The sequence below is a fragment of the Capricornis sumatraensis genome, chromosome 1 (genome assembly GCF_032405125.1).
Source record: "Capricornis sumatraensis isolate serow.1 chromosome 1, serow.2, whole genome shotgun sequence".
Lineage (NCBI taxonomy): Eukaryota > Metazoa > Chordata > Mammalia > Artiodactyla > Bovidae > Capricornis > Capricornis sumatraensis.
This window is the reverse complement of record NC_091069.1, coordinates 177,584,510-177,714,360: the sequence shown is the minus strand read 5'-3', so window position 1 is coordinate 177,714,360 and position 129,851 is coordinate 177,584,510. Positions and strand designations below refer to the sequence as shown.

General features: G+C 37.1%; 3 protein-coding genes, 1 non-coding gene and 1 pseudogene across 4 annotated transcripts; 3 read left to right on the top strand and 2 right to left on the bottom strand.

Annotated features, from left to right (window-relative positions):
• Positions 1-10,914: 10,914 nt before the first annotated feature.
• PAK2 (p21 (RAC1) activated kinase 2) lies at positions 10,915-96,483 on the bottom strand. The gene is made up of 15 exons (XM_068988009.1): positions 96,422-96,483; positions 52,208-52,415; positions 38,033-38,133; positions 37,559-37,706; positions 36,041-36,072; positions 34,982-35,089; positions 33,372-33,504; positions 31,915-31,978; positions 30,429-30,477; positions 29,835-29,947; positions 28,263-28,380; positions 25,879-25,978; positions 23,458-23,654; positions 15,323-15,460; positions 10,915-14,864 (listed from the first exon to the last, which is right to left on the bottom strand). The coding sequence occupies exons 2-15, from the start codon at positions 52,392-52,394 to the stop codon at positions 14,778-14,780; spliced, it is 1,575 nt and encodes a 524-aa protein (XP_068844110.1). The 5' UTR covers positions 52,395-52,415; positions 96,422-96,483; the 3' UTR covers positions 10,915-14,777.
• A 1,174-nt stretch (positions 96,484-97,657) lies between these two features.
• Positions 97,658-123,954, bottom strand: PIGX (phosphatidylinositol glycan anchor biosynthesis class X). The gene is made up of 7 exons (XM_068968566.1): positions 123,898-123,954; positions 121,221-121,620; positions 118,062-118,125; positions 111,466-111,607; positions 101,266-101,479; positions 99,600-99,700; positions 97,658-98,520 (listed from the first exon to the last, which is right to left on the bottom strand). The coding sequence occupies exons 1-7, from the start codon at positions 123,952-123,954 to the stop codon at positions 98,377-98,379; spliced, it is 1,122 nt and encodes a 373-aa protein (XP_068824667.1). The 3' UTR covers positions 97,658-98,376.
• TRNAQ-CUG (transfer RNA glutamine (anticodon CUG)) lies at positions 104,549-104,620 on the top strand. The gene has a single exon. It is a non-coding gene; the product is annotated as a tRNA-Gln (tRNA).
• On the top strand, positions 113,942-114,578 carry LOC138091250 (ras-related protein Rab-5A pseudogene; annotated as a pseudogene).
• On the top strand, positions 121,633-127,945 carry CEP19 (centrosomal protein 19). The gene is made up of 3 exons (XM_068979935.1): positions 121,633-121,718; positions 125,019-125,215; positions 125,934-127,945. The coding sequence occupies exons 2-3, from the start codon at positions 125,086-125,088 to the stop codon at positions 126,293-126,295; spliced, it is 492 nt and encodes a 163-aa protein (XP_068836036.1). The 5' UTR covers positions 121,633-121,718; positions 125,019-125,085; the 3' UTR covers positions 126,296-127,945.
• The last annotated feature ends 1,906 nt before the right edge of the window (positions 127,946-129,851 follow it).

Genomic DNA, 129,851 nt, shown 5'->3' with positions numbered 1-129,851 from the left:
ATTGGAGGAGAAGGAACAAAAATAAATGTTCTTTGCACCCTTCAAGAACTGCTTGGTCTACATAACTGTTCAGTTCAGTTCAGTCTCTCAGTCGTGTCCTACTCTTTGCGACCCCATGAATCGCAGCACGCCAGGCCTCCCTGTCCATCACCAACTCCCGGAGTTCACTCAGATTCACGTCCATCGAGTCAGTGATGGCATCCAGCCATCTCATCCTCGGTCCTCCCCTTCTCCTCCTGCCCCCAATCCCTCCCAGCATCAGAGTCTTTTCCAATGAGTCAACTCTTCACATCAGGTGGCCAAAGTACTGGAGTTTCAGCTTTAGCATCATTCCTTCCAAAGAAATCCCAGGGCTGATCTTCAAAATGGTCTGGTTGGATCTCCTTGCAGTCCAAGGGACTCTCAAGAGTCTTCTCCAGCACCACAGTTCAAAAGCATCAATTCTTTGGTGCTTAGCTTTCTTCACAGTCCAACTCTCACATCCATACATGACCACTGGAAAAACCATAGCCTTGACTAGACGGACCTTAGTCGGCAAAGTAATGTCGCTGCTTTTGAATATGCTATCTAGGTTGGTCATAACTTTTCTTCCAAAGAGTAAGCATCTTTTAATTTCATGGCTGCAGTCAACCATCTGCAGTGATTTTGGAGCCCCCCAAAATAAAGTCTGACACTGTTTCCACTGTTTCCCCATCTATTTCCCATGAAGTGATGGGACTGGATCTTCATTTTCTGAATGTTGAGCTTTAAGCCAACTTTTTCACTCTCCTCTTTCACTTTCATCAAGAGGCTTTTTAGCTCTTCACTTTCTGCCATAAGGGTGGTGTCATCTGCATATCTGAGGTTATTGATATTTCTCCTGGCAATCTTGATTCCAGCTTGTGTTTCCTCCAGTCGAGCATTTCTCATGATGTACTTGCATATAAGTTAAATAAGCAGGGTGACAATATACAGCCTGACGTACTCCTTTGTATCTAGATGTAATGCATAGACAGGTGGCAAGAATACACAGAACAACTGTACGAAGTCCTTAAGGCCCAGATAACCACAATGGTGTGGTCACTCACTAGAGCCAGACATCCTGGAGTGTGAAGTCAAGTGGATTAGGAAGCATTACCACCAATAAATCTAGTGGAGGTGATGGAATTCCAGCTGAGCTATTTAAAATCCTAAAAGATGATGGTGTTAAAGTGCTGCACTAGCTATGTCAGCAAATTTTGAAAACCCGGCAGTGGCCACAGGACTCCCCAACTCCAAAGAAGGGCAGTGCAAAGAAGTTCAAACTACCACAGAGTTGTGTTCACTTCCCATGCTAGTAAGGTTATGCTCAAAATCCTTCAAGCTACACTTCAGCAGTACTTGAATTGAGAATTTCCAAATGTATAAGCTGGATTTAAAAAAGAGGAACCAGAGATCAAATTGCCAACATTCACTGGATCACAGAGAAAGCGAGGGAATTCCAGAAAAACACCTATTTCTGTCTCATTGATTATGCAAAAGTCTTTGACTGTGTGGTTCACAACAAACCGGAAAATTCTTAGAGATGGGCATACCAGACCATGTTACCTGTCTCCTGAGAAACCTGTATGCGGGTCAAGAAGCATCAATTAGAACCTTACATGGAACAAATGGTTCAAAATTGGGAAAGGAATACAAGGCTGTGCATCTTTCACACTGTTTATTTAACTTGTATGCAAAGTACATCATACGAAATGCCGGGCTAGATGAGCTACAAGCTGGAATCAAGATTGCAGGGAGAAATATCAACAACTTCAGATATGCTGATGACACCACTCTAATGGAAGAAAGCGAAGAGGAACTAAGAGCCTCTTGATGAGGGTTAAGGAGAGTGGGAAAAGCTGCTTAAAACTTAACATTAAACAATGTAAAGTGATGCCATGACATCCTCTCCCCACAAGAATGTGACTTTGCAGATACTGAGTTTGACTCAAGAACCGAAAAGAGTCCGTGCTTCTTAACAGTCAGATTGTTATATATAATTCTTACAGAACAGTGTAAACCTGAGTGGTCAGTCACCCCATCATGTCTAACTCTTTCTGACCCTTGGTGGACTATAGCCCACCAGGCTCTTCTGTCTATGGGATACTCCAGGCAAGAATACTAGAATGGGTTGCCATTTCCTCCTCCAGCAGACCTTCCCAACCCTGAGTATCACATGGCAGTGGCAAGAATCGGTTTTTTATGCTCAGCATCATCTATCTTTGAGACCAACAGTGGCAGCAATGCCCTTTAGAGCAAACTCAAGGGCAAGGCAAAACCATGGAAGCCATTTACTTTGGGCAAGTGGGTCATTTCTGCTCCTGCTCTGGATGGCTGCCTTGCCTCAGCTAAGCTAAACCAGTCACTCCATAAAGAATTCATAGCAGCTACTTGTGGTCTTTTCTGACTGATGTATAACTAAATATGTAACAATGCATCTATATTTAAATTGCATTTAAGTTCTCATAAGCTAGGTAAACAATGGGGTTACAAGGTGCAGTGATAAAAGAATTTGCCTGCCAATGCAAGAGACACTGGTTCAATCCCTGGGTTGGGAAAATCCCCAGGAGTAGGCAATGGCAACCAGGTAAAGAATCCACCTACAATGTAAACAATTAGGTTCCTTCAAAATCAGCTATCCAGGGGCTTCCCGGGTGGCGCTAGTGGTAAAGAAACAGCCTCCCAATGCAGGAAACATATTGAGATTCGGGTTTGATCCCTGGGTCTGGAAGATTGATCCCTGGAGGAGGGCCTGATAACCCACTCCAGCATTCTTGCATGGAGAATCCCATGGATGGAGGAGCCTGGTGGGCTATAGTCCATGGGGTAAGAGAGTCAGACATGGCTAAAGCTACTTGGCATCTATGCAAGGACTTCTCCAGTGGTTCAGTGATTAAGAATCTGCCTTGCAATGCAGGGGAAACAGGTTTTACCCCTGATTGGAGATCTCAGATCCCTCATGCCACAACTACTGAGCTCACGCACCACAACTAGAGAAACTGGGCACTGCAATGAAAGATCCCACATAAGCCAACAAAGACCTGACACAGCCAAATAAATTTTTTAGAAAATCAGCTATCTATACAGCTGAAGTAAGGCCTACTGAGCTGAAAGTTGTTTCAGGTTAACTCCCTAGGAGTTGATGGGAAAGGCTGAAATTCCAGCTGGGTAATTACAGAGCAAAATAGCCTCTCTGACCCTTTCTCTTCTGAAAATGAGTTATATAGTATCAATGGAGACAAAGATGTGAAAGGGGATGCCATACATTGAATGTTTTTGTCTCCCCTAAAATTCATAGGTTGAGACAACCCCCAATATGACTGTATGAAGAGGTGGGGCCTTTGGGAGATGATTAGGTCATGAGGGTGCCCTTGTAAGAGAGACCCCGAGGAGTACCTTTGCCTCTTCCACCATAAGAGGACATAGTGAAAAGCAAAGCTATAAATTCGGAAGAGGGACCTCACCAGATACCAAATCTTTGGCACCTTGATCTCGGACTTCCAGCCTGCAGCACTGTGAGAAATAAGCTTGTTTATAAGCCACTCGGTATATGATACTCCATTACAGCATCATGAACAGACTAAGGAGAAGAGTTATAAAAAACTGCAATCATGCTTTTTCACATGCAAGCTATGGTGGCTACTGCTGTGTACACCCATTTTCCCTTTATTATCAAGTCTGATTTGTCTGGGAAGCAATAGCTTCTTAAAACACTCTTCCCCAGAATCTCTTGCAGCTAGGAGATGCCAAATAAGAGTTATGGCCAATGAGAGAGAAGCTAAGGGTTTCTGGGACATGTACTTGACTGACATAGACACTACTCCTTCCTGCTTTCCCCTTGCCTTCTGCCCATGTTTCTTCTTCCTGCCTGACGTGAAACCGGAGGTGGGGCAACCATTTTGCATCTGAGCGGCCAGGCATAAGGATACAGGCCTACATGCAAAGAAGGTAGAGTCAAAATAAGGACAAAGTCCAAGTACCTGATGGCATTGCTGAACTCCATGAAACCCAAACCACAAGTGGACTTTTTTGTGTGACTTACTGCTTGTTCATTCACTCTTGGGCACCTGTTACTTATAGGAAAACTTACTATAATAGCTATATATAAGCCAATTTCCAAAGTATGTTTTTTCTTTAAAAAACCCCTTTCAGGAAAATGATTATACAACCTATAAAACACAGAGTGTGTTATATTGCAAATTGGGCAATGCCAGACATCTTGGAATGTGAAGTCAAGTGGGCCTTAGAAAGCATCACTACGAACAAAGCTAGTGGAGGTGATGGAATTCCAGTTGAGCTGTTTCAAATCCTGAAAGATGATGCTGTGAAAGTGCTGCACTCAATATGCCAGCAAATTTGGAAAACTCAGCGGTGGCCACAGGACTGGAAAAGGGCAGTTTTCATTCCAATCACAAAGAAAGGCAATCCAAAAGAATGTTCAAACTACCGCACAATTGCACTCATCTCACATGCTAGTAAAGTAATGCTCAAAATTCTCCAAGCCAGGCTTCAGCAATACGTGAACCATGAACTCCCTGATGTTCAAGCTGGTTTCAGAAAAGGCAGAGGAACCAGAGATCAAATTGCCAACATCCACTGGATCATGGAAAAAGCAGGAGAGCTCCAAAAAAACATCTATTTCTGCTTTATTGACTATGCCAAAGCCTTTGACTGTGTGGATAACAATAAACTGGAAAATTCTGAGATGGGAATACCAGACCACCTAACCTGCCTCTTGAGAAATCTGTATGCAGGTCAGGAAGCAACAGTTAGAACCGGACATGGAACAGAAGACTGGTTCCAAATAGGAAAAGGAGTACGTCAAGGCTGTATATTGTCACCCTGCTTATTTAACTTCTATGCAGAGTACATCATGAGAAACGCTGGATTAGAAGAAACACAAGCTGGAATCAAGATTGCCGGGAGAAATATCAGTAACCTCAGATATGCAGATGACACCACCCTTATGGCAGAAAGTGAAGAGGAGCTAAAAAGCCTCTTGATGAAAGTCAAAGAGGAGAGTGAAAAAGCTGGCTTAAAGCTCAACATTCAGAAAATGAAGATTCAGTCCCATCACTTCATGGGAAATAGATGGGGAAACAGTGGAAACAGTGTCAGAATTTTTTTTTTTGGGCTCCAAAATCACTGCAGATGGTGACTGCAGTCATGAAATTAAAAGACGCTTACTCCTTGGAAGAAAAGTTATGACCAACCTAGATAGCATATTCAAAAGCAGAGACATTACTTTGCCGACTAAGGTCTGCCTAGTCAAGGCTATGGTTTTTCCAGTGGTCATGTATGGATGTGAGAGTTGGACTGTGAAGAAAGCTGAGCACCGAAGAATTGATGCTTTTGAACTGTGGTGCTGGAGAAGACTCTTGAGAGTCCCTTGGACTGCAAGGAGATCCAACCAGTCCATTCTGAAGATCAGCCCTGGGATTTCTTTGGAAGGAATGATGCTAAAGCTGAAACTCCAGTACTTTGGCCACCTGATGTGAAGAGTTGACTCATTGGAAAAGACTCTGATGCTGGGAGGGATTGGGGGCAGGAGGAGAAGGGGATGACAGAGGATGAGATGCCTGGATGGCATCACAGACTCAATGGATGTGAGTCTGAGTGAACTCCGGGAGTTGGTGATGGACAGGGAGGCCTGGCGTGCTGCGATTCATGGGGTCGCAAAGAGTAGGACACGACTGAGCGACTGAACTGAACTGAAGATATGCAATTTCATGGTATCCAAACAATGATGTACTGGGGCTGTCTTCACATAATATTTACAATGTAATTTCCTGAAGATGTATTATGCATACATTTTTCAAAAGATGAAGTATGGGGAAAGGGCAGATGGCTCTGTGCAGCATTCTCAGTTCATTAGCCCCCTACCTGCTACTGCATTATCATAAAGGACTGTCCAATGAGGATGGTTTTAAAAAGTGATAGATCACACTTATTGAATGCTTAATATATGCCAAGCACATTCCAAGCATTTTATGTGAAATTAACTCATTTGACCCTAAAAATGAAAATCCCTATGATGTAATAAGCACTTTTATCACCCAAAACAAATAAAAAGAAAACTATCACTTCATAGTAGCATTTTTAGTACACAGTCTACTAATATGGTTACTAATTAAAAGCGTAACTGGTTCTCCCACTGGCAGTAAAATTTTAAATTATACACTCCAGTTTTATTTTTATTTAGAAGAAACTCCCAAACAAATAACTGTATAATGAAACCAATTTTAAAAAAGGTTTAATAAAGCTCTGTTTTACAGTGCTCAGTGATGGATGAAGAAATGTGCAGCAAGAAATACTCAAGTACTTAGATTTGTGTCAAGACTAGGGTCACCTGTGCTTTATCATTAAAATAAATATTGAAACAGGACACACAGTGGGGAATATCAGTAGTAAAATAAGCATATATGAAAGGAAGCAGAAAAGTATTAATATTTAATTGGCTGACAACACAAGTTATATGAAATTGGCTGATCCACGTAGCACCCAACAGCCCATGGCCTAAATTTATTTTTCAATGATGTCTTACTTTTCAAACATACCCCAAAAGACCTACAGATGAACAAAACAAAAGGCAAAACATTACATACTTTTCATATCATCAAGAGTGTAATGAAAATTGTAGCAATGTCTATAGTAAAAAGTCAAATGGTTAAAGTTTTTTTTAGAGTTTATTGAAAAACAAAGCTCTTCAACAAAGTTACTAGCAGCAAAATTTATAGTATCCTAAAGAATAAGGAATACTGAATGTGATTAAGATGTCTTCTAGCTTCAACCACAAAACTCCTTAAAGATTTTAAAGACAATACATTAATCAGAATCAGATTGTACTGTTAGACATTCTTTAATCTTATGGCCCAGATCAAATAGTTTTTGAAAATGGTGCACTTCTGTTTTTAAATATAGGAGAAGTCAGGGTAAAGTAGTTAAAAAATTGAGAAAAACATTTTTTTGGGCAATGCATTCATAGCAACACTATGTATCTACAGATCTAAAAATGAAAGACAAAAATGTATGTGGTAGTGTTACTCCATTTTGATTGTTAAAAAGGGGGGTGCAGCAAAAGGGTAAATTTTTTCACCTGTTACAGAACATACACTGGGATCTGTGGATAAAAAATTATGAGATCTCTTTTAAACAAGTATACCAGAAATTATACATCCACATGAGTGTTGTTCCTTTCAAAATAATCAACTTCTTGGGTTACAAATTTATACAAAGGCTACCAATATATACTGAACATATTCTGTTTTCTATAAAGACAATCTTTTTAGTCTTTTCCTCTAAGCAAAAACTAAGATGCATAGGTTAAAATGTTATAATCACGGTGACAGGCTATATAAATCTCTTAAAAGAAAAAAAGAGGTACTCATCAACTCTTAATTTCTGACTAAGAATTTATGCCATTTTTAAGGCTGAGCTGGCTTTCCTCTATCACTCTGCACATTCCCAGGTAAGTCTTTCTCCTCTAGGTGCCCACGTTAACATGCTCAAGAACAGAAACGTATTTCAGAGCTAAAAATTATCAACAAGGCAAATCCATTACTCAAATGTACACTGCAAACTAAGTTCTGAAGAAATTTTTAAGAATTTCCTCTTTTTATCCTCATCACTCTTCCTTCACAATTACAAAGTTTACCAAGAGCTGTTTGCATATTTTATATTCAGTGTTGAAAACATAATCCAACTGATTAAAAGCTTACCAAAGCTACACCTACATCACATTCTGAACCTTAGCCTCAAATAAGTATCTGGTCACAGCATTTTTAAAAATCGATGAATGAAAGTCCCCTACTTTGTACAAAGGAAGACTGATGATGAGTGGAATCATGGAAATCCTCAAATACACCAGTAAGCATATTAGTTACCTGTCGAGGAAAGTCATCTTTTTGATGTTTTGCGAATATTGGAAATTCAGTGATTCTGAGATACTGGTAAGGGTAGTTTCAAAGACATGCTGATGGTAGATGCAACATGATAATGAAGAGAAACAGCAAGTCTGGTCTCCTCTTTCCAGCATGCCTTTTTCTGCTGAGGGTTAGACAGAACAGAAGGACAGGTAAAAGGCACAGTAGAGTTAGGATCAAAGTGGCTTGGAGACCTAGAGGGTGGCAGAATACAGACAATGGGTCCCTGGTGAGGCTGGTCACCAAGAGGAAAAACATCTTTCACTGAGACCAAAAGGAAGACAAAGACAAAAACCCACAGAATTTTGGCTGTAAGGGAGAAGTTAAGTGTTGAGATAAAAGGGTTGGGAGTCAGGTGAGAGACAGTTTGGAGTGAAAAAGACAAAGGGAAAAAAAAAAAGACCTAGGAGTGAAATGAATGAGCAGTGGGCAGCACCAAGAGTCCCACTGAGAATTAAGAAAAATCAATGTGAAATGTTTAGTGCAGTTCCAGACAGTGTTATACTTAAGAGTAAATAATTCCAGAAATAACTAAAAATAAAAAAACAAAAAAAAACACTCTAAAAAAAACGACTTATTCTGGCTTGAATATTTGTGTCTGCCCCTGAATTCATATACTGAAGCCTTAGCCTTTACTGTATTGAAATTTGGAGATGGAGGTCTTTGGGAGGTCACTAAAGCTAGATGAGGTCATGAGGGTGAGATCTTATGATGAGATTAGTGTTCTTGTAAGAAGAGAGAGACTGCTCTTTCCAAGTGTACATACACAGAATGGGGTTCAGGGAGCACACAGCAAAATGATGGCCACCTACAGGGCAAAAAGCCTCACAATGAAACTTACTTTGCCAGCATCTTGATCTTCAACTTTCAAGTCTCTGGGACTGTGAGAAATAAATTTTTGCTGTTGAAGCCACTCAGTATATATTTTGTTACGACAACCTCAGGTAAGGAAAAACTCTTTAATACACCAGGGGAGATAATGGATTTATGAAACAAGACCAGAAACCTATAAAAAGATCAGAAAGGAAGAATGACCTTTTGGAAATTAAAAACAGGAGGGAGCTCCCTGGCCCTCTAGTGGTTAGAACTTGGTGCTTTTATTGCCCTGGCCCCAGGATCAGCCCTCCTTGGAGAACTAAAAAAAAAATCTCACAAGCAGCACAGTGTGGGGGTGAAAAAAAATTAAAACAAGAAGCGACAGGTGATATATGCTCAAAAAAGGGTTAGAGATAAAATCAAGGAAATTCTCCCAGAAAGTTAAAAACAGAGGGCAAAGGGATAGAAAGCAGGAGAGAAAGATAAAAACAGGAGATTAATGCTGGAATGCCAGAAGGAAATAACACAGAGAAAATGTGGCAATTATTAAAGAAATAATATAAGAATTCACCAGAACTGAAGGAAATTAGTCTTTATCAACAAGGCCCGCCTAAAGCTAAACATATAGACCCTCTCCAAGGTTTCAAGATAAATTTTCAGGACAAAAACTCCAGAGAGGCAGAAAAATGAGTTATATAAAAAGATGTTATCAGAAATGGCAGGTTTTACAGATAAAGTAGGGACTTCAAAATTCTCAAGGAAGATGATTTCCAACCTAAAATCCTGTATTATAGACTAAATCTGAGACATTTTCAGACATGCAAGGTCTTAAAAATCTTAACCCATATGCACCCTTCCTCAGGACAGTAATGAAAGATGTACTTCTCCAAAATGAAGAACAAACCAAGCAAGAGGAAACAAAAAATCTAAATTCAGTTGAAAAGTGAAACAGTCTCAGATGCCGGAGGGCAGAAGGCCTGGAGAGCAAGAGCCCAAACTGAAGCCCTAATCAGAAAAAGGAACAGTCCTTATCCGAGACATTTAATTGCATAGAAAACAGCCTTAAGAGGGCTTTTGCGATGAGTCTGGAAAAATTTAGTGATGGGAACATAGAAACTTTCAAAGGAAACGAATAAAGACAAGATTGACAGTAAGAAAAGCAAACAGTTGAACAAGAAATGACATACAGTGATAATAAATTACTCAAATGATCAACACTCCCACATAGTATTGGGTTAAAAACTGACCACTAATCAAATTTTGCCACCCTTCTTAATTGGGAGAGTAGAGAGAGTAAAAATGGGAAAATGGCATGGTAATCAAATTCTCAACTGTAATAGTAGGAAGCTTCTAGAGAAAGTAAAACATAGAAATATCAAAAAATACCAGTATAAGTATATAATTTAGAAATCTGAAAATTAATGCATGCTAATACCAGTTCAAAGTTAAAAGCAGATGCCTCTGTGGAGCAGGACTCTGCAGTGAGGAAGCTAACATCTGAGGATTGGCACTGTTTATTATGACTCCTTTAAGATTATCTATGCATATTATTTTGCTTAAAACCTAAAAAAAAATGAGGCTTAAAAAAGACCTTTCCCTTCATTGATCTACTCCTCTTCCTCCTCTTCAAAAGATAAAGCTTGTTTAAAAATGATTTGCATAAAAAATAATTCTCTAATTTAAAAAAGTCACAAATTTCAAAATAGTAGTAAAGCATGTATCAAGCTCCTACAAATAGTGCCTTTCAATCAAATCAATCGCCCAGGCATTTTTAAACTTTTCCTAGACAAACGTTTTGAGCATTTGCCATAGTTAGAGAAATACAGATGTCAGAATAGCACTAAGCAGTTTTATAGTGTAACAAATATATTTTAAGCAGTCATTGCCTACATCCTCATATTTTCTTACATACAATTTTGTTTTTTCATCCTGAACTCTATAATGCATCTGTTCTCCATGTTAAGATATCCAACATTCAAATTTAATGTGTATAACAAAATGATGCCTTAGAACACTGCACATTTCATTTTGAATAAATTTATTCTGAACCTGATTTAGAAGAGGGAAGGCTCATGCTTATTACTCAATGATTTCTGAAAATCTTTCTAATTTGGAGCTCTGTAATACATTCATAGTGCCATGACACGTTTAAAAAATAGTCATCCTTAAAAATACTAGAATGTTCTTTGAAAACCTATTACATATATTCTTTTAAGCTACTCTGATCTAAAGAAAGAATTAAAGTTTATGAAAAGGGAAAATGAACATTAAAAAGTTTATTTCTAGCCCTGAAAGAACAAAATTATTGAACAAGGTCATCAAATACAGCAGTTAATGTCAATGTAACAATTAAATAATTGAATGGGATTAAATTAAAAATAAGTCAATATAAAATTTGAAGACAAAACAGAAAACAAGTTACTTTCACTTAATTCCATTTCTAGCTACAAAAAAACCAAAAAAACCCCACAAGACATTCCTACCAAAGATGTTCAGTTTCAAAGTTAATTCTGCTTAACACAGAATGAAAGCATGCTTGACAAAATTATCATACATTTTTTCTCTCCATTTGGCAACATTCTAGAATTGTGAGAAAGACTTCAGTTCTCTCAAGGCCAGGCCGGTGCTCAGTTCTCCTTTGTAATCCTCACAATATTTACCACGGTGTCTTTGTCAGTGTGGTCAATAAATGTGTTAGTGAGAAATAAAATCCGTGTGTGTATTTTCTTTTTCCCTTTCTTACACATACTCATACACCTGTGGGGAAAAACTGATTTTAACTGTTTCTCTATTGTGGGAGCAATTGAGACACGGAAGACAATCTGCTTTTTATATTACTATGAATTTCACTATAAAAAACCTCACAGAAGTTTAACCAGGACTTCAGCTATACTCTATAATGATTTTAGACATTTCACTTGATATGAATCTCAGTATGTTTTAAAATTTTTAAACTAAAAAAACTAATGCAAAATTTTTAAGCACCCATTTTGTTCTAATTAGAGTTACTGCCTGATCAGATCTAGAATTACTCCAAACTAGAATACAGTATATATAAACAAATATGCATTTATGTGAGCCCTACAAAGAAATACTCATAGGTAGTTTCAAATTGCTCATTAAAGGCACAGGGTCATTTAGGACTGTGGTAACTAGATACATCTTAAGCAGCTTAGTATTTATATATTGAGGGAAAGAGAATTTATGTTACGTGCCAGGCACTCAACACATAAAGACAGAGTTGTGTTAGCCTTCGTTTCTGATGCCAGCACAATCACTCTACTTGTTTTTTACTATTCTAGGTAGGATAAAATGTTCAATATTTTCATGGTTTCCCAGATTTAACTGTCCCTAAAAGCAGCAAAAGGAACAGGAGGAAAAGGAAACTTTTAGACTGCCAGAGAGTCTGAAATATAATAAATACTATAGTAATATTGTCTTAACAACAAAAGAAGACTACTAAGGTAATTTTTAGATTTAAATGAGAATTTTCATTCTAAAGTAATGACAAAAAGGGTAAATACAAAAGGCAGTTATTAAGAAAAAACCGTGAATCTTGATTCAGATATAATTTTTCTTGCAACAAGATGTGAACATTTTAATTTAAAATTAATAAATCACAATTCTGTATTGCTTTTAAGATTAATATTATTCAAAAATGACACAGTTCAGAATTAACCAAAGTATATTTCTATTACAAGTTAGTTTATCCGAGTAAGTAAAGAATAAACCACAGTGTAGCTCCCTTAACCTAGGAGTCAGGTTTTAATGACAAAGTCCGTTGCCAGCAATGGACATGCAGGTAACCATTAGAGAAGTTGTAAATACAAACCCAAACTGCTTTTATAAACTGAAGAGATCTTTGTTGAGTCACAGGCAAAAAAACGGGGCACTGTCACTGCATCCAATTAACATGGTCTTTATGACTGATGTATAGAAGTGCCTTCCAGAGGGGTCACGAGGATCACAGTTTGTGTCATTTAGTTGGTTTTCTATTTCATTGGTAGCATCTTCTTTATTATAATCCATCCAGACAACTATTTACAAAGAATGTCCAAATCTGGAACTCAAGAGACACTGTAGCTTTCCACCAGATAAACCAGCTTTTTCTGTAATTTAGTAATAGCTATAGAAGGCCAATATAATCCAGAGAAAAATAAAATCAACAATCAAACTGACAACAGAGACCATTAAGTGCTTTAGATACAAATTCCATGAATTATTTTACTTGTTTTTGTGTAACCTTCCAACATTACATTACCAATTAAAGAAAAAAAAAAACAACCACCACCAGCCATTTCTATCCTTATACCTACCTATATCTTAACAGAAATACGGTGGGAATGATAGGAAATAAAACTCTATCAGTTCTCCTAATGCACTTCAAAACATCAAAATTATTTTTATTCATAATTCGTACTATTGCAGGATGGCAAGTAGGTGTGAAGTCAATTATGAGTGAATGGTGGGAATAAAGAGCCAGAACCAAACCACAGATTTTTCTTTCACGTGGCTCTCGCCATGTCAGAAGGGAAATGCTGCTTTCAAAAGCCACACAACTGAAATGGCCAGCGAGGGCGAGGACAGGAGAGGGAGGGAGGTGATGGGCGCTCTAACAATTAGTGCTGCAGGCCACAGACCTTTCTAATCTTTAAAATAAAAACAGCGTTGCTATTAACAAGCACATGTCACTATCCCTTCTTTCTCTAGTTCTTTACATGAATATTATTTACTTATTTGAAAAAAATCAAAAGTAACTCAACATCTCAAATGACCCATGAATTTACCAAGAAGTACTTTGTCACTTAAGCTCTCACAGACAGTAGAATGCTGATAATGGGTTGGGAACAATGTTTATCACAAATCTCTACAGTTTACTGGTCAGAAGCTGCATCTCTAAGTAACTAACATTTCTCTTCCATGAATATAATCTTATCTAATTATTTTAGAGCTCACCAAGGTTCAAGTCTCTCACTTTGTCTCTGTTAACTCCAAATATTTTTCACCTTTAAATGGAAAAAAATAGTGAAGTTTTAAAATTTAAAATTCAATGGTTATTATATTATTTGCCTAGGGAAGGGAGAGGGAGGAGGAGGGTGAGAGAGGGTTAATTAAAAAACAAACAAACTAGCTAAACTTACAACATATACAGAAACTTATTTCCAAAATGAAGGGGGAAAAAAGAGGGAAGAGGAAAGTAGTGGCTCAAAGTCCTAAAGCAAAGTCTGAGAACACAGGAAGGGGGGAAAAAAAAAAAAACCTCTAAGAATGTATAGTGAATGGGATTCTTTTTTTTGTTTCAATGATTTAGTTATAAATATAGATTATTAGTCTTCTCTCTATACATGTAACAAACGCCAAACAACTCACTACCATGAAATTTCTAAAACTGACTCTTTCACATTTGCTAAAAACAGGTAAAAATCACATACTTTTCTTCCCTTCAGCTCAAATTCTAAACTGAAATATTACATGTAACAATAGCTGGTTCTAACTTCTATACAAAGTTAAACCATACTGAGTTTCTTTGCCAATATAAGGAGCTACATAATTTCCATCACACTTGCCTCCAATTTAGGCATAAGAAATACTTCTCAAAGCAATTCAAAAGGAGAAAGTCAAGGAAAAAGAAAGCTATGAAGAAGAGAGAAAAGAAGACTAGGAGATAAAACAAATACTCTGAAAAACTCAAATCTGCCATTCAAGTATTGAAAACACCCCAAAAGGGACAATGAATGGGATCTATTATAATGATATCAGAAAAATAAAATGCAAATCTCAAGCATGATAAATGGCCCTGACGGGCTTTCTGCACAAAGACGTAAGGCTAGTGATTCAGTCCACAATTCCTTTTGGACCCTAAAGTTGTCATTCTGTTTTGCAATTTTTTCTTGGTTGTCTTCAGGAAGTAGTAGTTTATTTTTTTTTCTCCAGGTTATGCAGACCATTTCTTTAAGCCCCCAAAGAATAATACTTTTCATATATTAAAAGACTTCTTTTAGAAAATGGAAAAAAGAATATGAGGCCACGGCAATGATGTTAACGGTTACTCTTCATTGCTTCTTTAGCTGCCATAATCAGTGGTGTCAAGCTGGATAATGGCTTGGCCAGTTTCAGGAAGGGATGCTGCCAGGAAGAGCAGGAAAAAATAAATGTGTAAATGTCACAAGTTTAGAAACCAAATATTTTTTTCTAGTAAGCCCTAAAGACTACTTTATAGATCATAATTCACTTAACAAATATTTCAACATCTATATAAAAATCAACAAAATCAATATATCACTTTTATGGTTGAAAGTGTGTTCTTTTTAGTTCTTCCAGTACTACAAAAACTCAGTTAAATGATTCAGATACCCATGACTGCAATGAACTGGTGTGAGAACTGGTAATATGTAAAAACTTGTATTCTTATTCCAATGTTATGGATATTTTATTCCCAGCAGATAAAATCCAAAAATGCAGCAGCTGCCATGCTGCTGGTGATGAAAGAACAGTGAAATATACTTATTAACCCTATGAAAACTTTCTGCTGGCTATTCAAATAAGTCAACTTTCCCCCCAAATAGTATTCTTTCCAAACTCACCTGTAACAATTCTCTGGCTGAACCCCTTTTCTCCACATCCATCTCCAAACATCGATTTAAGAAATCCCGAAATATTGGGGAAAGCTTCTCTGGATTCTGAAGTTCTGGGGTTCCATTAGTTGCTATCAGGTACAAGGCCTAAAAACACAAGAATAATTTTGACAAACTTGAGACAGTTCAACAAAGTGAGAGAGTACTTTAAAAGTTACTTAAAGACAACGGCATATACACTACCCATTCTGGTTAAATATTTTAAACTTTATATTTAGATGTTATATTTCCCTGACTTCATTTTCAAAATTATCTTCACCCTTTTCTTTTTTTGGATTACAAACACACACTGGCAAAAAAAAACTACTATAATACATAAGGGTATAAAGAAAAATGACCACAATTTCACAATTAACAAATAGTATCTCATTTATCTTTAAGATTTTTTTCCCTAGTTATACAACATTTTAAAACAATGAGATTTGTTGAAATCTTTTCTAAAAAATTTTAAACTAGCTACATCTAAATAACTACAGATAAACAAATGGAACACATAGGATTTTTAAGGCAGTGAAAATACTCTTTAAGATACTTTAATAAAGGACACATTATTCAGTATACATTTGTTCAAATCCACAGGATATATGAATGACATCAAGAGTGAACCCTAATATAAATTATGGAATCCGTAAGACAATGATGTGTGAATTTTAGGCCATTCTGTCAGGTCTGTAGTGCTATCTCATTTTTGTTTTAATTCTTTGAAAGTGAAAGTAAAGTCACTCAGTCGCGTCCAACTCTTTGTGACCCCACGGACTGTAGCCTACCACACTTCTCTGTCCATGGGATTTTCCAGGCAAGAGTACTGGAGTGGGTTGCCATTTCCTTCCCCAGAGGATCTTCCAAACCCAGGGATGGAACCTGGGTCTCCTACATTGTAGGCAGACACTTTACCATCTGAGCCACCAGGGAAGTCATATTTAATTCATTAGCAACTCACTAATGATATGATGTTGAACATCTTTTTACGTGCCTTGTTTGCCACCCGTGGATCTTCTTTGATGAGCTGTCTGTTCAAATCTTTCACTATTTTTACATTAGGATGTTTTCCTTGTTGAATTCTAAGAGTTGTTTGTACATTTTGGATAACACTCTTTTTATCAGATGTGCATTTTAGAAATATTAGGAAATATTTTCAGTATTTGTGACTGGTCATTTCATTCTCTTAATAGTGTCTTTCTCAGAGAAGATTATTCCAATTTTAATGAAGTCCAATTTATTATTTCATGGATCATACTTTGGATAAAGTATCAACTCAAGGTCACCTAGATATTCTACTGAATTATTTAAAGATTCTGCTGTATTACCAAAATGCCATCAAAAAAAGGGTAGCAGTTGACACAAATCATCCATATATGAGTGTGTTCATTTCCTTGTTACCTAAGTTCACTTCTCTTTACATGACATTTCCTTCCAAATTTTCATTTAAAAATTTCATCCTAAGAAATAATCTCTGAGCTAGCAGTTATTTTCAAGTTAAGATCATAACACTGTTATGAGCCTCTACACTTTCATCAAAAAGGATTAAGAGGGAAGCCCATACCTATGGCTGATTCATGTTGCTGTTTGACAGAAAACAATGAAATTCTGAAAAGCAATTATCCTTCAATTAAAAGAATAAATAAATTGAAAAAAAAAGCAGTCGCATTAGGTACGTCTCCTCTCCAAATACTTAGTAACCTTTTCTCCATTTTAGGATAAATCTTATTACACCCCTTATCTTCATTCGTATTAGTGATTATAAGCAGCCCAGGTCTCCCAGTCATTCCTCAGTTTCTCCATTCTAATACCCATTTGGTTCAGTATATTCCCCTTTCTGGGTCAAATTTTTTCATACAGTTCTCCCTGTCCCCCCGCCACAACCCCAGATACTTTTCTTCTTGAGGCCTGGCTCTTCCAGGAGGACTGGGCCTCACCCACAGTGCTCTCCACACCTCTGCACTTACACATCTGAGCCTGGAGACCAGTGTTCCTTTGGCTACTCACTGCCTCTTTGAGCTCTTTCCCTCCTACTCTGTAATTTCTGGGCTTTCAAACTCATATCTACTTTTCCTTGTTTTAAACATCTCCCAAACACTGTTACACTGTTATTATCTCTAACATGACTAATATTCATGGCAATTTCAGTATACAAAGATGCTTGTTACGGTTCCCTGATGTTTTCTTTGATGTTCTTGTCTGTTCGCCTGCCTCAGCCACACACATCCCATGGTCACATGCTATGCCATCAGTACCAGTAACTGCAACTATTAAATCTCAATTGTACTCTACCTCCTAGCTTTCTCACTCCTAGTTTTGGCCTTCTTACTTCATAGTATTCACTTGGCTAAACATGGTTAAAATTCTGCCTACATCTTGCCTATACCTATGCAGCTAAGTATGGGGGAGGAAAAAGATATACCCCTGCTACTAGCATCACTAACCTCACAGGGGGCCTTAGGGCTTCCAGCGTTCACACTAGATATCCCTGTCTCACTCACTCTCCCACTCTGCTGTCTCTGTTCCAAGGCACCATACATTACATTCAGTTGTCATGTGTCCTAAGGCTCCTCCTGGCTACAGCAATGCCTCAGACTTTCTTTTTGACAACTTTGATAGTTTGGAGGAGTACTGGTCAGGTTTTATATTGTATGATGCCTCTCTACTGGAATTTTTCTTTATCTTTTTCTCTCAGGATTAGACTGAGATCAAAGTTAAAGAGTGCCAGGGCTTCCCTGGTGGCTCAGTGGTAAAGAATCCGCCTGCCAATGCAGGAGACACAGGTTCAATCCCTGTGTCTGGGACAGTCCGGGAATATCCCTGGATAGTCTGGGAATATCCTGCCTGCCACTGAGCAACTAAGCCCATGTGCCACAGCTACTGAGCCTGTACTTTAGAGCCTGGGAGCAGCAACTCTTGAAGCCTGCGCACCCTAGAGCCTGTGCTCCACAACAAGAGAAGCCACCGCAATGAGAAGCCCACTCTCCACAACTAGAGAGCAGCCCCTGTTCACTGCAACTAGAGAAAAGCTTGGGCAGCAAGCAGCGAAGACCCAGCACAGAAAAAAAAAATAAATCAATAAACTAATTTAAAAAAAGAGTGCCATTTGCATGACATCATATCAAAGGTGTATACTATCAGCATGATTTACCACTGATGATACGGAGTTAATCTAAGCCTGGTTTAGGTAAAGTTTGTTAGGTTTCTCCACTGGAACGTTATTCCTTTCTCCCCCTTTTCAAACTGTGCTCCTTGGAAGGAAATTCTCTGTTTGCAGCCTACACTTAAGGAAAGGGGAGTTAGGCTCCATCTCCTTTGAGGTGGAATATCTACATACTTTATTTGGAATTCTTCTGAATGGGAGATTTGTCTCTTCTGCCATATTTAATCACTTCTGTCGTTTTACATACACACAGGCTCTTTCCTCCTGTCCCTGTTATATTTAAACAGTTTTATTTTTTTAAGATACTTAGATAAGAAAAATATTGTACATATTGTACAGTTACTACTTCTCATGCTCTCCATTTCTTTGTGTGGAGCCACATTATCTTCTTCTTTCTGCTTAAAAGACTTCCTTTAATATTTCTTGTAGTATAGATCCAGTGGTGATAAATTCTTTCAAACCTCTGTATGTCTGAGAAAACCTTTATTTTACCTTAGTTTTTACAAGATTATTGGCTGCAGATTTCTTGGTTGACTGGGTTGTTTTAAAACTTTGTAACATATCAAACACATATGAGAACACCTAAAGTTGTCTCACAGCTCACTGATACTGTTTCATTTTTTAAGAAATTCATTTCAGTCCTTATTTTTCATATTAAGTTTATTATTATATCTATGATCATTAAATCACTAATCTACATTATATTATCTGCCATGAATACAATCTCAAACTCTCTAGTTACTACCTAAAAGTCAGATTTGAATTAAAAAAAACTTTCAAATGTCTTACTTAACTCTTTTAACATCTGGAATGCAACTATTAAAATTATTTTAATGACCTTGTACATGAATTATTTTATCTGTGTCAGTTCTGGGATGGTTTCAATAGACTGGTTTCCCTCCTCATTATGGGTTGTATTTTTCTGCTTTTTAAAACTGCATGGTATGCTGTGACTTGATTATTTCGGTGCTTACTGCTTTTGAACTGTGCTGCTGGAGAAGACTCTTGAGAGTCCCCTGGACAGCAAGGAGATCAAACCAATCAATCCTAAAGGAAATCAACCCTGAATATTCACTGGAAGGCCTGATGCTGAAGCTGAAACTCCAATATTTTGGCTACCTGATGTAAAGAGCCAATTCATTAAAAAGACCTTGATGCTAGAAAAGATTGAGGGCAGGAGGAGAAGGGGATGACAGAGGACGAGATGGTTGGATGGTATCACTGACTCAATGGACATGAATTTGAGCAAATTCCAGGAGATGGTGAAGTACAGGGAAGTCTGATATGCTGCAGTCCATGGGGCTGCAAAGAGTTGGACATGACTGAGTGACTGAATAACAACCAATTAACTTATAAATATAGATGTAGTACTTCCAAAAAAAGCTGACAAGTTGAATATATCCTAAAAAACTAGGATCAATGCTTAACCATGCAGCGCCTCAGGAGGCAAGCCATATCTATTCTATTGTCTATCTATGCCCATTAGACCCGGTGACCTGATCTCAGAGCTTTAAAAAATTCTACAGCTAACAATTTTATAGTTCTATCCTGGATCCCAGACTTCCACATTCAACAGCCTATTCAGTATATCCACATGGACACTTGGATATCTTAATAGGTACCTCAAACCTAACATGTCCAAAACAAGCTAAAAATGTTACTTCCTGATCTGGCACTGGCCACCTCCTCTTCTCTTCTCTACCTGCAGTCTTCTTAGTTTCAGCCAAGGAGAACCTCAGTTTCATCACTCCAACTGCTTAGGCCAAACTCCTAGGGGCATCTCTCCCTCTCTGTCATGTAGGCTCTCCTTTCAAAATACATTCAGAACCCGACTACTTTTTCCAGCCTCCCCCAACACCATTCAGGTCTCAGCTATCATCATTTCTTGCCTGGATCACTGCATCAGCCTCCTAACTGGTCTTCCTGCTTCTGCCTTTGCCTCTCTTGAGAATCTCTTCTCAACAAAGTAATCCCATCAAAATCTAAGAGTGATCCTGTTAAAACAGAAGGAAGATCACTTTCACCTCTCTATTCAATACTCTCCAACAGTCTCCTCGTCTTACTTGTGCAGAAGCCAAATTCTTACAAAGGCCTATGGTACCACAGTTGGTTTCATGTCTTAACTGATCCCCCTTTTTTCTCCTGCTGTGTACTCAACTGCAGGCTAGCTATGCTGGAATCCTTAAGGATCTTTGAATACATAAGCAATGCTCCTGCTTAGGGTCTTTACACATGATGGAAATGTTCTTCCCTTAAGTAACTGAGTATCACTCTCTTATTTCCTTTGTTCAAATGTTACCTCAGTGAAGCCTCCCTAACCACTCTTTGGATATTGGACACTTGACTCTCTGCGCACCGGCCCCAGTACTTAAGGGTCCCTCATTTAACATATTACATATTATTTCTATTTTAAAAATTGTCTTTCTCCTCCTTCTATAGTGGCAGAAATTCTTGTTGGTTCTTTAAGACTGTACCTTGCATAGCACCTTATTGATCTGAGTGTCTTGAGCAAGTACTCAAATCAGTGTTTGCCCAACATATGAATGAACCAGTTTGGCAGTTTTAAAAACTGTTCTGCAGCGTTTTAAAATTAATCACTTCTATATAAGTACTTTAATTGCTCAGTTGAACTGGAATCTCTGCAAGAGGATGAAAAGCAATAGGAAAATGAGCATCAAAATCCAACACAATCCTGACAGAGCACCTTCTGCATATACCCATTATACTGGCCTCTGTAGCTCATTTTACAGCATGTCCAACTTATTTGGAGAAAAAATGTTTATATTTCTGGCAGTAAGTCTGTAGTCATATATGGCAATTTAAAACTTTAAAATAATTACTTCACTGAGATGTAATTCACATCACCCTTTTAAAATGTACAATTTAAGGTCTTTAGTATATTTGCAAGACTATGCAGCTATCACTAATGTCTAACTGCAGTATATTTTTATCCTTCCAAAAAGAACACTCACATGTATTACATTTCCTCCTCTCTTCAGTCGCTGTAAACCACTAATCTCTTGTCTCTATGGCTGTGCCTGTTCCAGAGCCTTCATGGTCAGCTGATCCTCATTATATGAGGATTCCATATAGGTGAATTTACCTGTTCACTATAATTAATCTGTAACCTCCAAATCAATACGCTCAGTGCTTCTGTGGTCATCTATAAAAATCTGCAGAGAGGTGAAAAGCAGCGTACTATTCAGCATTCCTAAGGGCAAGAAGGCTATGATATGCCTTATGGAGAAAATGTACTGGTTTGATAAGCCAAATTCAAGCATGAGTTACAGTGGCTCTAAGTCCAACATGACTGAATCATCAATATATATTAAATAAAGTGTATTTAAACAGAAATAGATATAAAGCAAGGTGAGGTACTGATCAGTTAACAAAAATGTGACTTCCTCTAGAAGCAATGGTTCAGTATTTGTTAATTCAGTGTTTGCTGTGTTATAGAACCTAACTACCCTACCACAAATGAGCAATCAATCACCTGTAAAGGGAATCCGACAACATGTAATTTTTTATGCCTGACTTCTTTCACTTATCATAATGCCTTCAAGGTTCAATGCTGCATGTATCTGTACATCTTTCCCTTTATTAAGGCTAAATAACATTCCACTGTATGGATATACTGCTGCTGCTAAGTCGCTTCAGTCATGTCTGACTCTGTGTGACCCCATAGACAGCAGCCCACCAGGCTCCCCCATCCCAGGGATTCTCTAGGCAAGAATACTGGAGTGGGTTGCCCTTTCCTTCTCCAAAGCATGAAAGTAAAAAGTCAAAGTGAAGTCGCTCAGTCGTGTCCAACTCTTAGCAACCCCATGGACTGCAGCCTACCAGGCTCCTCCAACCATGGGATTTTCCAACCCAAATCTCTGTCACCTGATGAGTGAATAAACAAAAGTAGTATATATATATGCTGGAATATTCCAGCATATATATATGGATATACTACTTTTATTTATTCACTCATCAGGTGACAGACATTTGGGTTGTTTCTACCTTTTGGCTATTATGAATAATGCTGCTATGAACATTTGTGGACAAGTTCTTGGGTGAATATATACTTCTAATTCTCTTGGTTATTTACCTAGCAGAGGAACTGCCAAGTTACATGGTAACTCAATGTCAATTTTTAAAGAAACTGTCAAACTGTTTTCCAAAGTGCTATGCCATTTTACATTCCCACTAGCAATGCATGAGGGTTCCAGTTTCTCCAGATTCTCACCAATATTTATCATTTTCTGCCTTTTTTATTACAGTCATTCTGGTAGGCATGAAGTGATTTTATAGAGGTTCTGATTTGCATTTTCTTAATAACTAATGATATATGGTAATGTAAAAGAAGGAAGGAAAAAGGGGAGGGAGGGAGGGTAGGAGAAGAAGGGAGGAAGGAAAGGAAGGGAAACAGAGAGAAAGAAGGAAAGCTGGAACTCTACCTCAGCTGCTGGAACATGAAACCGTTTAAAGTCTACTGACTTCATCTGTTTCTGGGGACCCTCACTCTTTTGTCTGAATGTGGGCTTTAACACTGCCATCTACCCAGCCTCCTCACAGAAGGGATCCTGCTTTCCTCTTTGTACCTGGGGGTACAAAGACCAAAGTTCAAACTCAATAACCTGAAGCTTATATCTAGCGTCTCTTAATTCTACAGAAAACTGAGCAAATTCTTATTTATGTGCAAATTTAAGAAACAATACAGCTTATCAAAAAATTACAAACTCTTTAACCTAACACATTTGACTCAATAACTCAGAAGCAAATACTTCCTAGATATAGAGTGAGAGAAGAGACTGGGCTTTTGGGGTTGTTTTTTTGTTGTTTTTAATCAATTTTGTATCCTAAATCCTTGCCCAGTTCCTAGCACATGCAAGTTCTAAATTAATGATTTAAAGAAAATTATTTTCTGAAAGTAAGTTTAGTGTTTAACTGGTCTTACCCTCAAAGGATTTTCATTGAGGTATGGAGGCTCTCCTTCTACCATCTCAATAGCCATGATACCCAGAGACCAGATGTCTACTTTGGGGCCATAAGCTTTCCGTGTAACCACCTCTGGTGCCATCCAGTATGGCGTTCCAACCATGGTACTCCGCTTACTCTGCTCAGGGGTGATCTGGGCACAGAAACCAAAGTCAGCTACAAAACAAAAAAAATACAAAGCATCTTGAGTTAATGGTGTTCATGGGTTGTCTTAGGAGTTTACTTTATATGACTTAATGAATTATATTTGAGTATTCAGTCTCTTAGTTTTTAAGAATGCATTAATCAAGTAAACCAGAATGGGCTTACAGATATTTTTATATTATACACTCTCACTTTTTAACTTTTACTTCCCAAAAGAAGAAGGTAAATTATTAGGAAGGTTTTTATTCTAAACAATTAATTTTATCCTAAAACTTTTAATAAAGTTGAAAAAGATCTAAAAGAAAAAGTTACCAAAGCTGGACACCAAAACTGTGTCCACTGTCAATCAGGCAAAGGTCAGGAAGTGGACACTACTTTTGAAGAAAAAAAACAGAAGCTAGAATTAATAAGAAGCATATGAGTCAGTGAGAGAGCCCAGAAAAAGAACACATTTAACTGCAACTGTACCCACAAGGTCTTCACCAGCATTACTCTATTCCAACCACCTCATTTTATAACTGAGGAGCAGGATACCTAATTTAGAACCCAGCGTTAATTCAGTAGGAAAGTCAAGATAAGAATCTAGAACCGTTTCCTTCCTTCTACTGTTAAACTCATTCTACTCCACATGTAAATACTGTTAACATTTAGGACTGTAAGTTTGGGACTTCTGTTATACATTTCCAAATATACAAAAAATATCTACAAACTGATTGGTTTATTTTACTTAAATATTTCACTTAGGATACTTTGTCAATTGCTTTTTAAAACTATTTTTAGAGATCATTCTGTATTACTATACTAACCTACCTTATTATTGTAACTACACAACTTTACAGAACATAAAAATACCATAATGTATTTAACCATTTCTCTACTGTTAGATTATTTCAGATATTGTTGGTTTTCTTCACAAGGTTGTAGGGAACGTTTTTGTACTTATTGCTGTGCATATGTTCAGCAATTCTATAGCAGACAGTCTTAAGAAGGCAATTGTTAGGTCAAATCATAACATTTATAGCTAAAATGAGTGCTTATAAAACTGTTTCAAGTACCTCATAAGAAAAAACATACCACATTTTAACTTTATGATAGGTACATTTATTATTATGACTTCCATTTTACAAATGGGGAAACTGAGGAACACCAAGGTCATTCATCTAGTGAGTGGCAGAGCCAGGGTAAAATATTATCCAAAAAGGTCAAATTTAGTTTACCTGTATATCCACCCAAAATGTATGAGAATATCAATTTCTAGCTTTCCCACTAAAATTACAATTATTTACTATATATTTTGACCATCAAATAGAAACTAAATCCTCACTCTTGTAGTTGAATAACCTCTGAAGGATTTTTTTTTCCCCCCACTTTTTGGCTGGACTACAGAGCTTATGGGATCTTAGTTCCCCAGCCAGGGATTGAACTCATATCCCTTACATTGAAAGTGCAGAGTCTTAACCACTGGACCATCAGGGAAGGCCCTGAAGAATCTATTTTTAAAAAGAGATGTTGAAAAAGGAGCCAAATTCTCTAGGCAAACAGAAGAAATAGTTTTTGGTCTTCTAATCCAAGAAATGTCTTGCATTTTGCATAGTTGGAGAAACTTCAGTAGAAGTTCTTGAATCCTCCAGAAGGCATGGGTGGAACTGAGAATATAGCTAGCAGAGGAAGAGAGTTTTTTTTCCCCATGACTCTATCATGTCTGATACAGAAGACAATTAGGGAAAGGGGTTTACAAACAATTTTCTCCCTAAAAGTGTCATCTCTGATGTCTGGGTCACACAGGCCTCTCCTAATTAGACCACCATCTACCAAATTCAAAGAAAGACGAACAGCATAATGAGAAAAATCTACCCCAACAGGTAGCAGAGACAAATTCAAGTTTATGTTTGGAAGACAGCACCAACATTACAATAGTACCAGGCACTGCTCCTCAGTGTTTCACATTTTTAGTACTCAGAAGAATTCTCTGAGATAGGTACTACTATTTTCCTTATACAAATGAGGAAACAAACATAAACAGATTATATGATTTCATCCAAAATTATTCAGCAAGTAGTAGTAGATCCACTATTTAAACTCACGCTGTCCAGCTGATGGTCCATATCTTTTTACTGCTATTCTCCCCGACTCCATGTATTGTCATAAAAATGTTAATAGCAGGAAAAGAGTTTTTACTTAAAAGGCAGAAAATTATAAGTAACATATAAATGTTATCTGTTCACTTGTTACTCACTAAGTTTAACAGATCCTTCCATGCCCAAAAGCACATTGTCACTTTTGATGTCTCTGTGGATCACTTGATTAGCATGTAAAAACTCCAATGCCTGTAAACACTGAACAGAAGAAAAACACCTATCAATGAAATAGTCCCTGAAAAGTCTAAGGGAAGTTCATATACACTACTTACCTGAGTACCACCTCTAGTATCTAGAAGACACTCTAATAATACATTTACAGAGAAAAAAAATTCTGTCACACGCAAAGTTACAAAAATAAGACGCTTTAAATAATTAGATCCTGCTCTTCCTACTCTGGTCTTATCCAGAAACAACTATTAAATAATGTCTTATCTAGTCTTATTTCTGCCACAGGTTATTTAATATCATAAGAATATCACTTAGTCTCCAATGTTCTCATTTATGAAATGAATGGGTGGGTCAATATGATTTCTAGGCCTGTTCAGGTTTAAATTTAAATGTCTCAGGGTATGCAGCACTTGGTAAACATGCACAAGGCTTTTTAGATATCATTTCAACAGCAATGGGGACTTCCCAGCTGGTTCAGTGGTAAAGAATCCGCCTGCCAAAGCAGGAGCCACGGGAGATGCAGGTTTGATCCCTGGGTCGGAAGATCCCCTAGAGGAGGAAATGGCAAGCCATTCCCGTATTCTTGCCTAGAGAATTTTCAGGACAGAGGAGGCTGGCGGGCCACAATCCATGGGGTTGCAAAGAATCAGACGTGACTGAGTGACTAACACTTTCACTTTTCAACAGTAAAGGATAAACCTGTAATCATTCCTATCTGAATCTGAGATACTCAGAAGTCTAATCAATATAAGACAGTGGGTAGTCTGGTTCTCTCCAGTTCTTCAGTGTGATGTAAAATGTTTTCTTCCTTTCTTCTATGGTGCTACGCTATGCTATGCTGTGCTATGCTATGCTATGCTATGCTATGCTATGCTACGCTACGCTACGCTACGCTATGCTATGCTGTGCTATGCTGTGCTATGCTACGCTATGGTAGGTTTTACATAAAGCTATAGCCATATCCTAGATACTATGCCATATTTCAGAAAGCACTGAATCAAAAGAGCAGAAAAAGTACTCTCACTTCCCTAAAAACAGAATGAGATTAATTTTAAAAAATCTGCTTGCTATGTTTTTTTAATGTAAACTGCATATAAATTGTAACTTGGGAAAAGCTGTGTTTTTATTTCTTATCCGCATTAAAGTAGAACAACAAATGAAGTCTGTACATCTTTACAACTAAAAATCTCATTCAAAACACTGTACTACTCACAGAATAAAAACTAGATTAACTGCATATTACTGCATCATATTTACCAAGCATTTAAGCAGATTTCTGAGAAGAATAAATCCCCAGAAAAATACTTGTAGGAATAAACAGAAGAACTCTTAAAATAACTTTATACCAATTATGAAAAAAATTATTAGAAAAACAAATTAGGCATAAATAAATTCTTGTTTTTATCAACTTTTAAGTGACCAAACATTCTTCATTTTTTCAAACATTCATTGTTAAGGGACATATTATTAAACTATCATATTTAAAACTATTAAAAAGTTCTTATTTCCATCCTTCCTGAAATAATCAGGAGGAATATCCATGAAGCATAACTACACCCAAATTTAAGTCTTCGAAGAATACTTTTTAAAAAAATGCCAAATAAAAGATGAAAAAAGAAAAACATCACATATATTGTTCTTACATGAACAAAGGTTATAATTTACTTATAATTCACTGCAGAAATGAGGGAAGCCAAATCACAGGAAACATAACAGTTTTAAGAACTGTCACAATTTCATCCTTTGTGATAATGATTTCTAGGATTCAAAGTAGTGTCTCAGTTTTAATGACAATCTCATTAACCTAAGTTTCATCCATAGGAAAAAGATTACATGGAAGAAAGAAAGGCTCATTTTTGGCTTAGATGTAGGCAATGTGACAGAATTCTACTGGCCTAAACAAACAGTGTGTCTCAAAATTCATTAATGAATATCAGTTCATTGGTCACCTTAAAACCACAAGCAGACTTATTAATTAATACCTAGCGACTTCACGTTCACTTTTCACTTTCATGCGTTGGAGAAGGAAATGGCAACCCACTCCAGTGTTCTTGCCTGGAGAATCCCAGGGATGGGGGAGCCTGGTGGGCTGCTGTCTGTGGGGTCACACAGAGTCGGACACGACTGAAGTGACTTAGCAGCAGGGAGAAGATATGCCACTTTGTCCTTGCTTCCACTGTTGAGTGATATATTTTTAATGGCACTCCCTCTTACCCTCAAAAGTATACTACTTGAACAAATAAATATTTCCCTTTTTTCAACTCGGTTAACCACATGTTACTGTAACTTATCAAAAAGGGAGCAAACTCACCTCTCTGCACACAGCAGCTATCTGTGCTTCATCCATGCATGTCTCTGTGACAACATCAGTGAGAGATCCCCCGGCCAGGTACTCCATGACCACAAACAACTCATCTCCCACCAGGTAGCTACAAGAGAACATACAAAATACATCCACACTTTCACTTTTTCTAAATACATGGCACTCTATATTGAAGATTTCAATTATTAGACACCCTGATAAAAAAACCCCAGAAAACTGGTAGCTCTGATAGCTAGGAAGAACACTGAAAAGCTGCTTTGTAACAGCACTGAAAAGCAACAGAAGGTCATTATGATTTTCCCAAATCATTTTAAAATTTGCCCAGAATTCTAACTTGAGTGTGTACCTAGATTATCCCAATTAAAATAACCCTGTATGTATGAACTTCCAGATGATGGAGGCTTCCAGGAGATGGAGACCTGGAAAGATTAGGTAACTCATACAAGGTCACATAGCCAGTAGGTGACAGAACCAGAATCTGAAACTAAACACAACTGGTTCCAGAGCTTATGGCTTATCCTAACCACCCATGCTTTACTGACTTGAAATACTATTTTAAAAAGCAGAGAAATGTACCTGGAAAGTTTATGTCTATGAACATGGTCTCCAGAGGTAGGCCTAAAGTCTAAAAGTATGTTTTCTCTTAATCCATTCAAAACAAATTTAAATATGGAAATTTAAAAAATCACCTATAATTTCCTATCTCCAATACAATCACTACTGTAATTCTCACTTATTTTTCTACTATTCTTCTTTCATTCACATAGACATCCTGCTTTAAAAACAAATCTGTTGTAAGGGAATTTCCTGTTGGCCCAGTAATCAGGACTTTGTACTCTCACTGCCAACCCTTGGGCAGGGAACTAAAATCCCATATGCTGCAGAGTGTGGCCAAAAAAACAAAGGCTGTAAAATACATAATTTTCTCTTCTACTTTTTGTTCTGTTATTTAACATCAATTCCTAAATTATATGAGGTTTTGATAAACATGCTATTTTCCCAAGACAAAATCTGAGATAAAATTGACCTGAAAGTTTAAAAAATACAGAGGCCAATCACCTCTGTATCAAGACATGAACCACAGACAATCTTTCCTTAGTGTTTCTGCTCCTGATCATTTGGACTTGTTGTGAGCACTAGCAGCAATGTCCTTCATCTAACTGCCTTCTCCTGATTGCCAGCTGATGCCTAAGTAGAAAAGGGACCTTCTAAACTGTGACATAGGCTTCCCTGGTGGCTCAGTTGGTCAAGAACCTGCCTGCAACCTGCAAGATCTGGGTTTGATCCCTGGGTCAGGAAGGCCCCCTGGAGAAGGGGATGGCAACCCACTCCAATATTCTTGCCTGGAGAATCCCCAAGGACAGAGGAGCCTAGAGGGCTACAGCCCATGGCGTCACAAAGAGTCAGAGATGACTCACTGACTAACATCACAAACTGTAACATGCTATTTTCACCTCTCTCCCTACTTTGAGTTTACTTTCAGGTGTTGACACTCAGCCCTAGTCTGGCTTATCTCCAAAACCATTTTTCTCCCAATGTTTAAGAAATATCTCTCTTTACCTGTCCAAGAAATTAACTATGTTGGGATTCTTCAATTCTTTCATCACCAGAATCTCATTAATGATCAATTCCTTCTTTGGCTGTTTCTGTAAATTAATCTGCTTAATAGCAACCTATGGTGGAAACAGGAAAAAATAAGAACAAGCTTCCTAATCCTCTTAGAAAATCAGAAACATTAATAAGTTAATCATCTAATTTATTACATACATCCTATACTGTGAGATTATAATTTACTCATAGGCAGTGCTTTAACTTCCACACTGCCTACGCACAATTCTTTGTAATACAGAAGCCCCAGTATTTTTGGATTTCTCTTGAAATCTAAACTCAAGGTCAGTCCAGTGCCAGGAATTAATCCTCTTTTCATCCAAACTGGGAAAATCGTTTTTAAAATATTTATTTATGAAACTAAACACATAATTAATTACTTCTTTTTTCCCCTCAATAAGGAAGATACTATAAAATTCTCTAGAGTAATCCTTCAACATATTCAACTGAAAAAGAAATTCCTCATTGATTATTCACAGGCAGATCTAGGTTCTGCCTATAGTAAAAGCTAATGGTAACACCAAGAAGTATGAAAAAGTTGCTTACCTCTTGTCCCAATGCCACATCAGTAGCAGTGAAAACTGTGCCAGAAGCCCTAGGGAAAAAAGAGACACAAGCAGATTTAAGATTTCTAAATCATTCTCATTTATAACATCCAAAGAATTTATACTCAAAACAACTGAAAGGGGGTTAAAGAACACCGAAGACTGAACATCTTTAAAAAAAGTAAAAGCAAAAACAAAGGGGAGAAGAATAGGAAAAAGAGGTAATCCTTGTGGCCAAAACTTATATTAGAAATTTGTCATAAATTTCAGACCTACAAAAACATAGAAAAAAGATCAGACAAAAAGAAATCAGTAACATATACTCATGGATTTATTTCCCTGCTTAAGAAACAAAGAACTACAAACAAATTTAAAGGTTCTTATGTGGCCTTTCCAAAGGCATCCGCCCTCTTCCCCAAAGTAACCTGTGCTGGACATTCACTCTGTATTCCATGTGCGTAATTGCCACGTTTCTCTATACTTTACTAAGGACACAGGTGTGTACCACTACAGAAGATATTTAACGTATTTTTAAAACTTCATATAAATGATTTCATTTTATGTATTTTCCTATAATTTGCTTTTCTGATTCAACACTGAATTGAGGGCTATAGTCTATGGGGTTGGAGACTCAGACATGACTGAGCAACTAACACTTTCACTTTTTCATACTATTATTTATTTATCCATTATCAGGCTCAAGGATACTAACATGATTTTCAATTTTTTTGTTATTAAAACCAGAGGTGCAATTAAATTTTACTTTTAAAAGGAAATTCATAAAAGTTTTCAAAAAGACTTAAGCTCACTCTCAAAACTCCCAGAATACTTTGCAGAATTAACATTAAGAATTCAAGATGTTCATTTGCTCTCAAGCAATAGAAAAGAAAAAGATTTCAAAAAAAAAAAAAGAAAGAAAAAGATTTCAGTTAGCATAATTTTAAAATACAAATTATTGGGAATTCCCTGAGGGGCCAGCGGTTAGGACTCTGAGCTTCCACAGTGGGAGACCTGGATTCGATCCCTGGTCAGGGAACTAACATCCCATAAGTCACGTGGCATGGTCATAAAATAAATAATTAAACAGATAATAATTTTTAAAAATACAAACTATTGAACAAAATCAGAAGGGCAGTAAAATTAAGGATTCATACTCTTGATGTGACTAAAATGCATTTAAACAGAGAAAACGCTATAAACTTATAGTAAATTTTCTCACTGTCCTTTAAATATTTGCTGGACAATTTTCCCACCCATCCAATCTCTTACCACCAATATGAAATCACACTTAAGAAGCAGCAATGTACAATCACTGCTAAGTAGTATAGTATTTTAATAGCATCTAGAAATAAGTTCATTACTTTTACACAAATCCAAGCATACTACTCAGAGGATACCCTAAGTGTTCAATGTCAGTAGGCAAAAGGTATCAAGCCAGACATCTAGAAAATAATGACTATTCTGGTAATATAGTCACAAATACTTACCCTTGCCCAATTTTTTCATATCTTGTGTATTTTTTCTTAGGGTCACCTATGCTTACAATAGTTCCTATTTTAAACAAAAACAACAAAAATTTGGAAATTCAGTCAAGCATTTTAAAATTGTAAACTAATTCTGATAACATTATTTCTTTCAATAAACCCCACTGATTTTAGAACATACATAACACTAAGTTTCAAAAATAATGTATGCTTCAAACACAAAAGAAATACATAAAAATTAAAAAGTACCAGAAGCAAAAAGATACATTATTTCCACTAGGTTAGACCTCCTAACTAATGTCTTGATTATCCTACCACTTTCTAAAAAATGACAACACTACAGAATGACCCGCTATACTAGCTTTCCTGAGACTCAGGGGGTTCTTAGGATGTGGCATGTTAAGTTTTAAAACTTAACCGGTCAATTCCTGGCGAGAGGACAAGTTGGTCATCCTACTTTTCATACTCCACTGAAATGTATCAATATTAAACTAACAGTAAGTTATAAAACTACTTACTATGAGAAAAATATATATATAAAATATCCAAATGAAAAACCCTAATGGCTTTTCTAACTGTTCTCCTATATCTATCTTTCAATATATTTAGTAAATCACTTATTACTATAAAGATTACTCTAATATAAACTAATCATACATCTGTTTAAGAAAAGTTCACAAAGCCACAACTAAGAAACAGGTTTTAAATTAGGATTTTGTTTTTTTAAAAAAAGGTATGATTTTGTACATAAAATCCTAACATAGTCTTATTACAACTAAGTCCAAGCATGAGAAAAATCACACTAAATTTTCACTTAAACTTTCACAAGGTAAAAGGAGAGAGGGGCATATCAAAGAAATTCACAAAAATAAACCAATTTTATATAGGTACTCAGCCACAAGCCTATTGCCAATCTGTAATATTTTTCCTAGATGCCACTAGGTCAGTGTCCTTTAGAACTCTAGTGGCTATAGACTTGTAATGAGATACTACTGCTACTCTCTCTCTGGCCTGTGTGTATTATTTCCAGTGCTTGATCCAGGCCAATGATAGTTGATGAATGAAAATGGAGGAAAAAAATACATTTTATGCTTACACATATTATCTAGATAAAACATCTGGTTTAGTTATTTAGGGACATTTTGTATTCTACAGGTATGCATAAATATATACAAACTTTCTTTGATAAAGTTTCCAGTTAGGACCCTTAGATTTGGCCCTCTGAGAAGAAGTATTGCTCTCCAAAATACTGACTATTGCAAAGACACAGCTCACGAGTTGGCACACAATAATAAACAGGCAAAGAGTATTATTTTGGCTTCACTATATTAACTGAATCTGTTGTTCCTAGGAGAAAACAATTTAAGCCAAAATACAAGGTATAAATTAAGACCCATCCAGGCCAAATGTTTCAGGGGCTGTTAACAATTTAAGAATAGTGTAAAATGTAGGCAACATACTTAATTTCTCCATAATCTCTTCATCTGTCATTTTGGCCTTCTTTTTCTGTTTGTCTGAAGTCTTGGCACCACCATCAACATTAGAATCACCAACTGGTGCAGGAATAGGATCAATTACAGATCGTGTATAAATCTGCAGAGAAACAGTTAATTACTAAGACTTGAAGAAAAATATTTTTAGGTATTCTTAACTGGCACACTATTCAGTTCTTTGATTTTTGACAAAAACTAAGTTGTTTTCAGTGTTCTAAAGAATGAGAGTAATACTTTCAGACTTGTTTTACCAACGACTGGTAACTAAGAGGCAATGTGAAACATTTTTCTTAGGAACATCATATACATATGTTAAAAGTTTGTATAGCAAAACAGAAGATCTGTAAATGAAATTTAAGTGCAGTCAGATAAAAAATAAAGTGCCAGAAATGAAGCAGAAAGAAATACAACTTTAAAAATCATATTTCTCTACAAGAGAGAAATAAAGAGCAAAATAATGGAAATCCTGATGTTGCAATGTGAAAGTGTCAGTCACTCAGTCATGTCTGACTCTTTGCAACCCCATGTACTAAAGCCCCCCAGGCTCTTCTGTCCATGGACTTCTCCAGGCAAGAATACTGGAGTAGGTTGCCATTTCCTTCTCCAGGGGATATTCCTGATCTGGGGATTGAACCCAGTGTCCTGCACTGTAGGCAGATTCTCTTCTATCTGAGACACTAGGGAAGCCTAACTATTATTAATTTCCACAAAAATTTTTACACAAGTATAATTTCTATCATTTCATTTCAAACAGTCAATTCTAAATGGTAAAGAAAATAGAGCCCTCTATCGATGAGGATACAATGGCGGTCAGAGTTTTACACCCGTTTACTGTGCCAGCACCTCACCATGCTCTACTTACTTTATCTCTGTTAGTACAGGGAGGAGGACAGGACTCTTGCTGTGTCTAATGCTGTTATTGTTAAAATTCTCCCATATCTGTTAGAAATTTCACTCCTGGCAGCCTCTTGAATGATACTAATGTTTTAACAGAAATGTTAAATGGGAGATAAAATACAGGCTTTGGGTAAGAGGTAAGAGTCTAGACTTAGTACTTCTCTGCACTGAGATAAACAGAGAAAGGCAGAGAAACAGATGAGCTCTCTGGAAGAGATGGGGCAATGCAGAAAGAAAACACAATATGCATTTTAACTTTTAAAGACCCATTCAACTTTAATTTTCAAAAAAAATTAAAGTTTTTTGACAATGGTATTTAGGTAAAGATCTCCTAGTCAAATCCCCCATATTAAAATATTTTCAGCAGGAGGACTTTTTAAAAATCGTGCATGCCTGTATGCTCAGTCATGTCCGACTATCTGTGACCCTGTGGACTGCAGCCCACCAGGCTCCTCTAACTGTGATATTTCCCAGGCAAGCATACTGGGGTGGGTAGCCATCTGCTTCTCCAGGGAATCTTCCTGAGCCAGAGATCATCTCCTGCATTGGCAGGTGGATTCTTTACCACTGAGGCCAACTGGGAAACCCCTTTAAAAACCCCTGGAAATCAAACACAGACTGCTGTTTTTTAAAACTCACATGCATAGACACACAACCCAGTTCCTTAATCAGAAACTCACTGATTTTGTATGATCTGGTCGTGGGGCAATAACAGGAGGAGGAGTCTCTTCATCATCATCATCTTCCTCTGTTACTACTGCTGATGTTTCCGATCCCTTGGTGTTCAGCTGCATTTATCACATAAGCAAAGTAAGGGAGACAAGTCAAACATAACAATAGATGAAAATACAACTATCTCTTTTTTTTAACATACTTGAAAATATATTTACTAGCTCACTTCAAAGCAATAAAACCTTACTGGTTCTAATCTAGTCATTTTTAAAGGTAATTCTATACATTACAGAAAAGTTTATGAAACAAATGTATACAGTAAATACCAAGTATTCTTAAGAGAGAATACTATATAGAGAATTTTATACCCTTTAAGCAAGCCCAAAAAGTAAACAATCACTTCATTTGTTAAGACCAAAAACAAAAATCCTCTGGGCTTTGTACAAGTCCGAGTTTTTCAGTTATTTAAAACAGCCAGATTCACCAGAAAAAGTGTTGGCTAACAAAGCAAAAGAGCAAGGCATTATCCTTTATACAGAGTGTATTATTTGCAAGGTGGGTGCTAGATATGGATTTTACATGTTATTACATATAGTGTTCAAATAACTCCAGGAGATGGTTTCCTCCTAACTGAGGAATTGAAAATAAAACAGCTATTACTTGCAGGAGGTGTTTGTGCTCACATGATAACTTAGATGAAGTCTCAGACAACTCTGAAGATTCTGACAGGCTTCTTATTGTTCAGTATATTTCCATAGTCTAGATTCGGTAAGATGGTGCCAGAGGAAAAAGCTGGCAAGTTCTCTGTATTCATGGTTATACATGAAAACATTATCAAAAGTAACTAAATTGCTCTAACGATTTTAAGTTTTAGTTACTTTAAGCATCATTGGAGGAAATTCTATTTGTTTAACACAGATTGCTCAACTAATCAAGTACCTATCTAAAAGCATATATCAAATAGTTATTTCTGAAGGCTGTAATTTATTTTGGAAAGTAAAATAAAAACTAAGATTTGTTTTGGGTAACTTAAAACAAGAGCTATAAGAAATAACATATTAACTTACTGCTGGTGTTCCAGAAGGGAAGCCATCTTTCTCTGAATACAAAAGAGAAAATAATGCTAAGTGAACAATTCAAAAAATAAAATGACTTTTACACAATAAAGGAAGAAAAGACAAAAGCAAAGCAAGTGAAATGTTCTTACATTGATATAATTTTGAGTTGAATTAAAACTTAACTCTGTAAATTTGCTAAAAGTCACTGAATTGCAAACATCAAGTGGGTGAATTTTAGAGCATAAAATTATACCTTAATAAAAAATTTTATTGGAAACTAAACAGAAGTTTATTCATAATGATATTTTTCTCCAGCAAACTGCCTATCAAGGAACTTAGAGAAACCAACAGTAATTGTATAAAGGAAAATTGTTGACATAAATTTTGATCAATATGAAAGCAAATCCCTGAAGGCAAAACCACAGTTCATGAAGACTAAATACCACAATATTCATTCTGGAGTTAGAACAGCAAATTTTGTATTATCCTTTAAAATGCCCAGACACACAAACATACCATTTTCCGTTCAGACACCGATTTTTAAAAAATTATTCATTTATACATTATTCATTTAACTGCATTTACTAATTGCAGTTGGGAATAAATCTGACCTTTTGCTAAGGATGTACTACTAGACTACGTAAAAAAGGTCTAAATTTGCCAAGTGGACCTTATTGGTTCTGAAAGGATATAATCAAATAAGTACAATCAATTAAAACTAAATGTATAATCTTAGCTCAATCATATTATTTCTTAAAACTACATGTATGACTTAAGAGGGCAAAGAAACATTAAATGATAATAACCCATGATGAAATTAGCAAAATCCACACTGAGGGAAAACAGGACAAATGATTCTTTAACAAATAAACTTCAAGGAAAAGACAGCATGAGTTCTAACATGAGGGCAGGAAGCCTACATAACAAAGAGATCCAAGAGAACAATAATTGACTGTAATGTATGGATTTTTTTCCTAGTCCTTATTTGAACAAATAAACTTTAAAAAAAAAGTCCACTATTTTCCAGTTCCTACCTGATGATATTCCAAATCTGAGGAATAAATTCTTTGGGTTCCAAAGCTTATATTTATACATGTGATGGGTTTCAATTTTTGAGTGGAAAACATTTTTTATTTCAAAGTCTGTGCATTTATATACAGTAAATTAACCTGTCCCACTAGCAATAAAAATATTTCTAGTTTGAACATGTCTGTAAATCAGCCTCTTTCCCATCTGCTGCTGGAACTCATTCAAAAGCAGTGAAGAGGAAAAAACAAACAAACAAACAAAAGGCCAAAATATCCACGTTTGGCCAAACTAAGAGATTAATATAATCTCCAGACTCCAAATTGTACATAAGAGCTGCCCCCATTGGTTTACAAAAGGCAGATCTATGCAGGGGAAAAAGTAGAGACAACCACCATAGCTTAGCTCTTATTTTTCCAGAAGCAATCTTTTTATCTAGAAGTGCTCCATAACTCTGCAATCCCAGTTAAGTGAGCCTGTTACCATGGTCTGATGTCTTACCAGGAGGAGTAAAGCTCAGATATTTCTGCTTCACTGTATTAGAGTCATAGAACTTCAAGACGTCCAGCACTGCCTGAGGATTCTTCTTTTGCTCTAGTTTGGTGATATTGGAGGTCTGTAGTAATCGAGCCCACTGTTCTGGCATGCCCTAAGGAAAAGATATTCAGAAATTAGTTGTTTTGAATTGTTCTAATAAGATCAATTTCCAGAGGAAAGTGACAAAATACATAAAACAAATCAACCTATACAATTGCAGGTTTGACTAAATTCTAAAAGGTCTAGTTTTCTAAATCTAAGTTGCAAATTATAATCAAGAGCCTCAGCTCCCTCGGAAAAGGACACATCCAACCACAAACACTTCTGTACAAAGAGAAAAGCACTAAGAATTCACAGTTTATATGTGCATAGAAAAGAATACCTGAAGGAAAAGTTTGAGCTCTGCTTTATAAACGCGTTCCACCTAGGTAAACTTACAGTGAATTCTCCAGTAACAGCATCAAAGCCAACATGGATGGTATGCTCAAAATCAGACGGAGGAGAAATTTCTGGCCTTTCCTTCTCTTTCTTCTTACTTCCTACAAGGCATTTAAAAAAAAAGCCTTTTAAAAGGTACTCGCAATCATGTTTATAGTCTTCCCAAAACAGACTAGGAACAAAATTATTCTAAAAAAGAGATTTTCCCTAAAAACACTGGCTGATAGGCAGCTGATAAATCAAGCACAGAAACCTCATGGGTGTGGGGTGGGGTGGGTGGAGGGGGGAGGGAGTGGGAGGAGTGAAGGCTATTGTCAGTCAGTGTCCTGATTAAAGAAGCACACAGACTGACCCAACAACAGGCCTGAATAAAAGTCCTCAGGACAGAAGAGACAGTCCCTTAGAATACTGTCTCTCTCATTAATAAAGAAGTACACTTCACATACTGAACAACTTGGAAAACAAAGTTTACCAAGCCCTGTTTCTGTATTTATCTAGAAAGAGCAATTTACATTACTACGATTATGGATAACATACACCATGTGAACAGGTAGTTTACAAGGACTATGTCATTTTTTTTGTGCAACTCTCTTCCTTTTTATTGATGTTAATAACTGTTACATTTTAAGATTTCCCAGTTTTCTTGTGGTTCTACCAATTATTTTTACAACATTTCTGCCACACACCTATTTCTGTAAATTCAAACATATCAGTTCCATATTCTTCCTCCACCTAACCACCTTGCTCTCAGAATCTCTTAATCTGCAGCAATTTATGTCAAGACTTCTGGCAGAGATATCTGTCCCAGGTTATTCCTTCACTTTTACGCTGCGCAAGAATCGACTGTTTGTATTCTGTGTTCTCTTCTTCTTGGTCTACACCCTTCTTTTAATTGATAGCTCTCAACTAACTGTATATGTATTTAGATCGAAAATACCACCCTCCTCTGAATTTCTTCTAAATTTCAGTGTTGCTATTTAGAAGGCCAATGCCACTTTCTCATTTTAAACTACTGCTGAAAATCAACTGATTATATATATACACAGGTCTATTTCTGGATGTTCAACTCTGTTGCAATAATCTCTTTACTTTATGTCAATCTGACTGGATTACTGTAGTTTTATAATAAGCATTCAAACTATTAATATACAGTATAAGCCTTTTCTTTTTAAAAAAATTGTTTGGCTCCATTCTAGGTCTTTTGCATTTCCATGTGAATTTTAGAGTAAGTTTGATAATTTCTTTAAAAAGTCTGCTGGGATTTTGATTGAGACTGCACTGAATCTATAGATCATTTTAGGAAGAACTGATTTAATAACAATATTGTATCTTCTAATCCATGAAAGTAGTGACTCTCTCCATTTATTTAGGTTTTTTTTCATTCCTCTAAGCAATGTTTTATAGTTATCAATGTACACATCTGTTACTGCTTTTGTCTGATTTCTGGCACAGTATTTCAAAAAGTCTGATGCTATTGCAAATGGTACAGTTCTTCAAATTTTGATTTTCAATTGTTCATTGATGGCATAGAAAAACAGCTGATTCTTAAATACTGATCTTGTATCCTGAAACCTTAGTATGAAGCCTTACTTAGCATTTTCACAGCTCATCACAGGATTACCTAAAAAAATTCAATTGTGCTGCTGATGAATAAAGACAGGTTTACTTCTTCCTTCCCACTCTGGACTCCTTTTATTTCTTTTTCTTGCATTGGCTAGAACCTTTAGTACACTGCTGAATAAAAGTGGTGAAAGGTGAAATCAGAAAATTTTTCCTGATCTTAGGAAAAGCCATTAATTTTACCATCTAATGTGATGCCAGGCTAGGTTTTTCAAAAATGTTAAAGGCATTTCCCTCTATTTCAAATTGGCTGAATGCTTTGATCAGAAATGAATATTGGATTTTGTCAAATGTTTTATCAATTTTTATTGGTAGTCTCAATAAGTTAACTTTTTATTTCATTGATTTTTCTGCATTTTTTATTCCACTAATTTTACACTGACTTTTATTTCTTTTCATCTACTTACTTAGGATCTCACCTGCTCTTCCTTTCTAGTTTATTAAAATGACTTAACTGAAATCACTGATTTGAAATTTTTCTTCTCTAAAATGGATGTTTAATACTATAAACATCCTTTAAGTACTGCTTTAGCAGTATCATACAGATACTGGTGTCTTAACCTGTCAGTTTCATTCAGCTTAACGTATTTTCTACATAGTGTTTAATTTCTTCGAAGTTTTTATTTACTTTCCAGATATTTCCAGAGATCTTTTCTGTTGAATGAGAACTAATTTCTAACTTAATTGTATGGTGGTCATAGAATTTACCTTGTGATTTGAATCTTCCTAAATTTACTGAAACTTTAAAAATGGCCAGAATGTGATATCCTGGCAAATGTTCCACACTCACTTAAAAAGAATGAAATATTCTATAAACTGGTTGAGTTGGTTGATAGTTTTAGCAATTTTCTGTCTACTTGTTCTATCAATTACCATGAGCAGTGTACTGGAATCAATCTGCAACTGTTAACTGTATTTGTCTATTTCTTCTTGAAATTCTTTATTCACTTCATGTAATTTGAAGCTCTGCTATTAAGTCCATAAATGTTTAGTTCTGTTAAACCATTTTGATGAATATATCCTATTATTATTGTAAAATAACTTATTCCTCAGTCTCTAACTATTTAGAGAAACATTTCTTGGTCTCAAGTCTACTTCGTCTGACATTAACATAGCCAGTCCAGTTTTCTTTTCACTGTTGGCATACTTTAAACAATTATTTACTTTAACCTATTTTGTGACTTTATATTTTTAAAGTGGATTTCTTATAGGTTGCGTATATACTTAGGTCTGCTTTAGCAAGCTGTTATTCTTTGCCTTCTAAATGAAGTGTCTAGACCAGTTCAGTTCAGTCACTCAGTCGTGTCCGACTCTGAGACCCCATGAATTGCAGCACGCCAGGCTAGATCAGTTGCATTTAATACGACTGCTACAGCTGGGTTTAAACCCATCATCCTTTTGTTTTCTAATAGTCTCTGTGTTTTCACTTCCTTCTTTTTTTGAATTAACTATATATTTTTTATAATTAGCTTTTGTCTGCTTTGCTTTTTTAAGCTATAATTTTCTATATACCAAAAAGTTTTCCTACTTAAATTGTACAGTTTACAGGGTTTTAGTAGATTTACAGAATTGTGCAACCATCACCACAACATAGCTTTGGAATACCTTCATCATCCCCAAGAAAAACCTGTATGTGTTAGTAATCACTTCCAGTTGCTCCCTTTGCCTCTGTCCCAGTTCTAAACAGCCACTAATCTATTCCTTATCTCCAAAGATTTGCCTATTCTGGCTGTTTCTCATACAACATTGGTCTTTTGCAAACGACTCTTTTCACTTTACCTTTTGAGGTTCATTCATGTGAAAGCATGTATCAGTGTGCTTCATTTCTTAAAAATTCAATTATTTTAAAAATTTAGATAAAAAACATTCACCATTTCCAAAGATTTTCATTTCTTTATGCAGCTGCACATTTCCATCTGGCATCATTTTCCTTCTGCCTGAAGGATTTAGGTTTACCATTTCTTACAGTGTAGGTATGCTAATGATAAATTCCTTCAGCTTTTATACATTTAAAAGTTTTCTTTCCCCTTCTGTTTTAGAAGGTATTTCCACAGGATACACAATTCTAAGCTGACAATTTTTTTTTTCTTTCAGTACTTTTTAGATGTTGCTCCTCATCTTCTGGCTGCATTGTTGCTTACATAAAGTCTGTTGTAATTTTTTCCTCTATGTGTCTTTTCTGACAATTTTTGTTTGTTTGTTTGTTTATAACAACAAGCATTTTTTAAAAACTCCTACTTTTCTAGAGCAGTTTCAGGTTCACAGACAATTGAGCCTAAGGTCTGGACATTTCTAAGATTTTCTACCACTGAATTTAAACAATAATCACGTGCCTCTGTGTAGATTTCATCATATTTCCTGTGTTCATTCAGAATTCACTGAACTTCTTGAATCTGTGGGTTTATAGTTTCCATTAAATTTGGGGGATGGGGAATCAGCCATTTTTTGAAGTTTTTTAAAAAATAATTTTTACTGGAGGATAGCTGATTTACAATGTTGTGTCAGCTTCAGGTGTACACCAAAGTGAATCTCCACTCCTTGTTTAGACTCTTTGCCCATATAGGTCATTGCAGGGTACTTAGTAGAGTTCCCTGTGCTACACAACAGATCTTTCAGTTCTTGCTTTGTTGTTGTTTTTAATGTCGCCCCTTTCCCTCCTTTGGAGACTTATTAGTCTGCCTGAAACTGTCCCATTCGCTTTTGTTTCGGTCTCTTTTCTCTAAATTTTGTTTTGGATGGTTTCTGTTGCTATGGTTTTCAAATAGTCTACTGTTAGTTTTGTCCAGTGTATTTTCCAACTCTAAAATTTTGATTTGTTCTTTTTTCTCTCTCCCTTTGCTTCTGAATAAGCTGAATCTTTCATTTGGGTTCTTCAACATAATGGGATATAATTATTTAATACTTTAATGTCCACGTCTACTAATTCTATCATCTGTGTCATTTTAGGATTGATTTCAATTGATGGACTGCACTAATTATGGGTCTTTGCATGCCTGAAAAATGTCAACTAGGTACCAGACATTGACTTTTTTTCCTTGATAGGTGTAGGTATTTTTGTATTCCTATAAATATTTGTGCACTTTGTTCTGGGACACAGATAGGTGATTCTTAGCTATCTACACATATAGGAGAGAGTTTAGAAACAATGGATCCTTTTAGGTATTATTTTAATCAGTGAGCTGATTCTACCTAGAAACAGTATTTTTCAGATCTAGGAAATGTTTTCTATTATTTGGTTATTTTCTTCTGTCATTATTAGTTAGATCAGTGCATTTCGGTCTAATCTTATAACTGTTATCTTTTCTCTCCTATTTTCCATCTTTGAACTTTTAACTGGGAAACTTTTCTTGACTATCTTCTAATCCTTTGCCCATTGCCCTTTTTTGTTTATGTTGGTAATCCTAACTGCTGATATTCTAAGAATTACTTCTCATTGTTCTCTGACCATTTTTTATCTGAGAATACTTTTCCCCTTTCACAGATGCACTTTCTTTGAGGATCATATAGTTTATGTGTGTGTCTAGGCTTGGTTTTTTCCCTGGCTGTTTCTTCTACATTCCTATTTTATCCCCTGTTGTTTTGGACTCTTACGTTAAGGGTTTTTTATAGCTTTAAAAACTGTCCTCTCCTAAGCAAAACACAGGGGCAGAAGGAACCTCCTGAGGCCTAAGGAAAAGGAGATAAAGATATGGACCCATCATGACTCATTAGATGTCAGAGAGAATTGGGTTAAGATAGTTCTGAGCCTTTGCACAAAAAGTATTTAAAAAGTTAACTGGGAGATAAGCAAGCATTTTCATTAAAGATGGGTGCAGAGTATCCAAATATTTTCCCCAGGACATTCTGTTTATCCAGAGAAAAACCTTTCAGTCTCTGTCTGAGGGCTTTGACTCAAAGTACAAGTGCTCTAAAAGCAGGGCAGATGAGGAGTTCAGTATGTTACCTTTCTTGAATCTGCTTTTTTCATTCTATACCTCTTTCTGACTCCTCTGACAAGAATAAGGAGCCTCTCAGATTTAATTCTCCTCAAATAAATGTATATATCATTTTGTTTTCTGTTCTCCCAGAGGACGGAGTTCATGACTGTGGAATAAAGAAGGGGCCCTGAGGGCCTTCAAAACAGCCTATATGTTGGTTGGTCAAAAAGTTCCTTTTGTTTTTTTAAGTAAAAATAAAAGACACGTTTTTCACTTTCACCAAGGACTTTATTGATCAGTGTATTCAAAAAATTCACTAGTTAGTTCTGCTACTTTCTGCTATTTTTCTGGTAACTTCATAAGTTCATCTTCCCAAAACTTTTCATCTTTTTGAGCAAAGAACTGACCCAGGTACCTTTACAATCTTCCAGGGAATTGAAAATCTTTTCAATTAAGAGAATTTTGCAAAGAAAGAAAATGGGACATCTGAGGGTGCAATGAGTGGTTGAATACAGAGGATGAAACAGAACTTCCTAGTCAAGCTTCAACAAATATGCTCATCAAAGAAACATGGGATTTTGTGTTACCCAGACGGAAGATTATGCATTTTCTGTTGACTAACTCTGGGCACTTTTCATCAAGTGCTGCTTTCAATTGGTCTAATCGGGAGCAGTATTTGTTGGATCTAGTAATTTGGTTTTCCAGAAGGAGCTCATAATAGAGGACTCCCTTCTAATCCCACCATATACACAACATCACCTTCTTTGAATGAAGACCAACCTCTGGTGTGGCTGGTGGTGGTTCATTTTGCTTGCCCCACAATTTCACACTCTTGTACAATACCCATTTTCACAATTTGTTTTAAAAATGAAATGCTTTTATTATGTTTAAGTAGAGAACTGCATGCAGAAATATGGTCAAGAAGGTTCGTTTCACTTAACTTATGTGGAACCCAAACATCAAAGCAAGTAATATAGCCACGCTGGTGCAAATGATTTTCAGCACTTGATTTGGATATTTTGAATATGTTGGCTATCTCCCACAAGATGCAATGTTGACTGTTCTCAATTAATGTCTCAATTTGATCACTAAAAACTTCAACTGGTTCATAGAACCATGGATGATCGTCCAGGAAGAAATCTCCAGGACGAAGCTTCGCAAACCACTTTTGACATGTTTGATGAGTCACAGCACCTTCTCTATATACTACACAAACCTAATTTTTGCATTTCAGTTGCATTTTTGCCTTTCTTTACATAATAAAGCATAATATGCCAAAAATGTTGCCTCTTTCTTCCATTTTCAATATTAAAATGGCTACATAAAAATTCACCAATTTTGATAAGGTTTTAAAAAATTTTTTTAATAGTTTATTTATTTACTTGTTTATTTTTGGCTGACTAGTTCTTTGTTGCTGTGTGCAGGCTTCTCTTGTCAGGGAGCACAGGCTCTAGGCGTGCAGACTTCAGTAGTTGTGGCTCGCAGGCTCTAGAGCACTGGCTCAGTAGCTGTGGCACACGGGCTTAGTTGCCCTGTAATACAAGCTAACAAAACTGTTTCAAATGAAGTTAGAGATCACTAAGCACCAGTAAAGCCATTGTACAGAAAAAAACAAACTAACTCAATAGATATCAGCCAACCCAACAGATAATCAACTAATTCTCCCCTTTTCACCCTATGTATTACACAAACCCTCACTCCCCCCCCCCTCGCCACACTACTGTGTACCTCCAAATCCTGAGCCTCTGAGATTTTTACAAAGGAAACTGGCTCACTTCTTATAAGCATTCCCTTCCGCAAATGCTTAGGATTAATGTCTTCCTCTGTTCTGCTTAGTCAGTCAGTGCTTCTCCACTCCACTCTTCCAAATATGTATTAAATCTCTTGTATACTACGGTCTCCTCTCATTCTCTTTGCTCTTGTGATAGAAAAAATAATTCTTTTTTTTTTTTTTTTAACTATCATTTTAGTCGTGTCTGGGGAGGGACAGTAAATAGATGCATGTGGTCAATCTGCCATGTTTTACCAGAAGATTCTCCTAATAGACTATAGTAGAAGGACAGGGCATATTGGTTGTGAGAGGACCAGAGGGAAATGCAACTGTTAAATCTAATATAAATCATACTACCTTTACTGAAACGCACAGTTACATCGCTCATAAACATCACTCATTTCTACTAGGCAGTGAATAATGTCAGGTCATGCTCTCCACTTTTCAATTACGTCCTTCGACTTCTAACCTGGCATCCTGCATACAGGAGGAAATTATTTATTAATCAACTGTAAATCAAGAGTTGACTTTTAAATTATTATTATTTATTTTGGCTACGCTGGGTCTCTGCTGCAGCCCACAGGCTTATATATGGTGTGAGGGATCTTAGTTCTCTGACCAGGGATTGAGCCCAGGCCTCCTCTATTGGGAGTGTGGAGTCTTTTCCACTGGACCACCAAAGAAGTCCCAACAGCTGACTTTCTATATGGCTGTGAACTGTTGATAGAAAAACATATAATTTCTTGCACTTTATAAAAATATTTGTTTCTTCTTTTTAAAAAATCTGCTCAGCATTCCACTTCTGATGTATATATAGTTGAGAAAAATGCTATTTTCTTATATGATCCTGATTACAGATGACTGGTCCAACGTAGGCATTTATTCAAGCCACATCAGCCCTAGTATCTCATACACTTCCAGCCAACTAGATTGGTTCAGGGGTGAATTCCTAAACTGAGTCAGACTTAGCACCTTTAAAATATTTTTCAACTTGGGAATGCTGAAAAATTTAGAGACAATTAATATAAAGTTTCTTATATATTAATATTAGGAGTACAGACTAATGAGTTTCAGGAAAGGAGTTGAGAATGATTAAGCAGAACTTAAAAGCACAATACCATAAACATCTGTTTAATTTAATTGGTTTTAATATAACACATACACACAAACACTCCCTGTATGTTAGTAGTCCTAATAGGAGAAAAAAAGAATATTAAAAAGTTATCTAAAACAAAAAGATACTGAAGCATGTTTCAAATCAAACAATATGCTGGAAGGTTATTTCTATGTAAACAGAATCACTGTTTTATAACTCTGGAATCCAAGATCTAAAGGACCAACAACAAGAAAATCCACAATCATCTACCTACAGGACATCCACTCAGCAACTGGGTCACTTGATGAGAAGCAATGGACCAGGGAAAGAAACTTCTTTTCATGAAACTGCACAACTTACTGGAGTGTACTGGAGAAAAAGAGATTCTCGGAGCTATTTTTCAACTTCATGAGACAGTAAAACAAGCAGGCAGGCAGCAGCCTTCACCTAAGAGGTGGGAAGCCCGAGTGATGTGCTGCACAAAACGATCCTAAGTATGCCACTACCACATCCTAGGAGGCAACACCTTATAGGCTACATTTGAGCTAGAGTCTAAAACTAAAACATCCTCCATTTCTTTAAAAAGAAGACTTTTCTGTTTAACAGAATCAGTGATTACCCCTTTGTTCTTTTGATCCAGAACAGCTTCAAACTGGCGACCTAACTTGTACCATCAAGTAGAAGAGTATTCTCCAGGAAACAGGCAGAGGTGTATGGACTACTATTACTAATCTCAGAATTACACTTTTAGACCAGAAAGAATATTTACAGTTCTAAGCCTCTCATCTTCAAAATCAACTAGAGGTGAAAGTGCATATAGGTTGAAAAATTAGACATGAAAATTGCTTTAGTTTATAAACACACATACCACTCAACACTAGCTAACTGAATAGAGTTTTTAAAGATAAGCAAAGACGATGGCTTATTGCCATTTTCATTATCAAAACTACTCGACTTGTTAAGCCCATTTCTCACCTGGACTACTGCAAAATCCTCCTAACTAGTTTTCAACTTCAGTGCTAGACCTCCAACAAAATCTATTTTCTAGACACTACTAGTCTTGCCTATGTAAGGCAGAAAGGCGACCAGGTCTTTCTCCTGTTTAAACTTCTGTAATGGTTCCCCAGGAAACAGGGTAAAATGTGAGCTCTGTAGCATGGAATACAAGGCCCCTTATGACCTGCTCCCTGCTTACCTCTTTAGCCTCTTCTGCTATCTGAGTTTCCAACATACATTATGCTATTATTTTCTCTGCTTTCAAATCACATTCGGCTGTATTCAGCTCCACAAATGTGCTGTGATCTCCTCTGTACCTGGGCCACTGAAACGCTTTTCTAAGCATAAGACACAGTTTTTAATTACCCAAATTCTCCTATTTTCACTTACTCATCCTTTAGTCATCAGCTGTAACATCACTTCTTTAGGAAGCCTTCCCAGAAATGACATTTTATTCTATCCCGATTATCACTTTCCACAGTTTGTAATTATATGTTGTAGTTTTTTATGAGTGCCATCACAGGACACCATCTGCCTTGCTTATCAACGAGTCTCTGATAACTCACAGAGTGCATAAGATACATAATTAGCAGGAATGTGAAAAAAATATTCATTCAGTCAAGTTGTTATATAAAACGCATAATTTCTAATTTTCTTAATTTTTGCAGTGACATTGATTAAAACCAATAATGAATAACTGAAGATACTTTAAAGTCTTTTTTAAATAAAAATATTAGCTGTCTGTTTAGTAAGGACAATAAGGGATGTAAATTTGAGTAAATAACATTAATATCTCTAGATCAGGCTTTATATTAGAGCTGGCAAAGATCTTAAGGTCACTGTAATTTTTAAAAATAAAAACAGTTTTTTCCCCTTGTATCCTTCTGTTTCAATATGATAGACCAAGCATATATTGTAGCTCTCCCCTCCTACACATTTTGTTCATCATGGAACAAAATCTGCAAGGAATGCCCAAAGATGAAAAGCAATTATCATAAAACTAGAGAGAGAAACAGCAGTTTAGGTTGCAGGCAGGAGAATGCAACTGCAGATAGATTTCTGTATTCACACAAGCATGAAAATGCATACACATCCACATTCCTAACCCTCAATCCAATCCCTCAAGGCCCTGCCAGAGGTGTTAGCTTCCTGGGAGGCTGAATTGGAAAGGGAGAAGAGCCCCAAGAGTAGGAGGAATCAAAGCGCACACTACCCTCCGAACATTTCATCTTTTTTTCTCAGTCTAACTGAAAATTACGCACTCCTAAATATCTCCCTGTAAGTGGGCTACACCAGGGACTCTAGATGTTCTACTCTCAACTACAAAGTTGAAAGCAATTCTCACCAACTTGCTTTATAAATTCAAGGCAATTCTAATCCAAGCATCAACAGGTTTTGTTTTTATTTTTTAAAGTACATGATACGCAAAGTGTAAAATTTATACAGAAGAGTCAAAAGATCCTGAAGAACCACCTGGTACCAGATTTGCTCTATAAGGTATTAAGAATTATAAACTAGCGATTAAGGCAATACAGTATTAACGTAGGTACAGACAAATGAGTCAATTCAATAAACAGAAGAAAACACAGAAACAGATCCTGGCATGGAAAGCTGACAGATAACGGCTAATACTGCAGGTCAGTACGGAAATGATAAAAATTTCAGTAAATGATCTAGGACACTGGGTTAAAAACTAAAAAGTGAAGATAGATCTCCCTTTACAAGTACACAAAAATCACATCCAGACAGTTTAAAGGGTTAAGTTGTAAAACTTTTAGAAAAACTTAAGAAAATATCACTTCTAGTATGGCAAAAATTTCTTAAAACACAAAGTTAAAAAATGAATTGATCAATTTAACTACACCAAAATTAATAATTTATATTCATAAGATACCACTGAAAGGGTGAAAAGGCAGTTTGCAAACTGGAAAACTATATTTAATAACACACAGTTGATGAAAGGTTAGTATATAGACTATAATGAATGTTTAAGAGAAACAACAGAAATCTGGACTAAAAGGTATGTCACAGAAAACACAAATGAATATATGAAAGTAAATTAACATATGAAAGACAATTTCCCAAGTCATCAGGGAAATCCAGATTAAAACCACAATGAGATACCACTGCACACCTCCCAAATTGGCAAAAATTAAATCCCGTAATACAAGAATCTGCAAGGATGTTCAACAATGGAACATGTGTGTTCTGTGAGTGAGAAAGAACATTAAAAAAAAAAAACCAAAACTTTAGAAAGTAATCTGTTTAACATAATTAAGTCAAACACAGGAACACAAACCCTTTAACCCAGCAATTTTACTGCTAAGTATTGAATACATACCTCAGAACCACCTTTAAATCTTTGGCCAGGACCCACACCAATATATTTTACATCCTGACTCAATGAACACACAACTGAAAAGTTTCATGCAACTTTTGCAGTAACTCCATTTATGCTCCATTTCACTTAGTGTCATTCACTACATGTATTTCATAACCCACTATTGCCGTGGTTTTTAACATTAGATGCGCATTAAAATCATCTGAGGTATTAAAAAAGTTGAAAGCAAAACCAAAACTAATGTCCAGGTAAGCTCGTGAAGACTGCTTCAACTGGTTTTTGATGAAATGCTCTGTTGCATTTATGTAAATGCATATTCAGTTTGCTACAAGCCTTACCACGCTACCACTTACCCAAAATGCTGGACTGTCCACACTTTCATTCTGTACTCTTCCTTTCCCCTTTCCAAGGCTGTACCCAAGTACCTTCTAACCTATTGTGAAGCATTCTCCTATCCCAATTTTGTATTCTGCTCTCCACAGGCAAGTAATTTCCACCCTTTGAGCAATTTCTTCTGGTACTAACCTCCATACATTTTTTTTCTAACTTCTTTAATTATAAATACTATGTTTACAGTGCCATTTTTAGGTTTTCTTACTGACATAGTACCATGGAAGATTTAGTGCTCTCCAACACATCCACTTTTTCTGCCTCTTCTCATGCTTCCTTTTTGGTTCATTTCCCAATTTCCTCCTTTAAATTTCACTTCACTCAGCTTTCACTTCACTTCGCTAAGCATGTACATATTTAATTCTCAAACATGCCAAATGCACATGCTACCACTTCTGCTAAATCATTTTAAAAACATACCTCCACAAGTCTTTTCAGTTCCAAAGACCCATGAAATCTTAAAAATAAGAGGAAATTTAGAGATATACATTAAAATGAACAGTTTTTCAACTGTTCAACGATTATATCCTGCCTGCATATCTAAATTCTCTAAGACTTGATTCCATATTAACTATATCACCTCATTCAAATTTTCACCGCTTATGTATTTTCAACTCAAATTAAATGTTTTTATTATTATATACAAAGCACTGTTTTACCTCTCCATGTAAACTTACACATACAAGTGGAAAAATATCTTTACGTACACTTTATTAGCTCTCAGTGTCATACTGCCATGCTTAGTATAATAAAGTAATCTCTAGCCTTTATTCTAAAATCCATTACCAGTTCATAATCCCCTGCATGCATGCTAAGTCACTTCAGTCGTGTCCAACTCTGTGCGACCCCATAGACTGCAGCCTGCCAAGCTCCTCTGTCCATGGGATCCTCCAGGCAAGAATACCAGAGTAGGTTTCTGTGCCCTTCTCCAGGGGATCTTCATGACCCAAGGATCAAACCCATGTCTCTTATGTCTCCTCCACTGGCAGGTGGGTTCTTTACCACCTGGGAAGCCACCCTTTACCACCTAGTATCACCTGGGAAGCCCCCCTCTCCAAATTCTAAACTCCATAAAGCTCTGAAAACCATAAGTTATTTTCTTAGTTTGACACCAAAACAAATTTACTGAATTCAACTTATGTAGACAATTTACAGTCTTTATCCCATTTTGCATGACTAGACCAGTGGTTCTCAACTAGAGCCAACTTTGCCCCATAGAGGAATCTGCCAATGTCTGGAGAATTTTTCAGTTTTTACTACTGGGTAGGAGGTGCTACTTCTAACATCTAACACATAAAAGCTAGGAATGGTGCTTAACATTCTACAGTGCACCAGGCAGACCTCTGCCACAGAGCATTATTTTGCTCCCAAATGTCAACCTTACTGAGGAAGAGAAACACTAGACTAAATTCTGGTTTATGGAAGATACATTAGTATGTTGATTACTGAGTGCTGCCCCAGAAGAATCTGAGGGTGTTACAGAATACATGATAAAAAGACATTATCAGTGCTACTGAAAAGCCAGAAAAGCTCTTAATTCCAAACCAAAGCTACCTCCTGAGACTGGAGACAGGAGACTGTAGACTCTATACTTCCATTCTTCTATTAAGTCTTTCTCAAATATGATTTGCATTAAAGCTGGGAAGCCATGAACTGTGGTCCAAGTCTTAGAAAATGAAGAAGAGGAGAACAGAAATTCACTGGACCTAACAAGCAGGATGAGCAACAACTTTCGTTTTATTCTTTTCTGTTACAGTTTGAAATAAGCTAGTCTTTCTTTCTTTTTTGAATGCACAGCGCAGCTTGCAGAATCTCAGTTCCCCAGCCAGGTGAACTTGGCCCTCAGCAGGGAGAGTGCACAGTCCTAACCACTGGACCTCCAGGGAAGTCCCAAACTAGCCTTCCTAATAGTGCCCACTTACTACCATCAACTGTATGTTTATCGTTTGCACCATAAAAGATATCAGCTTATTATACTTAATTAAAAAAACATCAAAACCAAAACACAGTAACTGAGACTCTTGAAACCACAGTAGCTATTTACCTTTCTCTGTGCTTGAAAATATAGAGATGATTTTATTCCTGGGCTTTTTTTCCTCTGGAACGGAAGGCAAAGGTTTCAAACTGTGATTGGCTGATAAAGGGTCTTTGCCTCCAGTGCTAAAAATGGTACTGCTCATTCGCACCGGGGGCGCCGGAGGCTTGTCTTCCAGTTCTCCGTTATCAGACATGATTCAGAATTATGATACGGCCTGAAACAGACAGGCAAAAAATACAGTTAACAACAAGGTAAAAACTAGTATGCACAAATACAAGTCAGTAATAATCCCCTTCTCAATTTCAAATTTAAAAAAGTTATCCATTTAAAGTTGTACAACAAGAAATGAAATTGGCTACAATCAGGCAATCTCCCCTAACAAAGTTGGTAAATGGGGAACTAACAGAATCTGTGAAAAGTCATATCCTGTTAAAAAGAGGACTAAGATAATTTTTAGAAAGGATGATGACACTGACATATCAGAGAATATTAACTGAATAGTAAGAGTTAAGTATTCCAATGAACAGACAGATAACATGGAGTCTTAAAAAAAAAAAAAATTCCAAGAAGACTATGTCCTGACCAGGCAATAATAGGATATATGTCTCTGACAGGTTCACTTCCAGAGCAGACAGACTGCTTGCTATTAATTAATAAATACCAACCAATAGCCTCCAAATCCGATTCATGTTCACTAGCCTTGTGATTACAATTTAACCCCCATACAAACTTTGGTAAAGCACCAGAACATGCCACTGGTACAGTATGTGGTTTCTCTGAAAATCTGAACATCTAACTACATACATTAGGCCTCTGCAAGTCAGGAAACACTGACAAAAGTAAATCCAGAGTCTGGCCAAACCCTAAGGTTCGGTCATCCTCTGATGCCCTGTCCAGGCTGTCCAGTTAACTCTCCTTATCCACATGGCTAATAAAGTGGAAATGTCAACTTTGTTTACATATACACATCTCTTTTATGTCTTTTAAAAAAAGTAGATTACACACACTTAAAATCAGCATAAAAGAGAAGAGATTCCTAACTTATGAGTTCTGATACCAAACTGTATAGCTAGGAAATAACACAATATCCTCCTAAACAAGATTTTAACTGACAGTTAGATCCTAATTTGAAAATAACACAACTTGATACATGTAAGCCAACAAAACTTTGTATATGTACAATGAAAAGAATGCAACTGGTTTTAGATAAAATTAAAAATAATTAAAAAAAATTTTTATGTAGTCTAAAATGCTAGTATGTGAAGAAAAGTAGATATAATTTGAGAAGAATTGAGGGATGAAGAATTATACCTAATTCCACTCCAAATTTTATAGCTTTTATTTTCCTTGATAGGAGTAGGTTAAACCACTACTGTATAATTTATATGTCATATAACAGTTATTTTTCAGCCTACAAAACAGAAAGAAGGTAAAGGGGAAAATAAACATTTCTGGAGGTAACCAGCTGGGGAAAAGAGAAAGACTGTCTGAAGTGAAATTCAACTACTGGTGATCAAAGAAATGAGGGTGCTTGCTATCTAGGAAGGCAGTGTAGATAACATACAGTCAGATGATTCTTCCAAACCAAACTAGTCACATCCTGTGGATTACTTGATGAACTGATAAACCAAGACAGATGTTCAGCTTTGATGTGACCAAATATTAAGACAAAATAGATTAATCCTACAGAAGCTCATTTTTTTTGCCTTTTTATACAAAAAAGGCAGAGTGTTGAAGATTTGATGTTTTCAAACTACGGTGCTGGAAAAGACTCTTAAGAATCCCTTGGAAAGCAAGGAGATCAAACTAGCCAATCTTTTTTTTTCTTTTTATTTATTTTAACTGGAGGCTAATTACTTTACAATATTGTAGTGGCTTTTGCCATACATTGACATGCATCAGCCACGGGCATACATGTGTTCCCCATCCAGAACAGCCCTCTCAACTCCCTCCCCATCCCATGCCCCAGGGTCACCCCAGTGCACTATCCCTGAGCACCCTGTCTCATGCACCGAACCTGGACTGGTGATCCACTTCACATATGATAATATACAAGTTTCAATGCTACCCTCTCAAATTATCCCATCCTCGCCTTCTCCCACAGAGTCCAAAAGACTGTTCTTAACATCCCTGTCTCTTTTGCTGTCTTGCATATAGGGGCGTCATTATCATCTTTCTAAATTCCATATATATGATTAGTATACTGTATTGGTCAAACCAGCCAATCTTAAAGGAAATCAACCCCAAATATTCATTGGAAGGACTGATGCTGAAGCTGATGCTCCAATACTTTGGCCACCTGATGCAAACAGGTGACTCATTGGAAAAGACCCTGATGTTGGGAAAGATTGAGGGCAGGAGAAGGGGACTACAGAGGATGAGATGGCTGGATGGCATCACTGACTCAATGCACATGAACTTGGGCAAACTCCAGGAGATGGTGAGGGACAGGGAAGCCTGGCGTGCTGTGGTCCACGGGGTCATGAAAAATCGGACATAACTTGGCAACTGAACAACAACAAGCTCGCTTTTATCTTAATCACTAGTTACAATATGGAAACTCCACAATGAGATTTTGATTACACTGTGAATTGCTCCTACTTACACAAGTTAAATTTAAAACCCAGGATAATATAACAAAACTCCAAAATCCAGTTGCATGCATTTATAGAAGAAAATGCACCAAAACATTAACAGTGGCCATCTGTGATTAAGTAGTAGTTTTCAAATTTGATTATAATCATCATAGCTGTGGTTTAAAAAGGATCAATATAAAACTGAGCACAATAATTACTAACTGTAAACTGACTACAACTTCTATCCTTAAGACTGGCTCATAAATGGAACATGACTAAAAACTGACAGTGTGCCTTCAGCTGCATGCTGTCTGGTATTACGGTTATGAGTATAAGTGTGGAATCAGATTGCTTTGGTTGGAATCCTAGTTCTACCATTTACTTAAGTGTGTGACCTTAGGTCTAAGCTGTGCTTCAGAGTTTCTTGGAGAAATGGCTGGTTCTAGACCTAGACAGGGAAAATATTATACAAGATAGGTCTACTGTATCTTACACTGTCAAAAGATAAGGAAGTACTTATAAAGGATGAGGGCATGTCAAAAGGGCATAAGAAAGGGTTCCCAGAATACTAGGATACTGGAATGTTTGGTGCAATAAAATCAATAAACTAATATCAGATTATAATCCGAAGTATAAAATCAATATACATCATTCATATAGACACAAAAACCTGAATACATAAATAAAATGGGGGAGGGGCAAATTTTCCTTACAAAAGAATTCCAAGTAACATATATATAGATACATTCCCTTCTAGGAGTTAGAACTTAACCTCCTGCTCCACCTGAGTGTAGGCTAGACTTGGTGACTCATTTCCCAAGAATAGAGTGTGGAAAGAAGAAAATAACACAGTGGAAAAATCTGGCATTAACCATGGGATCAAGGTTAAGATTGCCAGTGATAAGTCACAAGGATATCACTCATCTTCTGAGCTAATGTGATGGGGAGCACAATTCACCTCTGGTATTCTTCCCCAAACCCGTAACTTCAGTCTAATCATGGGGGAAAAAAAATCAGATAAACCCAAATTAAGAAATACACTACAAAATTCCTAATCAATACTTCTCAAAACTGTCAAGGACATGAAAAACAGACAGAGAAATTGTCCTAGAACAGAGGAATCTAAGGAGACACAACACTGTGGTATCCTGGAATCAAAAAAAAAAAAAAAAAGGCAAAAAAACTGGTGAAGTTCAAGTAAAATCTAGAATTTACTTAGTAATGTATCAGTGTTGGCATATTTGCTTTGAAATAGATTTTACGTCTATGCAACATTAGTATCAAAGGAAGATGAGTGATAGTTATACAGGAAATTTACTATCTTTGTAATCTCTCTGTAAATACAAAATTATTCTAGAATAAGAACTCTATTAAAAAAGGAATAAATAAGTTCCTCAAAAAGTCAAATATAGACTAACCTACCATATGACCTAGCAATTCCACTTTTATGCCTGAGAGAACTGAAAACATATGTCTGCACAAAAATGTGCATGTGAATGTCCACAGCAGCATTAATTGTAAAACCCAAAAGAGGAAAGAAAAACAAAATATTAACAGATGAACAGAAAGACAAAACATATCTTACCTATATTACAAACAAAGGAATACTGTTTGGCCACAAAAAAGAATCAAGTAGTGACACATGCCGTGTGCGCTGTGCTTAGTCATTCAGTCGTATCCAACTCTTTGCAACCCCATGGACTGCAGCCCACCAGGCTCCTCTGTCCATGGGGATCCTCCAGGCAAGAATACTGGAGTGGGTTGCCATGCCCTCCTCCAAGGGATCTTCCCAAACTAGGGATCAAAACTAGGTCTCCCACATTGCAGATGGATTCTTTACCATCTGAGCCACCAGGGAAGCCCAAGAATACTGGAGTGGATGGCCTATCCCTTCTCCAAGGGATCTTCCTGACCCAGGAATCAAACCAGGGTCTCCTGCATTGCAGGTGGATTCTTTACCAGCTGAGCTACCAGGGAAACCGATATATGCTACAACATGAAATAAACCTTGAAAACATAAATGAAAAAAGCCAGACACAAAAAGATCATAAATCATATGATTCCATTTATATGAAATGTTCAGAACAGGGAAATCCAAAGAGGTAGAGAGTATATTGGTGGATGCTAGGGTGTGAGGGGAATGGGATGTGACTTTGTGGGAAATGAAAATATTCTGGGATCAGACATTAGTAATGGTCACACAACTTTATGAATATGTTAAAACCACTGAATTGCACACTTTAAAGATACATTTAAATGTACATTTAAAGATACATTTAAATGGTACATTTCAGATATGTGAATTATATCTCAATTTTAAAAAGGAGTTATCTACCTGATAAAGATTATGCAGAGTTCCAAAGAATAGCAAGGAGAGATAAGAAAGCCTTGTTAAGTGATCAATGCAAAGAAACATGGAGAAACAACAGAATGGGAAAGATGATATCTCTAAGGAAATCAGAGATACCAAGGGAACAGTTCAGGCAAAGACTGGCACAGTAAAGGACAGAAATGGCAAGGACCTAACAGAATTAGAAGAAATTAAGAAGTGCCAAGAATACACAGAAGAACTGTACAAAAAAGGACTTAATGACCCAGGTAACCACAATGGTGTGATCACTAACCTAGAGCCAGACATCATAGAGTGTGAAGTTAAGTGCGCCTTAGGAGGCATCACTATGAACAGAGCTAGTGGAAGTGATGGAATTCCAGCTGAGCTATTTCAAATCTTAGAAGATAATGCTGCGAAAGCGCTGCACTCAACATGCCAGCAAATTTGCCAAACTCAGCAGTGGCCACAGGAGGATGGGAAAAGGTCAGTTTTCATTCCAATCCCAAAGAAGGGTAATGCCAAAGAATACTCAAACTATTGCACAACTGTGTTCATTTTACATGCTAGCAAAGTGATGCTCAAAATACTTCTAGCTAGGCTTCAACAGTATGTGAACAAAGAACTTCCAGATGTACAAGCTGGATTTAGAAAAGGCTGAGGAACCAGAGATCAAATTGCCAACATCCACTAGGTCGTAGAAAAAGCAAGAGAATTTCAGAAAAACATCTCCTTCACTAACTACACTAAAGCCTTTGACTGTGTGGATCACAACAAACTGTAGAAAATTCTTTAAAAGATGGGAATACCAGATCACCTCACCTCCCTCATGAGAAACCTGTATGCAGGCTAAGAAGCAACCGTCAGAACCAGACATAGACCAATGGACTGGTTCAAAATTGGGAAAGGAGTATGCCAAGGTGGTATACTGTCACACTGCTTATTTAACTTCTATGCAGAGTACATCATGTGAAATGTTGGGCTGGATGAAGCACAAGCTGGGATCAAGATGCCAAGAGAAATAACAATAACCTCAGATATTGAGGCAGATGGTAGCACCCTTACAGCAGAAAGTGAAGAGGAACCAAAGAATCTCTCGATGAAGGTGAAAGAGGAGAGTAAATAAGTTGGCGTAAAACTCAGCATTCAAAAAACTAAGATCATGGTTCCAGTCCCTTCACTTCATGGCAAATAGATGGGGAAAAAATGGAAATAATAACACACTTTATTTTCTTGGGCTCCAAAATCACTGCAGATGGTGACTATAGCCATGAAATTGAAAGAAGGTTGCTCCTTGGAAGAAAAGCTATGACAAACCTAGACAGTGTATTAAAAAGCAGAGACATCACTGCCTACAAAGGTCCGTATAGCCAAAGCTATGGTTCTTCCAGTAGTCATGCACAGACATGAACCGAACCGTAAAGAAGGCTGTACAAAAGGTACAAAGTTAAGTTGCTCAGTCGTTGCGATCCCATGGACTGTTAGCCTACCAGGCTCCTCCGTCCATGGAATTTTCCAGGCAAGAGTACTAGAGCGGGTTGCCATTTCCTTCTCCAGGGGATCTTCCCAACCCAGGGAATGAACCTGGGTCTCCCACACTGCAGGCAGATGCTTTTACCAGCTGAGAAGGCTGAGCACCGAAGAATTGATGCTTTCAAACTGTGGTGCTGAAGACGACTCTCGAGAGTCCCTCTGACAGCAAGGAGATCAAATCAGTGAATCCTAAAGGAAATCAGTCCTGAACAGTCACTGGAAGAAGTGATGCTGAAGTTCCAAGACAGGCTACCTGATGCAAAAAGCCAGCTTCTTGGAAAAAAGCCTGATGCTGGACCAGACTGAGGACATGAGGAGGAGGAGCAACAGGGGATAAGATGGTTGGATGGCATCATCAACTCAATGAACATGAGTCTGAGCAAATACCAGGAGATAGTGAAGGACAGGGAAGCCTGGCGTGCTGCAGTCTGTGGGGTCGCGGAGTCAGACACAACTGAAAGACTGACCAACATAAATATTAATGCTATTCCTATTGTGGTATTATTTATAGGAGTCTACGCAAGAAGTTGGAGAAAAGAAAAGAGGACTTAAATTCTTCTCCAAGAGTTCATAATCTACTGGGAAAGGGCAGCACATACATATTTAAGTTAGGTTGCGTCTTTTACCAACATCTGTTTTCAACACATGAATATTAAAAGCCACTCTGTTTCTTCAACGTAGCAGTTCTCAAACATTTTGATCTCAAGATCCCTTCACACACTTAAAAATTACTGCAAATCTCAATTTTTGTTTATCTGAGCTAGAGCTGTCTATATTCAAAAGAGAAAATAAAATAAGTTATTTAAATATTTATTTCATTTAAATAACATTTTCATGAAAAATAACATTTTCCAAAAGAAAATATATAGAGAAAAGTGGCATTAGCTACCATTTCTGCAAATCTTTTAAAAATCTGGCTTAGTAGAAGACACTGGATTCTCATATCTCCTTCTGCATTCAATTTGTTGTGTTATGTTTCAGTTGGAATATATAAAGAAAATCTCATCTTACACAGACATGCAACTGGAAAGGGAGCATTTTAGTAGTTTTCAGATAACTGTAAACATTCGTGATACTACACCAAACTCAACCTTAAGGTTGGCTATGGACTCTGAAATCACAGGAATAAATTTTTTGTACCCTGTTACATTAAACCCATTGATTTTTCTTTGACCAGACCTTTTTTTCTTTTCTAATATTTACTTATTTGGCTGCAGCGGGTCTTAGTTGCGGTGTACAGGATCTTTAGTTGCTGCATGTAGGATCTAGGTCCCTGACCAAGGATCAAATCCAGACCCCCTGCACTGGGAGCATGGAGTCTTAGCCACTGGACCACCAGAGAAGTCCCTGAATGGATCTTTTATCCATTTTGTAACGTCATGGATTGATTATCTGGAAAATACTGGCTCAATTATTAAGATATTCCAATATTAACACATTTGATTATATAATAAAAACAAAATCACATTCATTAATATCACCACTGGTCTCATCAGAAAAGTCTAAGTGTTGGGAAATTCTCAAATTCAAGAAAGCAAATACAAGCTTTCTAAAATTCTAACTTTCATTTGAAAATTTAAGTTTTATCAATTCAGTTCAGTTGCTCAGTCATGTCCAGTTCTTTGTGACCCCATGGACTACAGCATGCCAGGCTTCCCTGTTCATCACCAACTCCCAGAGCTTGCTCAAATTCATGTCCATCAAGTTGGTGATGCCATCCAACCATCTCATCCTCTGTCGTCCCCTTCTCTTCCTGCCTTCAATCTTTCCCAGCATCAGGGTCTTTTCCAATGAGTCAGCTCTTCGCATCAGGTGGCCAAAGTATTGGAACTTCAGCTTCAGCATCAGTCCTTCCAATGAATACTCAGCACTCATTTCCTTTATGACTGACTGGTTGGATCTCCTTGCAGTCCAAAGGACTGTCAAAGAGTCTTCTCCAACACCACAGTTCAAAAGCATCCATTCTTTGATGCTCAGCTTTCTTTATGGTCCAACTCTCACATCCATACATGACTACTGGAAAAACCATAGTTTTCACTAGATGGACCTTTGTCAGTAAAGTAATATCTCTGCTTTTTAATATGCTGTCTAGGTTTGTCATAGCTTTTCTTCCAAGGAGCAAGTATCTTTCAATTTCATGGCTGCAATCACCATCTGCAGTGATTTTGGAGCACAAGAAAAGAAAGTCTCTCACTGTTTCCATTATTTTCCCATCTGTTTGCCATAAAGTGATGGGACTGGATGCCATATCTTCTTTTTTTGAATGCTGAGCTTTAAGCCAGCTTTTCCACTCTCTTCTTTCACATCCATCAAGAGGCTCTTTAGTTCCTCTTCGCTTTCTGCCATAAGAGTAGTGTCATCTGCATATCTGAGGTTATTAATACTTCTCCCGGCAATCTTGATTCCAGCTTGTGTTTCTTCCAGCCCAGCATTTCTCATGATGTACTCTGCATAGAAATTAAATAAACAGGGTGACAACATACAGCCTTGACAAACTCCTTTCCCGATTTGGAACCAGTCTGTTGTTCCATGTCCAGTTCTAACTGTTGCTTCTTGACTTGCATACAGATTTCTCAGGAGGCAGATAAGGTGGTCTGGTATTCCCATCTCTTATTTAAGAATTTGCCACAGTTTGCTATGATCCCCACAGTCACTTTGGCATAGTCAATAAAGCAGAAGTAGATGTTTTTCTGGAACTCTCTTGCTTTATATTCTGTCACATTATTCATTTTCAAGAAAATTTCTGCCAAATATCCAAGTCTGAACAGCCAGAGTTGTTCAGTGGGTCTGTCATTCTTCCAGATAAAAACGGTGGTCCAGGAAAAAGGGCTCAGTAACATAACTGGTAAGACAACCATTTCATACTTCATAAGAAGCTTATGCATACTTCCCATTTTGCTAAACAAGATACTTTAAATGAATGAACTGTGTTTTACCCACCACTGCTTTTGCATCATCAACACATATGTCAACACTGTAAAAAGGCAAAGAATACCTTAGTATTACTATGAAAAAAAGTTTTGACTCACAGAGCCCCAGGGTGCCGCAGACTCCTCTTTGAGAACTGCTGCTTCAGTGTGCATCCCTGTTCCATGCTTCACCTTCAGACTCCCCTTTGAGAACTGCTGCTTCAGTGTGCATCCCTGTTCCATGCTTCACCCTCAGACTCCCCATTCTTTTCTAATGTGCTACTGAGGCGGCAGAAGACCCATATTTATTTCCTCCTCTATTCTACAGAATACATTTTTGACATCGATAAGGTAATCAATGGCTAGACTTTCAAGCTGGGGCACAAAAGCCTAATCAAATATTGAATACAGTTAAAAACCTATACATATGCAGAGGTAATTACTATACTGTTTTTTTCTAACAAAACTCAGAAAGACATCGACTGACAAAACCCCAGAGAGCCTAATTGTCATTTATATGAAAACCACCACCACCAAACTCTAAAGCTAACAACACTGAAAGTTAAAATCGCTCAGTCGAGTCGGACTCTTTGTGACCCCGTGAACTATACAGCCCATGGAACTCTCCAGGCCAGAATACTGGAGTGGGGAGCCGTTCCCTTCTCCAGGGGACCTTCCCAACCCAGTTCTCAACCCCAGGTCTCCCAACTGCAGGCAGATGCTTCACCAGCTGAGCCACCAGGGAAGCCCTGAAGCATGCAACGGTAACAGGGCCCATTTCAGAACACAGCCCTTACACTCTGGTTATTAAAAAAACTTTCTTTACTGCTCTATTTTTAATATTTTGTGAGTAATTTTTAACATTTTCTGCACAAATTCGGTTCAATAAAACCAAGAGGAGCTAACGTGTTGTCTGTTTCAGAACTTTCTTCTTTATTTACATTAGAAAGTTAAAAGAGCTATGTTGCAAGGAAATTCCAATTAACATGACGCACCCTGTTAGGCAACACATGCTTAAACAAAACCTAAATTTTGAGTCACATATGTCCCTAATAAAATTATTCAAGATGACAAATCCAATGTTGATAATTCTAAGCAGTATGCCTCATAAGTGATTAGATATTAGTAAACAAAAGCATGACCCTTGATAAAGCACTGATGACTCACTCTGCCACTAGCCTGGCTGAGGACTTGATCACGTCATCTCAGGATCTCTCTAAAGAATCGCTTGTCTTCAGCTGCTGTTCACAGGAAGCAGTTAGAAGAAGCCCTAACTAGCTTCCCAGAGTTTCTTTACATTCAGTTTTGGTTTAGAGAAAGAACTGGTTGACTAAAAATAACACATGATAACACTCTTCCTGACTTTATCTTCTTGAGCAGTTACTACACTCTGCCATGTAAGGCCATTTACTAACCAATCAATCTGATCTCATATGAATGCACATAAATCCTATGCTTCATGTTTCCCAAATATATCAAGACTTTCTTGCCTTAAATCATCTTTGAGTATACATTTCTCCATTCTTAAATCTTTATCCTTTTCTCTTACCCATCCAAATGCTCAGTAAAAATTATTTCCCATGTAAGGTCATGCTTGTTTGTCCCTGTTCAAAAAGATCCCTCACATCCTCTTAAAACAAGTTACACAGGAAAATTAACCCACAGAGTATTAAAGTTGGACTGGAATTCATTTGGTCTGTTTCCTTATTTTATTTGTGAAGAATCTGACTCACCAAAATGTAAGCAGTTTACCTAAAGTCACACAAATTTAATTATTAACAGAACTAAGACCAGAATTCAAGCTTACTAACAACTCTTTATCTCATGTTTTTTTCTTAATTACATCAATATAACAGAACATTCTTTGGCAATGAATTATAACTGTGCACCATTAATTATTATTTTAAATGTGTTCCTACCCAAGACTTCAAGCAATTCAGAAGCAAAAGATTATACAGTCTCCTCCATCAGTGGTGCTGGGGAAACTGAACAGCTACATGTGAAACAATGAAATTAGAACATTCTCTAACACCCAACATAAAAATAAACATAAAAATGGATTAAAGAGCAAAATGTAAGACCAGATACTATAAGACTCTTAGAGGAAAAAATAGGCAGAACACTCTTTGACATAAACTGAGACAGTATCTTTTTGGATCCCACCTTCCAGAGTAACGAGAATAAAAGCAAAAATAAACAAACAGGGTTCTAATTAAATTTAAAAGCTTTTGCATAGCAAAAGAAACCATAAACAAAATGAAAAGACAACCGACCTACAGATGGTAAAAAAACATTTGCAAAAATGATGCAACTGACAAGGGATTAATCCAAAATTTACAAACAGCCCATGAGCTCAATATCAAAAAACAAGCAACCCAATCAAAAAATGGACAGGGGGACTTCCCTAGTGGCTCAGTGGTAAAGAATCTACCTGCCAATGCAGGAGACACGGGTTTGATTTCTAATTCAGGAAGATCCCACACGCCAAAGAGGCAACTAAGTCTGTATGCCACAGCTATTGAGCCTGTGCTCTAGAGCCTGGGGGCTGCAGCCACTGAGCCCATGTGCCGCAACTACTGAGCCCTCGTGCCCTGGAGCCCACACTCTGCAAGAGGATGAGCCGCCTCAATGAGAAGCCTGTGCACCGCAGCTAGAGCAGCCCCCACTTGCCGCAACTACAGAAGCCCCATGCAGCAATGAAGACCCGGCGTGGCCGAAAATAGATAAATAGAAATATTTTTTTTAAATGAATAGGAGAATTTCCTGACGGTACAACGATTAGGACTCTGTGCTTCCACTGCAGGGGGCTCAGATTCAATTGTTGGTTGGGGAACTAAGATCTTGCAAGCTGTGTGGCCAAAAAAAAAAAAAACGGGAGAGCAGAAGATCTAGTCAATACATACATATTTCTCCAAAGAAGATGTACAGATTGTCAAGAGGCACAGGAAAAGACGCTCAACACTGCTAATTATTAGAGAAACGCAAATCAAAACTACAATGAGATATCTCTTCACACCACTCAGAATGGTCATCATCAATAAATGCTGGGAAGGATGTGGAGAAAGGGGAATCCTCCTATACTGTTGGTGGGAATATAAATTGGTACAGCCATTATGGAAAACAGTTGAAGGTTCCTTAAAAAACTAAAAATAAACCTACCATATGATCCAGTAATCCCACCCCTGGCCTGTAGCTAGAGAAAACCTAGGTTTGAAAGGATACATGCAACCCTAGTGTTCGTCGCAGTGCTGTTTACAACAGTCGAGACATGGAAGCAACCTAACTGTCCTTCGACAGAGAAGTAGATAAAGAAGACGTGATACATATATACAAAGGAATATTCCTCAGTCATAGAAAGACTAAATAATGCCACTTGCAGCAACAGAGATCATTATACTAAGTGAAGTTAGACAGACAAAGACAAATACCATTATCACTTGTATATGGAATCTAAAAAGATGATACAGATATACTTATTTACAAAACAGTAACAGACTTACAGACACAGAAAACAAACTTGTGGTTACCAATGGGGGAAGGTGGGGAAGAAGGATAAATTAGGAGTTTGGGATTAACATATACACACTACTATATAAAAATACATAATCAACAGAAAACTCTATTCAGTATTCTGTAAAAACCTATATGGGAAAAGAACCCGAAAAAGAGTGGAAATATACACATGTATAACTAGAACACTTAGTTACACAGCTGAAATTAATACACTATAAATCAACTATAGTCTAATATAAAATAAAAATTAAATTGAAAAAGGGCTTATACTGCTACTATTGCTGTAGCTGTTGCTACTGCTATTACTACTATTCTATTTCCTTTAATACAGATCCTCCCATGTATCAGATAATAATGTTTACTGATTTGTATTACTACACTCTGTCCCCAGATGAAATATTGTTTTTCCCAAGATTACTAGTTCTTGTATGAAACAGCACTTCACTAGATGACATATCAACTATCCTATATTAACAAAAATATGTTTGGAAAGATGTATACTTTTCCCCCAACAGCCAATTCATGGCCTTAGTCTTTAGTCCTTTTCCATAAAGCAGTGTATTTTTTTGTTTATTTCTTCTACTAACAGAGTCAAATGCCTAAAAAGCATCAAATGATGATGTAATATGGTTATGTATTATATTTTAGGAGAATCAACAAAATAAAAACATTGCATTATAAAATAATGATTTACCAATTTTTTACTCCACCATTACTCAGAAATATATATATTTTTTAAAAGGGCAAAAAGATAAATAATGCCTCCTCCAAATCCTTTCACTTTCTGCTACTTTTCAGTGAAAAACAAGTAGGCGAAACAAAAAACATGCCCAAAACACACTGTACTCTTCTAACAGGATCATTGTTTAATTGTGACACAACTCAAAGATAAACAATTCCTCAATTGTCTACTGAAGGAGATGAGGGGAAGCCTAATACACAACAGAAACGAAAAAAGGAGTGGTGTCTGGAACCAGTCAGTCCAACTAGTAGAAATTAGTAAATTTATTAAAAGCCTCAAAAATCTTTGAGAGCAAAAGTATTAATGAAAATATCCCAAATCACCTTAAGAGGACACCACCACAGGCTGTGAAAGAAGAGTTCATAAATCAGAAAGGAGTGTTTTTATTTGGTGGCAATGGTCGTAACATCAGGCCTATGTGTAGCAAAGTCAAAAAGGGAAAAGACTCAAGAGGGGAAGAGCTGTTGAAAATAATTGGAGCACTGATAAAGAATAAAGGAAAGGTAAAAAGAAACTTTGCCTCAAACTCAAATAAATACAGGGTTGGATAACATAACAAATCTTTAAATCTGCATGGATAAGATGAAAGGGATATTCCCATACAGTGCAAAGCACAGCGAAACTAGGAGCAAGAGAGTAAGTCATTTATCAAACCTGTTATTCTCAGTGGAATTCTGACTAAAGTTCTACTTTGATGGCTGTCACAGGGAATAGGTGATAAGACCCAGAGCTTGCCGAAACTGGAGTCCCTTCCACATAAGGCTAGGACCTAAAAGCCGTAATCTATATGAAATTAAATCAATATGTACTATATCCCTCTGCACAGAAGGGAACAAGGAAATCTCAGGTATCCCGAGTACAGGAGTGCAGGGCAATGGGGAATCCCTAAAGAAATCCCAGCAACAAAACGCACACTTGTGGTCTGAAATCCACGAGACCTACGGTGGTGCTGGTTTAGTCGCTCAGTCGTGTCCAACTCTTGCGACCCTGTGGATTGAAGCCCGCCAGGCTCCTCTGTCCATGGGATTTTCCAGGCAAGAATACTGGAGTGGACCGCCACTTCCTTCTTCAGGGGATCTTCCCGACCCAGAAATCAAACCCAGGTTTCCTGCACTGCAGGCAGATGAGACCTATGAGGTCCCCTCAAATTCCAAACAGGTTTAATTGAATGTGGCTATGTTGGCAGCACTCCCTGGTGAATGACAGAATCACATATAAATACAAAGCCTCTTTGGGAGGAAACAACTTCAACACAGGTCTCAAAAAATACCCAAAAATCAAATTCTAAGGAAAAGGAACAGCTCATAGGAAAATTCAGAACACAAACAACACACCATGACTGAGAACTAACCAAAACACACTGGTGAAACAGATGTGAAATAATCTGACACAGAATATGTGTAAGAAGCTCAAATATAAAAGCAGGGGGGGAAAAGCAAATATGAAAAACAACCATACAGAACTTTCAGTAAAAATTAAAACTTGACATTTGAAGTAAAGAGCAGCGTGGACTCAGCAGAAGAGAGTTAGTGAAGTGGAAGACACATGTGAAGTACCTAGACTGCAGTACAAAGAGAGAGAGAGAAAATGTACAAGTAAAAGGAGTAGGCTGGATAACCTAAGATACATCCACTTCAAGTTCCAGAAGGAGATGACAGAATGAATGAGGAACTCACTCACCAGATAAATTAGAGCTCAGAACTTTCTAGAGCAGATGAAGGACACAAATCAGTAAGTTTAAGAAACCTAATGAATCAAAAGCAGGATAAAATGTAATCTATGCACATCAAATTTAAGACATCATAGTGAAATTAAGATCATAAAGTTCTTAATATTGGTCAGAGGAGAAAAAAGGATAAACCTCACAGAAGTGGCAATTGGACTTTCAGCTTACTTTTTGATACTAACAATGAAAGCAAGAGGACACTGGAATATCTTCAATATCCTCAATATATTGAGAGGAAAATATGCCAACAAAACAAAACTATCTTTCAAGAATAAGGTTAAAATAAATACATTATGAGATACAGAAAATCTTCAAAAGATTGGAATCACTGCTGCTGCTGCTAAGTCGCTTCAGTCATGTCCGACTCTGTGCGACCCCAGAGACGGCAGCCCACCACGTTCCCCCGTCCCTGGGATTCTCCAGGCACGAACACTGGAGTGGGTTGCCATGTCCTTCTCCAATACATGAGAGTGAAAAGTGAAAGTGAAGTCGCTCAGTTGTGCCCGACTCTTAGCGACCCCACGGACTGCAGCCTACCAGGCTCCTCCATCCATGGGATTTTCCAGGCAAGAGTACCGGAATGGGGTGCCATTGCCTTCTCCGGGAATCACTATATACTCTTAACCAAAATCAATTAAGTTCAAAAAGAATAACAAAAAGATAACTAGAAGAAAACTTCATGACTTTGAAAATTTAAAACACCTCCTAAAGACTTAAAGTTAAAAATAGATACAATGGCAATCAGAAAATACTAAGAATTGAATGAGAATGAAAAAATTGCAGGACTAGGATAAACAAAAGGTGGTGCAGGTAGAGTATTATTTAGCTTTAAAAAGAGGTGAAATTTGATACATGCTCTAACAAGGATGACTATGAACATATTAAGTAAAATAAGCCAGACAAAAGGACAACTACTGTATAATTTCACTTACATGAGAATTTCACTATTTGGTCAAACTCAATAGAGACAGAAAGCAGAACAGAGTTCACCAAGGTCTGGGGTGGGGGATTGTGAAACAGGGAGTTATTGTTTAGTAAGGTAGCTTGCATTGGGATAATGAAATAGTGTTGGAAATGGACAGGGTAACAGTCACTCAAGGCTGCAAATGTACTTAATGCCAATGAAGTATATACCTAAAAAACTGGAAATTTTATGTTAGGTATATTTTACTCCCTCTCCCCACACACATATATATACCTTGCAGGATGTGATTAATGCATTTAATGACACAGTTTTGAATTTTTACTTTAAAAAAGAACCGAAATTTAATGAGTTAAGCATCCAACCTAAGAAGCAAAACAAAACCACAAACAAAAATAGCAAAAGAAACCCTAAGTAAGTAGGAAGAAAATAATAATTAAGATAAAAGCAGAAATTGCTGAATAGAAGATTATTATACAATAGAGAAGATCAATAAAGCTAAAAAGTTGTCTTAGACAAAACTAGCAAAATACCTCTGGCAAAATTAACCAAGGAACAAAGAAAGCACAAATGAACACCAATAGGAATGAAAAGGGGTTCTATTAGTACTTAGCGAGAAGAGATGCTAGGACCAATATTACACTGTGTTCTGATTTATAATTTAAAAGATACACACACACACATATATATAATCTGAACTTAGAGCATAGTTCTATTTTAAACCTAAGATACTTTTTACACAGTTGTAACACACATAAACTAGCAAAAATACAAATAAACATATATGCTAGGCTGTTACTATTATATTATTTATAACAGCAAAAGACTGGAAGCATCTCAAACAGCCAGAAGCAGGGGACTGGTTGAATCTACTTGAGTGTGGTATATCACACACTCAAGTATTATGAAGCTGTAAAACTGAAGAAGGAAATCACTGTATACATTGCCATGGAATAATCTCAGGATATACAACTGATGAAAATGCAAGATAAGGGGAAAATGTATTATAGTATGCTACCACTTATCTAAGGCGGGGGGGGGGTGTATCAATACACAAGCACACACACATGGCTACTGTTGTTATTTTTAATGGAAGAATAACCACAACTTTTAAAATGGTTATTTTGCTGGAGGGCAAGAATAAAATGAAAGGGACTGAGTTAGAAGTTAGACTTCTTTGAATACATCATTTTGTATATTTGTACATTAACAATTTTTATTACTGCTTATTCTTTTTTCTCCAATGCTCTGCTATACTAGAAGAAACAAATGACAAGACTCTACAAACTGCAAATAAAATTATGACGAATTATTAGGATAAACACAAATTTAGCAAATTTGCAGGATAAAGAGGAATACACAAAATTCAACTGCATTTGTGCACACTAAAAGCAGAAAATGAAATGAGAGGGGGAAAAGATACCATTTATAATACCATTACAAAGTCTGAGGTTCCTGGAACAGAAATTTCCAAACATGGTGCCCCTGCTCTTCTCAGTACTCATTTCACAGCACCTCTAGGCTAAAAGACATTCCCAACAGTTTCACTGATTCAGTAAAGTCCAAACAACTTCATTGGTATTCATCATTCACTCATCCAAATAACTTAGTAACCTGAATACACATGAATTGAAAAGGAAAAAAAAACAACTTTTTCTTTCTCAATCAGGTACATAGGGAAACACACACAACCTCTGAAAACTCAGACCCCACTCACACTCATTTCCGGTTCCACACTGATTTAATTATTTCTGATCTCAGCAACCATTTCATAAGGACAGACTTTACCAAATGTATCACAACCTAATGTTGAAAACTGTGGGACTTCCTAGAACTGGATGTTCACATCGTGCCCAACAGACATCCATCACTGTTTTCCTCTAAAATTTAAAAGATCCCACAGTGCCTTTAAGCTCAGTGTGGTACTCCAGGATGCCTTGCACAGGTTGGGAACTGTGGGCCTAGAATCTTTGCATAGAGGAAAAATGTACTAAAGACATGAAGACCTAAATACATTGTGAGATACTAATGGACGTAAATTTAAAGAGTCAATAATGTACAAATGCCACATTTCCTCAAACTAATCTACAGATTCAAAGCAATCCTAATCAAAGTCCCAAAAGGGTTTTGTGAAAAACTGGGCAGTTAATTTTAAAATCTACATCGAAGAGCAATAGCATAGCAAAGACATTCCTGAAGAATAATAATGTGGGAAAGACTCTCCATGAAGTGAAAGGTCTCTATTTAAAAAAAAAAAAAAAGGGATCTTCTACCAGATACCGTACCACTTTTGCATCTTTTAAAATTGTTTTCTTTAGCCTTACAAGGTGTCTTATCAAGCTGCTATCCCAACAACCAGTTCTGTACTGGCTGTGGCCAACTTTTTCATGCAGGTACAACATAACACCACCCCTCTTCATTCTGAGCTGCACAATGCCATGGGACAGCACAGCACCTTCACATGCGCAATCTGGTAGCACAAGGGAGTTAGCTGTGGAGTGAACCCATAACCAATGGTGGTGGCAACAGAGAGATCCCATTGACTTAGATCCTGTTTCTCATCCTGTTGGATGATCCTGTGAACGACTGTATACAACTTCCTCAGGGACAATACAACGGAACTGAGTAACCAGTTACACTGTCATTCTGGCTGCCACTCCCTGTGTGCTTCACTCCCCTTTTCCCAGGTTTCCTAATGTAAAGAAAAGAATGAAAACAAGTAGAGGAAAACAACAGAATGCGAAAGACTAGAGATCTCTTAAAGAAAACGGAAAAATACCAAGGGAACATTTCATGCAAAGACGGGCAAAAAAAAGGACAGACATGGCAAGGACCTAACAAAAGCAGAAGAGATTAAGAAGAGATGGCAAGAACACACAGAATTATACAAAAAAGGTCTTAATGACCTGGATAACCATGATGGTATGGTCACTTACCTAGTCTGACATCCTGGAGTGTGAAGTCAAGAGGGACTTAGGAAGCATTACTACGAGCAAAGCTAGTGCAGGTGATGGAATTCCAGCTGAGCTATTTCAAATCTTAGAAGATAATGCTGTGCAAGTGCTGCACTCAATATGCCAGCAAATTTGGAAAACTCAGCAGTGGTCACAGGACTGGAAAAGGTCAGTTTCCATTCTAACCCCAAAGAAGGGCAATGTCAAAAAATGTTCAAACTACTGGAAAACTGTATTCATCTTACATGCTAGCAAGGTAATGCTCAAAATCCTTCTAGCTAGGCTTCAACAGTACATGAACTGAAAACTTCCAGATGTACAAGCTGGATTTAGAAAAGGTAGAGTAACCAGAGACCAAATTGCTAACATCCGCTGGATCAAAGAAAAAGCAAGGGAATTTCAGAAAAACATCTACTTCTGCTTCACTGACTATGCTAAAGCCTTTGTTTTGGATCACAACAAACTGTGGAAAATTTTTAAAGGGATGGGAATACCAGACCACCTTCCCTGCCTCCTGAGAAACCTGTATGCAGGCCAAGAAGCAATAGTTAAAACTGGACATGGAACAATGGGTTGGTTCCAAATTGGGATAGCAGTACATCAAGGCTGTACATTGTCACTCCCGCTTATTTAACTTCTATGAAGAGTACGTCATGCAAAATGCCAGGCTGGATGAATCACAAGCTGGAATCAAGATTGCTGGGAGAAATATCAATAACCTCAGATATGCATAAGATACCACATCCTAATGGCAGAAAGCAAAGAGGAAACTAAAGAGCTTTTTGATGAAGGTGAAAGAGCAGAGTGAAAAAGCTGGCTTAAAACTCAACATTCCAAAAATGAAGCTCACGGCATCTGGTCCCATCACTTCATGGCAAATAGATGGGGAAACAATGGAAACAGTGACAAGACTATTTTCTTGGGCTCCAAAATCACTGCGGATATTGACTCAGGCCATGAAATTAAAAGATGTTTGCTCCTTGGAAGAAAAGCGATGACAAACTTACGGACAGCATTGTCGTAATTCCAAAAGACTGAAAACAACCCTTTATCAGGCTGGGCTAGCCTATGCACTGGTAACAAACATATCCCAAATCTCAACGGTTTAACACAGCAAAAATTTACTTCTGGTGGACACTAAGCTTGAGGAAGTTCATTCTTCTCCTTAAGATGATTTATAGATCTAGGCTGCTACCATCTTTAAGTTCCACTATCTTAGCAAGCAACCATCAAAATAAGACAGATTGAGGGTGCATATGGACTCATAACAGTCTCAGTCTACAAGTGACATGCCTTATTTCCCCGCTCTGGTTCAATAAATTAAAAGATAATCCTCAGACTGAGGTCAGCATCCTGCCCAAAACTATGCTTTGCTAGGGTCTGCTAAGTCCTGCTTCTCCTTGCTTTCACTTAAATAAGAATTTGCTTTTAAAGTCATCTTCAAATTATTTATCTTTAGAACTTTTTTCCTTATGAACACACTGGGCTGTAAGCTTTGCTATCCAATATGGGTGGGCCATACTAGCCATATATGGCTATTTGAATATAAATGAATTTAAGTGAAATAAAAATAAAATTGTCTCTTAGTCACACTAGCCATACTAGACTGCACAGATATAAGAACACTTTCATCACTACAACAAGTTCAAATTAGAAAGTTCTAAACTGTTCATACACAGTTAGAGGATGAGTGGTCAGAAATTTCTAAGTCGAATGTTTTATCTAAAAGGTATAAAAACTAACTTAAACTTACACTAATATTTTAATTTTATCAAAAACAGGAACGCAAACAATTCACTTTTGTATCAAGTTGGTTAAAAGACTGAACGAGTCAACAGGAACTAGTCTGAATTAAGCAGTATAGGGCAGTCCTCTGAAAACATGCCTAGCATTATACATCCTAATCATTCATGGGCCAGTTGTTGGTTAACACAGAAGCACCTTGTTTTCACTCTCTAGAATTACTAACTTTTAAAGTATAAGTGCCAATAAACAGTGATATGGTATTGTAAAATCTTTACCTTTCAGAATGTATATATATAACTGAGTCATTCTGCTGTACACCTGAAACTAAGGCAACACTGTATACCAACTATACCCCAATATAAAATAAAAATTAAATTAAAAAGAAATAAAGTCCTTCTCTTTCATGAGAATTCTGCAGTCTTTAGTATCTGGGGCAATTAACCCTCAAAGTTCAACAGAGGAAAGATTTGGTTTTCAATTTGTTTTCTCAGATTAAGTCTGCTAGAACTCTATTCCTAAGAGCAACATTCATATGAAAACCTTTGCTCAAAGAGGAGAAAAGCACAATGGACTTCTAAGATACAACATTTCATCAGTGTGATTACAACAGAAAATCTCTTCCTCATGGTCACTCAAAGAGCACAAATGTGATGTCCAGTAATTGTCTCTTTGACAAACTTCTTAAAGAAGTTACATAAATAAATCTTATATAAACACCAAAGATAGAAAGTTCCTCAAAATGCTAGTTTATACAATTTAGCATTATTATAATCTCAAAGCCAACTTTTCTGTAAACAAAGATACAAAAGCAGCTATAAGCACCATCACAGAAAGTGTTTCCTTCCTATTATATCCACCACCTAGCCATATTCTGTCAAAGAAAGAAAACGCTATGCTTTTCCCTCCTTTATTTATAGACTATAGGCAGAACTCGGAGAAGGCAATGGCACCCCACTCCAGTCCTCTTGCCTGGAAAATGCCATGGACGGAGGAGCCTGGTGGGCTGCCATCCATGGGGTCGCGAAGAGTCAGACACGACTGAGCGACTTCACTTTCACTTTTCACTTTCATGCACTGGAGAAGGAAATGGCAACCCACTCCAGTGTTCTTGCCTGGAGAATCCCAGGGGCAGCAGAGCCTGATGGGCTGCTGTCTATGGGGTCGCACAGAGTCGGACACCACTGAAGTAACTTAGCAGCAGCAACAGGCAGAACTACTTGCCCATATTTTAATTTTTATAAAATTAACATGTACGGTTTTTCTAATGAGGAAGAACAGTAAGTCATTTTCAATTACAAAAAAAAAAACCAAACCCAAACCATACTCATGTTGTAAGAGCTCTTTCAAATAGTTGTTCTTCCTTAACTGTCAAAACCTGATACAACCTCTACTCCTTCTCTGAGCTCCTACTGCACTATTTCCATTCCCGTGCTGATTACTGCTGTAGTGTCTTTCAGTTCCAAATTCATCCTTTTCACCTACTCTGAAAACAGATCTGGGATCTTTTAAGTATTTTTTCTTGACCGGTTGGCATGATGCTAAGCTTAAACAGCAGAGGGCGCAGGAGAGACACTACAGGAGAAAAGTTTTGTTTTGCTTCCTGGTTCTGGTGCCCTTGCTTCACAAGCTCCTCCAGCACCAGGCTTCTACATAGCAAGGTGGCCAGCAGCATAGCAGCCAGAAGCTTCCTCACACTGTCTTCTTGGGAGGTTTTGGAGTGGAGTTAGCACCTCCAACAAGCCACTTTCCCTAGCGTCCTAGGGAGCCAACGTCCAGCACATCCACCAGTACAGCAAGTCCTCACCTTCGGTGTCACCCAAATGATCCACAGCCATGCTCTCCCCAACAAGGCCTGCACCTCCCCCTTCTGGGGGAAGGAGGGCTCTTCCCTAGGTTCTGAGACATCAGCCCTTGGGGCAGCAACTGCTCCTTACTTCTGTTATTCCTATGTTCTCTGGAGTTCTATTTACTTCTTACTAGCTAACCCCTCACTACTCCATTCTCCTGCCACTAGTCTTTCCATATTCAAATTACTGTCTCTCGTCTCTCCCGATTAGACCCAGAGTGACAGACACAGTCCTATTCATTAATTTGATACTTACATACTTCCTTGACTGTCAGTTAAGTGACTTTTAACTCCTTTTCTTTCTACAAGATGATGAACTGCTGCCAAGGAACACTTTTCACATTTCTCTGTATCAATCTGACATTGTGCAACATAATGCTCTTTAATACAGAGGCAACAAGTAATGTTTAAAACTACCCTTTATTCAGAAATGCTCTACACACCTTCACTAGTTCAAGGCCACTATAAACATTTTCTAATAACTCGTTTTTTTTCAGAATTTTCACCACCGAAAGTATAAATAATCTGGATAGTATAACCAGTGTTCCTAGACTATAAATTTTCAAAGTCAGGACCAGAGCATGGACTTAGACCTTCTAGACCTTGTTTAAGACAGGAGATAAAGAACTGCTCACAGACTGTTCATGTCTACAGGATCATAAAGGGGCTGAGCATGAATAGTATTTATTTTTGTGTAAATGTGAGCAAGGAAGTAAAAAATTATGCTCAGAATAAGGATGTTACAGCCAGGTGACTATTTACAAACAAATAAAATAAGTATGTTGGGATTTCAGAGTCACACAGTTGGACATGTATGAGATTTTAGGGTAAGCTTCTCTGTGCTTCTGAACACCTAGCAGAAACCCCTTCATCAAGAACAGTATCATCAACACTGATGGGACCTCCTATGAGAAAGACTGAGAGAGGAACAGAAGGCTACCTTGGCCCCAAACACAATTTGCCTCGTTTTCTTTGGCTAAAACTGTACTCTCTGGGTTATCTCAATAAAATAACTAGCTTGTATAGAATCTGTATACAGTATTTATCTTCATCAAGCCTCAAAACCAGCACTCTGTGGGATTAATTCAACAGCAAATTAGAACTGATAACAATATCTGGAAGTGAGAAAATACAAGAATCAAGCAATTGCCTTGAATTCAAACATGGAAAAAACTGAGTAACTTTTCAAATGTCTTTTAGTAGTTTAAAGCAGTACCTCTGGAAGAGTATTAGGTGGAATGGCTGTTTATTACCACTACTCAATAAAATACAAAAATTGAGAGCAAGTTTAGAAACTTTTAGAGCAATCTAGCAGAGTAATCAGCTGTTGACTCTAACAACAACAACAAATGGGGCTTGCATTTTGTCTGTTTTTCCTTTCATTTTATGGTATATTACAAAAGTTATTAGTCCATTACAGAAAGTTTCCAAGAAGCACAGACCTAAAATACTCAATTCTAAACACAGAATGCTTTCTCAAAGGATCTGAAGATATACTAATGGCCAATAAGCACATGAAAAAATACTCAACATCGGTAGTGATCAGAGAAATGCAAATTAAAATCACAACGAGATACCGTCTCACACATTAGGATGGCTATAATCAAAGGACAGGAAAAAAGCAAGGTAGTGAGGGAGAGAAAATGGAATCCTCCAACACTGCTGGCAGGATTGCAAAATGGTGCAGTCGCTTTGTAAAACAATCTGATAGCTCCTCAAAAGGTTACACATGGAGTTACTATATGACTCAGCAATTCCACTCCTATGTATACTGAAAAGAAATGAATTGGGAGTAATATTCAGCCATAAAAAGGAATGAAGTACGCATACATGCTATAAGAGGGATGAAGCTTGAAAACTCAGTGCATAAAATGAAACAAGTCACAAAAGACCACATATTATGTGATTCTTCTATATATCCAGAATAGACAAACTTATAGACAGAAAATAGATTTGTGGTTGCCTGGGGTGAGGGAGTGCATGCTGGGGTAAAATCAGTGAATGTTATTGGGTGTAAGATTTCTTCTTGCAGTAATGCAAATTAGACAGATGGTTGTATAACCTTGTGAATATCACTAAAAAAAAAAAAAAGGGGGGGGGGCAATAAAAACCCATGGAGTCGTATACCTTTTAAAGAGTGGATTTTATCATATACAAATTACATCTCATTTTTTAAAACTTAAAGGAAAAGAAAGAAACCACAGAGGGGCAAATGCAGATGGAGAAAGCAAGAAGTACTGAAGAATGGGCACAGGCAAAGATGGAAGGTTTGCCTCTGTTGAAGAAGATATTTTAAAGACTATGTGGCCGTCTCCTAGAGTATTTTAAGGATAAGAGTTCTAAAAGATGATCTGAAGGGCTGACACATCACTGGAATAAATTACATAGCCTTTCAACGGGGCTTCCCTGACAGCTCAGTTGGTAAAGAATCCGCCTGCAATGCAGGAGAGACCCTGGTTTGAGTCCTAGGTCAGGAAGATCCCCTGAGTCCTAGGTCAGGAAGATCCCCTTGAGAAGGGATAGGTTACCCACTCCAGTATTCTTGGTCTTCCCTTGTGGCTTAGCTGGTAAAGAATCCGCCTGCAATGCAGGAGACCTCGGTTCAATCCCTGGGTTGGGAAGATACCCTGGAGAAGGGAAAGGCTACCCACTCCAGTATTCTGGCCTGGAGAATTCCAAACCAGAGTAAAATTTAAAGAAAAACAGAATATCCATAATTACACTTCCCAGAAAGACCTATTACTTTTTTTTACACTTCACACTAGAAACAGGAAAATGACATGGTTTCAAGTCTAAGTCACTGAAATATTTATTTTGTGAACTACAATGTGTCAGATGTCAGAAATAAAGATAACTAAGATCTAGTCTCAGTTTCGAACTCACCATCAGTGGGAAAGAATAACAAAGGACTACTCTGCAGTGAGATAAGAGCTGATGGGGTAAGTGGAATGCAGTGGAGAAGAGGACTCAGAGCTCCTGTTTATACGATTAGGTAAAGTAATTAATAATTAGGCAAAGAAATCAAAACTGGCTTTTGAAGGATGAGAAGAACTTGCCAACCAAAAAAAGAGAGGAAGATCTCTGTCAACAGAGGAAGCAGTGTGTTAAGGAAGCTTTGTAATCTAAATGTGATCCTCTTTTCTTTCTTCTTCCCCTGGGCCTTCACCCAATCACAAAACTAGAAAAGTGAAACTATGACCAAGCATGAAAGAAGTAAGAGAGTGAGAAAAAAGATGTTTCAAAACTGCCTAGGAGGTAGTAAATGGCGAAGCAAGGAACAACAAATATACATTTTTTTAAAGCAGTAAGAAGCGTGTTCAACAGTGTGAAATCTAGCTTTCCCCAAGTTTGGTCACAAACCCCAATAACAATTCAAACTGAAACACGAGGGGAGGGACAATAAACACAGGTCATCCTTGACTTAAGATATGTATGCTGAAAATATCATTAAGTCGAAAATGCATTTAATACCCCTAAATCTATCAAAGAACATCATAGCCTAAGCCTACCTTAAAAATGCTCAAAACACATCAGTTGACAGCTGGGAAAATTCATCTAACATAAAGCCTACTTTATAACACTGTTGAGTATTTTCTGTAGTTCACTGAATATTTTTCTTAAAAGTGAAAAAGAGAATGGTTTTAAGGGTACAGAATAGTTGTGAAGTGTATGGTTATACCCTTGTGACTGCGTGGTTGACTGGGAGCCGCAGCTCACTCACTGCCTCTGCCCAGCACCCCCAGAGTACTGAACCTGTATCGCTAGCCCAGGCAAAGATCAAAATTCAAAGTATGGTTTCTACTGAATGCATACCACTTTTACGCCATACTAAAGTCAAAAAATCATAAGCAGGACAACTGGATGTGTATAAAAAGTGTTCAACTAGATATCAAAAAGACGCAAATTGGAACAAGATGCTATTTTCCTATAATCAGACCAAAAACTTCTCAAAGACTTTATACTGAAAAATAAAGGTCAACTGCAGGCTGATTATTTGATTCCTTACGTGGTTGTCTAAGTTAAACAAAAACTGAAACCAGCTTCATATAGTAAAAAGTAGTATCAAATCAGATAGTAGTAACCTATCCTAAATTTCCACGAAAACAATTTTATTTAAAGTCTTATAAGGCTTTCCATTAGCTTTAAGGTCACACAATCTTAACTAAGATCCATGACCCACCCATGATACATGTTTTATAAGAGAAAGTTAAGATATAAAGATAGCTTGCTCCTCTCTGCTCAGTTCAGTTGTTCAGTCGTGTCCGACTCTTTGCAACCCCACGAATTGCAGCACGCCAGGCCTCCCTGTCCATCACCAACTCCTGCAATTCACCCAAACTTATGTGCATCGACGCGGTGATGCCATCCAGCCATCTCATCCTCTGTCATCCCCTTCTCCTCCTGTCCGCAGTCCCTCCCAGCATCAGAGTCTTTTCCAATGAGTCAACTCTTCGCATGATGTGGCCAAAGTATTGGAGTTTCAGCTTCAGCATCAGTCCTTCCAATGAACACCCAGGACTGGGTGGATCCTTTCGGATGGACTGGTTGGATCTCCTTGCAGTCCAAGGGAATCTCAAGAGTCTTCTCTTAACACCACAGTTCAAAAGCATCAATTCTTCTGCGCTCAGCTTTCTTCACAGTCCAACTCTCACATCCATACATGACCACTGGAAAAACCACAGCCTTGACTAGACGGACCTTTGTTGGCAAAGTAATATCTCTGCTTTTCAATATGCTATCTAGGTTGGTCATAACTTTCCTTCCAAGGAGTAGGCGTCTTTTAATTCCTCTCTGCTAGCCATCCTTTAATTTGGAGACCCAAAGTTTGCCTCAAAGAAACAAGCTAGTCAGTCACCCTTGTTAACTCATTTCTCGCTAAATAGAGGTGAATTCTATGGCAGCTAGAGTTCCTTATCATCTCTTCTAATCTTTCTATATACATTTAGGAGACTGCCATATGTGTCTCTATGGATATAAAGTTCAGGTGGAGCTGTAAAATGGCATAAAAAACCTGTATTCCCACATGGTTTCCTGAGAGGTGTATTTATACAAGCCAAGTGTTGTGTTGTGGGTACACGATTAGAATCAGTAAGAGCCTTAAAAGAAGCACAGGCTAGAAATCAAGGTAGGGTAAGACCCTACCATCCTAGCCCGGAACTACCCTATTAGATGAATGCCAATTAATCACTGGGACTCAGGCTAGGAGCTGTGTGTATCTATCCTTCAGCAACACATCTAAGAAGAGGTTTCAACCAGAACCCTAGCCAACTGTAGAGGCAAGGACAATCAATCCCACAAACGCTTCCAATAAATGAGTATCAGGTAACAGCAGCTACCATTCAAGGAGGAATAAGCAGGGGCCTTCCCTGGTGGCCCAGTGGCTAAGGCTCCACATTGCTTCCAGGCACGGGGGTTTGATCCCCTGGTCTGGGAACTAGATTCCAGATGCAGAAACTAAGACCCGGCAGAGCCAAATAAATAAGCTGTTTATTGTTTAGTTGCTCAGTTGTGTCCAACTCTTCTTGTGACCCCATGGACTGGAGCCAGCCAGACTCCTCTGTCCATGCAATTTCCCAGGCAAGAATACTAGAATGGGTTGCCATTTCCTTCTTAATGGGATCTTCCTGACCGAGGGATCAAACCTGCATCTCCTACGTTGGCAGGTGGATTCTTTACCACTGAGCTACCTGGGAAACGTAATAAATAAGTAAATAAAAATAAATATTTAAAAAAGAAAAAGGATGAATAAGCAGAAAAAAAAATCCAACACTGATCCCAACAATAATGCAGCACAAGAAATAGAGAAAATTACTTTTCATAAAAGTAGAATCTAACTTAGAAGGTGAATTAATTCAGGACACAGAATTAAGTTCTAAACACTGTTTGGCAAACTCCATGAAACAGGCATATATAAAGAGAAAAGACCAAGATGAAATGAGGGTAATTTAAGCAAAAAAAGGAATGGAGTAAATTTTTAAAAGATGCAAAGAAACTATATTTTAATAGCAGAAGTAAAGCTGACACTGGAGGTGATAAAGGAAAATCAAATGAGTGATAAAGACAAACATTTGAGAAGCTCACACAAAAGACAGAAATGAGCTAACCTAATGACTGCAAGTGTTTCCAAGGAAGAAAGCAGAACTAAAAGTAACCAAAAATATTTTTGGAAATGAAAAAATAAAGCATGAAGCTTCAGGTACGTGCTGTGCTTAGTCGTTCAGTCCTGTCCAACTCTGTGACCCCATGGACTGTAGCCCGCCAGGCTCCTCTGTCCATGGCGATTCTCCAGACAAGAATACTGGAGTGGGTTGCCATGCCTCCTCCAGGGAATCTTCCCAACCCAGGGATCAAACCCAGGTCACCTGCATTGCAGGTGGATTCTTTACCATCTGAGCCACCAGGGAAGCCGAAGAATACTGGAGTGGTTAGCCTATTCCTTCTCTAGGGGATCTTCCCAACTCAGGAAGCGAACCATGGTCTCCTGAATTGCAGGCGGATTCTTTACCAGCTGAGCTACCAGGGAAGCCCCATAAACACTATAAGGATGAACCTTGAAAATATGCTATGTGAAATAAGCAGACACAAAAGGACAAATACTGTATGATTCTACTTATATGAATCACCTGGAAATAGCAAAATCATAAGAGAAAATAGATTAGACACAGTCACGAGGGATAGAGAGGAACAGAGGGGTCAGCATTTAATGAATGCAAAGATTCAGTTAGCAAAGATAAAAAATTCTGGAGATGGATGGTAATGATGGTTGTACAATGTAAGCATACTTAATGCCAAAGAACTGCATATGGTTGACTCTGAACAGCCTGGGGTTAGGGGCACAACCCTCCACACAGTAAAAAATCGGAGTATAACCCACAGTCCAGCTCTCCATAATATGGTTTCTCCAAAGTTCCTCTGTATCTGTGGTTCTGCATCCTAGGATTCAACCAACCTTGAATAGTGCTGTACTATAGCATTTACTATCGAGGAAAAAAAAAAAAACAGGCATAAGTGGACCCGGGCAATTCAAACTCATGTTGTTTAATAGTTAACTTCACCTAAAATTGGTTAAGAAGATAACTATACATTATGTATATTTCACAAAAATGTAGAAGCAGTAGCAATGAGCCATTAAAAAATAGAAAGCATTAAAAAATAACAAAAACACAGTCAACAAAATTATGATAATACACATATATGTTTTCAGTATTCATTTTAGATTAAAACAAAACTATTTTAGTAGTTCAGTAGTTATAATTTAAACGAGCTACAACTAAAAGTGGCATGGAAAGAAAAAGCTGGCTAATAACTTACTGAACAAAGAAGAGGACTGATATGAATTTAAGTAAAATAAAAGACTCAGATTAAATATGACAAATTTTTATTGATCAGGTGGGATGCAGACCTTTAGCAGTACAGAACTTAAACATGCATCAATAATATTATACCAAAAACATGATAAAAATCATCAGGGTTGCCGTAACAAGACAAGCCACAGAGTAGGGGAAAATATGTGCAAAAGAAGCATCTGAAATAAAGACGCTCAGCCTCATACTTCATTAGGGAATTGCAAACTGCAACAGTAAGATAGCACTACACATCTATTTAAATGGTTAAAATCCAAAACACAAATAACATTAAATGCTGATGAGGATTTGAGCAGCAGGAATTCTCATTCATTGCTGCTGGGAAAGCAAAATGGTCCAGTCACTTTGAAAGACAGTTTTAGCAGATTCTCACGAAACTAAATACATTCTTACCGTACAATACAGCGATCGTTTTCCTGGCTATTTACTCTAATCAGCTGAAAACTTATACCCATGCAAAACCCAAACATGGATGTTTATATAGCAGCTTTACTCATAACTGCCACAGGTGGAAGCAACCAAGATGTCCTTCAGTAGGTAAATGGATAGACAAACTGTGGTATATTCCAACAATGGAGTATTATTCTGCACAAAAGAGCAATGAGCTATTAAGCCACAAAAAAATAATGAAGGAAACTCAAATGCATATTGTTAAGTGAAAGAAGCTGAAAAAGTTACATATTGTATAACCCAACTATATGACATTTTGGAAAAGGCAAGACCATGGAGACATTTAAAGCATCAGTAGTTGTCAAGGATTAGTGAAAAAGGAGGGACAAATAAGAGGAGCACAGGGAATTTTAGGAGCTGAGAAACTATTCTGTATGATACTATAATGATGGATACGTGGCATTTATCCACCATTTGTCAATACCCAATACTCATTATATTAATCATCAAAAGTGAATCCTAATATAAATTATGAGCTTTGATTGACAGTGATGTACAGTGGTTCATCAGTCGTAACAAACATACCACATAATGCATAATGATGGCTGGGGAAGCTAAGGGAGAGAGTAGATCAGGGTGTATGAGAGCTCTCTGTACTTTTTTGCTCAATTTTTTTGTGAATCTAAAATGGTATAAAATGAAATAAAATAATTAAAAAACTGGGCACCCTTTACTCAACAAACACATTCTTACTGCATACATACTTGTTCTAAGTTCTGAACAGAATAATAGCAAAGAAATAAACAAGTAAATGAAAAAATAAATTTGGGTGGAAGTGCTATGAAGAAAAACACAAAGGGACAAAAGGTTAGATACTGAGCAGGGGCAGAGGAGGCTGTATGAGATGGCTGATCAGGTAAGGCTTCTTTAAAGCAGTGATATATGAAAGGAAGACAGTATTCAGGCAGAAGAAACAAACATAAAGGCCTCAATATAAGTAAACATAAGCTGTTCAGAAACAATGCTACCTCTCAGTCTTTGACAGATTAAGATTAAAAACTTAATAAAGGCTAGGTCTTATAGTTAATAAAATATTAATAAGGAGTAAGACAATTTGAATAAAGATTGACAGATACATGTGTGTATATAAACTGTATGTGCAAATAGAAAATGTTCTTTGTAAGTTTTCAAAGATCATTTAGAAAATTGGATTATGCTTTAAGTCACAAAGAAACCCTCAGTCAACTCAAAAATATTTTAAAAAACCATAGTCACTGACAATGAAAGAATGCAAGAGTGAACAGAACTGTACCAAGTACCTCCTAAGTCAAAGAAGTAATCAAATTAGAATTACCAACTATTTGGAAAGCAATGAATACAAGAAAATCATTCAGAGGCATTTCAGAATGCAAAAGTTGTACTCAGAGGCAAATTAAGAGCATTAAATGTTCTCATTAAATAAAAAAGAGAAAGAACTAAGAATTTACTAAGTTAGAAAAAGTATAACAACAAAAAAAAGCAGGAACAAAATAAAAAGCAGAAGTTAGAAAATCAGAACACAGAAAATTAACAGAATGAATCTCAAAGTTTCTTATTAAAAAATTACTAAGAAAACATTTGGTAAACCAAATTAAGAAAAATAACAAAATCACTAATAACTGATGGAAATGAACACCACAAATTTTAATTATAAAAATTTACATATACCCATATAATAAATTTGAATATCTTAAAAAATATTAGATGCAAATTTATCAAAGCTGATGCATGAGAGTAAGTAAGGATTTCTCCATAGACTACAGAAGTTACCATATGGACTGTGTATTCTTATTAAATTAAAAATTCCTGTAAGATTCTCTTCTACTCTTTCAATAAATTCTGTACACTTGACTAACAAGTTTGGTTCCTCATTATATAGGTCTTTGAGTATCTTGGGAATGTTATTAGCCAATTTATTTACATATTTTTGTAAGTAATAAAAGAAAAACCTTACCATCACCTAAGTAAGTGTTATAAAAACATTTGATAAAATTCAGAAGACAATTCTTTTTTATAAAGAAGAAAATAAATAACAAGGAATTTTAATCTAAAACCAATAGCTGTAGTCATCCTTAATTGTAAAAATACCAGAGACATTCCAAGACAATCTTGGAGAGTCTAATCAATGTAATAAAGAGCTAAAATAAAAATAAATACTGTAACTATTGGAAATAAAGCAACTGCTACTACTGCTGCTAAGTCACTTCAGTCGTGTCCGACTCTGTGTGACCCCAGAGACGGCAGCCCACCAGGCTCCCCCGTCCCTGGGACTCTCCAGGCAAGAGGAAATAAAGCAAAAATTATTATTATTTTTAGGTAAGACAAGGAACCTGGAAAACAAAAGTAAATAAAATTTTTCTGAAGTCCAGAAAGATAATAAAAACAATCGTGCACACAAAAATCTAGTTATTTCTACAGGTACAAACTACTGGGTGTAAGACAGGCTCAAGGATGTTTCATGCAACACACAGAATGTAGCGAATGTTTTATAAGAACTGTGAATGGGAACGAACTTTTAAAATAGTGTAAAAAATTTTTTAAAGAGAACTTACTGAAAAAAGAAAATCTAGTTACTTCTGTATATTTATCAGAAATAATAAACTAAACCAAATCCACAAAAACAAAACTGTAATTTAAACAAGAAATGCATATCAAACTAATTTATTTGCCTAGCAATATACAAATTTAAGCATATTTAATAATTTCATTAAGAATGATGATTGTTTCAAGGACAACAGCAACAAAATGAGATTCACAAAGCTAGTGATAACACACATCAAACATTTCTGAAGCGTAACTTAATAGTTTTAAATGTTTATATGCTTTTATTCAGTAATTCCATTTCTAAGAAAATACTCTAAATAATCAGGGAAAAATAAAAAGATATTCACTATAGAATTATTTGTATAAAACACTGGAATAAATTACACATTGGCCAATAGGAAAATAGTGAAAGTAAGGCATAGCTGTACAATAGAACATTAGGCAAACATTAAAAAAATCATTTAAAAAAATAATTTTTAAGGAGAACAGAAGGAAACTGTCAAGATTTAATGTTAAGTTAAAAAAAAAAATCAAGATAGCAAATTCCACAAAATATGATTCCAAAATTTCAGAAAAGTAAATTATGTACAATTACAAAATATAAAGAAATATCAAAATACTGTATTAACAGCAGTCATTCATAGGCAATATTTGCTTTTTTAAAAAAAAAACTTTATTCTTTTCAAATATTTAATAGGGAAGGTGAAAAAGTTCAGAAAGAATTTACAACAGATAATCTATCAAACACCTAGCTATATTTTTACTATTATATTTGCCAATGTAACTTTTTATTCTTTAATAACCTGATCTTTAGAGAAACTGAAATTGTGTCTAAAAGTTTTACTCCAACTCTTGTTGTTCATGTGGTTATTATGTAACATTTTTGCTTTACAAACCAAATCTCAAAATTAAAAAGCATAGGAATTAATTTTTGGGCACACCATGCAGCTTTTGAGATCTCAGTTCTCCAACCAGGGGAAACACAAAGGAAACACAGAGTCTTGACCACTGGATTGCCAGGGAATCTGAGACTAGGAATTAATATTTTGAAAGCTGAGATTATACTTTAAAATGCACCTACGAAATAGGGATTAAAATAAAACCTCTATTTTCCCAGAACTTACTAAATATTTACATGAAAAAATATTATCTACAAGATAATAGTGTGATCAGAAACATGTTAGGAAGAACTCAGTAATGTAGGTTAAAAGAGCCCTGAACGCTTATGCATATAGGTACTGCGCTAAGTCGCTTCAGTCGTCTCCGACTCTGTACAACCCTATATGGACTGCAGCCCGCCAGGCTCCTCTGTCCATGGGATTCTCCAGGCAAGAATACTGGAGTGGGTTTCTGCGTGACCCAATATGGACGGCAACCCGCCAGGCTCCTCTGTCCATGGGATTCTCCAGGGAAGAATACGGGAGTGGGTTGTTGTGCCCTCCTCTAGGGGATCTTCCCAACCCAGGGATCCATCAGAGTGTTACCTCTAACCTGCACTGGAGGCGGGTTCTTTACCATTAGCGCCACATGGGAAGCCCGTATGTATATATGTGTTTCAATTTTAACCAAAACTAGAGTTCTTTGCATCTCCTTTTTGATTAGTTTCAATTGACAAAAATTGAGATATAACTCTCATTTCCAAATGAATAACTCATCCTTTCAGCATACTCCAAAGAAAGATTATGGATCAATGTGTTAAGAAAACATATAAAAGCAATAAGAATATCTAAATCATACCGGAAATCAGGGAAGACTCCCAAAGAAAGCTATACTCAAAAGTGAAAATTTGAAGGCTGAGGATGAATTAGGTAGATGCCAAGAACTAGGAGCCAAAAGAGAGCATTTCCCCCTCCTTTTCAGATGTGATGCTTACAATAAAACTATTAAAATATTCCTCTCTGAATCCTTATCATGTGACAAATTTTTACACCAACCTCAAAGTCCTGAAATATTTTCATACCTATATTTTATTTCAGTAGCCAAACTCTTACCCCACTTTGCACCAAAAAAATAATCTCAAGTATTAAGATTCAAATACAATTATTAAAGTACCAAAAGAAAATATAGAAGATTGTTTTTTGATAAAGGTAAAATGGAAAAGATACTCTTAAAGCATTAATATCTACTATATGTAATGAGCTTCTGCAATTCAATAAAGAAGTATAGATTAGTATAACCTTTTAGGGAGGCAGTTTGGCATCTATTAAAACTTAAAATGCACACTTAAGAATTCTTTCTATGGAAATACTTCTATACATATGCATGTGCACAAAGATATAAGTTCACTAAAGCTCACTTTTAGTTGCCCAAAATTAACCATAAAGAATTAAGTAAAGTACAAGAAAAGAATAGAATATTGCATGACTATTAAAAACATGAGGTATAACAAGTACTGAGATGGAAAAGAATTTATAACAATTAGATTTTTTTATTAAAAATAAAATTAAGGTAAGATTACACACACACTGTGTTTATTTTTAATTGCATAAAGAAAACAAAATTGCTAACAGTGGGTACCTGTAAGAAATGCAACTAGAAAGTAAGGAAAGTAATTTTCACTTTTTACTCTAAATAACTGACTTGCTTGAATCTTTTGTGATAAGCATGAAGTGACTACCTTTGAAATTTAATTTTAAAATAAGGGGGAAAAAACTCACTATTCTAATCTGTTATAATTATGGTTATCTCTGAGGGCTAAAGTGATTTTTGTATAGTAATTTTTGTCCTGTTTCTTAATAGTTTACTTTCTAAATTTTCTATGAGAAATATGACTATTTTAAAATCTGAGAAATATGTATTAAGAAACTTGTATTTGATTTCATTGATGAAACTTTTTTTTCCCCTGAAAAGTAATTTTTTTAACAGTTATGATCTCAAAAACATGGTCCTGAGATTCCAACCACTTTAGAAAGCAGTCTTAAATCTAAGTTTCTAAGTACAACATTTGTTGCAGAAGCAACTAAATATAAAACACATTTTAGAACAGAATATCAATTAACATTTATTAATCATGTAGGCACAGCATTTGCTAAGTAATTTTCCCTGTATTTCTCATTTGCTCCAAATAGCCTTATGAAATTTGTATCATACTGTTATTATTATTAATCCTCATCTTATAGATTGAAAAAATCAACTCTGAAAAGAATATGTATCTTGTCCAGAGTCAAGTCCAAGAGCTAGGATTCAAACCCAGGTCTCCAGCTCCTAACCACTTTTGATACCTGGAATGACATGAAATGTGGCCTGCATATTTGGACTAACTATTCTTACTCAGGTTAGTGATCCTAAAATGAAGAAGTGGTGACACTCAATTCTTATCACAGAAGAAACTAGTATTTTTTAAGGCAACAGGGGCTATTTTTTTTCTTTATTCTATTTTCTTTTTTTTGCATCTTTCTGCTTCTACCAAGGTACAAGAGGTACAAGAAGGATACAAAGGACAACTCAGATTTGCGAGTAACTTAACACCCTCCTTGATTAGTCCGGAATTAGCCCTGAAACTAACTGCAAGAGCGTTTAAAAACAAATTGATCAGAATGCCAAAGCCTTAAAGACTTGAAAACAAGGTGCAGTTTCACATTTTAATCAAAAGTAGAAAATTCAGAAAGCCAAAAGAAATGTTATATTCAAATACTAGAATAATCAATATAGACAGATTAAACATAGGAAGAATTTAACAATATCTACCTATTTTATCCCAAGCTATTCCAACAAGATCTCTCTCTTTTAAAAAAGAATAGAGAATTCCCTGCTGGTCGAAGGATAAAGAATCGACCTGCCAAGGCAGGGGACACAGGTTCCATCCCTGGTCCAGAAAGATTCCACATGCCTCAGGGTAACTAAGCAGGCGAGCCATAATTACTGAAGCCCCCCATGCTCAACAGAGAAGCCATCCCAATAAGAAGTCTGCGTACCTCAACTAGAGAGTAGCCCCCATTCACTGAACTAGAGAAAGCCCAACTGCAGCAATGAAGACCCAGCACAGCCAAAAAAAAATTAAAAAAAAAATAAGAATAACTGAATGTTTATCCAGCTACCTGAACAAGTTCCAAGTTTTCTCTTAAAAAAAAAAAATTATAATTGAAAAGATACATACACCACTGCTAACCATGTCTGCTTGGAAATCTGCCCATCAAAAAGACTAGAGAATCATAGGAACCCCTATTCATTTGTTCAGTAGACAGACTACAATTACAGACTTTATGAATTTGGGTTTGCAAGGTTAGCATTTAATGTCAAAAGTCCAGAAGAATAATTCTGAATAACTGTAAACTGGAATCAGGGCCCTAAGAGAAGCAGAATACGTAGAACTCTTCAGTAGAAGTATCTGCTTATAGAAAGCACTGGCAGAGAAGCTGACATCAACACATCCACTTGCACACTCCAACATTTCTAGACCTTAACCCATTAGGCCAAGAAGACCTCTCAATGAATTAAGGACAACTGACGCTACCAAAATGACAGTCCAGAAAACACACTGAATTTAGGTCAACCTCTTTCACCAAAACCTGAAAGTGGGTTTACGTCCTACATGTGTTACAGGTCAGAAACATTTTAAGGTTCATCTTTCATAATGGAAGTCTGTGTTTCTGGCTAGTTAAAACAAGAAAAGATTTTAAAAATAAGGACTTAAGAGTTGCCTTAAATCAATACCCTTAAGAGGAGAACATGAACAAACGTTTCACTTAGATATATATTTTTTCATAGATACATACAAAATATATAGAAGGGATTATGAGTGTGATTTACAAAAGCCACAGAGCTCCTGGAAAAGTTGACAAGTTCTAACCTGCTTTAAAAATTACCATTCACTGTCTTCATCCCAATCTTAACTTTATTTAATGTTATTCTTTTGAATAACCGTACAACAACAAAACCCCCAGAGCAAATTCTTCTACATTTCAATATCCTGCCTACTTGCAAGAGCGGAAGAGTCAAACAGAGCAGGGGAAAAAACGTGACGTGAACAACCTTGATCCAAAACACAGCTCGTGGGAGTCTAATTTTAGGCCTAACCATTTTGATTGTCTTTTTACAGAGGTTGAAAAAGAAAACAAAAAAACACAGATCACTTGTAAAATAAATCTGAGATAACTAAACCAATAGGAGTTGGCATTATTTATCAAGGAGGAAAGAAATCACGTTCGCACTGCCCAGAGTATTCCCATTAAAGATAAGATACAGGGCCGGTAGTACAACCCCACAACTGACGACAACGGCAATTGCTTTCCACTCTTCAGCTCTTGGATGACTCTATCTTTAAAGAATGAGTCAAAAGGTTGAGCCCACTGAGGAATACTCGACAACGTTTTGTGTGTATGTGTTGTTTTAAAGAAAGCTAAACATAGTGAAAGCCAACCTTCAGCTAAGTTACCTAAAGAAGCAAATATTCACCTCCTGGCGGAGGATCAAAAGGAATCACGAGAAGACCCGAAAGTTCTGTTTTTAAACGGAGGCTCTCAAACCCTCGGAAAACTATTCGTTTTCTACTGATGCGGAATATGGAAGAGATCACAGATTGCAGTTTAGGAAAGAATGAAGCGGCTTTAGACAATGTGCCTCGGTAAAGAAACTGGGATGACCAGAGAGATAAGGAGGAGCTGGGACTCTGTAAGGGATAAAAAAAATCAAGGACTAAAACCCGAAACGTTTCGTCGAACAGTAAAGTAAATGAAGAAAAGGCGGCTGAAACGCGAGGGAAGGGAGATTAGCAGAAGGCAGAGACGGTGGCGCGACACGGTTCAGGGCAGGGCCGGGTCCAGGAAGAGTTAGATCTCACCAGCCCAGCAAGCTTCCCATTTCAGGCTAGAGCCGGAGAAGAAAACAGCCCGAGGGCGCAGACAATGAGCCACCGCCCCAAGAGTTGCGGCTCCAGGCACGCAGGTGGCGGCTTCCCGGGCCCGCGCGGGGCAGGTCAGCTGCCCCGGGCCGCTCACGCCGGCCAGGCCGCGTAGAACCGAGGAGGAATGAGAACGACGGCCCGCGTCCCGGCCTGTCTGCACACTTACCCTAAGCGAGGAAAGGTCCCCGCCCCAGCGAGGAGCCTCCGGCCGAGCTCCCGGCGGGCTCCGGAGCCGCCCCGAGCAAGCGCGCGACGCGGGGCGGGGAGGGGAGGGAAGGGGAAGCGGGGCGGGAAGAGGGGCCGCGCTGGAGCGCAGCCGCTGCTACCGCTAGGCCAGGCGGCAGCCGAGCCCCGCGGGCGCCGGGAGGGGAGGGCAGGGAGCCTTCGGCAATGGCGACGGCCCAGGCCAGAGGGGAAGCGGAACAACCACTGCCGCTGCGCGTGGCCACAACCCTAGGGGAGGGCGACGGCGGGGAGCGGAGAGGGGCGGGACCGAAGCCCGAGCTCCACTGGGAGGAGACCGGCACCACCTCCCAGTGGGAGTTCACGCGGGGCCTGTCGGGAGTTGTAGTTTGGAGATGTGTTCCACGTCTCTCTCCCACGTTCTTTTTTGGGGGGTTATTCTCTATATTGAGAGAGCGCCAGTCCCTCATGTAATTCAGCATTGTCTCCAGTCAGGTGTGCCAACCAAAGACGCTGAAAGTCGATTTTTGTTACATGAACCTGCTCCAGGACATCTGTTTCTGAGAATTCATCCACTATCCATTTTGCTTTTTGCCTGTAACTCAATGTATTTTGGTGCTAATTAAGGCCCATCTCCTTGCAAATCAAGGCCTCTATGTTTTATTCACAGAGGAGTTCCGCAATGTTTTCATTCTGTTCAGTTCAGTCGCTCTGTGATATCTGACACTTTGCAACCCCATGGACTACAGCATGCCAGGCTTCCCTGTCCATCACCAACTCCCGGAGCTTGCTCAAACTCATGTCCATAGAACTGGTGATGCCGTCCAACCATATCATCCTCTGTCATCCCCTTCTCCTCCTGCCTTCAACCTTTCCCAGCATCAGGGTCTTTTCCAATGAGTCAGTTCTTTGCATCAGGTGGCCAAAGTATTGGGAGTTTCAGCTTCAGCATCACACTTTCCAATGAGTATTCAGGACTGATTTCCTTTGGGGTTGACTGGTTTGATCTCCTTGCAGTCCAAGGGACTCTCAAGAGTCATCTCTAACACCACAGTTCAAAAGCATCAATTCTTTGGCGCTCAGCTTTCTTTATGGCCCAACTCTCACATCAATACATGACTACTGGAAAAACCATAGCTTTGACTAGATTCCTCAATGTATTCACTCAGTGTCTAATATGTACCAGTCACTCCTGGGTATCAGGGATACAAGAGTGAACATGAGTCACTTTGTCTTTGTGGAACTTCCAAATATAAAAACACAATAATTAAAATAGAATCTGGTATGAGGAAAAAAACTAGGATGATTACTTTGGATAAGGTGGCCAGTGGAAACATCTTTAAGGAGGTGACGTTTAAGAACTGAAAGAGAGAGCCATGAGAAGCTTTCAGGAGCATTACAAGCAGAGGAAGGAAAACAAGAACTCGCTAAGGTCAGTTAAAAAGGCCTGTGTAACTGCAGTTTAGTGCAAGAGGAGTAGCGTAGTACGGCAAAACACTAGACAAGATTCAGGTCAGGAAGGATATTAAATGACATAGTAATGAGGCTGGACTTTATTCCAAGAAGTTATTAAATAGTTGTAAGCAGGGAAGTGATGTTACCTGGTTTATACTAGACTGCTACATGGAGAATGGAGTTTTGAGATGCAAGAAGACAAAGGAATGAATTAGGGAGGCATTAATCATGACTAGTGGTAGAGTAATAGCAATGGAAATAGATAAAGCCAAATTGTTCTTGCTGAGACAAAGAGCAAAACAGCTTAATTGATATGAAGAATATGAGAAAAGGGATTCAAGGAGCAATAGGGCACACTATTAGGTAACTTGAAAAACATTCCCACTATTAAATATACAAAATGCTGGATAAAATAGAACATCCTTTCAAAGGCATAAGCTCAACCCAATTCAGTTCAGTTCAGTCGCTCAGTTGTGTCTGACTCTTTGCAACCCCATGAACCACAGCACGCCAGGCCTCCCCGCCCATCACCAACTCTCGGAGTCCACCCAGACCCATGTCTATTGAGTCGGTGATGCCATCCAACCATCTCATCCTCTGTCGTCCCCTTCTCCTCCTGCCCGTAATCCCTCCCAGCATCGGGGTCTATTCCAATGAGTCAGCTCTTTGCATCAGGTGGCCAAAGTACTGGAGTTTCAGCTTTAGCATCAGTCCTTGCAATGAACACCCAGGACTGATCTCCTTTAGGATGTACTGGCTGGATCTCCTTGCAGAACAAGGGACTCTCAAGAGTCTTCTCCAACACCACAGTTCAAAAGCATCAATTCTTCAGTGCTCAGCATTCTTTATAGTCCTACTCTCACATCCATACATGACCACTGGAAAAACCATAGCCTTGACTAGACGGACCTTAGTTGGCAAAGTACTGTCTCTGCTTTTGAATATGCTATCTAGGTTGGTCATAACTTTTCTTCCAAGGAGTAAGCGTCTTTAAATTTCATGGCTGCAGTCACCATCTGCAGTGATTTTGGAGCCCAGAAAAATAAAGTCTGACACTGTTTCCACTGTTTCCCTATCTATTTGCCATGAAGTGATGGGACCGGATGCCATGATCTTAGTTTTTTGAATGTTGAGCTTTAAGCCAACTTTTTCACTCTCCTCTTTCACTTTCAAGAGGCCCTTTAGTTCTTCTTCACTTTCTGCCATAAGGGTGGTGTCATCTGCATATCTGAGGTCATTGATATTCCTCCCAGCAATCTTGATCCCAGCTTGTGCTTCTTCCAGCCCAGCGTTTCTCATGATGTACTCTGCATGTAAGTTAAATAAGCAAGTGACAATATACAGGCTTGACGTACTCCATTTCCTATTTGGAACCAGTCTGTTGTTCCATGTCCAGTTCTGCTTCCTGACCTGCATACAGGTTTCTCAAGAGGCAGGTCAGGTGGTCTGGTATTCCCATCTCTTCAGAATTTTCCATAGTTTATTGTGATCCAGACAGTCAATAAAGCAGAAATAGATGTTTTTCTGGAACTCTCTTGTTTTTTCAATGATCCAGCGGATATTGGCAATTTGATCTCTGTGCTCTGTGACAACTTAGAGGGGTGGCATGGGGTGGAAGATGGGAGCAGGGTTCAGGAGGGAGGGAACATGTATATACCTGTGGCTGATTGATGTTTATATATGGCAGAAGTCAACACAATATTATAAAGCAATCATCCTCCAATTAAAACAAAGAGAGAGGAATACCTCTGATGGGCTTCCAAACTTCACATTCAACCCAAAGGAGGAGCAAGAAACCAAAGTAGTAACCAAGTCAATGAAGCCTGTTGTGTTGTGTTGTGTTGTGTTGTGTTGTTGTGTTGAAAAAACCTACTTACCTCAAATCTCTATGGTTTTCCTGGATGCCCAGGAGACAAGAGACCAAAGACAAGGCTATGAGCCTGTAGAAAGAGTTGGGACTATAATCTTGCACAAGGCTGGAAAATTCAGAGGACTATACCCTCTGAGAATAGACTAGGAGAAAAAAATCCCCTGTACCAACCCAGGCCAAAATGTGGATATATTTTAACCTGGATTTTGGCATCAAGGGGAAAAAAACTTTCCCTTTAGAATTCATAACCACAAATTTTCACTCACATAGGTCTGAAAGTTCAAATTTATAGTACCTACACTGTCCAGGAAACCTCAAGTCAAGTAAATCTCCCAGGCTGGTAACACTTGGAGGTCTAGAAGAAACAAATACATATCCTTATTGCACAGGGTCACTCTCAACACAGGACTGAAAGGATTTCCACAGATAAACAGGCTATGAAAAGGTATACATGAACACCCAAAATAAAACTACAATACATCTGAGAAAATAAGCCAGGAATGAATCAGCAGAAACCACAAAGAGAATAATGAAGCTCATGAAGTTTAGATTTTGGAATTATTTATTACTGAATATAACATAAGTTTATTAAAATGATTAAGCAAAGTAAGACAGGAGCAAGAAACAAGATATTATAAAAAATCACCAAGCAACTTTGAAAAGGAGTCAAGTAAAACTTCTAGAAACAAAAAATATAACTAAAACCAAAGCCAATGTTTGGATTAAATAGTACATTGCACACTGTTAAAGAGAGAATTAATAAACTGGAAGACAGATGTAAAGAAATTACTGATAGCAACCCAAAGAGAAAGGAAATATGAAAGGAAAGTTGAGAGACATGGGGATAGATTGTGGGGCTATACCGTACGCATAATGAGAAAAAGCGAAAAAACAAAAAGAAGCAGTATATGATAAGATAATGGCTTAGAATTTTCCAGAATTGATCAAAGATAAGACCCTTCAGATTCAGGAAGCAAAGTGAATCCCAAACAGGATAAGTAAAGGAAATCTCAAACACATCAAAGTGAAACTGCAGAATACCAAAGATAAAGAACCCAGAAAGAAAAGACATCCCCTGCAAAGAAACAACTATTAAATTTAGCATAGATTTCGCAACTGCAACAATGTGTGCCATCTGACAATGGAAAAATATTTTCAAACTACCTAAAGAAAGTAACTGAACTTAGAAGTACATACCTCGTTAAACTCAGTAACAAAAGTGAGGGTGAAATAAATATATCATCAAGCAAAAACAGAGATATCACAAACCACAGAAATGTAACAAACCAGAGAGACCTACTAAAAGGACATCTTAAAAAGATACACTTCAGGAGGAAGGTAATCCCAGAAGTAAGGTGCAAGAAATCAGATAGATAGTTAAACCTACCAACATATCATGGACTAGGACAATCCTCTATATTATTTCACTCTCTCACAGCCTACCAAATCTTATATTCAACTACCTGCCGGTAGTATATAAATTTGATGGATAATAGAGATAGGTGTGGGGCTTCCCAGGTGACACAGTGGTAAAGAACCTGCCTGCCAAGGCAGGAGATGCAGGAAACTTGGGTTCAATCTCTGGGTCAGGAAGATCCCCTGGAGAAGGAAATGGCAACTCACTCCAGTATTCTTTGCCTGGGAAATCCCATGGACAGTGGAGCCTGGCAGGTTCCATGGGGTCGCAACGAGTGGGACACCGAGCATGCATGCACAGATAGGTGTTAGTCACTTCACCTGCGGACATTCTTTATCTTCACATCATATCAATCAGCATCAATCATAAATATAGATGAGCAGTTCTTTGGCCACCTCATGCGAAGAGTTGACTCACTGGAAAAGACTTTGACGTTGGGAGGGACTGGGGGCAGGAGGAGAAGGGGACGACAGAGGATGAGACGGCTGGATGACATCACTGACTCAATGGACGTGAATCTGAGTGAACTCTGGGAGTTGGTGATGGACAGGGAGGCCTGGCGTGCTGCGATTCATGGGGTCGCAGAGTCGGACACAACTGAGCGACTGAACTGAACTGAACTGAAGATGAGATGAATAGACTATTTGACTAGAATAATCCTTAAACTCATTACATTCTGAAATCATTACAGCAGAAATAAATCTTCTCAGTTTCCAAGTCATGAATGTACTATCCTCCATTAGATCTAACTAAATAATCTAAGTTCCTACTAGAGTAGCTGAAAGGCACACACACAAAAAACAATCTCTACCCCCCCACCACACTTAGTTGAGGTAATCTTTGTTATTTTCATCCAGAGAACATTACATGATACTTTAAGAAAATACATCATACAAGTGGAACAATACTGGAACACAATGACCAGGAGAATAGTACCTGTTTTCTTTGATAAACTGATTTAAAAAGTAAAGTAATTGTCATTTTTTAAGTAATCCAAAGAAGACAATATAAAGATTTCAAATTGCTCTGTTGCATCAAAGTGATATCATCTGCCAGCATTTATCAGGCAAAAAAACTCATATTAAAGTATCTTCACTCACATTCACACTTTCATTACACTTCTGAATACCCATATAAATGAAAAAATGGCTGAATCATATCCCAAGCCATTATTTCAAATATTAACTGAAATGAAAACATTTAGATACTGAGGAACTTGGCTTTGATGTGCAAAAGAAAATGACTATTACATACATGCACATACATAGAAACACACTTAAGAGGTTAAAAAGTACCAGGTTTCCCCACCTGACTAACCATATTCCAAAATGGTGTTAATGGTACTGAATTTTAACTAATATAATTCTATTTAAATGCCACTATATTAATCCCACTGAGAAAAAAATACCTGGAAAACATGTTAACATGGCAAATTAGAAAATATTTATTCCCATTAAAAAATACCAGAATGTTTTAGGAAATTAACCAGTGATAGCATATATAAAGTATATCATATCCCATTATGCTATACAAAACATACCCTAGTTTCTTGGCTTCTGTTCTGGAAGATGCTTGCCCTTTTATTTCTTAATTAGCTTATGTGTTTGCTTTATTTTATAATTTTTCCGAAGAAAAACAATAAACCAAGACCTTTTGTTCTTAAAAAAAAAATCACCTGAAGATTCAAAAACTTTTGTAACTATACAACATAGTAAAATATACTTTTTAATATTAGTACTTAACTCCATCAATCCTTTGCCAATTTATATATTCAAAAGCAGTATTATAAAAAGAATGGAAAAGCTTCAAGGAATAATCAATTTTGATATTCTTAGAAGTCCTACTTTAATGATTTTCTTTGAAACTGCACAAATTAATATTCTTATAAAACTAACATTTAAATAAACTCTGATTCATCCAAATTAGTCTTATTCATAACAATTTTCTCAATTTTTAGCAATAATTTGTCTCTAATAAAGTACTTATTTATAATCCAAATGAAGATTAAGTCACTTTTCATAAATAATATTAATTTAACAGAATTAAGTTTCCTGTATTGGCCCCTGATGCTTGAGGATTATTAGAGGTCTACACAATAGAGCACTGAATTTTGAAATTAGTTGAGAATGATCCAGAATTTCCTCTAGTAAATATAATATTAGCCATAAATAAAGACAAAAGGCAAAAGTAATGACATAATTTTAGAAGAATACTTCTGGTCACAAATGATTTGGTCTTATTCAGGTTTATGGAAAGTTATTTAACTGCATAAAATTCATAGGGAAAAATGGCCATATTTGAAAACAGCCACAAGGATCCAAGTAGAACACAGGATGGAAATGAGCAGAGTCACAGAACACACTAAAGAGGTATGTATGGTCAGCCCCACTGGAACTTGTAGAGTCAGATTCTTGTATACCTTGGGAGAGAGACAGAGAAGTTAGATACATTTAAGATCAGCCTCCAAAGATGAAACCATTACTTCTTTGATTTTTTAACTTAACTTTCTCGTTTTTCTTTTAAATACCTTTCACCATTGCTATACTACATGTAACACTACCTGATGGATTCTTTTAGATTCAACATTTCAGTTAATGTAACAGAATCAGACTCATTAAGTTCCCTGTGCTATGCAAGAGGCCCCCATTAGTTATGTTTTATACATAGTAGTATATATATGTCAATCCCAATCTCCCAATTCATCCCACCCTCTCTAATACTCACTCCTGGTATCCATACACCCATTCTCTACATCTGTGTCTCTACTTCTGACCAAGTCAGTGTTAATGAGCTACCAATACTTACTCAATTTAATCACTGAAAATAAGTTGGGAGGTTAAAACTCTAAAAATGGCCTGCATCAGCCTAGATTTAGATTTATAATAACAATATTACTGTCTAGAAACTTACAGTTGAAATGATGTAACTTTACAGTTTTACTTTTCCTTTTTCACTTGTTCTATGTAATATAATGAAGTTAACTAATTCATTTTGTTGCTTAAAAATTAATAAAAAGTTCTAAATATAGTGAAGTTTTACTGATTAAATAAAATCAGATGGACACACCACTATTTTTTTTTTTTTTTTTTTGCCATTTCACACTTTTAAAAAGCACATCAACTACACTTAGCCTTGGATCAATGAAGCATGGGACTAACTCTCAATCTCCATACCTGCAAATTAAATGATTCTATGACTACTGCCAACAGTAACAAAGAAACAACATTAAAAGCAAATATAAAACACCTTCCTATGGTAGAATATAAAATTATCATCCCTTAAATGTGGCAGAAACATTATAGAAGGAGTTTTGTATGAGGACGCATGACCTAAAACAACATAAAATATTAACTTTGTTGCAGCTGTTTAGTCACTCAGTTGTGTCCAACACTTTGCAACCCCATGGACTGTACCCCACCAGGCTCCTCTATCCATGGGATTCTCCAGGCAAGAATACTGGAGTAGTTTGCCATTTCCTTCCCCAAAATATTAACTTACTGATTTATATTTCATATTGTTCCATTGGCAGATATCCTTACTGTTCAAGGCACAAGGAGCTGTCACCTTTGACTGAGCCCAGCATTTCAAGACTGGAAACTCTGAGAAAAAGTGGTAGAAAATCATATCAGAAAACCTGTATCTGGACTAGAAGCCAAGTCAGTCTTTCATGTTGGGATATGATTATTCAAACATTTTAATACACAATGCACATGTGTTATCATGTGTTGTTTTAACAGCCTGTTCTAAGTGGATGCCTAGAAAATTATAAAATTACAAAGACTGTGAAGAAGTTGAGCATGACTTCTTAACAAATCCCACTACACCAGGGGCCATTTTTTTTAACTCAAACTTTTCTTGAAGTATAACATATCTCAGAAAAATGAACAGATCATAAACCTACAACCAGATAAATTTCCATAGACAAAACACAGCCATGGAAAGAACTCTCAGACCAAAAAAAATGAACAATTCCAGAACCCCAAGTGCTCTCTTGGGAGGGGGCACTTTTCCAAACTTTATTTAGGGTAAGTAAAAGGTAACCATTAAAAGAAACAGTAAACTAGGTTAGATGAACAAAGTTAACAAGTTGAATACTTTTTGGCTTATCTCATCATGAAACAGATGATGACAGCAAATGTGTGATTTAAAACTTCCTGTCAGTCTTTAGTAACAGTGCTACTGAATTCCGTAAACATTTTAATCAGCCCAAATTTGGAGATACAAAGAACCAAAATCTGAAAGGGACTTCCTAAAGTTTTGATTCTAGGAAGACTGAAAATGATGAGAGCAGTTTTTAAATTTGCTGAAATCCACACATAAAAGGAGAACAATTCTACACAAAACCAATAACTCATAGACAACTTTTACAACAAAACTAGGTGATAAAGTATCCCTAAAATACATGCAAGTGGACACAAAGCACAAACAGCTACCATATCAGTATGCAATCCTGCAATATCAGTATGAAGAAACAGAAAGCAGCAGAGGCATCAATGGCTGAAAAAAGAAACACACCATGCATTATATGCCCACTCATAAAACAGCACAGCACCACCTATAGTCTTATCAAAAGAATCAAACCTGAATCTGATCACACCTCTCAAGGCTAGCTACCAATTTCCAAGCAATGAAGAAGTCAGATGAACTAATGAGTCTAGTCATCCAAACCTCAACAATGACAGGGTCTCAAATGACTCTGGTTCTTCAACAGATAAAATTTTCTTTAAAGAATGAAATAGAGGAGAAATCTGTAATTAATAGACTTAACAGAAATAACATTTTCTTAATGGGCAAGACTAAGCTATCCTGTCTAAGAATGCCCACTTGAGTGATGAAAGTATAAAAGAAACATAAGGAAGTGATTAAAAGTCAGGAGAGTGGGTTACTCTTACAGGAAAGGAGATTGGGACAGGACCGGTGGGGCTACTGCTATGCTGACTGGCAAAGTTGCTTCTTGACCTGGGTGGTAATTACATGGCTATTTCCCCTCTAATAATTCACTAAACTATATATTTGTGAAGTTTTTCTGTATCAGTGCTTTATTTTACAATCAAAAAGTTTAACAGAAAGAAAAAAGAAACATGACTTTGTTATCACTGTCCTTGACTTACCACCATACCTTTACTCTTATTTTCAACTCTCCAGAAAGATTTGTAACCCTTACCTTGGTCACAATACATCAATAAATCAGGGTTATGGACCACAATAAAAGTTTCTCCATCTTTAATATGTGGCCGATGATAGCGATAGTGCACAGGCAAAAAAGCTTGGAAACAATCAATGCACTGTGAATCTTGTCTAGCATAAATGAGAACTTCAGATTCCTTGGACAAATAGTTGGGAGCCTCTATATTAAAATTTTCTGAAACCATCACTGCCTGTCAAAAAGAATACAAATATTAGTCCAGAAGAAATGAATGAGGAAGATGTAAAAAACAAAACCAGAAGACTGCTATATAGATGAACAAAAATGTCAAACACACCACCCCTTATAAACAATTTTCATTCCTCTTCCATCCTCAGTTTTAAGTAGAAAACACAAGCTGTGATCTGTGTTTAATAGAAGCTTACTAAAAGTAAACTGAAGAAATTATACTCTGAGGTGTGAAATTTCCTCATAATAAAAATTTTTATGTAATTTCCTTATAACCTTTGCTTTGGTAACAAAACAGGTACCAAGAAAAGAAACTTCAGGAATAAATACAGCATTATTCAATTAGCATGATAACTATGATAAAAACACCTAACCCTGTATTGGGTTAAAATGATAGGTATCACTCTGGTAATTTCCTGTTCTTCAAAGAAGCAAGTAAGATGGTAGTGAGTAAGATAGAGCACTGCGGGCAGGAAGTCAAAGCAAAGGTCAGCACTCTTTTTTGGATACAAAGAGTTAATGGAAAAAATGGTAACAATTCTTTTAAAAAATAATATGGTAAAAAAAACATTTTAAAATAAGTGTTTTACGCCAAAAGTAAAAATGCACACGTGGCAGAAATCAGTCTTACATTGTAAATGTATCCATATATACATATTTATTTATAAAACCACACACACACACACATACACATGCATATGAACATTCTATACATAATATGTGTGCATGTGTATGCATACACACATGCAACTTTTCTTCAGATTCACTTACATAAGAGAAAAAACCAGCAATAATTTCTACCCACCAGAGCTGGCATCCTAATTCTATTTGACAATGACACCAAGTGCTGTATTTTCACATGTTGTTTCTTCCCTGTTCATCACAGGAGTAATAGAACTTACTAGCAAAGGTCAAAGAATTATAATCTTATGACTCATAAGGAACTTGAGAAGTGATCAGTTTAAACCACTGTTCCAATGAGAGTATTTTTCAAATATCCAGCTACTGTTTTAATGCTTTCAGGGATTGGAAGGAAGTTCATTATTTTAAGTCATCTCATTTAATGTGCTATTAGATTTATTCCCTTTTTATTAGTAGAAACTTGATTCTCTGACCCATAACAATTCACCAACTGTCCATGCTTGCAATATTTGCAAAAAATATGTTATTTGTTTTACTAAGGGTCCCTCATAACTTAGAAGGCAACCACCCTTCTCTATATGTTTTCTCCTCCCCAAAGAAATATGTACAGTTTTCTTGGTCTCTCAAGACATGGTTTTCCAAACCATTCATCCTATCAGTTGCCTTTTGAAATACTCAGAGAATATAGTAGCAATACTATCTTCTTTAGCAAAAATTACATTTTTTTCTAGTTTCTAGGTTTAAAAATTGCATTAACTTTTTAGCAGCCTAATTTCAGTGTGACATATATATATACAATTTTTAAAAACTAATAGACTTCATTTTTTAGAGCAATTTTAGGTACAGAAAAACCAAACACAGTCACAGTTTTCTCTATTATTAAAATCAGTTTGGTACATTTGTTACAATTCATTAAGCCAATACTGATACATTATTATTAACTACAGTCTATAGCTTAAGTTAGTGTTCACTCTTTATGTTGTATAGCCATCTTTTTGGCTATTGTCCATTTTTTTCTAGGCTGTTGAGATTTAACTGAAATCCCAATCTGTCAACCATTTATGTAACATTTACGAACTTGATAACTATATCTTCTGTATTTTTATCTAAGTATAAAAATGTTGACCAAGAAGATTACAACAGCAAATCCCTAAGAACTTTTACTAGAGACCTTCTGCTAGAAGTTTATCAATGCATTCTCTTTGCATACAACTAGATATAAATCAAAATAACACATATTTTCTATCTTGTCAACAAAGATGTATAGAATGACCCAGTAATAATAAAGGTAACTTTCTTTGAGTACCAGTTAAGCTCAGTGGTTTATATACATTCGCTTCTTTAATTTCCACAAGATCCCTACAGGTAGGAACTCTTCAGCTCAGTTCAGTTCAGTCACTCAGTCGTGTCCGACTCTTTGCGACCCCATGAATCGCAGCATGCCAGGCCTCCCTGTCCATCACCAACTCCCGGAGTTCACTCAGACTCACGTCCATCAAGTCGTGATGCCATCCAGCCATCTCATCCTCTGTCATCCCCTTCTCCTCCTGCCCCCAATCCCTCCCAGCATCAGAGTCTTTTCCAATGAGTCAACTCTTCACATGAGGTGGCCAAAGTACTGGAGTTTCAGCTTTAGCATCAGTCCTTCCAAAGAAATCCCAGGGCTGATCTCCTTCAGAATGGACTGGTTGGATCTCCTTGCAGTCCAACGGAGTCTTAAGAGTCTTCTCCAACACCACAGTTCAAAAGCATCAATTCTTCGGTGCTCAGCCTTCTTCACAGTCCAACTCTCACATCCACACATGGCTACTGGAAAAACCATAGCCTTGACTAGACGGACCTTAGCTGGCAAAGTGATGTCTCTGCTTTTGAATATACTATCTAGGTTGGTCACAACTTTTCTTCCAAGGAGTAAGCGTCTTTTAACTTCATGACTGCAGTCACCATCTGCAGTGATTTTGGAGCCCCCCAAAATAAAGTCTGACCCTGTTTCCACTGTTTCAGGCCTTTTATCTAAATGTGTAAACAAATTATCAGGGTGGATAAGCAATATAGTAGCTAGTAAGAAGAGGAGACAAGATTCAAAGCCAGGTCAAAGAGATTGCCCTATTCAGTTAGGTGAAATAAGACAGCCAATATTTATCTAGTTGAAAATTAAGTGCAATAAGTAGAACTAACACAAAGTATATTCTTGATAGTGCTATTTAGAATTTATGATGGCATTATGATCTTCAGCTTCTCTCATTAATGAGTTTTTGTTTACTGTTTATTTTCCATAGAAATAAAAGTATGGAAACTTCTGCAAAACTAAGAATATTTTAAATGGCATTTTGGGCTTCAGAGAGGGCTCTATTAGTCAAAGGGTTTTTTGGTGATGGTTCAAAAACTTTTATTCTGGGTATCTGAATCTCAAAAATCAGCCTTAGGGACTTCCCTGGTGGTCCAGTGGCTAAGACTCTGTGCTCTGAATGCAGGGGGCCAGGTTCGATCCCTGGTCAAGGAACTGGATCCCTGGTTGCGGAACATGCCGCAACCAAGAGTCCTCATGCTGCAGCTCAGACCCACTGGGTGACAGCCACCGACCTACACTTTTTCATGATAACACTAAACCACACATATCAAAAACCACCTTAGCAAAGTTAAATGAATTAAGCAATAAAATCTTTGTACCATAACTGTAACACTGAACAGAACTTTCTCCCCTAGACCAGAGCTCTATCAAAAAAATTCAAAACAACAACAAAAAAATCTAAAACATTTCCCAATTAAGATGCAGTAACTGGTATCTTTGAATAATTTATACAATCTAAAATTGTAAAACTAGAAAAATGAAATGTATAACAATACTTTTCTGACACTGGGATGTTAATTCTTTTTAATTACTTATTTATGTATTTTTATTTTTGGTCACGCTGTCTTCATTGCTGTGTGCTAGTTTTCTCTTGTTGCGGAGAGTGGTGGCTACTCTTTGTTGCAGTAAGTGGGCTTATCGTTGTGGAGGCTTCTTGTTGCAGCTTGGGGGCTCTAGAGCTCAAGCTTCAGTAGCTGGGATGCACGGGGTTAGCTGCTCTGAGGCATGTGGGATCTTCCTGGACTAGGATTGAATCCGTGTCCTCTGCATTGGCAGGTAGATTCTTAACCACAGTACCATCAGGGAAGCCCTGGGATGTTAATTCTAACAGTACCCATTTTTTTCTAATCAGTCTGGCTGAAGAGTTTATCAATTTTATCCATCTTAAACTACAAGTTTTTGGTTTCACCAGCTTTCCCTACTGTGTGTGTCTGTTTTTTAGTTCATTAATTTCTTCTGTGACCTTCATTATTTCCATCCTTCTACTGTGGTTTCACGTGTTCATCACAGATTAAAGAGGCTTAGCTGAAAACGTTAATTGAGATCTTCTTTCAAATAAATATGCATTTTAGTGCTACAAATTTCTCTCTAAACACAGCTTTAGCAGTATCCCATTAGTTCTGGTATGTTATATTTTCATTTTCATTCAGTTCAAAATACTTTATTTCCCTTCTGATTTCTTCTTTTGACCCACGGATTACTTAGAAGTGTGTTAATTAGTTTCCAAATATTTGAAGATTTTCTAAAGATTTTTCTATTCTTTATTTCTAATTTAGTTCATTTGCAATCAAGAATATTCTTTGTAAGACTTGAATTCTAAATTTATTGAGGCTTGTTTTATAGCCTAGAATGATCTATCTTGAAAAATACTGTATGTATACTTATAAAGAACATGTATTCCACTGTTGTTGGGTGGAATGATCAGTAAATGCCAATTAGATCAGGGAGTTGGTTCATAGTTTTGTTCCAGTCTTTCATATCATTACCAACTTTCTGTCTACTTATTACATCAATTATTGAGAGAAGGGTACTGAAATCTCCAACTATAAGTGTGGATTCATCTATTCCACCTTACAGTTCTACCAATTTTTATTTGCATTTTGAATCTGTTATTAGTGACATAAATGTTTAGAATTATTATTTCCTGCTGATTAGTTGATCCCTTTATTAAAACAGTGATAGTCTTTAGCACTTGCGACAATCTTTGCTCTTGAATCCCTTTGCCTAATATTAATATAACCACATCAGCTTTCCTTTGATCAGTGTGAGCATGTCTTATCTTTTATTTTAAAAGTTAAAGTTCATTTCTTATACGCAATATACAGTTAGGTCTTGATTTCTCATCCAATCTGAAAATCTCCACCTTTTAATGGAGATATTTAGACATTTACATTTAATATGATTATTAATATGGTTAAGTTTAATTCATTTTGTTCTCTGTATCTTTATCTTTTGTTCCCTTTATGTTCTTTCTCTGCCTTCTCTCCAATAGACTGAATTTTTTTATAGTTCCATTTAATCTGCTGTGCTGGCATATTAACTACGACTCTGTTATTTTTGCAGTTACTTCAGGGTTTATAGTAAAGATCTTTACTGTATCAGTCTACTTCCAAGTGACATTAAACTACCTTACATTTAGTGTAACAACCTTACTAAAGTGTATTTTGTTTTTCACGTCTCAACCTTGTGATAGTGCTATCATATATTTTATTCTTAGACCTGGTATGGATGCTACACTACATTGTTGTTATTTTTGTCAATTATCTTGGGAAAATTTACATAATATGGAAAAAAATCTTATTTTTATGCATGTAGTTATCATTTTAAGTGTTCTTCTTTCCTTGGTGTAGATACAGATTTCATCTGGTATCACTTTCCTTCTGCCTGAAGGATCTCTTCTAACGTTTCTGGTATTGGAGGTCTGATGGTGATGAATTCTTTCAACCTTTATGTCTGAAAAAGTCTTTATTTCACCTTTACCTTGAAAGGCATTTTCACTGTATAAAGAATTCTAAATTCACAGGTTTTTTTTTTCTTTCTATATTTTAAATATGCTGATGCTCCATTTTCTTGTTTGCATTATTTTTGACAAGAAATCTGCTGTTATTCTTACCTTTGGTCCTCTGTATTTTATGTGTTTTTTTTTTTTCATCTTGATGCTTTTACGATTTTCTCATTATCATTGTTTTAAACAATTTTATTATCTTGTACCTTGATATGGTTTCTTTCATATTTCTTGCACTTGAGCATTGTAGATATGTGGGTTTGTAGTTTCCATCAAATTTGAAATTTTCTCAGCCATTATTTCTTCAAATATTTTTTTCCATCTCCATCTCTTTCATCTCTCCTTGGGGATTTCCATTACACCTCCCCTGCTCAGTTTTATTGAGATATGACATATAACATTGTATAGGTTTAAGGTATATAACATGAAGATCTGATATATGTATATTTTAAAAATAATTACCATAATAACATTAGTTAAAATGTCCATCACCTCACACCGTTACTTTTCAGTGTGTGTGCATGGTGAGAACATTTAAGGTATACTCTCTTAGCAATACAGTTTGTTAACTATAGTCACCAGGCTATACACTAGATTTTCAGAACTTAACTCATCTTATAACTAGAAGTTTGTACTTTCTGACTACCTTCACCCATTTCTCCTACATTCTCACCCCTGGCAATGACCAATCTACTCTCTCTTTATGAGTTCAGTTTTTCTTATATTCCCCATATAAGTGAGATCATACAGTATTTGTCTTTCTTTGATTTATTTTACCTAGCATAACACTTTCAAAGTTCATGTGTTTTGTTGCAAAATGGCAGAATTTCTTCTTTTTTTTTTTGATGTTTGCATAACATTCCATTCTGTGTGTCTCTGTGTATGGGTATACATATACATGTGTATATACACATATATACACAAATACATGCAAATATATACATATTTATACACATCTCAGTTTCAGAAATATATATCTCACGTTTTCTTTGTCCATTCACCTATTGATGGATGCCTAGGTTGCTTCCATATCCTGGCTATTGTAAATAATGCTGTAATGAAAGTGAGGATGCAGGTATCTCTTAGAAATAACCCAATTAGACTTATGGTAGGTCACATGAAGTTGTTCCACAACTCACTAATGTTCTACTCACTTTTTACATTTCTTTTCTTTATCTGTTTTATATTTTTGGTAGTTTCTATTGCTATGATTTCAAGTTTATTAATCTTTTCTTCTCCATTGATCTGCCGTTAATTCCACCCAGAATATTTTCCATCTCATACTTGCAGTCTTAATTTTTAAAAGGTCAACTGTCCTTTCAAGTATCTTCCATTTCTCTATTTACCTTTCTGAACATAAGGAATACAGCTATGATCAGCATTGACTGAATCATTTACCTCCTCATTACAAGTCATATTTTCCCACATCCTTGCATCCTTGAAAAACTTTTACTAGAGTCAAGACATTTTGATCCTGTTGGGTACTAGATATTTCTGCATTCCTATAAATATTCTTGAGCTTTCTTTGTAATGCTGTAAGGTTATCTGCAACTGTCTGATTTTTGCAGGGTCTTGGTTTTGAAATTTGTTTAGGTAGGACTGAAATAATGTTCATTCCAGGGCTTAGTATTCCCCACTACTGAGCTCTTCTGTTTACTCTATCCAAAGCCTAATGAATTACAAGGATTTTCTCAGTCTGGTTGGTGGGAACAAGTACCACAACCAGACCTGTGTGAGACACTACTACCTCTAATTTTTTCATATAGTTCTTTTCCCAGCATCAAGCAGTTTCCTCACATGCATGCATTAATTAATACTCAACTATGCATTCAGGGGAATCTCTGTGGATCTCTGGAATTTGTCTCTATGTAGTTCTCTCTTCTCTGATACACTGTTTGTGAATTCTAGTGACACTGTGTGCATGCATGCTAAGTCACTTCAGTCATATCTGACTCTGTGTGACCCTATGGACTGTTCATAAGATTCTCCAGACAAGAATACTGGAGTGGGTTGCCATGCCATACCGTCCTCCAGGGAATCTTCCCAACCCAAGGATCAAACCTGCATCTCTTATGTCTCCTGCATTGGCAGGCGGGTTCTTTACCACTAGTGTCACCTGGAAAGCACTTTTAGTGACTTTGGTCTTTCCCAAATCTTACCTTTATCTCCTTAACTCAAGAAGTCCACTAGGCTCTGCTTAGGTTCACCCTCCCTGTACTACAGTCTGAACTCTCATGTAATAAACTAGGACAACTGAAGGGCTAAGCTTATTTATTTCTCATCTCTAAGATTTCACTGCTTGATATTCAATTATTTTTTCCATTCTTTCTTATATTTTGTCTACTTCTTGGTTGTTTCAAGCAGAAAGCACATGTGTTCCCTGTTCTTCAACTTGGCCAAGGCAGAAGTCCTAACACATTTTGACTGAGTGAAACCTGCAATTTCAAAAACACTTCCATTTTGACCTATAAAATATCAATTTCTTATGTTTCAATCTAATATTATGCCATTTCCAAAGAATGTAAGAGATTTTGATTAAAAATCTACAATGAAACTAGTTAAGACTTGTTTTTATTTTCAAATTGCTCAGAAGCTATAAACTCTTTTAAAAAACATTTTGTTGCCATATCATCCATACAGTCAAAAATTTTGTCTTATCTAATAGAGTCAAGATATATAAGCATCAATCATTCCCTATGTATAAAGTCTCTTCTATCTAGTTAAATTCACCAAATAATAACATATCTCATGACAAAGTTTCTTTGCACAAAGAATTGGGGCCACAGTCTCAACTCAGCTAGGCAGAAGGAAATAGCATCTAATATATCAGGAAATCAACTTCTAATTATACAAATAAGACATCTATTTTTCTAGAAGCTTCCAAAATGAAAAAGTAAATTCACATAAAAGATTTGTAATTTTACATATTAGAGAATTAGGAAGCAGAAAATCAAGATAAAGCTGTCAACAATCTATAATGGGACCCTTTACCCACCTTATTTTCTCATTATAGTCAACCTGCACACACCTCTATCTCATCCCAATCACAGGTATGTGTATGTAGGCATGTGACCTCTTTTGGGGTATCTATACATAAAAAAATTCCACTTTCTTAAAACATGGTAGATCATTTTATTAAGTAAACTTAAATATGATTCCAATCCATGTCAGTACAAGCCAAGAACTGTATTTAAATTTGAAATGTACTTTTTTTTTTAGCTGTACCATTCAGCTTGCAGAATCTTAATTCCCAGACCAGAGACTGAACCTGGGCCCTTGGCAGTGAAAGTGTGGAGTCCTAACCACTGTACTGCCAGGGAATTCCCAAAACATATTGTGTAAAAATTAAAAAGCCTCATTTAGAATTCATGCTCAGTGAAAAAAAGAAACAAATGAAAAAAAAAAAAAAAAGGAAATCTTCCCACATATGTATCTAAACTGCCATATATGTGAACATGTGTACCTAAACTGCCATACAGACACAAAAACAGAAATAGGAAGAAATGATAACTAGGGGTTAAAATAGGTGAAAGTTTAGCATTGTACACTTTTTATACTCCCTGAATTATAAGCCATGAGGATATAATTACCTACTCAAAACCAACTGTAAATAAAACAGGTGAAGAAATTAGACTAAACCACAATTAGAAATAAACCACCATTCTAAATGACTCCAAGTGTATCCAAATGTATTTTGTCTTTTTCAAATTCATATATAGAATGAACTAAAACAATTTCCCAAAATTTCTTAATAGGAATCACTTCAGTCATTAACAGATTTGGGGATCCATATGATTTGCTGAATTAAGCTTTCTCAGAAAGACAATAATCTGCACCAAAAATACCCCCTGGTGATTCTTATCAAAGTTCCGCAAACTCTTAACTAAGGAGTAAGATTCATTTCCCAAAAGAACAACAACTTTGCAATTAGACAATCCTGGATTCATTTCTTGGCTTTTCCATTTACCTATGTGATCCGGGATAAGTTATTTGGACCCTCTGTGCCTGTTTCCTTATCTAGAAAATGGAATCTTTCCAAGGATGCTCTAAAGATTAATCTATGTAAAGGGTATAGGACATAATCTTTCTTTTAATGCTTAATTTTATCTTGCTTCCTTAAAAAAAAATACCTGTTATATAGATATCCAATAAATATTTGTTTTCTTTCCTCCCATATCCAAATTATACATATATATATGTACCCCACATATATGTTGGGGTATATGTCAAATTTTAACAAAGTTGTTGTTGAAGCAGTATTTATTAACCACTAATCTTTTCAAAGACAAGCTTTAATATAAATGTCATTTTAGCTGACTTATTACAGACATTCCACTCACTTTTTAAAGAATACTCCCATCCTATCTTTTACATACACTTAACAAAATGAATTAAAAAATAACTATAATGTCATCTTATCTATTTTTTCTTAACACAATTACAATATTCCTACAATAATTTCCTTCTCAAAAAAACCCTCTAACAGTTGTACCTCTGTTATGTTTCTCTCTCGTAATGAAGCCAACTCATACGGATCCACAAAGAGTCCTGTTGGGATGTACTGTTTAATTAAGAGTCGGCAGGTCTGAAAGTCCTCAATGCTTTCTCCAAATTTCACTTTTGTTAACAGGTCTCTGTAAGACAAGTATGTTTTAAGTAAATATCTTCATTCAATTTTTTTTTCTTAAGAATTCATTCAATTTTTAAACAAGCTAATATAATATAACAAGCTTATATTTAAATTAGTACAAATATTATATTTCAAATTAGTTTTTCAAAAGAAGATCACAAAGTCAAATGAAATATTTATATCACATCAGAATCACTCATTAGATCTTTCATAAATTCATGTCATAGTCACAGCATCATATTAGGGTGAAAACAGACAAACATCAATGGGAAAGGATGAAGTCCAGAAACAGACACACACTTTTTAAAAATAAAGGTTCCAATATAATTTGATGGGGAAAAGATTATCTTTTCAACAAACAATGCTGAAACAACTGTGTACCTATACAGAAAAAACTGAACTGTGACCTCTACTTCATACCACACTACAAGTATTAATCTAAAATAGGTTATAAACATAAATGTAGAATTGTCTCAGCTTTCTCTCTGGAGGCTTATTTTGGACCGAGTGCAGAGAAGGAGGTCCCAAGCATGGTGGTTTTGCTTAACTGAGAAAACAGGGATAGAAGATAAGGGAGGCTTAAGCAGCTAGAAGTCACAGCACTATGTTCCAGAGAGGAAGTATCTTTGTACAAAGAGTTCTAGAAGTCTGAATTGGAGTCCCCTTGAATTTTTATTGAATACTAAAATAAACATGAGTAATATGTAACTCCACAAGACTGGACAAGGAATTACCAAGGAACTGAAAGATAAGAAATTCTGAAATTTCACAAAGACACTGCATTCTACCAACCAAAGGATAGAAACCAAAGAGTTCAGCAGAGATCCCACTGAGATAGAAAGTAGAATGGCGGTTGCCAGGGGCAGGTGGTTGGGGGATGGGGATGAGGAGTTACTGTTAAGAGGTACAGATTTCAGTTTTGTAAGATGAAGAGCAGTCTATGGATATTAGTAATAATGGTAACACAACAATGGGAATATCCTTAATGCCTCTAAAGTGTACACTTTAAAACAGTTAGGACAGCATATTTTATGTTACAGGTATTTTACCACAATTAAAATAAATAATAGTGTAAAAAAAATATGACTGATCAGAGCAAAAGTAACCCAACAATATATGGCAGGTTTATAACATAAGCAAAAAAGCATAAAGTTAATTAACATATGGCAAGAACAGCATAAAGGGGAGGAGAAAGAAATGAACTATTCTGCTATAAGATTCATGCATTATTCATGGTATGAAACAATATTATCTGAAGGTAGTCTGTGACAAGTTAAAATTGTAAGCCCTAAAGCAACTAATTTTTTAAAAAGAGAGAGGTATAGTTAATAAGCCAAAAATGGAGATAAAATGGAATGATCAAAGAATATTCCATTTATCCAAAATAAGGCAAGAAAAAAGAAAAAAAGATTAGACGGTACAAATAGAAAAAAATATAGAAAAGAATAAGCAAGATGAGTAAATTTAAACCAAACAAACCAAATCTATATTAACATTAAAAGTATATGGTCTAATCACTCCAGTTAAAATACAGAGATTGACAGATTGGATGAAATAGCAACACTTAACTATATGCTGTCCACAAGAAATGGCAAATATAAACACAGATAAAAGTAGAAGGATGGAAAAATGTATGCAAATATTAATAACAATACTATAGAGTGGCTATAATAATACTGAAAAAGAAGACTTTAGGACAAGGAGTATTGCCATGGATAAAGAAGAATACCACACAAAAATAAAAGGGTCAATCATCAAGAAAATATAACAAGAAAATAAAATATAACAATAATTTATATATAAAATATAATTGTGTGCATCCAATAACAGAGCTTCAAAGATTCCTGTATTTTACATCATAGTAAAAACTGGTAGCACCATAAGGATAAACAGATAAATCTACAATTACAGCAAAAGATTTTGATACCCTTCTCTCAGTAATGGATAGAACAAGTAGAGAGAAAATCAGTAAAGATACAGATATAACTGACAATTATAGTAATAGAACATTCTAAGTGCATAAGAAAAACTATATGCTGAGCATTAAAAGAAGTCTCTAAAAATTTAAAAGAACTGAAATCAAGCAGAATATGGTCTCTTAACAACTTGGCATTAAATTGGAAATCAATAGGAGAAGGAGATACGGCCTCCTCCAAGCCACAGCCTCAGCTCGCTTGTCCTTCAGACTATGCCTGGGATCTGCTGCCAGGCAGCCTTGGTCCCACAGACCTGCAGGTATGGCCTCAGGTTTCTTTACCTCCAGAAAGAAAAACTGACACCCTGCAGCCTGGAAATTGATGCAAGAGACTGAAATTAGGGACTTCTTTCAAATCTGAACATGGTTAATCAAGGAGCAACAAAACCCAAGGGGTCAATACTGGAAATAAAATATGCCAGTTCCAACTAGTATTTCTGGGAGAGCCTGCTGTTGGCAATCAAGCCTGGTGCTTCATTTTGTGAAGGGCCAATTTCATGACTTTCAAGACAGTATCACTAAAGCTGTTTTTCTAAGCTGCATGAAATATGGGACATGGGATACAATTGGTCAAGAATGATTATCACAGCCTAGCAACATTACTACAGAGGAGTACCGGCAGCCATTAGTTGCATATGATATGGTAAATGAGGAGTGCTTTGCAAAAACAAAAAACTAGGTTAAATTACTTCAGAGGGAAGTGAGTCCTAACACTGTCATAACTTTACCAGGAAAGTAGGTCGATCTAGAAAAAATGGGCTGAGATTTCCAGGAAGCGCAGTGCTGTGCAAATGACAAGGTATTCTTGAAGACATCACCTCAAACAACAATGAATGTAAATAAAATATTCACAGTAATAGCTAAAAAGTTGCCAAGGAATGAACTACAGAATCCAGGACCAAATTCTTCCAGAGCAAGAGCAGCAAATCTTACTGAACCCATTACAGTCAACCAGGGGTCAGTGGTTAGGCAGAATATTCTTCTGCTTTCTAAATGTTAGCAGGGGAATTGGAGCATTAAACAAGTTTAGTATGACTTATAATAGAGTCAATAGTGTCTAATACAGAATTATTTTAAGTGTTTTGAACTTCATTTTTAATAACATGCATGTGTCCCTGACTAATATTTCAGAAACAGACGGAGAGAATGAGAGCTGTGTGTCCACCTATTTCACTGGCACATTAGGGGGAATCATTTCTCATCAACAGAGACATAGACAAGTGACTGGACCCACAGTGAATCAGTATCCACAGTTCTATGAAAAAGATCTGGAATACTCCAGAAACATTCTTTATTTAGAAGTAGAGTCTAAAGAAACTTATACTTAGCCACAGTATTCAGGCTAACAGTAATTTTTCCTAGTATCTATATTTAAAGGGTATGTTCCACATTTTAACAAATTATTCAAAAGAAAATAGTCCCGTATCTTCAAGGGGAAAAAATGAACATCAATAGTATCTAAACTCTAGCCAGATCTATTATTTTTCAAATGAAAAATCAAATGTAAACCCATCTTGTTTCAGGAATATGAAAAGTGATAAGTGCATTTAATGAATCGTGTCCCCTCAGACATGTGAGCTTATCAACAAAGCTGAAATAAATCAGGTGTCTGCGATTCTGTTTAATCACTGCTAGCCATTACATAGGTTTTGTTGTTTAGTGGCAGAGAAGGAGCTTTTGCCCCCACTGAACATAATAGTCAATACACTAACAATTACGAACATTCAAACTTATTTTAAAGTCCATCTTCAGCTGTGCTGTGAGTAGGGTAACATATTGTAGTTTCCATGTTGTTTAGTTGCTGAGTCATATCCGACTCTTTGCAACCCCATGAACTACAGCATTCCAGGTTTCTCTGTTGTTCACTATCTTCCGGAGTTTGCTCAAACTCATGTCCATTGAATTAGTGATGTCATCCAACCATGTTTATTACTCTTTTGTAATACTTAAAGAGCTACTTAAAAGTATGCAAATGTATAGTTACTAAAACAGTTAATTTTTTTCCTTTTCTCCCCCTTTGAAAGGAAAGAGCTGTTTTAATATTTTACTGGGAAAGATTGAGGTCAGGAGGAGAGGTGGGCGGCAGAGAATGAGATGGTTGGATGGCATCACCAACTCAATGGACGTGAGTTTGAGCACACTCAGGAGATAGTTAGGGACAGGGAAGCCTGGCATGCTGCAGTCCATGGGGCCGCAAAGAGCTGGACACGACTTAGCGACAGAACAACAGTGAACATGTAACATCTTATCATCAGAAAAAACATATATTTTAAAAGACAGAGATCTTCAGGACCTCCCTCCAAGATGACATTCAACCAATCAACCAACCAAAACATGTTGGATGTATTAGTTAATCTTTATGAAGTTATTCACCTGTATTACCTTCCAGTTCACATTCTTCATTTTGCTCACAAATAGAACACATAAATTTCACCAAAAGACCTGTAGAAAATCAAATATACTACAACTATAGTATCCTCTGATCCACTTAACCAGTAACTCTATAAAAGAAATAGAAAGTGAAAAGTCGCTCAGTCATGTCTGACTCTTTGCGACCCCATGGACTATAAGTACATGGAATTCTCCAGGCCAGAATACAGTTCCCAGAGACCAACAATTTCTATCCTGTGCTCACAAACCACCGTTTTAGTAATCTGGCCTAGAATTCTGCCCAGAATCTAGAACAACTAACTTCCAGATTAACCAAAGATTATAAACAAGTTCAGCAATGGTTTGAGCAAGTTCTCCTACTTCAAAGAGATATAATTCATCAGAGAGGGGAGACTCTAAATTAATTTACAGTCGTAAAGGCCCTTTTATACAATTTCCTACTACTAATAACTGCTTGACCTTTCCAAAGTGGGAATAAGTCTTCTTGACCAAGAAGACAGAAATAAGAGGGACCACAAATTCTACCTTCTATGATATGTTAATATTTCCTCATCCACCCTCTCAGCAAGACTATACCTGCTAAAAACATAACTAAAAACAAAACCAAAAAAAGCCTTAAAAAAAAAAATCATGATTGTTGGCATTTTCTGAAGGTCTCAAATAACTGAGATTTCTAGTTTCTGAAGCTGTTCTCGTGGGTTCTGTCACTCTTCGTTGTTGCTTTAAATACTGCTTTTTATCCTCAGTACTTAGAAATGGACAGCTACTTTTGTTGTCCTGATAGTCTCTTCAGGTACTTCTTTCTTCCTTTTTGGAATCAGTTATCTCTCATTCCTCTTGAAGATACATCCCAATTATGTTAAAGAAAGAATTTATACATATTTGGCATAATCACCCTGATATTGCTTAAAATGTATCGAGAACTCTATCAAAAACTTCCTTTCAGAAGTGAATTCTCTCCCGAAAGCAGTTTTATACTTTATAGTTACATCTTTTCTTTGAAACTATATTGCCCAGATTGATCACCTATCTCAATTACTAACAATAAAAGCTAACATTTCCTGAGTATGTGCTATGTGACAAGCACTACATTAAGGAACTTGCCACATATTCTCTGATCGAATCCTTACAACCCTAATAAGGAAATACTTTCATTATCTAGTTTCATCAGTAAGGTAACAAAGACTTAAGTAACTTGACTAAGGGTACACATATACTAAATATAGAGCTACATTGTTAGTCCAATTTTATTTGAATTAAAAACAAGCAAACAAACAGAAAAACCAAGTTCTTTCTACTATACCTCCTAGCCATTCAAATGTAGCCTAAAGGTGAAGAGTGAGGAGAGTGAGGTATTTTAGTTTAAGGTGATATATAAAATGAAGGTGATGTATAAAATGATTTAAAAATCATTTCAAATCATAAAATGGTTTAAAAAATCATAAATGATTTAAAAAATAAATGTATCAGAATTTATAAATCAAGTATCTGAGAATAACTTCAAAGTAACCACTTTGAGAGGCTTTAAAGTTTGGGAATCTCTTATAGAACAGCTTCCACAACTTTTTACCAGTCTTTTAAATATCTTCAGTATTGGCAATATTCATATTTGAGAATAGTTTCTATCTTGGAAATAGTTTGGGCTTTGGAACCAAGTTTTGTAAATCAGAAATGGTGATTTAGGGTGGTATCTTAGTACATGAGACTGTGGCTTTGGAGTATGATAGACCTAAATTTCCATCAGAGCTCTACCACTCTAAACTCTACTTAAAGTCCCTGAGCCCTAGTTCCCTCATCTGAAATACAAGAAAGGTATCATCTACCTTACAACCATTATGAAGATTAAGTGGAATATGTATACATAGCTTCTGTCTATATAAATAAATAATAGATATGTACAGTAAATGATAAATGTTTTTCTCCTCTTCTCCACTGTTATTTTAATCATTGTTTCAAACTATGAACTGCTTATCCATCAGTTATAACTTTAAGAATGCAAGTGATTTTTTTCAGTTTATCCATTTTTCACCTATCAATTTTAGGTTTTATTTACACAAAATTGTATTTTGATATAAGTCAATGGGCAACTTACCTGTGGAAACCATCTTTCAAAACTTCTTGTCTCAAAATAATTTCAGAACAAGTGGCCCTTATGCCTATAAGAATGAAAAGACTTTTTTTAAATAAAATAAGCACTCAATGAAAGAATATTTAAATAACTAGAAAATAATTATTTGAATAGACTTTAATTGATTGGAAAATCTAACCAACCTAAAACAAACACCCTTAAAACTTAAGCAATTTGTGCTACATATAAATCTATTTCTAGTGTAGCATAGGGGTTAAAAGCCTTGACCTTGGTGTTAGATTGGCTAATTTCAAACAACAGTCTGTCACTTAATAGCTGTGTGACGTTGAAGAAGACAGTTTCTCTCTTTGCTAGTTGTCATGGGAATTTAATATATGTAGAAGCACTTGGAACAGGGTCAACCACAGAGCACCCACTCTGTAAGTGTTTGTTATTTATATTACTTTATTCAGGTGATCACTGGACATCAAAAAGAACAGAACAGCAAAAGAGCCAGGAAACCTCAATTTTAATCCTAGCTCACTGAAACTGAGTATCAGATACAAATTGGCAACTTCTATATTCTATCATCCACAAGTAGAAAAAAGAAGAAGGTACATTTATGCAGTGTGTAGACACTGAGAAGGTTTAAAGAAAAAACAAAAACTGGAGGCTTTTCAAAGGACCAAAGGGTTCTTTTATAAATTTAGAATAACCCGAAATTTCACTAATCTGACTCCATGCAGAACTTACATATTAAAACTGCTACTCAGTGTCAGTTTTATAAAATTTCAAAATTCAGCTACCAATGATTACCAAATCAGCCCAGGCACCTTGCTATGGAATTTTACTCCATTTTGAAAAGCTGGAAATGTGTGAGAACATTAAAACAAACACACAGAAAAACCATACACTATTGTATGTTGTGAATTCCATTAGATGTATTCCTGAGAAGACCCCCCAAAAATGAAGTGGAAAGGAAACATTTGAAATATACTGAAGAGGGAAGGAAGGGGGAAACTATGAAAGATTTGGGAGGGGGGGTTTAGGACGGGGAACACGTGTATACCCATGGCGGATTCATGCTGATGTATGGCAAAACCAATACAATACTGTAAAGTAATTAGCTTCCAATTAAAATAAATAAATTAAAAAACATTTATTAAATAATACTTATATGACAGATTCTCTACTTGGGGTTTTCACATGTATTTTAACTTTCATGATCTAGAGAAATAGGCCAGCAAAATTACTGCCATTTGTACACAGGAGTAAAGTGAAGCCACTCAGTCATGTCCGACTCTTTGTGACCCCATGGACTGTAGCCTACCCGGCTCCTTTGTCCATGGGATTTTCCAGGCAAGAATACTGGAGTGGGTTGCCATTTCCCTCTCCAACACAGGAATAAAGTAAAAGTGAAGTAGCTCAGTCATGTCTGACCCTTTGCAGCCCCATGGACTGTAGCCTACTAGGCTCTGTCCATGGGATTTTCCAGGCAAGAATACTGGAGTGGATTGCCATTTCCTTCTACAACACAGGAGTAAACTCTGACATAAATACTAACTGTCTAGAGTCAGACACGACTGAAGCGACTTAGCAGCAGCAGCAGCAGCAGGTCATACAACTAGGTAAGTCACTGATTAGAAGTAAGATTTGCCTGATTTTTAAAGTCTAAGGTATTTCAGCTCTTCTTGCTATTTAACAATATCCTTAATTACTTTGGAGAAGCATATCTCATCCTTTCCCAAGCAAATAACTTATAGAATATCTCTTCTAAAAATTCAGACATTTCTTCAATATTTAATTTTAACAGAGGTGGGGGAAGGGTTTATATCGGCCTGTAAATTAAACTAGAAAAAAGGTCAGATTAACAGGCTTAAATTCTATGGAGTAGACTAAAGAATGGTAAATTTCATTTATCTTGGGATGATAGAAAAGCTAATTTACAAACAGTATAGCAAATGCTAGATACTAGATTATTTATGATTTTTAAGGCAAAGGTACCATTTTCAAAATGAATTTGTTGCATCTGAATTCACCTTCAAGATTTTTACTCTTAAATTTCACTTCGTTTTCGTGGCCTGAACTGGCTCTGGAAATTGACCCCCTTTACAAATTGCTGTAAAGTCTTTAGTTATCAATAAGCCCAGCCTTTTGAAAATTATTTTTTGCCTAATAATTCCTTCTTCAAATAAATTTCAGAACCTAATATATAAACACACAAAAGCAGAACTGCACTGATTGACAGATACTGATCTAGTATCCTGGTTTTAAAGACAGCTTCCGTACTGGTTTTCCTGGTGTGTGTGTGTACTGACTTTTCTTTCCCTATCAAACGTTATCACTTTATTGTAACTACTACTGCACTTACCCATCTCCCCTACTACATTGCTAGCTCCACGAGGGCTGGATTCACAGCACCAGCACAGCACTTCTGCCCACGAACTTTAGCACAAAGAAGTGAATCGACTCGCTCGCCCAGCCTGGAGTCATAATCCAATCCAGATTATTATCAAAGCCTAGCCCAATCCAGTTTATTATCAAACATGTTTGTAAAACAAAATTAGTCGTCCTCCCCTTTCCACGCTCCCCAAGGGAAGGTATTCTAGATTGGGGTTCTCACACCTCACAGGGCACTTAGGCTTTGTTGGTCCCGCAGTGGTCAGAAGCCTCATGCATCCCAAGAGCACCCCAAAATGCTTCACGGCTGTACTTCACAACGTGTTAGTAATAGTGCTGCCAGTCCCTCCTCAGAAAGACCAAGCCTTCCTCTCCAGAGAACCAGGACTGGTCACAAAGAATGAAGGCGGGGGCGGTGGGAAGTGCAGGAACTTGCAGCCTTTGTTTTTTATCTCCTGCTACTCACCCTACTTCCCTGTGGCTCAGACGGTAAAGCGTCTGACTACAATGCGGGTCCCCTGGAGAAGGAAATGACAACCCACTCCAGTATGCTTGCCTGGAAATCCCATGGACGGAGGAGCCTGGTGGGATATAGTCCATGGGGTCGCAAAGAGTCGGACACGACTGAGCGACTTCACTTCACCTTCACTCACCCTACGGTTCTAGGGTCGCGAGAAGCACGTTTGTAAAGGGAGGAAGTGAGAGGTCTCGGGAACCTGGAGTGCTCCCCATCCTCTCAGACCTTAACCTGGCCCACTCCCGAGGCCCAGCTCCGCCCCTTACCGGCGACGAAGTGGGTGTTGTTGAATGTTGTGGCTGGCGAGCAGGTGAACCCAGCAGCCTCCCAGAGAAGCAGCCAGGCCACTGCCCTGACGGCCACCGCTGGGGCAGCCAGGACGAAGAAGGACGCGCGCCCCAGAAGAGCACGCGGGGATAAAAGGCGATCGGAGGAACGTGCACAAGGTTCACACCGCTCCGCACTGTCACGGAGTTTGGGACCCGGAAGTAAGATTCGCTTCGCGCACGCCTGCGATCCTGCAGTTTCCCGGCTCCCCGCCCCTAAATGTTCCGGGATAGCGGCAGGCCTTCGTCCAGCGCCTTCGTCGCCCCGCCCCTCGCCCTCACGGTCGGGGGCGGAGCGAGGAGTGGCGCAAGCGCAGTGACGTGCACTAGGGCTGTTGGTCTGGGGAGAGCTCCGTGGACCCCGAGTCTGACACTGAACCCCGCACGCTGTCCTGGGAACCGCCTAGCCGAGCTCCCAGCATTCTCCTCCACTTCCAGGTATTTGCCGATGCGATCCTCCTGCCTGAAAATTCACCCTACAGTCACGTCTGCGAAGCTGTGGCTGTCGTCTTTTCTGCAGCGCCAGGCTTTGCCTGGCCTTAAAGTGAAGTTAAGTGCTCCTAGGTGCACTACGGTTGGTGGACAGGTTTTAGACGTTGACCTGCAGAAGATGCATTTTCTGTACTTATAAGAAAATCAGCCTTGCACTAGTGAGGGGCATGGTTAGGGAAAGGATCGTCTACCTGATGGCAAAATCCGTACATTCTTAGATGCTGTGGGCGATGCTTGGCAAGATATGCCAGTCATTGATCCCTGGGGAGGAAAGTATTAATGTCTAGAAGAAAAGCTTGGTAAATGTGTCGTCTGTCTTCATGAATTGAATATGTAAGCAGACCTGGAGAGTATCAGGTGCAGATTAGAGCAGAACGGAGGGCCCTAGGATGAATGTCTTAAAGGCGAGAGATATCAGAGCTCATTCGCTTCAGTCCTGTCCGACTCTGCGGTCCCATGGACTGTAGCCCGTCAGTTTCCTCTGTCCATGGGATTCTCCAGGCAAGAATACTGGAGTGGGTTGCCATTTCCTTCTCCAGGGGATCTTTCCGACCTAGGGATCGAACCTGTGTCTTCGCATTGGCACGCAGGTTCTTTACCACTAGTGCCATCTGGATACTACCTAAAATTCAATATAGCAATATAAGCATGCTGTTAAGAAATATAGAGATAGATTTTGGAAGAAACATTTAAAAGAATTGAAACTGATTACCTATGGAAAGGGGACGGGGAGAGGACAGCAGTTCTTTGTTATGAGCCTCATGAAATTATGTTACATTTTAAACAATACAAACAATACTTTAGTAAAAATAAAAGTTTAATTTTAAAAAGAAAGAAAAGAGTATAGTCATAAAACTTCATTATTGAGCATAACTTTCATGCATTATCTATTAATACAGTCACATGAGTGAGTGGAATTTATATTGTGCTCACTACTAACAAATTTTAGTGAGGCGAACTAGGAGAAGTATTTGTTTAAAAAAAAAGGAAGGAAAGGAAAGAGATGGGGAAGAAGGAGGAGGAGAAGGAAAAGAAGAAAGAAGGGATGAGATGGGATCACTGAATCAAATCAGAGACAGAACACAATAATTTGACAAAGCTGTTCTTTATATATGATCTATTTCCTAAGAGTAAAAATTCTCAGTCCAACAGTAAGAGCTGAATAATATAGATTATGGTATATCCATAGAACAAAACATTTGCAGTCATAAATTTACATTTTAGAATGACATTAAGTTTGCATTTAAAGACAAAATTACATAGGTTGTTAAATTTAAAAGACAGGACATAGAAAAGAATGAAATAATACCATTTGAAGTAACACGGATGGACCTAGAGATTATCATACTAAGTGAAGTAAGAAAGAGACATACCATATAATACAGTGTATGTGAAATCTAAAGTATGACACAAATGAACTTATCTACAAACAGAAACAGACTCATAGACATAGAGAACGAATTTGTGGTTGCAACGAGGGAGGGGGTTTGGGGGAGAGATGATTGGGAGTTTGAGATTAGCAGATGCAAACTGTCATGTATGGCATGGGTAATAAGGTCCTACTGTATAGCACAAGGAACTATAGTCAATATCCTGTGATAAACCATAATGGAAAAGAATACAAAAAAGAATGTGTATATATGTTTATAACTGAGTCATTTTGCTATATAGCAGAAATTAACACAACATTGTAAATCCACTCTGGTGGCTCAGAGGGTAAAGCATCTGCCTGCAATGTGGGAGGCCTGGGTTCGATCCCTGGGTGGGGAAGAGTCCCCTGGAGAAGGAAATGGCAGCCCACTCCAGTATTCTTGTGTGGAAACCCCCATGGATGGAGAAGCCTGATGGGCTACAGTCCATGGAGTTGCAAAGAGTCAGACACGACTGAGCGACTTCACATTCAGCAAAATAAGTTTTTTAAAAAATTTAAAAGGCAGGAAATAGTATGTATCAATATAAAAACATACTAAAACTATGTCTAGAAAAAAGACTGGAAGGAATCAGGGATGATTATTATTTTGTATGTTTCTTCCTACCCCCTCCCAATTCTCCAGTAAATATCTATTAAGTAATCCTGTTTCTATTGTGATTCTCTGGCAGAACTAAATTTATGAAGGTATCATACCTTTGCTGCTTTACTTCTAGATTTTTTGACATTTGCAAATCTTCCTGAAAATACCATAGTCACATCTAAAGCATTCCCTATAATTAAATATATTTTTGCATTGAGAGCAGGGAAGAGGGAATGAAAAATATTAACCTTTAACATGACTTTTTCTTGTAACTGAAAAAACATCATGTAGTGAAATAAGTTGAAATAAAAGCCATATAAGCTTTATTGCCTTGAAAATGTGAAGGCTGATTCTGCTTCGGGTCTGCCTTCTTGATCAGACTTCTAGACTGTCAACACTTAGAGAATGTACAGGATACACTGAATTAAACAATGGAATACCTAATCCAGATATTGTGTTGGGAATAGTGTGGTGAACTTTGGACATGTTTCCTGCCCTCAAGGTGCATACAGAATAGAAGAGAAAAAGATAGGTGATTAAATAAGTAGTTACCAAAAACTCAGTGAGGAAAAAAAAAAAGCAAGAAACTCAATGAAGGACTTCCCTACCAGTTCAGTGGTTAAGAATCTGCCTTCTAATGCAGGAGACGCAAGTTTGCTCCCTGGTCAGGGAACTTAAGAGCCTACATACCTGTGCACTGCAGCTAAGAGAGGCCCAGACACTGCAATGAAGACCCAGTGCAGTGAAAACAAAACAAACAAAAAATACCTCAAAGAGTGGAATGATTGGGGAAGTACAGGAGGGGGAGGTCTGGTCTGGGGAAACTCTCAGCACATAATGTATTTAAAAGATTTTAAAAATTCTTAGTACCTTGACATTGAGGGTGCTTGTACATACTTGTTTAATTGGTAAACAAAAAAAGATTCTGTAAGTTGATTCTTGGGCTGAGTTAGGGGTTCCTACAGTCTTTGGTTAAAAGTACAGTGCACTAAGAGATCCAAACTGAATTGCATTTTAGGCTCATGTGTGAACCAGCCTACATCCCTCAATGAACCAGGGATTCTACAGATTAAGGATAACCCAGGGCCAAACTGAACTTTCAAGATAGCTCTTGAAATACTGAGCTTGAATGACCATGTATCTCCAGAACTGGACTAGAGCCATATTCACCAGGGAGGAAAAGCAGGGAGGGATGTGATTTACCCAACACTTAACTTTTTTCCCCCTTTAGCAGGAAGTCATTATGTGACTAACACATTGTCATCAGATTTCCTCTGATTTATCATGAAGTGTATGTGAGAATGATGTGCACTGCCAAAAAATGTGGAATTAGGTTCCAGCCTCCGGCTATTATCTTAATCTATGAGAATGAAATGAAGGGGAAAAATCGCCAGCGCATCATGCCAGTCCGAAACTTTTCCAAGTATTCAGGTATCTTATGTTTTATCTTGCCTCTTATCATAACTATTTTCTGAGTCAGTCTCATGTAATGGAGTGATATGGCCTTCAGTTAGACAGACCAAGGTTCAAGACATGACTGTCAGGGTGGGGGTGTAAATTTGACTAAATTATTTAATCTTGGTGAGCATCCATTTCCTAATCTGTTAAAGGAAATTTTATCAGGTCAGCTACTGCTGCTGCTGCTAAGTCGCTTCAGTCATGGCCAACTCTGTGCAACCCTATAGACGGCAGCCCACCAGGCTCCTCCATCCCTGGGAGGAGGTTAAATGAGATAGGATTATTCAATAATATTAATTCCCTTCTCCTCCTCCAAATGTGTTTTTTAATTTGTAGTCTTGATATTTCCTTAGTACCAGTTCTAATATCTAAAGCTGTAATACTACTTTTTCTTCTCAGACATTTTCTTCAGTTGGAAGTACTTAGCATCTCCTCAAAGTGATTTTAAATTACAGAAATAAAAAATATGTCGATCCTTCCCCCATCACACTCAAAGCTGGATGTAAAGAAATAGGTCTGTAACTTAATTCATTCCCAAAAGCCACGTAGCTACTTGACTATAATGATAGGTAATGCTTTCAGTAATTTGTGGGGCCTCAGTAGTCTAAGACTACTACTGTAGTCTCAGAAGTCTCAGACTACTGAGTGGTATAATAGTGTGTGGTATAATAGTTTTGTTTCTTGCTCCTAGATTGCAGCAGAGCTGCTGAACAATTAAAGAATAATCCACGACACAAGGGTTACCTGGAACAGGTATCCCTGAAGCAGCTGGAGAAGTTATTCAGTTTTTTACGAGGTAACTTGTGGGGGCAGAGCCTGGCAGAAACAATGGAACAGATTCAACGGGAAACAGCCATTGATCCTGAGGAAGACCTGAACAAACTAGATGACAAGGAACTTGCCAAAAGGAAGAGCATCATGGATGAACTTTTTGAGAAAAATCAGAAGAAGAAGGATGATCCAGATTTTGTCTATGATATTGAAGTGGAGTTCCCACAGGATGAACAGCTACAGTCCTGTGGCTGGGACACAGAGTCAGCTGAAGATTTCTGATAACCAAAAACTGGAAAAAAAATTATTGAGTAGTAGAAAATGCATATTTATACAAGACCATAGATTGATTGTAGAAAAATCTGTAAAGAACACTGGACGGATTAGGTCACATTTGGATTGACAGTGTTACTTTTCCAAACCGGGATATATATAGCATCTACTATGTAGGTGCCTGTGGAATATAGGAAAACAAAATATAGGGATCTGCCTTTAAGGAGCTTACAGTCTAATTGGAAGTTAAGTCAAAAGCTTGTGAAAAGCTAGTTTAATGGTATTAGGCGGCAAAAAGATTAGTTCCAAATGCTTGATAAAGAGGATCAGAACCTAGATTACTGTAAGGTAGAATAGTCAGGAAGGACTTTGTCCTTCAGTGGCAAAATGGTATTTTGCTGGCCCTTGAGACGGTAGTATTTGGATAGAAGCTTAGGTAGGATTCCTAATTAGAGAAATTGGGAGGAAAAAAAGAGGGATGTTGTGGGAGATTGGCAAAGACATAGGAATTAGAACATTTTATTTGAGGAACAGTAAGCAAATTATAATGTGATAATATTGGAGGACATGATGATTGCTAGGGGAGTATCCTGTATATATTATCTATATGTATTTAACTCTGTAGTAGATGAGAAGCCCTGTAGAATGCTCTGTAGCTGCAAATGGATATAATTTGATGGACAGCAGGGGAATTCTGGTCCCTCTCCCTGCCCTAGTATCAGGAAATATACACTCAAGACATTCTGAAACCTGAACCTCTTCTCATAAATAAGAAGTTTGTTCATAAAATGGGAAATCTACCCATAATAAATGAACGTAAGTACTGCCAGTTTAGGCCTATTCATGACTTTGTATCTACAAAGAGAATATCTTTGTTGTACACGGTAATATATGTATAGATACATCTTTCTTCATATTAGAATATTATTTAATTGGTAGAAATCCTGTTTTCTGCAAGGAAATTAGTACTCATTAAATAAAGTTGTAAAAATTATTCTTTCTACCTGTCCATCTCTACTCTCTTGAGCATTAAAAGTCTCGTTAAAAAGATCATTCTTATAGTGGTATCACCAAGGATTTAAGATGGCCATGTCTCAAATGTTTATTTGCCAGAGGTAGCAAAAGAACTTTCAGAGCTGGAGATCCCACCATAACTGCGTATTACTTCACTGTGTAGGTATAGATGATCTACTTCAAAAGTTGGCCTTGGGGTGTTTTCCCCTTTCACTATTACAAACAGTACCACAGTGAAAAACCTTGTACACTCCCCATCTTGCAGAACTGTAAATGACACCTGGAGGGGAATTGCTGGGTTTGTGCATCCAGAATTATAATAGACACTGCTAGATTGTCTGCCAAAGAGTCCCATTCATTCAGTCAGTACTTAATGAGCACCTACAACATGCTGAGCTTCTACTGTTCAAGAGTCTGGGGGTGCAGCCTTTGATAAACTTTACAGTCTGCTTGGAGGGGAGAAACAATAAACACATAGACTAATGTCATGATACCTGCTCAGAGTTAAAAACAGAGTGAAAAGAGAATGATGGTATGGGTGCCGCTGTTTTTGACAGGGACTTCAGAGAAGGCCTCACTGAAGAGGTGACATTTGAGCAAAGGCTTGAAGGAGGTAAGGAAAAATTGATGTGCATATCAGGGGTAGTGGAAAATGGGAAGTACATAGGTCCCCAAGGCTGGACTGTGCTTGATATATTTGAGGAACTGTAAAGAGGCCAGTGTGGTTAAAACAGATTGAGCAGAAGAAAAATGGTAGGAGATGAGGTAGAGTGTATTTTACGAATGCACAGTAAAAACATTTTTGTAGTAAGGTGGTAGCAATTTAAACTATCAGCAGTACATAAGAGTACCTATTTTCCCCACATGCTCATCGAAAGAGTTATCATACTTGATCTTTGTCAGTTTTATAATTTAAAAATGGTATCTCCATAGTTCTAATTGGCATTGCTTTTATTATGCGTGAGACTGAGTGACTTCATACACTATGAGATAAGCCTTTTTTAAATGAAATAAAAAATGTTACATCCACTCATTTTTCTGTTGGATTACTGGTCTTTTTCTTGTGGATTGGTAAAAAGTTATTTATCAAGGAAAATAGTCCATGATCTATGATATGAGTTGCAGATATTTCCACCTTGTCATATTTTTTTTTCACTTTGTTTATGATGTTTTTTTCCAGAAAGAATTTTTTCAAGTCCGATTGATCAATATTTTTTCTGTATGCTTCTGCATTTTGTGTCATATTTAAAAAGGAATTTTTCACCAAGACTTTTTGTTTTGATCCCATGATTTTTTTCTATACAGGAATTAATTTTACTGTAAAATATGACATTACTTTTTTCCAGGTGCCTATCCAACTATACCAACACCATTATCTAGTGAATTACCTATCTTTCCCTACACTGACTTGAAATGCATCCTTTATCATATACTAGGGGCTTCCCAGGTGGTGCAGTGGTAAAGAATCCGCCTGCTGAAACAGGAGACGCAAGAGATGTGTGCCCGATCCCTGAGTCAGGAAGATCCCTTGGAGGAAAAAATGGTAATTCACCCCGGTATTCTTACCTGGAAAATCCTCTAGATGGAGGAACCTGGCAGGACTGGGGTCAATGGGGTCACGAAGAGTCAGACAGGACTGAGTGACTGAGCATACACATCATATACTAAGTTTTCATTTGTATCAAAATAATTATCTTTTGATTATGTTACTGTCTTCTGCCTCACATTTCCCAATCCATGTTTTGGGGTTTTTTTTATGCTTGTGAGCACAGCTCCTATATTCTCTATATTGAGAGCATTAGAAAAGTACAAAATGAGCTGCAACTTTTACCTTTGAGTTGTTAACATAGTCCAGCCAAAGCAACAAAACTAACACATGTACAGCAGAGGACTGTAACTAGGGCAGAAGGGCGAGATCATATGAGCTGAGTAGTTACAGGTTTTTTCCTCCATGTATCTTCTTCGAAGCTAAATCTTCTGCTGAGTTCTTTTAAGTGTTTTTCCATTATAAAGTTAATGCATATTCACTATCTTACATTTTTAGACAAATATCAGAGTGTACAAGTGAAATGAGAATATTTTTCCCTCACTTTCAGTTCCCACTCTGCCGAGAAATTAGCTTTCCTAGAGGGCTCTGGATTCCATCTTCTCTTATAAGCTGGCTTCATCAATTATTCTTTCTCTCTCTCTGCCTCTGTCTTTCTCATTTTCAGCTTCATTCTCTGCTGGCTTTCTCTGCAGTCTGTAAACATAGACAAGCCTCCAACATGTTAAAAGAAGACATATCACTTTGTCTCTCTTTATCTAATACAGTATTTTAGCTCATTTAGCTTGTTAAATAAATCTAACCCCCACTCCAGTCACTTTCAGTGCTGATCTGGCTCTAATCTCACTGTAGACTGGTCCATTTTGACTGGTATGATACTTCATTATAGCTTTGATTTGCATTTCTCTAATAATTTGTGATGTCAAGCATCTTTTCAAGTGCTTTTTGACCCTCTGTCTTCTCTGGAGAAATGTCTTTTTAGAGCCTCTGCTCTTTTATTTTTAT

Bases quoted from the DNA above. Each gene is read 5' to 3' on its own strand.
- PIGX (XM_068968566.1), bottom strand. From the start codon at position 123,954: ATGGTATTTTCAGGAAGATTTGCAAATGTCAAAAAATCTAGAAGTAAA. The intron at 121,621-123,897 runs GTATGATACCTT...AGCTCTCCCCAG, and splicing joins CTAGAAGTAAAGCAGCAAAG to ACCAACAGCCCTAGTGCACG. The intron at 98,521-99,599 runs GTAAGTTAATAT...CTCTCTCCCAAG, and splicing joins ACAATATGAAATATAAATCA to GTATACAAGAATCTGACTCT.
- CEP19 (XM_068979935.1), top strand. From the start codon at position 125,086: ATGATGTGCACTGCCAAAAAATGTGGAATTAGGTTCCAGCCTCCGGCT. The intron at 125,216-125,933 runs GTATCTTATGTT...TCTTGCTCCTAG, and splicing joins AAACTTTTCCAAGTATTCAG to ATTGCAGCAGAGCTGCTGAA.
- PAK2 (XM_068988009.1), bottom strand. From the start codon at position 52,394: ATGTCTGATAACGGAGAACTGGAAGACAAGCCTCCGGCGCCCCCGGTG. The intron at 35,090-36,040 runs GTAAGTTAATAT...TGATAAATGCAG, and splicing joins TCCCTTCTGGAACACCAGCA to CTGAACACCAAGGGATCGGA. The intron at 14,865-15,322 runs GTGAGTTTGGAA...TCTTCCTGGCAG, and splicing joins CAGCCAGAGAATTGTTACAG to CATCCCTTCCTGAAACTGGC.